The 144,179-nt window shown below is 32.6% G+C and overlaps 1 protein-coding gene across 2 annotated transcripts; it reads right to left on the reverse strand.

The window, feature by feature from the left end:
* Nucleotides 1-14,828: 14,828 nt before the first annotated feature.
* Nucleotides 14,829-50,457, reverse strand: LOC134700318 (major facilitator superfamily domain-containing protein 4A-like). 2 transcript variants are annotated; one of them, XM_063561667.1, is made up of 12 exons: nt 50,393-50,457; nt 45,523-46,248; nt 30,190-30,388; nt 28,344-28,529; nt 26,136-26,259; nt 23,347-23,432; nt 22,056-22,148; nt 21,465-21,545; nt 20,588-20,735; nt 18,964-19,034; nt 18,473-18,590; nt 14,829-17,538 (listed from the first exon to the last, which is right to left on the reverse strand). In XM_063561667.1, exons 2-12 carry the CDS (start codon nt 45,852-45,854, stop codon nt 17,381-17,383), a joined length of 1,596 nt encoding a protein of 531 aa, XP_063417737.1. In that variant the 5' UTR covers nt 45,855-46,248; nt 50,393-50,457; the 3' UTR covers nt 14,829-17,380. The 2 variants fall into 2 exon arrangements, with proteins under 2 accessions (XP_063417737.1, XP_063417736.1); XM_063561666.1 differs by lacking the exon at nt 50,393-50,457 and having other exon boundaries at nt 45,523-46,397.
* Between the last annotated feature and the right edge of the window lie 93,722 nt (nt 50,458-144,179).

Raw genomic sequence — 144,179 nt, forward strand, 5'->3', positions numbered from 1 at the left:
AAAAAACGACGTGTTTATGTTTGAGGCTTGACTGATCACCAAATAGGTGTACTACAATCGTTCTATGGAGACTTGAATTTACAACAACTCGTTAGTATCACCAGAGGGAAAGCATGCAAGGATTTGTGAAAATCATATGTATTTGTGGTCACCAGTTGGATTTGAACCAACATCACCAAATAGGTGTACTGCACTTATACTATGGAGACTTGAATCTACAACGACATGTTAGAATAAAGAAATCATTTTAAGTAAATGAATTTGTTATAAACATTAAAAAAAGCATTTCTTAGCTACAGCCAGCACCAGAGGGAAAGCATGCAAGGATTTGTTAAAAGCATATGTATTTGTGGTCACCAGTTGGATTTGAACCAACATCATCAAATAAATGTAGGTGTACTGCAATTGTACTATGGAGACTTGAATATACAACGACATGTTAGAATAAAGAAAGCATTTTAAGTAAATGAATTTGTTATAAACATTAAAAAAAAACATTTCTTAGCTACAGCCAGCACCAGAGGGAAAGCATGCAAGGATTTGTTAAAAGCATATGTATTTGTGGTCACCAGTTGGATTTGAACCAACAACATCAAATAAATGTAGGTGTACTGCAATTGTACTATGGAGACTTGAATCTACAACGACATGTTAGTATAAAGAAAGCAATATAAGTAAATATATTTGTTATAAGCTTGAAGCAGGTAAACATTAAAATAAGCATTTCAAAGCTACAGCCATCACAAGAGGGAAAGCATGCAAGGATTTGTTAAAAGCATATGTATTTGTGATCACCAGTTGGACTAGAACCAATATCACCAAATAGGTGTACTGCAATTGTACTATGGAGACTTGAATCTACAAAGATATGTTAGTATAAAGAAATCATTTTAGGTAAATGTATTTGTTATAAGCTAAAAGCAGGCAAACATTAAACAAGAGGCTCTCACGAGCCTGAATCGCTCACCTTAATTTTTTTGGTTAAATATCTCATCAATGATTATTTTGGCTTTTCAATTTATTTAAATGTTATTTTTTCAAAAGCAAAAAAAAAAATCATTTTCTCCTATGTTCTATTCTAGCCATAGGAGCTATGTTTCTTGACATACAAGGAAATAAAATATAAAATTTATACTAGATACTCTGAAACTCATTTAGCCTAAGTTTGGCTGAAATTGATACAGCAGTTTCAAAAGAGAAGATTTTTTAAAGTAAGTCAACATGATGAACAAATTGTGAAAAAAGTCTTTAAAGGGCAATAACTCCTTAAGGGGTCAATTGACAATTTTGGTCAATTGACCTATTTGTAGATCTTACTTTGCTTAACATTTTTGCTATTAACAGTTTATCTGTATCTATAATAATATTCAGGATAATAACCAAACACTGCAAAATTTCTTTAAAATCATCAATTCAGGGGCATTATACCTGAAAAACCAGTTACCCAATTCGCCTGAAAATTTCAGGACAGGTAGACCTTGACCTAATAAATACTTTAACTTCTTGTCTAGTTTGCTCTAAATGCTGGAGTTTTTGAGATATAAGCCAAAAACGGCATTTTACCCTGTGTTCTATTTTTAGCCATGACGGCCATGTTTTTGACGGAATAGAAAAAAAACCACAAGCTTTATTTTATACACCCTACTGATCATTCAGTTGAAGTTTGGTTGAGTAGTTTTAGAGGAGAAGATTTTTTAAAGTTAGCAAATATGATGAACAAATTGTGAAAAATTGTCATTAAAGGACAATAACCCCTTAAGGGGTCAATTGACAATTTTGGTCATAAATAACCTATTTGTAGATCTTACTTTGCTGATCATTTTTGCTGTTTACAGTTTATCTTCATTTTTAATAATATTCAAGATAATAACCAAAAACTGCAAAATGTCCTTAAAATTACCAATTAAGTGGCAGCAACCCAACAATTGGTTGTTTGATTCATCTGAAAATTTCAGGGCTAATAGATTTTCACCTAATGAACATTTTTACTCTTTGTCAGATTTGCTCTAAATGCTTTCGTTTTTGAGATATAAGCCAAAAACTGCATTTGACCCCTATGTTCTATTTTTAGCAATGGCGACCATGTTTGTTGGTAGATCAAACCTTTGGATACAATTTATAAACTAGATACCCTAAGGAACATTCGGTTAAAGTTTGGAAGTATTTGGCCTAGTGGTTTCAGAGGAGAAGATTCTTGAAATAGTTTACGACGACGGACGCCAAGTGATGGCAGAAGCCACTTGGCCCTTCGGGCCAGGTAAGCTAAAAAGCATTTCTAAGCTACAGCCATCACCAGAGGAAAGCATGCAAGGATTTGTTAAAAGTATATCCATTCTTCAACTGTTGGATTTGAACTAACACCATCCAAGACTGCCGAGAGGTGTTCTACAAATTTATTATGTAGACTTTATTTAACATCAACATGTTCGCATAGATTGTCATTGAAAGCTGAAAGCAATCAAGTATTCAGCATTTAAGTTGATTCAGCTCACACCAAAGGGGAAGAATGCAAATTAAAGAAAAATATTTGTTTGCTACCAGTTTGGATCAGCTAATTTCAATGCACATTTTTCAGATCTTGATACATGTATGAACTGACATGTAAATGGCACTGGAATATATTTCAAATAGCATTTTGCAGTGAATAGGCACAGTTGTGTATACCAAAAAACTGCTTTGCGGAGCGCAGCTTCATATGACCACCGATGTGGAACACTGAAACATTTGGGTAAATTTGGACACAATATTCAAGCTTGATATTGTCTGAATCTGGATTGTGATCAAATGTTTTGCATTGTTAAAGTTTCTGAAACAAAATAAATGTCAAGATCTTACAACTCTATTGCTCAATATTGTGCAATTAAAGATTCTTCTTGAAAATTAAAAAAAATTTGAAATTGAACACCTTGTAAAACTTAGGACCCCCAAACTTTGGTGTCTTCACATGGAGCAATTACCCCTATACTGAATCCAAGCTTTTCTTTTGTAGTACAATTTCAGAGGGGTCGATACATGATACTCTTAAACACAAGTTGTCTGGAAACGAGAAATATGCTGGCTTTGGTCCATTTTTAGCCACTAATTCCAGCATGAATTTGACAATTGCCCCCAATCACAATCTTACCCTTCATTTTGTGATATGGAACCTTGTGGTTCAATGACAGAGAGATCTATTAACTTACACACAAGTTATTGTCCAGAAATCACAAAAAAACCTGTTCTTGGTCCTTAACCCCTACACTGTTAATTGGGACCATAACCCCAAAAATGAATCTTAACATTCTAGTTGTGGTATTCAACATGGTGGTACAACTTCAGAGCAATTAAAATACTACTACACAAGTAATTATCCTGAAAGTAGAAAATGCTTGTTTTGGCCTACTAACCATCATTCCCAAAATCAATTTCAACCTTTTTTTTTGTGGTATTGAATCGTCCTCTTAAATTACATAGCGATCCATTGACTTAAACTTAAGTTTTTTTCTGGAACCATAATGTGTCTTCAGATGACATAGACAACAATCTTGCAGATGACGACATCATACCATTATAAGATCACAAAATATTGTTTTGCTATATATGGCACATGATAATTATGAAATGGAATTTGAAATAAATATGATTAGTTAACCAAAAATTACCAATCATCAACAATTATGGCTCCTACTTTATCATCTATCTCATGTAGGAAACTGACCATACTTTTACATTTCAGAAAACTTTCAGGATGACCAAAAAATATATCAGCATAGATATCTGAAAAGAAAAAATTAAAAGAAATATAAATTAAGACAAAAATTTGTAAGGGGTTATGTAACATTATTTCTCACCTTTGATTGCTGTTTTCTTATCTACAAAAATTGAGTCCCTTTTATATTACTGAAGTACAGAATTCAAAAGAAACCCAACTTTCTCTTTGGGCGTATTTTCCTGGCCTTGATCATAAGCTTCTGTCCAAGTTTCATTACAATACATGAATGCAAACAAAATTATCCCGTTCAGAATTTTTAATCCAGACTGTCTGTAAATGTTATATTTTTAATTGTAAACAAAAAGATAGTCAATTACATCAGAACAATACTTATTGGACAATCAATTATCAAAACTCTGTTTAAGACGTTATCATGATTATATAAGTATGTATTAAGCATATTATAAAAAAAATATAATTCTTATTTGATATAAAAAAAAAAAAATAACCCTGACTGCATCTACCTGTTGATTGGGAGAAAAAATATGACCATTCAACTGTAAAATATCGAAAATAATTATCAAAATTTTGATCATCACACTGTATCTTTGTCTGTTACATGCTTACGTCCAATTTTTCAGAGTTTTACCTCAACATTGATGTTGGTTTGACAAAGACAATTTAATGGGCCTCAGTGGCCGATTGGTCGAAGTAGTTACTTATGTTATCACTAGCCAGTCAACAATGAGATCACCCCTAGTTTTAGGTGGGGTTGAGTTGCGTATTCTTTAGTTTTCTATGTTGTGTCATGTGAACTATTGTTTGTCGTTTTTTGTTGGGTTTTTTTTTTTGGGGGGGGGGGGGGGGGGGGGGGATGCCATGGCGTTGTCAGTGTATTTTTAAATTGATGAGTTTGACTTCCCTCTACAAGGATTGGTATAGTGACACAATACAAATCCTTGCCCTCTAGTATCTTTTGTCCCTCTTTTGTAGGTTTCCAACCAAGCTCGAGTGGGTGCAGTTTACTTCAATCTTAATTAACTAGGATTGTCAGTTTTCCTTACCAAGGTTGCCTCCTACTTCTATAAAAAGTGACAGCCATGAAGTAGCCTAAATACAGTGCATAAAAGTGGCATTTAAACACCCAAAAAAATCAATAATCAAAATTAAAGATTTCAAAAAAACCTTTGATCACAGACAAAATATGAATGTCAAGTTTGAAAGGAAAACTAAGTCCTTGCATTAGTAAAGTAAGGAAAAAGGAGAAATTAAAAAAAATGAAAATTCTGCTATGAGTATACTGTTTTTTGGTTATAAACAGAAATTAAAAAAAATCAAGGTTTAATAAAGTTATTGATATTGAAAAAAGTTGAACTACAAGCTTGACTTAAATGTTACAGATGCTGATTGCCAGAAAATAGAATATTTAATAATAAGGCCTTTATTTGTTTTGCCTTTAATCTTTCTAGCTGGTCCTCCATAAGTGCTGTTAGAGGACACACAACCAACACCTTGAAGGCACTCTTCTCCTGTTTAAGAAGCTCTGTATACATAACACAATGACTCACATATGATATTTTTGGAAAGTAATAAGCAATTGACAAATGTACTGAAAAATCAACCTGTGTAAGTCAGGAGCATGCAAATTGCATACAAGTACATACTTATGTATCTGTTGAACACTTGAAAATAAGATCAAGCAAGCTCTCTCAAATTGGTATGCATAGTGTGTCTCTCTATAATTGGTATTTTACATTTTTGCTTCAGTTTGAGTACAGGTTGGGGCATATTAATACATTTCTGACATTTTGCGGCTGTCTTTTGTTGATGTGGTTCATAAATGTTTGTTGATTCAATATAAACTGTTGGTTTTCCGGTTTAAATGGCATATAACTAGTAATAATGTATGGTGCCCTTTATAGCTTTATGTGCAGTGTCTCAATGCCATTCAAACCACATTCTTATACCTATATCATAATCTGTACCTAGCAGGACATGAAAAATTATGCTTTTACCATAGCCAACTGGCAAATTACATATAACATCCCCCACCTGTAGGCTGTGTTTTACAGCGTCCTCCTGTTTTTGGTTTTAACTTAACCGACAGACCTCTCAACTCCATATATTTAAACCAGAAACAAATCAACTTTAATTACACTTGTTAAAAACAATATACAAATATGGGAAAAAAATTACATGTATATATTATCAATTACTATCATACAAAGATAGCCTTTGTATGAGGTAAATACAAGGATACATTAACCAGAATGAAGTATATGGACTGAGTGATTGTGTAGGCTAAATGAGAATGTAACACTTATCAGGGTGAATGATACTAAAGTTACTTTTACAGTAGAGTTTTTGTCTTTTCTTCTCTATCTCACCGTTATTGTTAGATTACAAACTCCTGCACATTAATTATATTTCAATGAGAAAGGCGCTAAAAGTTTGTGCAAAATGACACTCCCCCTAATTTTTTTTCTGGAAGTTATTTCTACAATGTATCCAGAAACGAGGATTATATTTAATGGTACACTAAAAGCCAGACAAAGCATCTATACAATTATATTATCTCATAAAATAATTCCAAACATGTTATTTTGTTTAAAGTAAACTTCATAATCATACCGGTAAGCTACATTTGTAGGTTTGCAGGCAGGCGGTCGGCAACTTCGAAAACGTAAACAAAGTAGTGCGCATGTACGCACTTTCAACTGAATGGTCAAATGGCTTCAAAATATCCTTAAAAAATGAACCATAAAAGTCAATATCAAAATTTGTTTTGAATGTCTTTATATGCAATTAACGAAAAAATGTATGCGGATGATCACGTTCTGCAAGATCTTGCACACGGTGAGTACGGCTGAAGTCAAGGGAGTTAAACGCAAGACTAAGGGTAAGTTCGGAGAGCCGACAACCTTGCTTCGGAAGTTGAGGCGACCCCCTCTATCTGGTAAATGACGTCACATATGCGCGCCTAGTTGACGAGTAATTCCAGTGACGGATGAACTCGAAAGTGGTCTATAGATTTCGGATTTAATCACCTTTTTATTTTACGTCATTTTGTGACGTCATAATGCGTTCTTGCTAACCAAGTTCACATGAAGTTCAACAGCGTTCAGAATCAAAAGAAGAATTGTAAGTATTGATATGTGTTCTCTACAGTACATGTGTTTATGGCCTTAGGGAAGTTATAACACATATTGATCTCTGTGATTGAAATGATAGGACAAACTTTCAGAGTGAACTCAACTTTATAGCTGCTAAGCTGTACGTAGCAATGTTATTATTTTAATATTTGCGGATCTATCAAATATAGTAAAAAAATATTACATAAGGACATATTAAGGAGCTACAGAACCGTAAACAGTAACTCTATTGGTCCTTAATGATCCAGAAATGTAAAAAATAATTATTATACAAAGTCATTGATTGAGATCAGTTTAGATGTACTTCTGATTTTAGCAATTTAAACTAGGTTTTTCAGAAAGGGATCATTCAATTGGTCTATTCTTCAATAAATATATTTGATTGTTTTTATTATGCAAATTTTGAAACATTTCATTCAGTTATTTAAACTACTTTTCAAAAGATTTAGGCGAATTTGTAATGTTTTTAATTATTATCTCATCATTCTCTTTCAGACTATACATCTTGGCACCATTGGAGGAGACAATGTTGCTGACTGCACACGCAGAATACTGAAATATGTCCTGTCTCGTGATCTGGCCCTCACATTCAGCTGGAAAGGGCAGGGGAATAAGACCGGATTTTCACCAACTAGGATGTCATAAAGCTTTTTCTTTAACATGTTTAAACATTTATTATTTTTTTATGCCCCACCTAACATAGTAGAGGGGCATTATGTTTTCTGGTCTGTGCATCCGTTCGTTTGTCCTTCCGTCTGTCCCGTTTCGTGTTAAAGTTTTTGGTCAAGGTAGATTTTGATGAAGTTAAAGTCCAATCCACTTGAAACTTAGTACACATGTTCCCATGATATGATCTTTCTAATTTTGAAGCCAAATTATAGTTTTGCCCCTAATTTCATTGTCCACTGAACATAGAAAATGAAAGTGCATAGTTCAGGTTAAAGTTTTTGGTCAAGGTAGTGTTTGATGAATTTCAAGTCTTGAAACTTAGTACGCATATTCCCTATGATATGATCTTTCTAATTTAAATTCCAAATTAAAGTTTTGACCCCAATTTCACGGTCCACTGAACATAGAAAATTAACGGGCAAGTGGGGCATCCGTGTACTATGGACACGTTCTTGTTTATGCATGCTGCTGATAGCTCAATTCACATAAAAGCAACAAGTTTTGTTTATCTGACAGTGTTTGTTACATATATCCATATTGGTCAATCAATTTTCCCCAATTTAAGTAAAAGAAAGGGGTGGGGGTCAGTGAAAAAACAATAAAATTTAGGTTTTTTGTGCTTCATTAAACTTTTGATGTCGTTCCTAAGAAGATGTCCAAATGGCTCATTGATTTTGATGTATCATCAACCATTTCTAAAAATATATAACATGTTTATAGATTTTATTTTGATTTTTTAACTTATACAAGTCTATAATATTAATTGAAATGTGACTGAAGCACAGTGGCCGATTGTCATGTATTCGTGTTTACATTTAAATTTTTGTATCTATTGTAGATGCTGTTTAAAAGAATAGGTTAACAGCAACAGCAATCGATAAAAACATCTGTGATACGAGACTGGCTGCGATATGCAAAACATAGAGAGGAAGGCAGGTAAACAAAGGGAGCAGAGAAAAATGATGCTGAAATTGCAGCAGCTGCTACAAAAAGAGATGAAAATGTGCTTTAAAAACATTATTATTTTACTAAAAAAAAATATTGATATGTACTGAAATTTTAATGGTGTTATTTCAAAATGTTTTGAAAATAAGAAACATCACAGTGCAGTTTTAATTCTTTTCCTGTTTCAACTTTTGTAAAGTCAATAAATGATTGATTGATTGTTGGGTGTTCAATATCAATTTTTAACTTTTCGAGAAGACTATCAAACCTATTCAAATGTATACAGTCTTACACACATTGCTACAAAAGAGGGACGAAAGATACCAAAGGGACAGTGAAACTCGTAAATCGAAAACAATCTGACAACGCCATGGCTAAAAATGAAAAAGACAAACAGAAAAACAATAGTACACATGACACAACATAGAAAACTAAAGAATAAACAACACGAACCCCACCAAAAACTAGAGGTGATCTCAGGTGCTCCGGAAGGGTAAGCAGATCCTGCTCCACATGCGGCACCCGTCGTGTTGCTTATGTGATTACAAATCCGGTAAATAGTCTAATTTGGTAGGTCAAATTCATGAAAGGGAAGGGGATTGTAGTTACGACGTAAGGAACATATCCGATATCATTTGTGAAACGGTTATTCCATAACGGTCAACCAACTCGTGATGGCGTCTGTAAAATTTACGAAGGGATGATTTCAACTTCACCATTTGGAACTCTTGGTTTAATAGCTTCCTTGTGAGCAGTAACTCTCTATCAAGAAAATCATGATAGGAAATGCAAGCACGGGAATATCGTATCAATTGGGAGATATATACCCCGTATGCAGGTGCTGCTGGAATGTTGCTACTTAGAAATGGAAAGTTCACAATTGGAAAGCTGAAATCATCTCTTTTGTCGTAAAGTTTTGTCTTCAACCGACCCTCATTGTCAATTTCTAGATGTAAGTCAAGATATGAAACCGACTTAACTGTATCTGTAGTATTTTCCTTATATCCAATTCGATGGGATATATGCGATCCACATAGTCACCAAATTTTGAATTGTTTAGTGAAAGAACGTCATATATATGGCGGAAAGTAGAGTTAAAGGATATTGCTAACTTCTTATATTTCTTCCTAAGAAGTTCCTGCATGAAGTCAGCCTCATAATAATAAAGAAACAAGTCAGAAAGTAAAGGGGCACAGTTTGTTCCCATTGGGACAAATGACAACATAACATTACAGGACTACAATATAAATAAATAGAACACAATTGACAAAGAAACACACGAATTATAGCTAACAAAAGGCAACAAGTTTAAAATTTCGATACACCAGAAGTGCATTTTGTCCACACAAGACTTACCAGTGACGCCTAGATACAGAAGTTTGAAAGCCGAAACAAGTACAAAGTTGAACAGCATCGAGGACCAAAAGTTTTAAAAAGTTGTGCCAAAAACGGCCAGGGTTTTCTGTTAGATACCAGAACATACCTATTATTTAGAATAATTTATACTTTTGTAAACAGTAAATTATATAAAATGACTATACAAAAGATATATAATAAAACTGAAGTATAAACTAATTACATAACCCGACAAAATGTCATATATGGAATTGTAAAAAAATTATAAAAAAATGACGTCACATTTGATTTTTAAGATAGAATTAGGATTGATTTAAGATTATATTTGAACTAAATACTGATATTACATTTAATAACAATGCAGATTTCAATACTTAAAATAACCAAACTAAGGTAGCAATTAGCTATATTATATATCCGGTTTGGTTTGAAACCTAACTTCAAACGTAAAACATAGTACATATTACGTTGAACAAAATGAAATTTAATAAATGAAGGCGGTGATTAATTTTCTTTACCATAAAACATGAATAAAATACAAAAGACGTCAACACATTTGACAAAATCCGATGAGAATTACAAATATAAATAAAGGCAACAGTAGTATACCGCTGTTCAAAACTCATAAATCCATGGACAAAAACAAAATCGGGGTAACAAACTAAAACCGAGGGTAACGCATTAAATATGAGAGGAGAATAACGACACAACACTGAAATGTAACACACACCAAAACGGACCAAGAATCAGAGAAAATCCCACGAGAATAACAAATATAACATCAAAACCAAATACATGAATTTGGGATAGACAAGTACCGTGACACGTCTTATCGCAATGTGAATTTACACTCAAAAATAAGAGAAAACAAACGACGCAATAATAAACATTTAAACGAAATACATGAATTTGGGATAGATAAGTTCCGTAACATGTCTTATAGTAATGCGAACTCACACTCAACAAAACAGTCACAATTGGGAATAATTAGTTATCAAAAGTACCAGGATTATAATTTTATACGCCAGACGCGCGTTTCGTCTACATAAGACTCATCAGTGACGCTCATATCAAAATATTTAAAAAGCCAAATAAATACAAAGTTGAAGAGCATTGAGGACCCAAAATTCCAAAAAGTTGTGCCAAATACGGCTAAGGTAATCTACTCCTGGGGTAAGAAAATCCCTAGTTTTTCGAAAAATTCAAAGTTTTATAAACAGAAAATTTATAAAAATGACCATATAATTGATATTCATGTCGACACCGAAGTGCGGACTACTGGGCTGGTGATACCCTCGGGGACGAAACGTCCACCAGCAGTGACATCGACCCAGTGGTGTAAATAGTTATCAAAGGTACCAGGATTATAATTTATCGCCAGACGCGCGTTTCGTCTACATAAGACTCATCAGTGACGCTCATATCAAATTATTTATAAAGCCAAACAAGTACGAAGTTGAAGAGCATTGAGGAACCAAAATTCCAAAAAGCTCATTTAATTATTTTTTAAAAAGACAAAATCCTTAACTAACATTATTTCAAAACTTATCAATTCTTAATTGAATAAATGATGATTTTGTCTAAAATGTACCAAAATCTTTCAAAAATCGATAAAACTGGAAAAACTCATTTTTTGATTTTCAACTGTTTTAAAATCATTCCAAAATAAAAAAAAAAATGCAAATATTAATATAATGATAATCAGATAAAACAAAATTCATAATAAATCAATTACGAAAATAACTGATTTAGGGTGAACAAAGAGACAAATTTGCCAAAAATCTTCGAAAACCTTAAAAATCTGATAAAGTACATAGATCTATTTTTTTCAGAAATTAATTATGATGAGAACAGAAAGTACCAGGATTATAATAAGTCTCGTTTGGTAATGAAAAGATTATACGACGTAATGTCAAACCATAATCTACCATGTGGGTAAAATGTCCTTAGCTAGTTTGGTCAAAGACACATCGTATGGATCCACCAATTCGTGATGGTGTCCATAACATTTTCGAAGTACCAATTTAAAGCTTTTCTCCTCACAACTTTTTTGGAGCAGTTTCTGCGTAAGGAGCACACCCCTGTATATGAAGTCCGTATAGTGTGAACAAGCACGAGAATAACGTATCAATTGTGATATGTAAACACCATACGAAGGGGCAGAGGGTATGTTACTGCTGAGAAATGGGAAATTGATAATTGGGAAGTTGAAATCGTCCCGTTTATCATAGATTTTCGTGTGAAGTCGTCCATCTGCGTCAATATTGAAGAAAAGATCAAGGTATGAAGCAGTCCTTCAAGTATCGGTAGTATCCTATTTTCAAGTTCACTGGGATATATGAAATGTAAGTATTGGCTGAAATATGATTTATTCAATGATTGATTCATACTAGTAAAAAAACAAATCGGTCAGCAGGGGTGCACAATTAGTACCCATTGGAATACCGACTGTCTGTTGAAATATAAATCCTCCAAACTCAACAAATATAAGGCTTTCACATTTAAAGACCTAATACCAGATTTTATACAAAGTCAAAATCTCCACTTATTGGTTAGTCTTTAATTTTTTTATGTTCTGTTTTGTAAAGTATATAAGTGGATATGCAAACAGCTTTATGCGTTCCACATAGTTACTAAATTTTGAATTATTTAGTAAAAGAGGGACGAAAGACACCAAAGGGACAGTCAAACTCGTAAATCTAAAACAATCTGACAACGCCATGGCTAAAAATGAAAAAGACAAACAGAAAAACAATAGTACACATGACACAACATAGAAAACTAAAGAATAAACAACACGAACCCCACCAAAAACTAGAGGTGATCTCAGGTGCTCCGGAAGGGTAAGCAGATCCTGCTCCACATGCGGCACCCGTCGTGTTGCTTATGTGATTACAAATCCGGTAAATAGTCTAATTCGGTAGGTCAAATTCATGAAAGGGAAGGGGATTGTAGTTACGACGTAAGGAACATATCCGATATCATTTGTGAAACGGTTATTCCATAACGGTCAACCAACTCGTGATGGCGTCCGTAAAATTTACGAAGGGATGATTTCAACTTCACCATTTGGAACTCTTGGTTTAATAGCTTCCTTGTGAGCAGTAACTCTCTATCAAGAAAATCATGATAGGAAATGCAAGCACGGGAATATCGTATCAATTGGGAGATATATACCCCGTATGCAGGTGCTGCTGGAATGTTGCTACTTAGAAATGGAAAGTTCACAATTGGAAAGCTGAAATCATCTCTTTTGTCGTAAAGTTTTGTCTTCAACCGACCCTCATTGTCAATTTTTAGATGTAAGTCAAGATATGAAGCCGACTTAACTGTATCTGTAGTATCCTTTATCTCCAATTCGATGGGATAGATGCGATCCACATAGTCACCAAATTTTGAATTGTTTAAAAAGAACGTCATCTATAAAGCGGAAAGTAGAGTTAAAGGATATTGCTAACATCTTATCTTTCTTCCTAAGAAGTTCCTGCATGAAGTCAGCCTCATTATAATAAAGAAACAAGTCAGCAAGTAGAGGGGCACAGTTTGTTCCCATTGGGATGCCGACAGTCTGTTGAAAAACACGTCCTCCGAACGTAACAAATATGTTGTCAATCAAGAAATCAAGCATCTTGATAATATCGGTTTCAGAGAATTTTTTGTTTGATTCAGAATGGTTCTTTACAAAGTATGATTTATCCCTCCCTAAGACAAGATACTTGTATCTACGTTGGCCATTCTTTTTTATGAAGCAAAGTAATACCAACTCTTTTAATTTGTCTTTTAGTTTGGAATGTGGAATACTTGTGTAAAGAGTAGAAAAGTCAAATGTTTTAATACTGTTACAAGATGAAAGAGAGTTAGATTGTATGTACTCTAAAAGATCTTTGGAATTTTTAAGTATCCACATCTGATTCACGCCACCTCTAGAATAGGCAGTTTCACAATAACTTTGAAGCCCGTCTTTGATTGCTGATAAAATGGATGTTAATAATTTAGAAAGGGGTTTCGTGGAGCACTTGGAAGACCCAGCAATATACCGTTGTTTGTAAGGACACTTATGTAGTTTAGGTATCCAATACAGTGATGGAAGATCCAGTTCTTCATCTTTGGTTGAAATACCAAAGGAACAAAGAACAGACCTATGATTATCCAGGATTTCCTCTATGGTAAGTGTCGTGAGGGTATATGTTGGGTTTCCAAGTGAATTGTCTATACCTAATTCGTTTATCAAGCAATTAATGTAATGACTTTTACAGATAAAAACGATGTTATTTGGGGCTTTGTCTGCGGGGACAACAACATATTCATCATGGAGGTCAGATAGGTGTTTAGCAACATTTGGATCTTTGAAGATTGACGTAGCATGGGCATTGATGGACCCATTCAGTTTCTTCATTCTGATTTGTATTAACGACCTCACTGCCTTAATCCATTCGGATAGAGTGTCTACGTCTTCCTTCTCGCGCTTAGCCCATTGCCTGGCATAATCCTCGACTGAATCCATCAAAATTTTAAAGTTGTGTTTCCAATTGATGGATTTAGGCTCTCGATATTTCGGACCTTTCGATAACACGTTTCGTAGAGAAGTGTTATTAACAATGTTAAGGTCACCGGTAATAACGTGGCCAGCAGGATTATATGTGAATTGGGAACTAGCACAAGTGCAATCAGGAGGTTTAGACTTGAAGTCGTCAATATCGAGATCCTGCAAAACGCGTTTGTAATTGAAAATTTTAGTTGCAATAGGTTTGGTATAGGTATAAGAAATTATTGGTACAGACTGGTCTTTGAAATAAGGAGGTATTTTCGATTGAACTAATTTAGTAAAAGAACATCATACATTATACGTATTAGAGAACCACCGTTATGTGTATTCGTCTCAAAAGGTTAATTAATAAAAATAAACAATTTCTTTTGATAATGTGCATTTTCAAAATATAATCGGGAACACGTTTCATGCTATCTTCAACTGGTATGATATATTTGGAGATAATATAACAAGAAATAAACAACACTCAAAATGTAAGACATTTTAATGAATTTTCAACAGAAATAGACAACAATAACAATACATATTAACATATTATAAAGAAAACATTAACATCACGAAATATAATCTTGATGAAGATTAACAGTATTTAAGTATCTGATATTAGTAGATTAGTATTAAACTACAGCTCTACATAACTATCTCAATTAACATAAGTTTGCACTATTTACAATTATAAACATAAATTTTACTGACTGTGTTTTTTTCAGTATATATTTGTGCCAGCTCATACAAAGAGTTATCAAGCACTCTTCCATTATGAATTTGTAAATTCCTTTCTTTTAAAAAAAACGGGTATTTTAGATTTAACTTCCAGCTTCTACCACTTAGTGACCACCGTTATTAGATTTATTATCCTGTCACTGTTTAGTGTGCGCTTAGTTTGCATACTACACACGTCTAAAAATAATTTAAACAGAAATCAAAAATACTTGAAGTATATGTAACAGTAACAGGTACCTTTTTCTAATTTAAATGCAGGGTTAGGGTTAAAATGACAGCAACAAAAAAAAGAAATATTGAAAATAAATGACATTTCATAGCTGAAATGAAATAAATACATCAGACAGTGCCAGTATTAGGGGAAAAGTACATTATTTGATTTGTGCAAAATTTAGAATGATTTTTGAAAGTATTGTGATATATATTTATAATTTTTCAACTTATTTCACAAAACAATTTCGTTTGTAAAATTAACTAACGTCTTTATCTTTGGCCTTTTTTTGTGTTTATTTATAATTCTATAGTTAACATTCAAGATGTATGATATGTTTGCTGAAAGCGGACAGTATAAGGGCAAACAATTTCCATATAAGGCCTTGCAGAAGCCGAGTAGTATATGCATGAATATTTTGAATGAAATGTATAGATACATGCAACCGCGTTTACTGTGACCTCTAAGCACCAACATCATTTTAACATGTTTTTATAGTATATAATTTAAATTAAAATACACATAAGTTAAACAGAATTTCAATTTTGAATTTACAACGTGTTTATTTTTACACCGCTGTTTCCCCTTTACAACGATGTTATGATGAATGTATTATATATGTTCAATTCAGAAACATTACCTAACCGTACTTGATTCACAATCATTAATACATCAAACTGTATGTTGTTGTATACATACAGAAGTGATGGTACTTTACCAATCATAGCAAAACTACTTTTATTTTCGCATTTAGACATCTAACAAGTTATACAGGTGAGACATATATAAACAGTTGGGTTCTTCGTGTCTGTTTTTAACAACAGATAATTTTCGGATTTAAAAAATACTTTGAACGAATCAAAGTGTTGTACTAAAGCATTATAGAAAAAGCACAATCACGTTTCTTTTAAAGAAAATCTATTCACTATAAAACCATACATACATAAACAAATTTAAGAAGCACTGAAAAATTAACGATAAGTATGTAGTCCCTTCATTTTATAATGCATTAGCGTTGTCCAAAAAAAATATCAGTTCAATTTATGGCAACCTCTTAAAGATAAGCCTTTATACGGAAGAGAAAAGCTTCAAGGCTAACACTGTTAAGAATATGTGTATACACGGGATGATCTGCTTTTCAATTGCCAACATAGACCATTTGATTTTCGGGGAGGGATATGATAATTAAAATATTAATATACAGCTGTTGCGAGGCCGGCTTTTATATTCACACGACAAAGACGTTTATTTCACAACTTAATCCTGCATTGTGTTGGACTGAGTATTTACTTTCATTCCGTCTAGAGCAAGCATTTTTTTTTTAAATTTTGAGTTCTTGTAAAGTCCGTTTAAGTAACTCAAATCCCAACACCCCTGATATCAAATGCTTATCTAATACAATGCATTATTAACTTTAGTTTTTTAACCTACCAAAAAATACAAACTAGTAATTGCACTAACAAATCGTACATAGAAAGAAATATCACAGACACGTTAAAAACCACACAGTTAAGTTACTGACATTTGTTAAGTAACTGAATCAAATTATTGAGCAAATCTTATGTGAGAGACTTGTGACATTTAATGAACTTCACAGCCAGTTTCAATCCTCACAAACCAATATGACATTCTATTGACAACAATTTTGAGAAATTAGCTTATAAGTAGTTAGATTTTGCAACCGTCTAGTATGAATCAATTGTTTTACTACTATATAAAAGTGTATGTTACAGATAAAGCTCTTGTACATTATTAACTTTTTGTCTCTTGACAACAACGTTTTTATTACAACAAGAGTATAACATTATCTCCCTTGCACCACAACAAATTAATAATTCTCTCATACTACTACAAAACTTTCGATATTATTGTTAAAATGCTATCAATATTGGACTTCTAAAATTTACTATTGCTTACATTATTGTGAAATATTAAATAAAGCCAATCTTCCAAACTGTTTCAAAAATAGATTGTTCTTAGCATCGGTTTTTTTATCATCTGAAAATGGTGGGTATGACGGATTTTAAAAGCATTTACATTATGTATAACATAAATTTAAAGCAGTCAAAACTCATATTTTAAATCTACTCAGTAGACGTTGATTTGATTGGGCCTAGCTGTAAATTTTCTTCCGGTTCTTCTTGCATCTTGGAGTAATACTTTAGAGATGATGGCATGATCAAAGAACTTTCACCAGCTTTTTTCCTTTCATACAAAAAGATAAACGATGTTCTTGGTTTTTCTGAAAAAATCAAGGAAATCAATTTAAGTTTATAAAAAAGAAATAAAGTATTTGTAAAATCAACAAATAACGGTTATTCAAAAATTCATCAGAAAATATATATATAAGTTGCTACACTAGAAGCGCGTTTCATCCACACAGTGATCAACGGATGAACACAGTTTTAGGGCAAAATCAAATACGAATTTGAAGAGGGCATTGAAAACCAAATACTTCCCTATGCTGTGCCTAATAGGGCTCATGTCATCTAGTATGCCTCGTGGTAAGTAAAATCTTAGTCCCATGTTGCGTGTTAACGATACGTCATCACCAACGCACATGCATTTGTGGTTAGACGGTAATGCATTTTCCGCATGTTCATCAACAGAAACATTTCCCAACTTTTACTTTCTCTTGGGTCAAGACCAATCAACTGTAACAGTACCAAAACACCAACGGTGCTTTGGGAAAGTAAGTGGATCCTCTCAACTAAAGTGACACCCTTTATTATGAAAGAACTAAAGAAAACTACCACAGATAACTACCACACGATAATTACAAAAAAAAAAAGTAAATGTAACAGTAGTATATAAAATCATCATAGATACCAGGATCAAATTTTGTACATACGCCAGACGCGCGTTTCGTCTACAAAAGACTCATCAGTGACGCTCGAATCCAAGAAGTTACAAAGGCCAAATAAACTACGGAATTGAAGAGCATTGAGGACAAAATACCTCAAAGTTTTGCCAAATACAGCTGAGGCAATCTATGCCTGAGGTAGAAAAGCCATGATACCGCTGTTCTGTAAATCGACCATGAGAAAACAACTCAGAGTTAAAAACAAAAGCAGAGAGAAAAAACATCAACTATAAGAGAAAAACAATGGAACAACAGAAACACTAAAGTGTAACAAAAACAAACGTTTATTCTTAGATATCTTAAATAAGTTTACCTTTGTATTTAATAGTCCTCCTTCCTATAAGAACTAACAGTACGTAAAAGATAACAGCTAGGATTGTAGCAGACAAACAAAATGTCAAAAACGTTGGTGGCCCAATCAATGCAAATAACTGAAAATATAAAAAATATACTATTTAGATATTAGTTATTGTGAAATCATGAATGCTGAAGCCAAAGAAATTAAGTCCCTTTTTGAGGACTGAAAGTTATTTTTTTCAAAAAATACCGGTCAGTTATTATAATAGAAAAAAAGAATTTTTGATATCTTCTACTTATCAAGAGTATGCATGGCATAAAATGTAGCATACATAGTTTTAAGCATCTACACCCATGCAAGTGCAAACTTGAAACGTATATTTTTTTTCGTCTTTAATCTACAAGCATCAGGTAAGAGATATTCAATAATGTTAACTGACTAATAATGGAATATAAAACATTTAAAGAAACACAAATTTAAAGAAACACAAATATTAATGTACTTACGTTTCCAACGATAATTGGACATAGTGATTCCCCCAAGGCAGCACAAACTACCAGACACGACGTAATGGATGCTGAAAGAAAGATTTTCCAAATTGTCAAGTGTTGTTTTATAACTGATATATAATAAAGTTTCGTGGAAAGACCTAAAGTTTTAAAGATATACATTTATTGATTGGTGTTTGCTTACCACTCAGTGGCAAAAGTGGTAGATTAGATAGAAACAAAAACCATGTATCCTAACATGTTATCTACAGAGTTGTTGTAAGGTTTTTTAGTTCCAAGAGTGTTGCATTCTCCACTATATAAGAGGGATTGGTTTGGGCGTCTTGATATCGACCGGACGGGGCTGATTATTTACGGACTCGTCTTAAGCAAAGGTTTAACTGCCCGATTCCAAACGTCCAGATGACCGCATTACCATCATGCAACACTCGACCTTTATAGTCATGGAAAAAGTTTTAGAGATATAAAAATATGTTACGGAAAGTATGAACTTTTGATGGCTTAATTCTGATATTTATGATCCTTTGTTTAGCGGATTGAAACATGAAACTTTACTGCATATTCAAGCAAAGAAAACAATTTGTTGTAGTATATAAAACATTCATGAAAAGAACCTGCATATAATGCAATTTAGGTGAGGCTGGTTGGTATTTATTATTTTTTAATCATGTCAATAACTATTGATCAAGACTGAGGACTTCACATTATTTCATTATTGACCGACTTGTTGTTAGAACAAGTGAAACTGCGAGCTACTGCTCACTGATGATAACCCCGTCGCAAGTGGATAATATTAATAGTGTAAAAATATGCAAGTGTTCGGTAAACAGGAAGTTGTCGAGTGATGAATCTGAAAACGCATCACATTGTATACCTGACTTAGATAAAGCCTGAAACCAAATTTCAGAAATCCTTGTATCGTAGTTCCTGAGAAAAATGCGACGAAAAATATTCATGGGACGGACGGACTGACTGACGGACTGACGGACTGCCGGAAGAACAGACAGAGGTAAAACAGTATACCCCCCTTTTTTAAAGCTGGGGTATAATAATATTTGTCTTGTTTGTATCCTTAAAGTATAGCTTTTTAAAGTTATTATAGACTATACTAATCTGAGGATTCTCATTAAGATAAATGAATTAGATTCAAACGATTCAATCGTGTTTGCAAGTCAGGGATATGATAATTGTTATCCATTCGTTTGATGTTTTTGAGCTTTTGATTTTGCCATTTGATTATGGACTTTCCATTTGGAGTTTTCCTTGGAGTTCAGTATTTTTGTTATTTCACTTTTTGCAATGTTCAATGTATTACTTATAGTGATTTACTTTGTAAACTTCCACTTATATTTATCCTACTTTTCTATTCAAACTTTGGTGTTAAGTATTTAACTTTCATGAGACTGTCATTAAAGTGAGAGGGTTAGAGCTATAAAACCAGGTTTAATCCACCATTTTCTACATTTGAAAATGCCTGTACCAAGTCAGGAATTTGACAGTTCTTTTCCATTCGTTTTTGATGCGTTTTGTTATTTGATTTTGCCATGTGATTATGGACTTTCCGAATTGATTTTCCTCTATGTTCAGTATTTTTGTGATTTTACTTTTTTCTCATACTTACGATTAATATTTATAAACTGCTCTGCCAATGATATAGCTGTAGGTGTCATACTACTTAAAAATAATCCTAAAGAGCAAACTCCTATATATATAACTGTCTTATCAGTGTGAAATATTAACATAAGCGTTGATGCACCTAGAACTCCTCCCTAAAATGTAAAAGATACACACATACAACAATTATTCTTTGAGTGACAAGAATGTGAAAACGATGTGTATTGAACATTTTCATTTTAACCTCTTTGCTTTAAATTAATGACTATAAATCGTGCGAAAACTTGCAAATTTGTAGCGCTCAACTCTCCCTCGAGTTCGGAAAGTGGAGTAATATATGTTTGTCTATGTCTCTGGACTTGTGATACTTGTATAAGTTAATATTTGATATCAAGTTTGGTAAACCTGTAGGTCATTTCGTCAAAGTCGAATATCTATCATTTTATAAGTTTTGAACGGCCCTTGGTTCTTTTGTTATTTTTAATTCACTGTAGTTTGTCTTTTGATCTTTTCCTTTATGTCATGGCGTTGTCAGTTTGTTTTTCGACATATGCATTGAATCATTAAACTCTTTAAAACGAGTTATCTGCGTTGCTAAATTTGTAAGATTTATCAGTAATGTTACAGTAACGATATAACATGTTATATAGTGTTATATCGTTAACTGCATCCATATAAACTAATGAATGCGTAATAATATGCATTGAAAGATATACCGAAAACCCTAACATTTGGAACAAATCGTTTCTTAAAGTGTGTTCAGAAGAAATAGCTCGATTTCATGTCTGATTTCCTCTGCAAATATTGAAAGAATGAAAATATAAGAGGCTTCCATACACATTTTTCATTACTATGCTGTTGTGCTTACTTCAGCATGTCCTTACCAAATTTATAGACAGCATAAACAAAGATGTCAGTCTCGTGGCAAGTGGAATGGCTAATAAACGACCAAAGGCAAAACATCCCTGTAAAATGAATAATATATGCATAATAAGGCAAAGGATTGTAATAAGATGTACATTATCTATTTCCATCAATCTTTTTTCTCAAAATAAATTTTTTGTATTTGCCGCTTGTGTGGACTCGTGCCAATCGATAAAGTGTACATTTTTTTGTGAATGTCAAATGATAAAATTGTAATTGGTACACCGTTTTTAGAATACTAGTAATGTCGTTTTGCTGAAGTAATTATGAGTTGATGCAGACAGTTACATTGTGAGAGCTTGACAAAGTCATACAGCTCTAGAGAGAATTGGTAAATACTGATATTGCAAACATTAATCATGTAAATGAGTGAGCAAGTTTAATACAGTTGAGAAAATGCCTTCAGTACAATTTAATTCATTCTTGCACCAGAATATATGTAACATGCTTGCTTTAACAAAACCCGTTATGATAATATGATCTGTATTAAGTCTAGTGTAGAATTTTAGTTTGCTAAGAAACTTTATTTCTTTCATATATGAGGTACATACCCAGAAGCATGCATTTAAAAATGCTCCTTCTTCTTTTCGTAAATTGTTTATACTTTTTTCAGCATAAGAATAGATATAATCTCCAAATGATGACTACAATTTAAAACAAATGATACAGACCTTTATAATACAAAATAAGTTAAGAAAATATAATTGTGAATACTGAACAGTCATTTTTTTCCGTCTTGCAAAACATTATTTTTACAAAGGAGTAAACCTGTTTAATTTTATTTTTTTTTAATAAATTTGTTGATCGATACGATGATTGTATCTCAACTCACTAGCGAAATGTTTTATAATTTTTTCAACATTAGATACCAAAAAGAACTGTAAATGAATCGATTATATCCCTTTCCTGATTACGACATTTTGACTGATTTTGGATTCGCATAATGAGTGATGCGCATGTTAAGAAGGACTTGCTCTGTTTATTGTTCATGCATGTTCCTCATTTTATTTTACATTGTATCTTCTTAATACAAAAAGTAAAATATCAAAATTACCGAACACCGAGGTATATTCAAAACGGAAAGACCCTAATCTAACGTCAAATTCAAAAGCTCAAATACATTAAACGTATGGAGAACAAAGTCATTTTCCTGACTCAGTACTGGCAATTTCTATTTAGAAAATGGTGGAATAAACCTGGATTTATAGCTAGTAATGGACTAAACTACTGCTGCCTATCAGTTACGTAATAAGCTAGGTTATTGGTTTTTTCTCTGTCTCTCATTTTATATTACTTGATTTCAAATAACACCTCTCTAGTTTTTTTTTTCACTTGATGTTGATTACTCATATATTGTAGACTTCCATATGAAGATTTATGGAAATTAACTATTTGCTCACTTAATGCAAAACAAGACTCGATATACATCCAGTTGTCTCCTTGTGATTGCACCTTATCATAGTGCGAGTGTACGCATATGTTAACTTTATAAAATATGTATCATTTATATATGTATTAGACACTAATGGCAACGATAAGACATAATTCCAATGAGAAATCGCGATAAAAACTCTCTGCAAGAAGTAAAAAAAGACCAAAAGGAGTAGGTGTTTGTTTTACTATGCTTTTCAACTAGGTCGCTTACTACAATACAATGTTACATCCAATAAATAATGATGTGCACAAATTTGTTTCGATTGTTTGTTCAGCTATATCAAATAAAAAATGTAATATTAAGGCAAATACTTTGACTCTCAAGCAAGTTTCGGATCATTAAATTTGTTTAATTCGAACATTGTATTATATTTTTAATTAAAATTCATTAATGCAGAAGATATTTACCTGTATCCCATCGTAGATAAACAGTGATATTGACGCCATAATGGTTACAATTATTATATGCTTCAAACTAACGCCTCCTCTTTCATCTTAAATGTACATATAAATAATCACTTATTAAGATTTTATTTCAAATTAGCCATATCTATAACAACTGAATCGGCGGACAAATTGAAAAGAACCTTGACAAAGCAAACAGGTCTTGATTTGAAGAAGTTTTTGTATTTATAGACTTTTGGAAGTTTGGATCCTCAATGATCTTCAACTTTGCACTTGTTTGGATTTATGAATATTTTGATATGAGCGTCACGGATGAGTCTTAATATTTAGACGAAACGCGCGTCTGGCGTACTAAATTATAATCCTGGTACCTATGATAACTATTATAGACACTTTATAAAATAAATTGTCTAAGGAGTTTCGAATTGAATTGTATTGTCTAGGGGATATGGTCTTTTAAATTACTATATATAACTTTTTTTTCTCTCTTTCTTTTTCCTTGATTGAAAGAAAAATACATGTTAAATAGATAGGAAATAAACATAATTGTCTGCACTCAGGAGAAATGAAAAGAACAGTACAAACGAGTATCAATGATTTTCAAAAATTGTAATTCACAGCTTCCGCTTAATTGGTATTTTACTAAAAATGCATTCCTTTGAAAATTATAATCACACTCAGCATCTTCTACAATATACTTAATTTTCAGTTTTTATATAATTTAATGAAAGAACTTTTTTTTTTACAAAAATAAACTGATATCCGAAATAATCAATAACGAACGGCCAAACATATTTAAAAAATTGCTGTGATCAGCAAATTGATATTTCGATTTTCTGTAAAACTATAAATTACATAATAATTTGTAACATTAAGAGAAATCTGTCCCAAAAGATATAAAATATTAAATACCAAACAGTCTGATTGCACAAAAGGGACCAATAGTCCACATTCACTTCTATTAATTAATTCTATGTGTATTTATTGATGGGAACAGCGTTTCCCAAGCTTGTCTATTCTACAGTGAAAAGTTATTACATGGGGAAAAGATAATCTATTTACGATAGGTGGCATGCACAAAATAGACTACCAATATTTGTATTTCGTAACCCTTTCGTACTATTATTAGGGCCCCGACTATACTGCTATTTAAATTGGCATATATCTAACAAATTGTTTATATTTTTATTCACATTGCATAGGACCTATGTTTAACAATAGCGAATGGAAAGATAAATTCCCTAACTGATTATCAGATACCCCTGAGTTTTTTGGTATCGCGTGGAAGTATGTGTCAGAAAGCCTCACAACAAAGCAGTTTGTTTAATTAAATGCCCCTCCCCTCCCCTTTTCCAACACAAACAATCCACATGTATAATCCTGGGATTTACAGCTATTAATATAAATAATATATATTATTATGTAGATGACAACACAAGACGATAGAATTGATCCACATATGTCAAGGCGACACAATAACAAACATGCTCAAGTATAAATGAACTTTGTAAACAATTTACGCCGACAGGATTCAAAATAACAGTTATTCGAAATGCACGAAAATTGGAGATCTTCTTCAAAAACATGATCGATTTGGTATATCCTTAAGATAGTAAAAATCTATAATTTATTTCCGTTCAAATCACTATCTTGATACATAAATATGATTTATTTATTGAATCAAAACATGCCTTTCATAACTTATACATTGAAACCTTATAAATAAAGTTATAAGAAAACATCAAGGATACGAAGCCATCTGTTACCGTTACATCAATACAATTACATAGTAGTACACAAACCATATGATGAGTAGTTAGATTTTATCTTGTGGTTTATTTATATTGAAAGAACATCTTCAAACAAGGCTTTTTCTTAGTTAATTGCAATATATTAAGACTCACTAACGAGAAGGGCGTATACAGTGTCCTTCGTTTGTTTGTCATTTTAATAAAAAAAAAATAAAAAAAAAACTTCCCCAGCGTGTTAAAAACGTCAATTTTCATTTGATTTTAAGATATTTTATTTGTGCATGTACTTAGTTGTTATCTAATTTGAAAGAACATTTTTTTTCATTATATCAGATCAATTAGTAATTGAAATGTCTTCATTTACAAGATTAATTGTACGGAAATGGATGATTTCTAGTAAATTATTCAGTTTTTAGTGTTCCTTGTCTTGTTTTCCCAGTAAACAGCAATATTCATCATATCAAAATTGATTCATGGGATATTTCGAGTTATATAATAACACAAAAAATCTTCAAGAATTATTTAGAATGTTTAAATAAGTTATAAGACTGTGTATCGTTGCTATAAAACCAGTGCATCATGTTTGGCTATCTGAAACTGTTAAATGTAGTTGCATTGACATTTGTATGTCATTTTATACGAGTGCCTTTATTAAAAAAAACTCGAATTTTGCGACTACAGTAACGTCTTACCCTTTGTGGGGATAAATGTGCGTCTAGTACATGTTTTTAGATGTTATGAAATGTTTTGATTGACAAACAACTCAAGTTTTAGACTACATCTATACTTATTGTAGTTACTTGACCACGTTAATAATTGAAGGTAAATTAGGACTGATTATGAACAACCCTTCTGTTTTTAATAACTTTCCGTTTCAAAGACAGACTTTATTTTGTTAATTTATGTCGCCTTCATTCATATGAGAAAGTAAAACTTTGAAATTTATTTGCAAATGAACTCATTCACAACAAAAGAAGCCTCGATGGCATTTAGGTAAGACAGGGTTTGATTGAAGATGGTTGTAATGATGTATATATATACCTTTTTCTAAGGCTGCTGTTTTAAGAGAATGTTGGCTGGTTGATTGGGATACGTAAGCACCTGTCTTGATTATATTCATCTTTTCTAGTGTTACCACGGTAACGACAATAAACGTGATCAAAAGCTGAAAGAAAAGTTTGAATAATTAATTCTTTAAAAAATACGAAACTTCACTTAAAAGTTTTGAGGTTTTATATATGACAAAAAAAAAAAAAAACCTTAAGTTTTAAAGGTACATAATATATTATTGTGAAAGTATCATACATTTAATAATGTTTAAATATGCTACATATGATATCAGTCCTTATCGAGAACGATTTGAAAAAAGTGTTGTTTCTTCTTGTACATATTGCTATGGGAATGGAACAGTAATAAATTGCTGGACTCGTAATAATTGTCTCCTAGTCCTTACTAAGAGCAAATCAAGAAATTACTGAGTCTTGATGATCAGCGATTAAAATAGAACAAATAAGGAATCAATATTTTTTTAGTTCGCAGGTATGAAAAACAATTGATAGGTTGACAGTGTAACAAATCAGTTATAGACTGAATTGTTGGTCAACAGCTGGTGTTTGATCCTCCGACTAAACTATTGCCCTCAGCCTTAGACCTCGGGCAACACATCAGTCTTCATGTCAAACAACACAGCCGTTGCATATACATAGCAAAATAACTGTAAACTGTCACACAGTAGATTGTAAATAAGCTGAAATACGTTTTGAAAACAAACTGACTGGTAAAATAAATACATCTAGTATATATGTACTTGCCAAACCTATATTAGAAATTCGTAAGTACAGTCGCCGTTCAAATGCAAATAAAGTGAAAACTATCGAAAAAAAAATCATAAATTCTTGTAGAAATGATTCGCTAGAGACCCCTTATATTTTATTTATATCATAGTGTCTCTTCAATTCCATCAGATTCAGATGTAAACAGAATTTGTAATAAATTCTATAAACAATTCTCTCCATTTCAATTTACTGAAATGAATAACAAGATCTTCTGGGAATTGCAAATTGTATGGCACAACGCATTTAAAACTAAATATAACTATAATTGTAGTGATATGGAACGGCTAGTGAGAAATAATGGTGTTATATATTCTTCATAAACCCACTGCAAAAAGTTCTATCTTGCTATGTTGTATGGGTGTGCTCATTGTTGAAGACTGTTGGATGACCTCGTCATTTAGGTTCTGGCGGAGAGTTGTCTCACTGGCAATAATACCAAAACACTGAAGGGTTGGTTTCTTTGGTGTCACAGACACTTAATTCTTTTTTTATATATATAAGATAGATTAAATATTTCCACTTCCCTGATTTCTCCTCAAGAAACCCCTTAAAAATTGTAAATTGCATGTTTATTATATTAGAATGTACACAAACACTAACATTAAAAAAGAAACTCACTTTTTACTTTTAAAGCCTACTGTGATGCTTTTATAAATGTGTTTTCTTAGTATGTTAGTCATAAAGGACTGAATGAATAAATTCATCATAGTTACTAGGATTGAAATTTTTTATCAATACAGTTTTGCTGAATTTTCACGTCTTTCGCTTCTGTCAAAAAAAGAAACGAGCCTCGCTTTAAATTTTTCTATCAATTTTAATCCCTCGTAGAATCAATTTTCTGTTCTTTGACAATGTATGGTTGTTATTACATGCGTTATTTTGCGTTTACTCTATGAGCTCGTCTAAGTCAAGGCATGTTCATTTTATTGAAGTTACGCACAAATAATATGGACATTTTTTTTCTTTTAACGATAAACACATGATTTACGTATTAACTTTTAATGTATAGTCGACTTTCATGGATAATAAGCGTTTAATCTTGACGACGAAATTTATTGCAAGATTAATGGAAACATCAAGCGTAGTTGGTTTATCTTGATTCACGACACAGGCAACCTAATTTACTGTTTTGTAACACGCTTTTTATTTTGCAGAAGAACGTGTACTTCTCCCAAAGGTCGTGATAATGTTACAAAACGCGTGATGAAATGTATTTTCATTTTATTATGACTTATTTACGCTAAACTATTGAAGATAATCAATGACATGAATTATGTACATAACCATAAGAGAATTGTTACCACTTCGTATATATGATATATATTGGACATACATTAACAACCATTGATGGCCTTTATTTACCTACTCCAGAGGGAATCAATTTCTTCTAAAATATCATGTGGGAGTTATTTACCTGTATACTTCCTAGAATAACAAAGGCTGTTCTGGATTTACTCAGGTGTTGTGCTCTGGTTATTCTTAAACTATTTGATGATGATGTCACGCCATCAACTAATGGAGTGCAATCAATGTTAACCAGGAATGGTGCAGCTATCATTGGGCTTATAAAAGCACCAAGACCATAGAAAAAGTGCATGGCCTGAAAAAAATGAAAAGCAAATACATGCATGTAGTTACCTTAAACGTTTTTCGTCAATTGATATAACGTATTACCCTTTTTCTAATTATGTTCGAGAGTCATAAATCGATTGAGAGCGAGGGAAACACATCAACTACCGGTATAAGAGGAATTCAAAGAAACAACAGGAACACTGAAGAGCAAAAAAAAAACACCAAACGTCACAGTACATGTAAACGAACTATTAGATAACAACTTATATATTATTAAAAAAATCCTGTCCATTAGAAAACTATAAGATAACCCAAATATCGAAATCTACTTCGTATGTTTAATTCTTCCAACAGTTATATAATCTCCAAGTTGGAGAAGCAACGGTCACTTTGAATTAAAAAATGTACTGAGTGAACATAAAACAATTTTGAAATGCAGAATTTAAGTTCATAACCGTTTTATTTCAGAAATTTATAAAATTCATGCTGGTAATTTTTATCTTTTCAAGCGTTTGAAGCTTAGCTAAAATGCTATTTTCCTTTCCTCTGAAATCTGATTTAGAGTTAAGTTTTCCAGAACACCTCGCCATAGGTGAATTCCCATACAAAAAGTTTTTTAACACATTTACATACTACAGTGTATATATTTGTTTAGGGGCAAGCTGAAGGACGCCTCCGGGTGCGGGAATTTCTCGCTACATTGAAGACCTGTTGGTGACCTTCTGCTGTTGTTTTTTTATTTGGTCGGGTTGTTGTCTCTTTGACACATTCCCCATTTCCATTCTCAATTTTGATGGTTAAACCGTTTGTGCTTGTATGTAATTATGGAATGTGCCTGCATCATTTTTAAACTACCACATTGTATTATTTCGAATTGATAAAGCTTTAGACTTTTTTTTATACCCTGTCTGTATGTTTATCATCGCAGATGAAATGGAAGTTAACTGAGGTATCAAGGGAAATATATCATCAGAAATAGTAACTTCTTTACGTTGTGTTTACGTTTGTTATTCCTACTTATTTATTGCTATCTTTTGCTGAGTATAGCGAAAAGGAAATTGAAGTGATAATTGGCCTTAACTTGAGAATCGTCCTGGGATATAAGTAGTCTACAGAATTGACACAAAGGCGATTTGCCCAGCATAGAATTCCACTTAAAGTCATAACATTTATCCATCCGCTGTCAAATCAATGCTTTTCAAAGTCGATCAGCTCTAGTATATATAATCCCATGATTATCAAATATACATGCGCAAAGACCATGACAATGAAAAGTTCCATTAATATCAACTTGTATTAATTTGATCGATAATGAGTATTTTGTTTTTATGTTATTTTTGTGCCAGTCTGCTGAGTTAAACCAATATTCGACTGATATGTGCCGTTTGTTCTGATTTTATGCTGCACCAGTCCTGCCTTAGACCAGGGAAGGTTGAGCATTAACACAAACATGCCTAATCTAGCCACAGACCTTATGTGCCTTTACCTAGTTAGAGGTAGATAAAGGTTGCGTGTGTTCATGATATTTGTTCTTCTCTAAGAAATATAAAATTAAACGTTTAGTTGGCTAATATACTTTTGTCTGATACAAAAATGGACTTGACTTTATTGTTAAAAAAATATTTATCTAAAAAGTGTATTCGTCAACCAGATTTTTAAAACATACATAATTGAACATTGAACTATACCTGCAAGAATGGCGTAACATTGGTTCCAAATCTCATGATCATTCTCAAATTCGCCACACAATCAAGGCAGCCCATGCACCATCCCATCAGTAACAAGTCAACTAATAACCAGGCAAACACTGTACAAGATGGAACTAAATACATAAATAACGGCAATCCAACCATACCAATAAGTAGCAATACATACACAGGGACGGCTCTGAAAAAGAAGTTAGTATTTAAAACTCTGAAAAATCAAATGTCATATTTTAACATATCAAAATGCGTCTAAAAAAAAATAGATTCAAAACCAGCATTGATACATAAATAACAGCAATCCAACCATGCCTATATGCAATATACACAGGATGGCTTCGAAAAGAAAGCAGCGATACATAAACAATGGCAATTTAACTATTCAAATCTGTAAACTACTAAATGTACAGGACGTATAGGGTCGGAGATGGAAAGTGAAATTTTAGATTGATTTAGTTACCTTCACAAACTTTAAGAAAAACGAAAAACTAAGAACAACATATGTTTTACAAAACATTGACAATTTACAAGCCAAAAATAAACTGAGAGGCAGTCAAGGAGATTTATCCTGCAATTTGGTGTATTACTACACAGATTCAGCCCTACATATATCGCTTTTAAGCTTCGCCCACTGCTTGACTAGTGTCGAATGAACCCACGTGACCTCAGAATGTGTATTGCAGTCGCATTCAAATGAGAACTTACGATTACTTTTAAACATTCTGTTTGCTTTCAGACATTTTTTAAGCAATTAGAATTAAACCAATTTTCTGATAACAGAAGAACATGGACAGCAGTATTGTTACGACGACAATCATCAATTTCAAAACTTGAATGTGGGACAAAATCATTCATGTCGATTTCAGCATGCATGTTAAGTGAATGTCAAATTTAGTTAAAATTTATGAAGCGTAGGATAATCGTACACTTCTGTTTCAAATTGGACAATGTTTTCTTATGTGTTTTTACTGTTGAAATTAAATGTTCTGTTAAAATAGATAATTATTCATCTTGGGCGATGTATTTTTTTGACCATTCGAGATTCTTTTTTTTTTGCGAACACGTCTTAAGCTGAATGTGTGATTTTAATATTACTACGCGGGCCTTAAGGTATTTTTAATCGAAAATAAATGCCAAAAAATGTTACACAATAAGTGTTAAGGGTCTTTAAATATCATCTCTATTACACCTGTTTCTAAGCCTCGTACAAATACATCTGAAGATTTAAAAACACTAAACAGTTATTGTCTATGTAATAATTACATTAGATGTATGTTTCATTATAATACGTTATTCTGATTGGCTAATTGCACATCACATGTTATTCCGTAAGCAGTTGCATGAGACAATAACATTTCATTCATGATGACACGAGGTTCCACAATAAAGTGCACAGGTGAATTTAAAAAATTAACTTCATGAAAATCGTGTTTTTATAATCCTCGCTAAAAAATGTAATTATAAGTATTGAATGCTTCTTTTTGTAACTTTATAGGGTTGTAAAAGCGTTGACCGTGCGTACATTTTTAGAATGAAGCGTTTCCGCGCTTCATACAAAATTTACTTCAGTCAACGCTTTTACACCCCAATAAATTTACAAAAAGAAGCATTCAATTCTTAAATGACACCAGAAAAGCTGTCGGAAATAGATAAACAGACTTGTTATAACAAAAATACAATGTATGTTGGAATTTGTGTGAATTTTACGAAAGACTGGTGGAGACATTTCACTTGCAAAGTTTGCAATTTCCATTTTGGCATTTTTTGCTCCCAACTTGACATTTCTTACTTTCAACTTACATTTTTCGGTTCCACATTGACAAGGATTTTCAACTGAGAAATTTTAAGTTGGATCTAAAGAGAATTGTCAACTTGGAACTGGTTAATGTCAACTTGGAATTTAAAAATGTCGTGTTTGAAATAGGGAATTTTAACTTTAAAAAATTCTACCTGTCTTTCGTAATACAGATTTAAATAATGATAGCATCCTAATTATTTAAAAAAAGTTTTAAAACCAATACAGTATTTCTTTCTATTTCACCTGAAAGTCATTCTAAAGTTGTCGATTGTAAGCCAGACACTCATACTAAAGTATAACATCGACATGTTCGTATTTTTTTGGTTCCATTTATTTATTAAGAACTAAGTGTTTCATAATGAAAAATGCATTAGTTGGTCTAAACGATCGGGATTATTTTCTGAACATTATTTACTCAAGCCCATAGGATAAACGAAATTTAATGCAAACTCGACATACACTCTTATACCTGCATGGTAGGTATCAAGCGATTTTTATAGAACATCAAACGTTGATTGATTCTAAATTTTAATATCATATCAGATATACATTTATCGTTTTCTTTCATTTTAAATTTTTATGATCGTTCTTTTATCTTAAGATACAAATTAAAATCATGCGCTATCATGATACCAGAACCAGTTTGCAAAAGCTGCTAATGGGATAACACCTCTTATTTTTAAAGACTCTTACTTTTATCAATGATAAACGTGATAATCACATTTGCCCAAGTGAAGAAGATATGTTATTATACATTGGAAAGCTTATGACACACGCTATATATACAACAATTCCATTCTCAGAAATTCAAAATGTACAAATCAGACAAAAATGATGCGTTTAGCAATGGCATGGTGGATGTTATGCTAGTATCATTTGATAAAAATTAAGAAAAAATCACTGAAAAAAGAAACACAAAACGAAAATGAAATTTCAGGATTTATTAAAGTTTACAAAAATTACTGTATGTTATAATATAGTCATAAGCTGATGAATTAGTTTTCAAATAGGTTCGATAGATACATACTGGATGATATGATTTATAATAATGGATTGTAAATGATAAAGCATAAACAGTTTTCTATACAAAAATAAATAATTTAATATGTCAACACATGCAACAGGATATCCGTGAATATTTCTTGGTAATAAGACAGGGAACGACATAAGATACCAGCATATTACTTCAGTCCATCATCTGAATTAACAACGGAAATATTCCAGACATAGATAATCTTTATTGAAACTATATCATGTTCAAATGTCTAGTGTTGGTTGTTGCACTTTAACAATAACTTTGGGCAACGTGTTTATTTTTGTTCCATATCATTACTCGCACGATTGTCTATTTATGTATACATATCTTTTTATGGATTCATTTCAATATTACATTTTTTAATCAAGCAAAAAGCAAGCATATAGATTTGCAATTATTTATATCACGATGTTTTTTGTGTAATTCTCTCTGCTAATATCAAATCAATAGCTTGCAAAATACAATATATTTTACTTATTCGTTGTATATCTTTACAATATAAAGGAATGTCACTGGTACTTTTTGGTGGCATGCACGCCTGGAGTGAGGGCGGTCAAATGTTTGGTTTATCTCCGGTGAAGCCATAGAAGTTATTGCAATGAATGTTAAACAAGGAATCAAAATATATATAACAGACCGGGAAGGATAAAACGTCTATCGTACGGTTTTTCCACCAGAGCGTCTTTCTGTAGTACATAAGGTTTAATAAGCTTATCATATTATCAATATATTATCGTTGTTGTTGTAGCTTTGTGTCCAGTGGCAAATATTTCACGTTCAGGACGATCAAACGCTTGACGGTTAATATCTTTCCATAGTGCAAACGTGTGAATTAGTCACTATAATGATTATTTATGATATATGCATATTGGCATTGTAAGGACTGCATAAGTACACGTAAGAATTAATTTATGTTGTGTGTTATAACCGTATTAAATGGTGAACGTCCGATCAGTTGTTATATTAAAGAATTCTAATCCCAACTGATGCTTTTTCTCAATCAAAAGAATAATATTATTTACCTTGCAACATTATTTTTATTTTGTTAAACTGTCAGTGCACGATTTATCAAATTAAAATGAAGGGTTGAACAACAGTGTTTATACAGTAAAAGAAGTATAAAGGAATTATAGATAAAATTATCGATAATTTCAGGGTCCTTTTTTTTTGCAACTGTGAAGAAAAATGTTAATCTTAAAAAGCTATAAATTATTTTGTCGTGCAGCTTTGCAAGTAAAATATGATCGAAGTCCTTATGCAACTGTGACACAAAAAATTTTATCTTTATAAAGTATTTTGTCGTGCAGCTTTGCAAGTAAAATATAAGTTATCAATCTTACAACTTTTTTTTATTTTTGTCTGTGCACTATTTATCAATTTACATTGAAGGGTTGAAAAAAAGTGTATACAGTAAAACAAATACTATGGATAAAATAAAATGATTGATAATTTCAAAGTTCTTCTTATTGCAACTGTAGCTAAAATATTTTAATCTATACAAATTACATTATCGTGCATCTTTGCAAGTGAAAGATAAGCTGATTAAAACAAAAATCAGTGCAAAGAAATCAATTGCTCACAGATGGCTTACATGCATTAAATGAACATATATATGTTAAAGTTTGTTTCAACGTTTTATTATTTTAAAACATCGATTGAGTTTTCGATAGATTTAGATTTATATGGTGGTGTTCTAACGCCACTTTTAAGCCCGGTTAAAAAAAATCCCAAAAGATGTCATTGAACACCAAAAGTCGGCTAAACTAATTTAAAACAGTACAGTACCATGACCAAAATAAAAAACAAAACGTAAAAAAATATTTGTTAAAGTGAACTTCTGCGTCATTTGGTCTTTGATGGACAGTTGTCTCATTCGCAATCACACCACATCTTTTTTTTTTTCTTTTACAATAAACACTGATGACTGAGCAACAGGAAACAAACCAAAATACCAGAATGAAAATTTGCGCCGTATGTGTCTCGGAAGAGTCATGACTTTCTTCACCACCATAGACAACTTCTGTGTTCTTTATTTATATTGGCAATATTTTTTGGTCTTTTCAGATATCTTACGTTAGACCCAAGCATATCAAAGCATGTGATGTCAAACTATGTAACTCGTTCTGCTTTTGTAAAGTCATTAGAAACAAGGTGACATGGAATATTTGCAATTCAGTCAACTATCACTGGAGACTACATGACATGGATAAAATCAACTATAGCCCACCGAGCTACCTTCGATTCAACACTAGGAAAACCCGATACCGAATTCCTTTTGTCTTTAAAAATATACCATACTTGAAACTTTCTAATAAATTTTTTGTTGAAATAATTAAATTTTGCTGCGTAGACTATTCCTTTTACTTAGCATATTCAATATGCATGCTGATATCACAAATGGTTGTTTACGAAACACAAACTGTATATCTGATCGCCATTAAATGATTTATATATTGATATACGATTCAGGAAAAAACAATTCTTAGTATTAATTCTATTAAATCGTTTCTCTTATTGATGTTCATTTCAGCAATAAGAGAAAGCAACAAGAAATTTGATTTGAAACCATCGTATAAAGGAAACTTGATTAGCTAAAACACTGTGACGATCGCAAGTCATGATTAGTAGCGAGAGTTCTTAAAGCTTGTTGACGTATTATTGGAGAAATAAATCTTCATCAAATCAAATTTCTAGAATTATATAACAATGTTACAAAACGAAGGAAGCTTGAAGTAAAAACACATTAAATGCTACATTTGGTTCTTGATTTCAATTATTGATATCAGACAAATTAGTGCGTCTGCTGTCTAATTGTTTACGACTCCATTTTGTTTTATCGTGATACTGAAACTCAAAACTTATACTATTGTAACATCATACATACAGATAAGCAACATAAAAGACTTAGTACATCTGTAAATAAAATGTCTTTAGAAAAAAATTATGCATTTTGATAATTTCATTTGTATGGATTTTATTCTATATCAAATTAAATAATACGGCTGTACTATTTTGTAGTAGTTTTGGCACGAATATTGTATGGATATTGTTTCCCATGTTCCAATTTGGACTAGTATCATTTTGGAACCCAACCATGCATCATTCGATATTGTTATAAATAACTATATTTAATATTATACTAAAATTGTACACCTAATTCCGTAACACATCCTGCTTTAGTCTTGATCCGGTTTTTTTTTTCAGGGGAGAAAACGTGTCCAAAATCGTTTCATATTTGATGGGATACATATACATGAAGGCTGTGCAAAAACTACGACTAATGCCATATATAATTAATTAAATATGTTCATAACTCACAGAGTTACACTACGCTCAGTTGTGCTCCTACTTCGATAACATGTAATGCTCTGCTGCCCGGTGACTAGTACATGTAGTCGTGCATTCGCTTGAAACTTGAATTTTAATAGGTAGAAGACACCAATATGGGGATGAAAAAATCGCATGGTTGAAAAAAACCGACATGCAGGACAATGACAAAAAAGATAAGTTACATTTTTGTGTACATGCCACAAAACATTACACAGAAAACTCAAGTTTGAGCAACACGAATCCAACATAGAACTCAGATGAACGCAGGTGCTTTAGAAGGGTAGGTATTTGTTTACTTTATTTGTGTACCTAATACATTTAAGCTACCATTGTTTTGAAAAAAAAAATATTATGTACATTTATCATCATCTTAAATTTCTTTGATACCATGTTACTAAATCACTGAATTGCTGTTTTACATGTTTGTGTACCTGATGTCGCATAATTTCAATTATAGATTACATGCGGTTTTACTTGTAAAACACATGCTTTTATTATTTCATAATCCTTTAAAATTAGTTTTTTATTATTCTACAGTTTTGTTTTTACATTAAAAAAAACTAGTGTAGCAATAATACTAATATAAATAATTGATGAACCATCTGTAAAAATGTTTAAAAAAAACATGATTACAACACCACTATTAGACTTCAATTTATATTTCATTTTAAGCCGATGCTACCACCTGTTGTTAGGGAAATCTTTAATTATAATTCAACATTCATTTTTAATAACACTGTGAAAGACTTGTTGTTCTATAATATCACATGGAGCAGAAACCTTATACTAGTATATATTGATTCTCCGCCCACAGTTGGTTTCTGTCTTTGAAGCTACTGCTTTTTGTTCTTAGTTTACAAGTATCCATATGTATACTTAAAAACTCTCTTTTCTGTTAGACGTTGCATCTATGAAAGCGCATGCCAACTGCAATGCCATATGTTTGAGCAACTGTTCAACTAACTATATTCAACAAATATTACACGTTTTCAGCGGTCTTGTATTGCACCACTACTGTACGACTTGCTGGCTGGTCAATTATTTCAGTAATTCTGTCTCATTCTCGACTGTGTCATTTTACTGAGTGTAAATTCGCATGGAAGCTGATACATGCACACCAGGAGGCGCTAACCATATCGACACAACTGTGTTGTAGCTTTGAAAACAATTCACCCAGTTTATATTTGTAACCATGATTTGTCTCTACCTAATCGAACATCAGTAATGTCTCCTTAAGAATTCAAATGTTAATAGTATTATATATGAGAGAGAATATAGGAAATTCAATATAGAAAATAGTAGTCTTTCTTTTCTTTTCTGGTACCAAATGCATCAAGTTTGAATGGTAGCTGTTAGCTTAGCATATCCAATACATTAACAAGCTATGGTCGAAGCAGAATCCAAAAGTCAGTTGAAAAGGGGATTTCAAAACAGTATACCACTTTAGAAAACATGACAAGTAATCCCTTCCTAACTCATCTTTAGTGTAATTGCAAAGTTTCTTTTTACTTTAATAAAGTGTGACACGCCCAAGATACGAATCTGGATTTTAAAAAATAATAATGCCAATCAAAACAGACGTGACTATGTTTTCGATATCTGACAAAGCCAAACAATTTTACCATAAACGACGGAGCTTGATGTTCATTAAAATCAAATTTGACTAATATTGGTAACAAACACAGATTACATGCATAATGGTCCATTTGACAAAACAAAATAAGCTTCATGTTCAAATTGTATAATGTCCTTTCTCATACATTTTAATGACAGACATATGTCGGTATAAAGTCTTTTCTCCCGGTCTACCATCGCTGCATGCAAGGTCTCATTGTTTGTTTGGATTTAGTACGGATATGTAAACGATATTTGCGGTTGTACGTAAACCAAACAACATTCGCTCAATCAAGTTAATTATCACAACAAAATTTATTGTTTTGAATATGTTGGACGAGGACAGCAAGTATGTTAAATTATAAGGGATATTGGACAATTTATTTAACTGCTTGAACAAGTATTTTGATCGCTATCACATTTTCAGTAAACCGCGAAATATAGGTCAGAACCTTATTTGTTTCTTTACCATGTCATATGCATGTATTCTACATTTCAAGTTGATGTGAACATGATCAATTAACTTAAACCAAAGCATTATCAAGAATAAATCAACACTTTATCTTAGTACAGAACGGACGGATGCACAGACCGGAAAACTTTTTGTAATTCTACTTTTGTAGGCGGATCATACAATAAAGAGTTGAGTACGGTAGATTAGACTTGGAGTAGAATTCACTATGATCTATAACTATATCAACTCTTTCAAAAAACGACCACATCGTTAAGGCACACATTACCGTATAAAAGTTAGTTTGAATGGATGTAGTTAAGGAAGATCTATTCATTTTTGTGAAACTGGGGATGTATTTCTGTTTATTTACTTTTGAAATGATTATAACATATATAAATCCAGTTTTATGTTCGATTGTATAATAACAGTAAGGGTGTTTTCAATCCCCATTTAATAGTATTTGCACAATATGTGCATATTAAGTACGTTACCGTCGGATATTGTTACCAGTTCAAAGAAGGTATTTATTATTTGACTTGTTAAGCTTTAGGTTAGTTGCAGGTCGATATAATATACTGGAACATACATTCATGCATTTAACACATTTAATATAAGTTAACATCGGCCCAACGTTATAATGGTTAGTTCTGTATACTTTCCATTGTAATCAGCCATTTTAAACGAGTAAAAAATCGGATTCTTTCAGTTACATCGGAGCTATTTAAAAGTGCTTTCGTGCTTCTCGTCTTCCGTCGTTCAATTAGACAACACAGGGGAAGGGGATGGGTGGTTAGTGCTTCTTTTAAAAGTGGGTGTAATTCGATGAAATTGAAGGGGACATAATAGCCGGTTTCAGGCTAAAAATGATACACATTTTCATCAGCGGAGGGAGTATGCATTCTATGCCCCCTGAATCCGCCAATTGTAAATCATGGATATATATTTATTGAGATAGAATTTTCTTAAACTTTGCCAAATTGAAGATTTCACTATGCTTTTTTCAAAAATATAATAAAAAGTATGGTTCACCAAGCTATGAGTCGTTGAATTGCCTAAATTGAGTTAAATTGATCATGAAAAACACATTTGAGTGCATAAAAAGAAATCTATGTCAGATAGAATTTAAAAGAAATTGTGAAAAGATCGGTTTTATGATATGTTTTGAGAAGTTAAAAATGAAAAATGGTGTCACCGAACTTATTTATTTTCTTTAAGTCAAAATCAAAAACTTCCCTTTTAGTGCAGTATAAGGTTTTTGCTTATAGAGTTATCTCCGCTTTAATGGCTTATTTGAAGAAGAAAAATGATTCTCAAAACACAAAATTTGATATTTGTTTAGATAATATGGATAATTATACAATAAATCACATAGTTTTCTTTATATAAATAAACAATATCTCCAAATTTGCAGATTTGGGCAAATAACTAGACCGATTTTTGTACAATCCAAGATGGCGGTATACCATGAATCTACATGTCAGCTCTATATGAGAAAATACAAATACATGCTGAAATTTCACGAACCAGGTATAACATCGGCGAAAACAAGCAGAATCGCACGAACTATCAACAGAGTGATAAACAAAGTAAATCAACATTGTATGCTTCTCTCATGGCCAGAGACATCTCCGTTCAATAAATCAGGACAAACAGCAATGGCATATGTTAGATAAAAAAACTGCGTAGGTCGGAGACAGAGTGAAGAGGTAGGTCTGGTTGACATGTCTTTCTATACTTTTATATGCATGCACTTATAGCAACCAGTGTCGGCGTGCATGTTTAGAAGATAGAAAACTGTATACCCAGACTGTATTAATAGGATTACGTCATAGCTATTGTTGGTACATCCATCCATCCATTACATGAAACGCTCCACACTGCCTTACTATCCAGTGCAACCATACCAGTTAAAGTTTTCTTTTGATAGACAATTGAAACTCCCCTCGTATCTAATACATATTAATATTTCATTGGGTCGTTTTGATCATTATCTATAGTTTTTAATCAATGTGGCGATTGCTGTTGTCCTTATTAACTCTTATCGCTTATCGAAAACATTACCTTGCTAAAATTATTTCACGCAACCTAGTGAATTATTTATCAACGTCACTAAATGCATCCTACTTTCACTAAGTATTAACTTGCAAAATGACAAAACAGTTACGTCAATGCCATCATTTCATGCCATGAATTATAAATTATTAGTTTTAACATTTTTTTCATTTTTTCCTAAAGTAGTAAAAATATTGGTATTTAGAACCAATGGCATTTGACGTGAATTTAAAGAAATAGACATCGCCATGCTTTGTATTTTTTTATTTTTTATGTCATGGATATATCAAACACAGTCTGTAAATAAGTCTAGTATATAATGATTTGTCGGATATCATATAAATTCAATATTTGTCATCATTGTAATAGTATCTTCTCTGTAACTATGTCTATGGTTTACGAGAATAAAGACCATTCATTCATTCATTCGTTCAATTTAGATCCGATCATCTTTGCGAAGTTGCTAAAATATTTATAAATAAAGATGGCTGACGAATTAGGAATTATTCCTCTTGAAAAATGAATGATGGCGCCAATAAATAATTCAAGTCATTTCACCATGTTTCATTAGATAACCGGAAAAGAATGATATTGACAATTTTATTAATCCGATGTAATTATTCCAACTCATATCACCAGTGTGAAATACATTGTTATTAAAATGTAGAATCGCCATTATTTCCTGTTCTTTCTAATTATAGTATGTTTACAATTTTTGAAATGAATATCGACAGAAAGATTGCTCAAAAGAGACAACCAAGCCTAACAATACCCAGTAGAGGGTTTATTTAATTAAACTAGAAGTAGCTTTGTTGTGTTTATCCTATAAATTTCATCCGATATAATTTGTATAAAAATTAATCTACTGATAATTTTTAAGACGATTTACTGGTGAATGAGGTTAATTCAAATTGATAATGACTCGTCCTCCAGTGACGATATCCATCTTCTATGGTTAATTAAGCTGCTTTTTACAACTGCAACTTTCACTTACAATGTAGCTTTTCCAACATAATTTCCTATCACAGCTTTGTCGATCGTTTTTAAATTAATTGATAACGCGAATTATGTTATAGAGAATACTGTACTTTAGACGAAGTTCATTGTAATTTGTTGAACCAATCCTTGCAAAGTTTTCATCCCTCTGCCCATCGTGGCTTTTCCTTACTTGTGACTCCCATAGACAGATTAATTGATTGATTGAATGTTTTGTGTTTAACGCCACTCTCAGCTCTTTTGATGTGTTTGAGCTATTGATTTTGTCTTTTCTTAGGGACCATTTGTTTAGAACTTTCCTCGAAGTCAGGGATTTTCGTAATATTACTTTTGGCTCATGTGTAGCGGCAATTTTTATTGGTGGAAGAAGTTGAATTGCCATCGAGAACCACTGATGTTTGGTTGGAAAGCTGGAAAATCCTTGTCAATTGCGATTGGAATCGAATGCACCTGCATGGCACGTGCAGGGTTCGAATTCATAGCCTCGATCTGCTTTGGAAGGATAGTGACACAGTAGATATCCCTGTCGAAAGATACACTAAAATGTACAAATTTCGAACCCTGCCAATTTGATATGTTTTAATATCAATGTGCGTAATGAATCAAGCATAAAATGTACAGGCAGCGTGGGAATTTGTCTTTATTGTAACCATAATAATAAAATGTGTTATGAACATCAGCTTATTGTTACTCTAAACATGTAGGATGAAAATAATAGTTAATAACGGATGCCCAACATTGGGAGATTTAATTAAAAATGATTCCATTATCGTACAGTAATTTAATATTAATGGCAAATTACTTACAATTCTTCCGTTTATGGAGACATTATTGTTCACGTTTACCCTGATTTAGAATTTGTAGTGGCCCTCTTATAATGAGTATGTCAATTAAAATGAATACATGTGATGTGATGACGACGTGAGAATGGCAGACGACAAAGCAGCTAATTTAGTTTATAATCAATGTAGGACACAGCTAAAATACGTTCTTTAAAACACTTTTGTGTTTGTGAAATTTCAACTGCATTCGAATTAATCTGACAATCTCAATTTCCTTTTTAACTGAAAGCAATTTGTTAACATCCTTTTAGTGTTGACTTGTCAATTACAAGATAACAAAAATACGAAAACGTGCTTTTCATTCTCAACATTTTTTAATGTAATAGAAGCATAAGTATGTCTTAGTGTTTCAGATGAAGGCGTATCCAGAAATGCCAATTGGACGCAACGAAGTGTTATGCTTTGCTTGTTTTCATCCTTTTTTGCTTGGGTTTATTTGGGAATAGGGTAAATAAAGTTTTCATGACTTGATTATGTTTATTTGGGAATAGTGTAAATAAAGTTTTCATGACTTGATTATGAATATTTGGATTTTTTGCGTTATATACATCAATATAAGAATTTTAAACAGCGGTAACCTCAAGAACCTCTGTATAAATAAAAAAAACATACTCGATATACTGTTAATTCAAGTATAACTGTTGTCTGCTTCGTGTCCATGCAATGACAAATATTTCATGCATATTCCGGACGATATTAAAGTAAGTATATATTACTTTCTCGTTTTATTATATATTTGGATATTGGTACATTCAGTGAGTTATGTATGCGCAATAAAATTATAGGCTATTGAAAGGAGAAGGTATTGGGTCTACACAATGAGACAGCAACTCAACGACACCCACAACATAAAGTGAACATACATATACAGAATTCCTCATTGACACCAAATCACTCTGTCATACATCATACGTCATGTGTCTGTAATCAACTTGCATATAACGCATTGTGTGACATATATACGCGCAGTCACGTTATTTTGATTATTCTAGATGAAGCAAAGGAAAACGCATTTATTTTATTTAACTTTTGGTTCATTTTTGTTCCGGTGGAGTTTAAGTACATGATTTTGTTTTGGTAGCCAGCAGAATTTTCTTGCTGTGTCGAAGACTTTTTTTTAATTGAATGAAACAAAATTTAGAAGTATAACTGTTACTTCTATGCATTAAGGATGAACTCAGGTGAGTTTAGATAAAAATTACTAAAATCAAGAATTTAGAATTGATACTATAAGCTGGTAGAGCATCCGGTAAGGATAAAAAATAAGCTAAAAATATTGATAGGTCATAGACCTCCTTTTCGAGATGTTTGGGATTTAAAATATTGCGGGAAAAGTCTGACTCGGGCTTTTACCTTATATTTGCATTGATAATATTTGGGCTCAAAACAAAAGAAAGAAAATCAAGAATCTTCTAAAATTTTGTTTAATGACCTTTCATGAGCTATTAAGTCTTTTATGAAAAAATAAATAGGTTATATGGGGAAAATATTTTACCTTGTACTGTATGGAAAAACACCAAGAAGTGCGATCACTTGACACAAATTCCCAAACCTCACCTAAGTACATCCTTAATTAAAACATATTAAGTCGACTGATTTTATTGTATAAAAGATGTCTGTTAATTTCGGAAATATAACCAAAAAAATGCATATCCGTTTCAAATGTGAAGTAACAAGAGATGAAATGGAGTATTTCGCAATTGTAAAACAAAGTTACAATTGACCTACATGCATGTATTGTAATTCATATCCCATCGAAAGATTTTTTTAAATTTATTTAAATGCTTAATATGTGCAGCAAATTGCTTAATAATTCCAAATGCAATTGTTAATTTTGTTTTATCAACTTATAAAGGATATTCAATAAAGACATGACAATAATATTTCAAAAATTTCATTTATTACAGGATACATATTGTATGAAAATATAAGCCAAAATTTTCGTCATTAAATAAGGCATTGCAATCATACCTGAAGCTCTTTTCATACATTATGATAACTTGCATTAATTAATGCTTAATGAGTAAATCTAATCTACGATTCATCAAGACTTATAGAAATTTTCAATACATGTACATTTCCTAAAGTATAGAATAAGATGTATTATCTTATCCTGTAGCACTTTACAATACGTCAAGTCATGCAATTTTAATTTCACTCCTACATGTAATTTATAAACATGACTTTTTTGTATTTACACGAGCCACTACTGTACCAAGGGTACTATAATAGTTCACTACAATCAATAGTACTATATAGGAAGAGTTTATTGTGATTGGAGATACGTTGAAGTGTACATATACACTTTGCATGCATAATTAAATATAGGTACCTAAACACTTTGCACGCATCATTTAATTCTTGGTACATATACACCTTGCATGCATCATTTAGTTCTAGGTTGAAGTCATTGTTGCATAACACACGTAAAAATTCAAAAACAAGGACGAGCCATCTACATTAATTTTTTATATAATTTTGTAAACTTTTGATGTTTTATGAATTATCCATTGGTAAGGCCGATTTATGGAGACATCAGTTTATGCATGCAGTGTCTATGATTTGTCAAATATAAAAAAGAAGATGTGGTATGATTGCCAATGAGACAACTATCCACAAAAGACCAAAATGACACAAACATTAACAATTATAGGTAACCGTACGGCCTTCAACAATGAGCAAAGCCCATACCACATATAGTCAGCTATAAAAGCCCCGATAAGACAATGTAAAACAATTCAAAAGAGAAAACTAACTTATTTATGTAAAAAAAATGAACGAAAAACAAATATGTAACACATAAACAAACGACAACCACTGAATTACAGGCTCCTGGTCAAAACCTGACATATTTATTTGTCGAAGAGCACTATCTTATTTAGATACTAATATACCAAACACTATGTGATATTTTATTCATAAATAAATAACGGAGAATGGGGTATACATTCAACGTATTTCAGTTGTTACATTTTTACTACTGACAGTATTATAATGCATCCAGTTATCTCATCAGTATACTTTTCCTATCCTTTTCTTTGGTAATGCTGTCAAATAAAATTACAGCAAAGCGGTACACTACAACTGTGACTTTAAAATTGGAAAAATATTACTCTGGTTTAAAGAACTGGTTACAACGTGGCATTAAGTGCCAAGTATATGGTGTAAAACGTGCAATTTAAAAATAGGTTCTTACCTCTTTGCCAAACATCCTGCTGAAATTGATCCTACCAATGTCATCACAAGTTGAGCAAATATAACCCAGTTCATATCTTTAAGGTCGGAGCTTGTTTGGCATCCTAAATCAAACAATGTTGGTCCTAGGAAAGCAACACCCATTCCAAAGCTTCCAAAAGTCAGGCAGTCTGTAAGGATTGACAACCAGTTCTCCTTAAATAGTTTCCAAAAATTGACCCTTTCCTCTGGTAACACATCTGATGGATGAACTGGATACTCTAGTTGTTTATTTTCACTTTCCTCTTCTGTCTTTTCAGATATGGGGTCTTTGTTTGAATTTGTTTCTTCCATTTTGATTAATATAGCATGCAAGAATGTAATTTAAATGTTTTAGGCAAACCGTTCTTGATAGGCACAGTTTAATATTTAAAACACTTTTTATCCAACGTGTCAGTAAAACTTTCCTATATTAGGATTTCCATGCTAAAATTAGTTTTCTCGACCCCCTACCATCACACAATAGGATGTACCCCTTGTTTTAAAAACTTTTGTACATAAAAATTATCCACTTCTTTCCGCTCCACGATCTTCTCCACTGAAACATGTGTTACGCTCAATGTGACAACGGATTAGACAGATAGCTGTTTATAACACAAACCCACTGTCGATCGATGGAACGAATTGAAACGTTAGCTTTACCAATATAAATCAGGCAGGTAAGAAGGCATAGACAGAAGAATACAAGCTGAAAACAATACGACCACTGTAAGAATTAATTATAAATCCTCATGAATATCCGTTTCCGTTCGTACGAATTGATTCGTATTTTATTCATTTAAAATCCGTGTTCTTGTGTAATATATATGTACATAAACAAACGTAAAGTATTTATTTCTCTATATAACTGTTTGTTTGAAATAGAGCGTAAACTAGAAATTTAAATCTATGCATGAGTATCTTAAACATTAGGTCGAATACACATTTGAATGTTTGATTTTAAAAGTGATCCTATATTTAAAGTATTTAAAATACACAATGAACTGTCATATATTTGATTTGATAAGTAATTAAGTAAAAGTTGCTTTTATACATGTTACGGTTGAAATAGCTGGTCTATTATAAAACTTCGGGATATTTACAAATTTAAAGTATTTTTTCTGTAATTCTCGTCTGCGAGTGCCATATCAAACATTTCAGAATTTTCGGTATAAAATGAGTGAACATATTCCGTCGTCATTGTCTATTGTCGCGTCAAAAATCACGATTTCAACACGCTTAAATCATAAAAAAAAGATAGAAAATAAATGTTTAATGTTTTTGTTGCATGGCTTTGTATACCTAATCAGTTAATCTGTATATAAAGGAGGGAGTACTATTTAAATTGCAATAATTCTTGTCTAGTCCTTTTTGATATACCTGCTGGCCAAAAATATGATAAAATGAAATAAAAAAAAGTATTGAAATGAAATAACTGATAAATGGAGGGTAAAAATAAAAAATACAATTACTTGAAATATTCAGCCCTAGAAAACAATTTAATCGTTTTATTCTATATATTTAAATTGCAATAATTTTATACATAGGCAGTTACTCTCAAAATTCAGACTGAGTGATCATTCCCTAGGCATTGAATTAGGAAGGTACAGAAACATTCAAAGAGCACAAAGATTATGTAAAAAATGTGAAGTCCTAGATGATGAATATCATTTCTTTTTGTATTGTGACATTAACATATCTTTGCGTTCTAATCTTTTTGCTTATCTAAAAGACTATGTACCATTATTTCAGCATCTTGATGCATTCAATAAACTTAAACACATTCTAAACCCCATCCCTGAACTTGTTTGTCATATTGGAGTCTTCATTAAACAGTCTTTAGAACTGAGGGAGTCAGACCCGTGTCAGGCAAGGTTATGATGGTGTTTTTTTACATACATTTATAATTAAACTCTAATGTTCTATTATTCCATATATTGTATAATTGTATTATTTTGTATTTCATTGTATTACATTGTATTTCATTGTATTGCATTGTATAGTTTAAAATTATTGTTTCATTGTATTGCTTGACCCTCATGGGTGTAATTTTGCAATAAAGATATATATAGTTGCCATCCCTTCATTAATCTGCCATTGACCAGTACTTTGTCAAATGTTTACATCGAATACAGTCTAAATTGTCTTTGACTGAAAGGGACCTGTTTGACACTGCAGAACAGATGGAGAAAACGGCACTGCAAAGAATGGCAGTCAATTCTACATTGAATCTTCACAACACCTGTAACCCCTTCGCCGTTTTTCTAAAAACAAAACCAACACTAAAAAACAGAAGTCTCGTTAATAAATGTTTTGATTAGCTTATAAAATGCACGCAATTAGCATTTGAATAATGTTGTTTTTCTAAAACAATTAGAAAACGTATCCTTTAACCTTTTAAAGCAGTAATTTAAAATGAGTAATCAAATTCACCAAAAATTTATATGTATAATTGACGCAAATGAAATGTATCCTATTTGAACGTGAAAAAATGAAGATGTTGAGAAGACACTAAACACTACGATTTATACTACATGTAATCAATCTAATTTTAAAAACACTTTTATGTAAAATTAAGGAGGCTGCTATACTTAATTTGCATCTGATAAATATTTGAAGTTTCACAATGCTTTTGATCTTCATTAGCTCTAAAAAAAAAAAAAAAAAAAAAAAAGATTTGTAATGAATTATATTTCTATTCAAGACTCGTGTGATTGGAAATTACATACATTTTTTGTATCTAGATTTTGATACTTTACTCAACATGGTAAAACAACCTTCTAATTGAGACTATCAGAACAAGAAATTATAACACGAAAAGTACCGTACTGTAATAAAACATCATGAAATGTACCGGGCTTATAATTGTGTTCACCAAACGCGCATGTTCGCTCATGGAACTCGTCAGTGGTGCTCGATTCAAATCAGTTGTGGAACCAATTTAAATATTTCGAAGCTGATAGATGCATTAATAACCGAATAATTCCAATAATTTGACCGAAATACGGTAAGTTTTTTTCCAACAATGAATAATAAAAACGCCTGTCTTCTGCTTTTTACAGTTTGCTGGTTTTAATGATCTTTTAGTAATTACGTGGTTGTGGTTGGTTGCTGTCTTTCAGAATTGTACATCAATCAGGCATTTGGAATTTTAGTTTAAAGTATTTAAAAATCTTACATGAATAAACACCCCCAAAAAAATCAATTGTACTACATATACATTGAAGGAACTTTGAATATTGTTCATTTGTGATTTTATCATAAAAGGTTATAGAAACACGAATTGTCTTCAAGTGCCATATAAATTCATTTGAAAAAATGTACTGAGTATCACTCTACTAGAGCATTTGCTGTCGTATCCGTATCGATGTATCGTATACCACGTATATGAGGAAAGATAAATTAAGTCAAGTTGATCCCGATGAAAATATTATATAATGCATTAAATTTTAATTGAGATCGGGGTAAAATCATTATTGTAAACAAATCTGTTTGATACGTAAACGTCGATCCGTGCATGAATCCTAATACGTGCACGGATCGACGTATACGTATCGGGCAGATTTGTATAAAATAATGTTTTAGTCCTGATTTCAATTAAAACTAAACATATGTAAAATATGAACCAAATGTTGTTGATATATAGTTAAAACAATAAATATTTATTGCTTTGTTTTATATCTGGAACATACATGCTTCGTATTTTATAGCCGTTTGTGATAAGTGTATCGTTTAAAAATAAAAATATGAAAGGATAAATAACACACTTTGCTTACAAAATTTATAGAAACATTATGTGTAAATAAAAGTGTGTTTATTGCCAGAGGCGAGTTAAGAGGGGGCACAAGGGGCCCTGCCTTATCTAGGAGATATTTAAAATTCTCATGGAATTTTATGGTCCGGGCCCCATTTTCAAACGGCTTATAATATCGTAAAAGTAAGCGATACTATCCCCATAACCTATCTCCCATCCAAAAAAATCTGGATCGACTGATTGCTACACAAGTTGTGTTTTTTTTTTGCTTTACTACCCCGTTTTATATTTTATTCTGTTCCTGTACGTGTTAACTCTCAATTCCAGCTATTTAAAGTTATTACCACACAAGGGTGGTGATTGGGGAATGAAGGGCTTCACTTTTTGTATGCTTTATCTTTAAAAAAAAAAAGGTTATTCTACAACATCATTTGTATAATCTACACATTTTTGGGGGAATTAAGTATACTTTGACCAAATTATTCATATTTTGCAGTAATTCAGTGTACTGAATCGATGGGTCACTGTGAAAACTGGTAAAATATGGAATAATAAAGGTTGGCAGGTAGATGAAACTTAAATAAATGAAGAGATAAATGAAAAATGAACAGATTGATGCCCGATTTATATAATTCCAAGGCCGTCAGTAGTCACTAGAAGCAAAGAAGCAGCGCATCTATTTCGGGTGGGCAAATATCCACTTTTTGATATGGGACGAGCTCTGACGTCCCACGGCACCAGTTTGTCTGGCAAAACAGCCGTTCGACGTCAGAGTAGTCTTGGACTGTAACTTGACCTATAATGGTTTACTTTAATTTGTAAATTGTGACTTGGAAGGAGAAATGTCTCATTGGCACTCATACCGACCTTCCTATATATATATATATATATAAATAAAAATGAAATACAAGTTGCCGAAAAGGGGGGTTGGGGTTGTTCAACTCGACAACTGAATCGGACTTAGAGTATCAATCAAGTCCAGCACACCTTTTCTTCACTTTTAGCACCAATTATGGTAAGTAATATTTACTTTTATATAAGTATAAAATTAATACACATAATACATAAAAATCGTGAATAAAGTACAGTTGATACATACGCATATCTTTATCCGACATTTTTTCAAGTTGTCTACGTCTGTAAGGTGCACTCGTTGTGACAGTTCTGATACGTACGCGGATATATGTAAAATGGGCGCACGAGGACAGTTTCTAGCGTTTGTCAAACACTTCCATAAATCCAGGATTAAGAAAACAAATTGGCGTATATATCGCTAGTAAAAGATATGTGTTTATTAAAAACTTGGATTTTTATAACTTCTTCAATATAAATTGTTCAACTCAAACAATCAGACACAGTTAACATTCAGAGCCTCATATGTCATATTTAAGAATGATGGGTGTACTCGATTCAGAAAAAAAAACCCGTATCAAAACGCTCAATTTATTGCCCCATTATTTTACAACATTCACAACCTTTGCGAATAAAAATATATTTTGATCAGAGATATTAAGGACAATTCTCTGTAACCACCAACCATTTTATATAAAGGGATAAAGGGGGGGGGGGGGCGTAACTCATAGTCACTGATTTTCGACTTAGCAAAACATGCGATCATATAAAAAAGTAAGAAAAATGCCCACCCAAATGTTGCTAAGTCGTGGTTGCCATGGCAACTAAGTGAATGAGATTTCCCGCAAGTTTTGAGAAATTTAGCTTCGAAAAAACAACTACTTTGCAGTCATTCGTAATCAAAACGGCTTATTTAATGATATTTGTAAATATTTTTTAGAAACATGAGACTTAACAAACGAAATAGCAATGTCATATATAAAAAAAAATATTTTGGCTGAATATTGTCACAACCGCAGAAGAACAAAAGAACATAAAAGCTATTTGTGTGTTTTAAAGACTACTTTATAATGTTTATTTTCATTTTTCTGATTGTTTTCAGATCATTGTAGAATGGTATTTGTTATATTTTGGTTCCTTCTTCATTCTTCTTCTAGAAATGATGCCGGTATGAACTTCGTTTTGAAAATCCTTGAAATGCTTCGAAATTTTTCAGCTCCTATTGATGTATATTTGAATGAATTGTTTTCGATGATTACCGCTCCACCTGAACGTTCCATTACAAATTCTAGAAATATATTATTTTGTCCGGGATGATCCCCCATCTCCACATATCCAGAAATCAACGCCACTTCGCTTATGTGCATATAATACTGAAGAAATCGGATACGGGTCACGGAAATTATGTTGAAATGATAGGGAATTTTGAAAAAAATATCTCTTTGAACTTTTTTTTAAGTGATAGACTGGTTGCCGGGGCAGAAAATAAATATACACAACAATATACACCATTGAAACGAAACATATTGACTGTTTTTGCAAAAATCAAGGTTCCTGAGCTATTTTAAAAATCGAAGCGAGAGGCTTTTAACATTGCAGTATAAAATACAGGCTAAAATGGCTGAAACGTCAAATTTGCAAAATTCGTGTTGAAAATTGACTAACAAGGTCATTAGAAAAACACGGTTGCCGGGTGAAATTTAAAACTTGAATGTCCAAAGAATAAGCAAGTCCAAACCTTGAATGTGTAGTCGTTAACCTTAAGGTTTCCACGTAAAGTTAAAATGGGCCTATTTCAAGAAGAATAAACTCACGAAAACACGAACAATTGACTAAATTCGAGTTCATTGTTTTGATTTTGACCACCTGACAACTTTACGGAAATACCAGAGTGATTAGTGAAACAAGGACTCTGTGACGGGCAACTTATAATATCCGTGTTTTAAAGATTTTAGTGATATCAAGCCAGTCCAGCTCAAACTGTTATTACGTGGTACAATTCTCATTTACATATTATGAATATTAATACGAAAAAGCGGTACTAATTTCTGGCTATGACACCGCCCAGGGAGAAATGTGTTTGGATTATTAATTCTGCGACGTCGCCAATTTTATAATTCGACAGGAGAAACACCAGAAACATTTTTAGATATGTATTTATCATTTTATCGGAATATGGTTACTCAAACATTTTTTTAGAGTTGTTGGAACTTTGTACAGACATCAAAAGGATATTTTAAGTAGGGTTGTTTGTTTGTGTGCAGCTCTTGCGGCCCGAATTACCAATTTGTTTAGTTTAATTTCATATTAGGTTTATAAGTATTATATGTATGTGACTTTTTGTATATGATTGATTCTTCTTATTGTATTTTAATCATTATAAAATATCTTCATCGGGAACAACCTGACTTAATTAATCCTTTCCTTATATACGTTTCATACGATACTTCGATACGGATCGATACGCCAGCAAATACGTGAATAATGCAAATGCTCTATTACGAAAGTAACGAACCCTGAAAAGTCAAAGTGAACTTGCCATTAATGAATTATTTATCTTTAGGTCATCAGCAGTAACATCTGCTTACTTATACAGTAATTTAGCACTATGCAATAGCAGCTTATTTACTGATGTTTGGTTAACATAATTATGCTGTATCAATTTTACAGTGGCGTATCTAGATTTCATAAAAAGATAGGGAGGGACAATGACTGCCTAAAAGGATTCCCGCTTTAGTCATGCTTCAGTGATTCCTATTCAATCAATCAAATTTTTCAATCAAGAGTGTGTCCCAGATATCCTGCACCCTAAATCTGCCTCTGTTTCACTGACGAAATAACTGTACGTTGTACTCATTTTTCTGACATTCTTTATACAAGGTATTGTATAAATGACATATTGATGTAAACAAAACTCGATTTTTTTGTTATCTTATAGCAAAGGTAAGGATTAATAAAACATGTATTCAACAAAAAAAATTCTAAAACTTGATACAAATATTGAAACAAAGCATTGAAAGACAAATTTTGGAAAGTCCACATTCTGTATAAGCACTCCACTAAAAAATTCAGGAAGTCGAATACTACGTGCTCAAGGTTGGATAATTAAAATATACACATATTGACTTGTTATGAGATACCAATCTGTACAAGACCTTCGTTTACAAGAATGAACAACAAGAAAACTAGCATTACCATGTACTTTCATGTTATTTATTTTCAATTTGGTATTTCAAAGCATTGTCCAGTTTCAAGGAGTAAGAGCAAACATAGGATGACTCCATGTTAAAATAATGTATCCGAGTAAGATGACATGTCTTCTTCCTGTTATCTTATGAACTATAGCACATTAAAAATGCGCAGCGTGTCGGTCTTGTACAAAGCAATGTTAAATTAGATATGTTTTCGTCTTGAATATAAAACTGAGAATGGAAATGGGGAATGGTCAAAGAGACAACAACCCGACCATAGAACAGACAACAGCAGAAGGTCACCAACAGTTCTTCAATGCAGCGAGAAATTCCTTCAGCTGGCCTCTAAACAAATACGTATACTAGTTCTGTGATAATGAACGCCATACTAAACTCCAAATTGTACACAAGAAACTAAAATTAAAAATAATACAAGACTAACAAAGGCCATAGGCTCCTGACTTGGGACAGGCGCAAAAATGCGGCAAGGTTAAACATGTTTATGAGATCTCAACCCTGCCCCTATACCTCTAGTCAATGTAGAAAAGTAAACTCATAACAATACGCACAATAAAATTTAGTTCAAGAGAAGTCTGAGTCTGATGTCAGAAGATATAACCAAAGAAAATTAAAAAAATGACAATAATACATAAATAACAAAAGACTACTAGCAGTTAACTGACATGCCATCTCCAAACTGACTGAAAGATTATGATTTCATCATATGAACATCAGGCACAACCCTTCCCGTTAGGGGTTGAGTATCATACCATCATAACATATATGAGAAGAACATAACCCGTGTCATGCCAACAACTGTTTTTTTGAATAAATGTGTTTAGTTCCGATGCAAAGACCCTATAAGTGAATCAATATTAACACCAACATATGCAATCTTTAATGACCTGACAACAGTATCGTAACTATATCCCTTCTTAATAAGTCTATTCAAAGGTTTTGTTAGTTTCTGAGGTGAATACTGACACCTTTGTGCTTTATAAAGAATATTTCCATAAAAAATATGTAATTATTATAGAATATGCATTTTTCATTAGTTCAAATCTTCTTTTGTTAAATGAATTATAATACTTCAAACCAAACTACGAACTTCATTAAATCAGAATATGTATAATCAGATGTAAATCTTTTTGGTTACTTCCTGAATTAACTTAATGACTTGTCGCCTGACAATAAGCAATGTACTTTAACATGAGTTGCAGATAGTAAAATCAGATGATCAAATTTATAGAACCATTATAACACAAGTCGAAATAGTACATTGTGTAAAACAATGTCTCTCAGGCAGAATCGCAGACTTGCTGCTATTTACACTGGACAATTAGGTCATATTGGAATTAATCAACTAAATAATCTTTACACCTTGTCGTGACATGCAAGCTCAATTTAAAAGAGTTGAAGTTCGTAAAAAAAGTTTGAAAATGAGTTTTATACAATAACGGTTTAGTGTCAGTTGTACAATGTATTTGTAAAGTGGCGCTTAAATCACCAACAATCATCTAATCAATTATACGTGCTGGCAAAAAAGTCTGTTGAAAAAAATATATATATATAATGAAATGAAATAACTCTGGAGGGCGTAAAATAACGATTCTTTCCAAATATTCAGTTCCCGAAAAAACAATTTCTTTTTGTTCTACAGTAATTTTTTTTTTTAATAAAGTTGACTTCTCTTCAAATGATCTGCCATTGAATAGTATTTGGTCAGAGTTTATGTAAATGGAATACAGTTTATAAATTGACTGAAGAGAACATTGTTGACACGCTGACATGATTGAGGAAAACGACATTGCAAAGAATGGCGAAAACAATTTCAACATGGAGATTAATTAGGTTAGATTTCTTGATTGACAACATATTTTTTACGTTCGGAGGACGTGTTTTTCAACAGACTTTCGGCATTCCAATGGGAACAAACTGTGCCCCTCTACTTGCCGACTTGTTTCTTTATTTTTATGAGGCTTACTTCATGCAGGAACTTCTTAGGAAGAGAAGTTAGCAATATCCGTTAACTCTAGTTTCCGCTATATAGATGATGTTTTTTCACAAAAAAATCAAAATTTGGTGACTGTGTGAAACGCATCTATCCCATCGAACTAGAGATAAAGGATACTACAGATACAGTTAAGTCGGCTTCATATCCTACAGATACAGTTAAGTCGGCTTCATATCTTGACTTACATCTAGAAATTGACAATGAGGGTAGGTTGAAAACAAAACTTTACGACAAAAAAGATGATTTCAGCTTTCCAATTGTGAACTTTTCATTTCCAAGTAGCAACATTCCAGCAGTACCTGCATACGGGGTATATATCTCCCAATTGATACGATGTTCCCGTGTTAGCATTTTCTATCATGACTTTTTCTTGATAGAGGGTTGCTGCTCAAAAGAAAGCTATTAAACCAAGAGTTCCAAATGGTGAAGTGAAATCATCCCTTCGTAAATTTTACGGACGCCATCACGAGTTGGTTGACCGTTATGGAATAACCGTTTCACAAATGATATCGGATATGTTCTTTACGTCGTAACTACAATTCCCTTTCATGAATGTGACCTACCGAATTAGACTTTTTACCGGATTTGTTATCACATAAGCAACACGACGGGTGCCACATGTGGAGCAGGATCTACTTACCCTTCCGGATCACCTGAGATCACCCCTAGTTTTTGGTGGGGTTCGTGTTGTTTATTCTTTAGTTTTTTATGTTATGTCATGTGTACTATTGTTTGTCTGGGTTTTTTTTCTTATTTTTAGCCATGGCGTTGTCAGTTTGTTTTAGATTTATGAGTTTGACTGTCCCTTTGGTATCTTTCGTCCCTCTTTTTCAGAACATCTGTAACCCAATTTGGCGCTCTTCGAAAAACAACAAAACAGATGTCTTGTAATTGTTTAGCAATTGGCATTTTGACTAGCTTATAAACGCACGCATTTAGCATTTGAATAATTTTGTTTATGCTGAATCAAGTACAAAAAAAATATCTTTTACGCTCAAAGCGGTATCTAATGAGTAATCAAGTTCATCAATGTATACAAAAACTAGTGTGTAATTGACGCGAGTAAAATATTTCTAATTTGAACGTGCGAAAAATAAAGATGATGAGAAGACTCAAAACACAACGATATATATTAACTGAAACATTTTTATATGAAATTAACCAAGCTGATATACACTTAATTTGCATCTGATAAATAATTTAAAAGTTTTACAATGTATATATATCTGTATAATGTTACTTTTGAACTTCATTTGCTCTAATGAGGATACTAGTAAATTAATATATATTTCTAAATAGACTCATTTAATTGGAAGGTGCTTACAATTTTTTGTATTTAGATTTTGATACTTTGATAAACCTGGTAATAAAAACCTTCTAATTACGAATAATCGAAAAATTTATTAGAACACGAAAAGTACCGTACTGTAATAAAACTTCATGAAAGTTACTAAGCTTAATAAAATTGCTTTCACCCAACGCGCATGTTGTCTGCATGAAGCTCGTCAGTAGTGTTAGATTCAAATCAGTTGCGAAGCCAATTCAAATAATTATTTCGAAGCTATTACATGTATGTATCAATAACCGAATAATTCCGATAATTTGTCCAAAATACGGTAGGTTTTCTGAAGCTATAGATGATAAAAACTTCTGTCTGCTGTTTGCTGGATTTAATGACCTTTTAGTAATTACTTGGTTGTGGTTGGTTGCTGTCTCTCAGAGTTGAGTTGTCTGGTACATCAATCAGGCATTTTGAATTTTTGTTTGAAATGTTTAATATTTTTACATGGACTTCGGGTGATTTCCTTACGCCTGTTTACGGGACGTTATTATTGCACACGATTGTCCGTCCATCCGTCCGTCGTCAACTAGTCGAACTATAACGCAAAAACGCTTTTCACCAATTTTCATGAACGTTTAAGTATCTATTGACGTAAATTCCCTTTCGATTTTTATAAATTCTAGATTTTACGTTTCCGAGTTATGGGATTTTATTCAATAATAAATGGAGGATTTCTAGTTTTCTGACTATAACTGAAAGACAATTTATTGAATTGTTTATATATATAGCGACACAAGTTCCCTTTTGATATTAAGATATTTCTCATATTACGTTTTTAAGTATTAGTACTTTATCCATAAAAGTTTTTTTTCCAGTTTTCCTATTGTATTTCTACGTTTGTTCTACTTGGTCATTTAGATTCATTGAAAGCATGGACACGAGCTATTAACATGAAGGATAGCATTCGCTCATAAGATTTCTTAATAACACAAGAAATGCAATATGTACACACTTATAACATATACATGTTAATATATTATTAAAATGCTAAGGTTTTAACTTCTTAATAGATTACTTTGTGTGATTTGGACTCTTCTTTTATGGTACCTTTAGGTCATATAGCTCCTAGCATTTTTACATATTTATATACATCTCTGGTTCTCAAAGTTTCTGAAGCAAGACATTTATGTAAGGTTTTTGATCATTTAATTTTTTTTCAAATACCGACAATTAACGCACCCTATGATCCTACATATTGTGATACGAACCATGAAATGTTAAAGTGAACTTGTCATCAATGAATAATTTATCTATATGTCAACATCAGTAACATCTGCTTACTTATACAGTAATATAGCACTAGGCCATAGCAGCGTGTTCACGTATGTTTGGCAAACATATGCTACATCAATTTAGTAGATCCAGTTATTTTCATAAAAAGAGGAGAAGGGGCAACAACTGCATAAGAAGGGGGCCACTTAAGTTATGATTCAATGATTCCCCATAAACAAAAAAAATTCTAACAAAGTGGAATCGACGGTCACTCTGCCTTCTCCTTAATCTGCCTCTGTTCCACTAACTTGTATTTCTGTTGTTCTCCATTCATCTGACATTCCTTAGACAGAAGAATAGTATGCATGATATATTGATGTGCACCTATTTCCATAAACCATCGCCTTAATTTTAATGATCGTATTTTCTCTTGTTCATATATTTCCGCCCGGCTGTGCATAAAATCTTCAATAACGACTTTGTAAAACCGGTATGTAGGTAGGTTTCGCGTTGCCCAGTCTTTATTTTTCTATGTTGAATTTTGTGTACTGTTGTTTGTCTTAACTTTAAAATTTGATGTTTCCTTTTTGTTATTGCCGTGACGTTGTCAATTTATTTTCGACATATACATATAAGGTTCGAATGTTCCTTTTGTAGCTTTTTTAATCTTTTACATCGAAAAATTTGTCAATACCAGTTCATTCAAAGTACGATACCGAGTTATTAATACTACAATGAACGAATATGCCCAACAAGGCCATCAGAAGACATTAATTTTGGTGAAAAAGTTATCGGTATGATTTTGTTGCGCTTCTGAGTTGATATAATTAATAGGTAATGTAATTTGAGCTATAATCCATAAAAAGTGCACTGTATCAATAATTTAAAATTCCTCTTTTTAAATAAAAAAAGAACCCCCAAAACTCTGAAACTAACAATCTAAAATTTATAAAAAACGAAAGAAGGTTCACGTCAATATATATAAACTATGCACAAAAGTTTCATGCGAATTGGTTCAAGCGTTTTTGAGTTATTGTCCGACATGTTGACAACGGATAGATGGACGGACTGACAAAAGAATACCAGAATACGTCCTGCTCAATGGACGTATAAAAATACTTCACAAAAAAATTAAAAAAAATAAGATGAAGCAAGCAACCGTCAGGGAAGGTAGGTTCCGGTTGACTTAGTTGCACATATTACTCTTGGCTTCGTTGAGTTGCATACATTTCATTGATTCAAATCTAAGAAGATGACTGGATAGTGGCTTAGAGAATTGTGAATATTAAAAGAAAATCCCTTTAAATGGTGACTTTTATTGCATTCATTCTTTCATCTTCCTTCCATCCAAATGTATAAAACTATATTTTTGATACATGTGTGTTTAATGTTTTCTTCAGGTTCACAAAAGCCTATTATGTTTGGCAGAGTTTAAAAAAAAAACATATCGTAATGCAGCAGAGAAGGGGATACAGTTGTGGTCAGACTTTTAGATAAAACCCGCTATTGGTTTGGAGAAAAAAAAGTAGGGAATTCTTCAATATAAAGGCAGAAGAACTGTGCTCAGTTACGCACATTTAGAGTAATTGGATAAAGAAAGAATTGGCAGATGCTGCCGACACAGTTTAGACCAGCCAAATTGAAAGTAAAGAACAGTTATATAAGTACTCTGCTTGAAGGGAGGAAGGTCTTCAAACAAAGGGAGTTCACCATCATAAAAAAACTTGGAAGACGTGATGGTAAATCAAATGAAGCTTGTAAGCTTAGACCAGGAATTGAATGTATTTGTATAAGATGGAAATTAAGATAGAGAAAAGGCGGTTGAGGAGATGTCGCACAGAATGAGGAAACTGAAAAATGCCCAAGAAGCACAAAGAAAAGCTACACAGGAGAGAATGTGCCAGTTAGGGGAAGTAAGATAAAAATAAAAAGATTTTGAACAGTTGCCCTTGTCTGTTGTAATTGAAGACTTTCTCAAATACCTTCCAGAAGAAGACAATGATTCAGATTAAGATTTTGAGTCATTGTGTAAAATAAAGATGAATCGGTGCTTATGACTGACAAATGATCTTGAACAATTAAACTATAAATACACACTATATTGAAAAAAATTACATAAAATAAGGAGATGTGGTATAATTGCCAATGGGAAAATCAACAGTGGCAAATAGTTCATACATTTTCAGGACGATCACATGAAAAAACAACTATGAATAATACTACTACATGTATGTGCAAAGGACAACCAATGAACATAGGCTCCCGAGATGCAAATAAAAATTGTAGTGAGGTTAAACATATTTGTGAGTGCTTAAAAAAAAGATTCAAAAGAATCTAAAGCTATTATGTAGAAATATTTTTCTTGAATGAATTTTAGGTGAATTTAACATCCAAGAATTAATAAGTTTCCTTCCGTTTTTTAAGGATTAAAAGGTTTTGGGAATATGTGCATTTTAATCGACTTATTTTTCGTCACATCACTTAACTTGTTATTACTTACACAAAACGAAATAACTCCAGGTTCGATACTTTTATCGTTGAGATTTGATCGATTTAAAGACATTGAAAGGGATTCAAACAACACGCCTCCAAATCAAATATGAAATATTTCGATCGTCTGACACAAAGTAGTTTGTAGTGTTGCTAAATATATGCTTACCCTTCAGGAGCGCATGCGTCCACCCCAAGGTTTTGGTGGTGTTCGTGTTGCTCTCTGTAGTTGTGTATGTTGTGTTTTGAGTACAATATTTGTCTATTGGTCTTTTTCTTTTTAGCCATGATGTAATATGTTTATTTTCGACATATGAGTCTGAATGTTCCTGTTGTATCTTTCGCCCCTCTCTTATGATATTCAGTTTATTGTGTTCTTGAATATCTTTTAGTTTTCTTTTTTGCAAACTTGTTGTTATTCATATAGTTAACTGTTTACTACTTTTGTCCTTCATTGTCTTTTTTTTATTAACTCGTGTGTATTTATAAAATTTTACATGATAATTCACACTTTTTGTCAAGTCAAGCTGACCTAAAATTCACACAACTAGAAAATATACATTCCAGATGGAGACATTCTAATGTGTTTTCGTTTTGCATTTAAATCTTTTCATATGTACTTATTATAGAAAATGCTTTATTCCTTAGTTACAATCTTCTTTTGCTAAATGAATTATAAGTCTTCAAACCAAACTACGAACTGCATTAAATCAGAAAATGTATAATAAGATGTAAATCTTTTTGGTTACTTCCTGAATTAACTTAATGACTTGTCGCCTGACAAAAAGCAATGTACCCTTATCATGATTTGCAGATAGCAAAATCAGATGACGAAAGTTATAGAACCATTATAACACAAATCAAAATAGTACATTATGCTTAAAATTTCTCGAAGGCAGAATCGCAGACTTGTTGCTATGCAGTGGAAAATTAGGTCATATTAGAATTAATCAACTTAATAATCATTATACCTTGTTGTGACATGCAAGTTCAATTTCAAGAATTGAGGTTCTTAAAAATAGTAACTTAGATATTTTTGCAAGTTTAAAAACGAGTTATGTGATATGTTTGTACAGCGAGATATTTGTACAGTGAGATATCATGTTATTTAAAACTCGGATGTTTACGTTAAATTTCATTATTGCAGAACGAAATTCCTAATAAAAGTTATCCAGCGTTGGCGTTAACCAATTACTTAAAATCTTAATATTCCATTAGGTAGAAAACATGGATTCTTCATACTTTGAATATCAATAGATGCCTTATGGTATGAAGTTTTCGTCTGTCATATGACAACTGTCCTCGACATCATATTCATGGATCATTTGCTACTTAAATAAAATATTGTTAATTTCTCTCTTATTATGAATAACATTAGAACTGTTTTTCGTGTGTCCTCGTGGATCAATAAAGAAGGTTTTCATAGTCATGACAATAAAGTTGATGACATAATAATAAGTCTTCGTTATTTGGTCATTATCAGATGCTTTAAGCAGAAGGTAAACCATTTTGGTGTATATGGTACAGTTGTCGTATGACATATTTAAATTTATTTAGACTAATGTTTCTGTTAAAATTTATTCAAAGTTTTATGGAGTGTAGATTTTATAGCAATATCTGAAATATAAATAGTCGACTTGCTAGTCAAATGCGTTTAGTTAAAATCTCCTTATCACTTTTTGGGTCTTTTGGAATATGCTGTTTGTGCTGTATTTTGACCTCCCTATCAAGAAAATTGTTTTGCATGCACGCGTATAAAATTTGCGGTTTCTATTCAATGCAGTTTAAGGTTTTTAACGTTGTTTGCAATTTGAAGAAAACAAAAGGTTGCCCTACAGATGTTTCTTAATTATTTTTTTGAGTTTAATTGCTCTTTCGAGTTTAATTGCTCTTTCGTTGACGTACATCCTTTTATCGAATATAAAAATAATACTTTCCTTATACTTTTCCTGGTAAACAATACAAACTTCATCTTTTACTGGAGATAATAGAAAAAGATAGCCGAATCAATAATGAAGGGTGAATCTTCTCTTTCAGACAATGACACATCAAGAAGGATACTATTAAAAACGTACATTAACATTTATAACAGATGGTACCAGATGATAACAATATATGTAGAAACTGATATGAGATATGACATAAATGATGGAAAAGGAGGTTAAAGATGTTTCGTTGACATAATTGATGGATGAACATACTAGAGTGAAACCTGTCCAAATCAAACACCCACGAGACTTTGCGTTTTGTTCGGATTGAAGAGGGTAAACGAAAGTCGTCCCTCTTTTAAACAGTATAAATAAGATATTTGTCATCGAACATAAGTAATCGCAATACTAGATTTTCATCCACGACACTGAAAACCACTTATTTATAAAAAAGCAAATCGGCAAGAAGACGAATACATAACGTAACCATAGAAATAGTTATCAAAGGTACCAGGATTATAATTTAGTACGCTAGACGCGCGTTTCATTTTATAAACAAGTACAAAAGAGGGACGAAAGACTCATAAATCGAAAATAAACTGACAACGCCATGGCTAAAAATGAAACGGACAAACAGACAAATAATAGTACACATGACACAACATAGAAAACTAAAGAATAAACAACACGAACCCCACCAAAACTTGGGGATAATCTCAGGTGCACCGGAAGGGTAAGCAGATCCTGCTCCATATGTGACACCAGTCGAAGAGCATTGAGGATCCAAGAATTCAAAAAGTTGTGCCAAATACGGCTAAGGTAATCTATGCCTGGGATAAGAAAATCCTTAGTTTTTCGAAAAATTACTTTTGTAAACAGGAAAGTTATAAAAATGACCACCTTATTGATATTATTGATATTCATGTTAACAACGAAGTGTTGACTACTGGGGCTTGTGGTACCATCGGGGACGACACGTCCATCAGCAGTGACATCGACCCAGTGGTGTTAATAGTTATCAAATGTACCAGGATTATAATTTAATACACCAGACGCGCGTTTCGTCTACATTAGACTCATCAGTGACGCTCATATCAAAATATGTATAAAGCCTAGCAAGTGCAGAGTTAACGAGCTTGGAGGATAATGTCATATGTTGGAAATACATCCTCCAAATATAACATAAAATTTTAGTTGGAAATAAGAAATGCATAACACAAAAAAGAAACTTACAATATCAGGTCCAGATAATTTTGCTATATTCAGAGTGTTTTGTGTGTTTTTTCCACGTTATTTGCTATTTTCTAAATTAGCATTTGTATCTTTTTTCGAAATTTGTTTCTTATACAAAAATTGGACTCATTGAATTACACTTGATTTCGAGAAAACTTGTTTAAAGTACCTGTTCCCCTATAACTATGGATTTTAACCTTATGTCTGGTCTTTTGCACTCTTCGTGTTTCTTAAATTACACAAGTTATATAAATTGCATAGTAAAATACATTCTCCTTGTTATAACGTTACGAAAGAAGATTCGTCTCTTTGTTAGAATATTGATTTTTTTAATATTGCTTGTAAACATTTTTATCTTTACTTCCTAATGTCAGGATGACTTAATTTTGATACAGTGAAAGCATCAATAAAATGTAACTTTTTACCTTAAAGTACATTATCTGGTCTTTCGGTCATAAAAATTACTCGGCGTACAAAATTATTTTGATTGATTAATTTCTGAGTCGGAACTTACGATAATCGTACTTAAAAGTGTGTATGACTGTTACCCTGATGCATCGGGAGTAGTGCAACAATATCACACATTAAAACATTCTTGCAATGACTCATTTGGTCTGAAGGTCACCCTTACATGGCAAAATTGTAGGCTCTACCCATCATGCTCTCATATATATGTCATTGTTAGTCCAGGCGTCTTGCTTTTTATCCAGACCGACACACTTTGAATAGTCAACCTATTTGATTTATGGCAAATATTTTTTTCTCATGAATTAACATGTAATATTTGCCAAAAGACAATAAGTATACAACGATTAATCAATATATGTATACCAGTTATACTGAACATTTTGATACTGCTGACCCAATTCCATATATTTGTACTTCATTAGAATCTATTATATGTTGTTCATTCTACTTATAGAATGTGTAGTCATTTTTTATGTGAAGTCTATAGAGTTTCGAGTTTATTTCTGACCGAAAATGTTAGTGACGTAAAGGTTTTATGAAGCATTTAATTGATACAGCAAGATAACTAGCATATTTGAATTACCAACCTTTTCATCTTACAATTAAAAAAAAGTTCCCTTAGATGACCTAAGCTTGTAACAATTCGTCTAACAATTATAGGTGGTACGAAAGTTTAATTTCCAAAGAAATTGCCAATGCTTTATTCTTTTATCAACCGACGTACAAGAAAGCACATGTTTTTTAGGTTAAACAGTTGTGATTATTTCTGTACATCTTTTTTTTTTAGGTAAAACCGACGTAAAATATATTTTAGTTTGTTCCTCGAAACTAAGACTAATTTCATCAATCTGAAATATTGCAGTAGTATACAAAAACCTTTAAAAATCATGTACATCACGATTCTGAAAGGGACATATTTGGACTCACTTGATATAAAAATAAATCGCTAGAGACGAGTAACGTCAATATAATAAAATATCTCTAAATATCAATCCATGAGTTTATAGAATTTGGTATCGCTGACCCAATTCCATAGGCTTAAGCACAATGTATGTTGCTAAAGACTTGGATGAGGACATAAAGAAGAGACATTCACCATTGATTGTAAAATACTTTGTCTTCTTTTTAAATGTCTATTGTTAAAAACCTTTTTTGTCAGTTTAACATCTGCATACATGTTATTATGATTCAGATAGATGTTTGTATCACTCCCCTTGAGGTATAACATATGCATATTGATAATTCAGAAACACTGGTTAGTACTTGGATGGGTGACCGCCTGGGATTTGAAAGAATAAAGTATTGTGCACTTACTATCAAAGGAACTATTGAGCTAAATTTATTAACGTATTTCAATTGTTTCGTCCATGTAAGTAAACAGGGATCGGCACATTAAAACTAACGTCGTCTATCAATATTTTATTTCTTTTTTAACATAAAAAGAATTAAGTTTCAAACTTTTAAGTACAGTTGCCAATTTTGTATATCATAAAGAAGTAAAAAGAATCTATGAAATGACTTGAGATGCAAAGATTGAATTATTCACAAACTGTCAGCATCATCAAAGATATTCCTTATTGTCCGATAAGTATCACAGAGGTTATTCATGAATAAATTAATAGAATACAAATACTTCACAGGTTTATCTTTCGATTAGTCAACATTCCCTATTTGCGTATAATTTAGATAACATTAAAAAACATGAATATTTCTTTATTTAGTTTAAACATATCTTATTTATTTAAAATAAAACGGAATAGAAAAAAGTATACCACATTAACAATGAATGACGTCCTACTCGAATAATAAATTACATTGATGTTAACATCATCATGTGATATTTCGAACAATCAGCCTTTACGAGTCTAGCTATTGAAAAATAGTGACAAATCAGTACGACATCTAAATACGTGTAGACATACATGAAGATCTTAAAATGCACAGACAAAACAGCAGTTAATATAACACCTTGTCCTTTTTTTTTTGGCTAGAAAGTGAGGAGATGCATAAAGTTCACAATTTATTGCTATAATTGTTATAGACTTAGAGTAAATAAGAATCTATTCAATAAATATTCAATGATGTGTTGCATAGCGTTCTGGTTGGTTACTCAGATAATTGATTATGGCGTCACATCGCCACCAAATACATGTAGTGATCCAGAACTCCACGCGTTAAAATTCAAAGCCAGAAACATATATAAGACCACACCTATTCTGAGACTCTTTTATTCGTCTTATTTGTACTTGTAGCAGGATAAAAACGTTATACATTTTATATGTCGAAAAGTATCAATTTTACTTGTGATCGACGCGAAACAAGTGGGGAAATGTCCAGAAAAAAAGTAAAAACACAAAAATACTGAACTCCGAGGAATATTCAAAAAGGAAAATCAATAATCAAAAGGCAAAATTAAGTGTCCAAACACATCAAACGAATGGATAACAAATGTCATATTCCTGACTTGGTACAGGCATTTTATAATGTAGAAAATGGTGGATTGAACCTGGTTTTATAGCTAGCTAAACCTCTCACTTGTATGACAGGCGCATCAATTCCTTTCAATTTCGTCCTGCTTCTAAGGCTGGTCAAATAGTCTCATATTGTATATTGAAAATTGAATATTATTTTATAAAAATATTAAATGGAATCATCAAGATATTTGAAATCAAACATTACATGATACCAGTAAACAACTTCATTGCTTATGTTGTATAATTATTATTTTAAGATGTTAGCATCCAATGGGAATGACTTGTATGAGTGGTGGAAGAAAAAATTGACAGGATAATTGCAGTATGGATTCAGAGAATGTTGTGGAAGGATTTTCCACTCCCTCTAAGGAGGAGTTAACTAACATAACTGTTGGAGTGAATCAACTTAAACAAGAAGTAATTGTAACAGGATGCTGTTACGAAGTCTCCCAAACAAAGCTCCGATAACTCCCCATTCATATGGTTCCATGTTCATTTGATTTGATTTTTTGTCCCATACAAGAATATATATGGCTTACGAGTAGGGATCTCCACCATTTACAAGTTTTCAAACAGGAGGGGGTGGTGGTGACCCCCTAGGGACTTTACCTACATTTCATTTGATTTGTTTTATTGTCCCCTACAAGAATATATATGGTTTAGGGGTGGGGATCTGGACTGTTAACAAGATAATAGTACATTCTCAAATTGAACGGGGTAGGGGTGACCCCCAGGAACTTCCATCTAATTACATGTGATTTGTTTCATTGTCCCCTACAAGAATATATATGGTTTAGTGGTGGGGATATTGACCGTTTACAAGTTTTCAAACAAGAGGGGGTGGGGTGACCCCCTAGGGACTTCCCTTTTATTTCAATTGATTTGTTTTATTGTCCTCTACAAGAATATATATGGTTTAGGGGTGGGGATCTGGACCGTTTACAAATTGGAGGGGGTGGGGATGACCTCCCCGGGCATGCCCATATATTTCATGTGATTTATTTTATTGTCCTATAATCATTTCTGAAGACTGTATGTATCTATCACTTATAGTTTTCAAGTTATATTCATTTAAAAAATTTTGAAAATAAAATCCCATAGGGTTCTATAGTAAAACCCTCCCAGCTTTCTACCCCCCAAAATACCCCTTAATAGACCCCAATGCACAAACGAAAGATTGATGGCTCACCTAGACATATTAGTCTACCATTTAATGAAATCCCATTAAAGTCAATCTGACAAGCGGTTTTTGAGAAACGCTGCGGACAAGTTCATTTTTTAAAGCGGCGGAAGAAGAAGAAGAGGAAGAGGAAGAAGAAGAATAATAAAAATAATAAGAACTGAACAAAAACAATAAGTCTCCAAACTTCGTTTGGGAGACTTAATAAGCAAGAGACTATACACGTAAACATTTTTATGTTGAATTATGATATACAGGATATATTGCGGACAAAAATCCACAGTCGTGATACCTCATCAAATTATATTGATGTGGATTGAGTATGGGCCTGCAGTTATTAAAGGCTGCTAATGTAAGGCGGGTGCTCGAGTGGTGGGTGCTTGTGCTCATGTTTTCTCAGTACTTTCGTATGTAGGATATGCTAGGAATGCAGATTCTGTACGTATAAATGTAAAAATCTTGTCAATTTATGTAGAGGATGCACCCAATGTACAACAACAAATTGAGTACTCTAATAGTCAAGTTGATCTTTGCCATTTATATTTAATGCGTTTCCCTCGGTTTTAGTTTGTTTTTTGTCCATGGATTTATGAGTTTTGAACAGCGGTATACTACTGTTGCCTTTATTTGCCATGTGTTTTACAATGTACTTGATTGTCAGTCACTGAATATGCATTGTCCAGTAGTTATCCATTTGTTTGAGTTTTTGATTTTATGATTTTAAAATGCCTTGTATGTCTTTTTTTGTACTTTGATTTTGTTAGCTGTACCATTTCAAAACATATCTACCATACTTGTTATTCTAACAATTTGTTCAGTGTTAGTTATTAAAAACTCCCAGAAATACTCACTTTTTTTAAAAGATTTTTAGTTTTTGCCTAAAAGAAACCTTAAAAATGCATTCTAATGTCTTTTCATAACTTAGATATTGGTAACTATACAGATTCAAAACATATGCACCATAATTGTTATCAGTGTGTTATAAAATAATTCCAGGAATCCTCATTTTATGAAGATTTCTAAGTTTTTGCCCAAAAACGACTTTAAAATGAATTATCACTTTGCTATTGTTAACTGTACCTATTCAAAACTAATGCACCATGATTGTTATTCTTCTTTTGTAAACGAAACGAGTGTCTGGCGTAAATACAAATTTAATCCTGGTATCTGTGATGAGTTTTTACCCAAAGTGACTTTTAAATACAATCTTTTGTCTTTTTGTAAAATTTTTATATTGGTTACTGTATCAATTGAAAACATATGTACCATAAAAGAGGGACAAAAACTACCAATGGGACAGTCAAACTCATAAATCTAAAATAATCTGAGAACGTCAATAAAATAATTGTTATTCTATTTGTTCAGTGTTTGTTATAAAATAATCCCAGAAATCCTCATATTACGATCAATGATTTTTACAGTATTTTGCCCAAAAATGACTTTGAAATGCATTCTTATAACTTTTGTTATTGTAATAGCTGAGGCGGAAACACACATCTCCAGTTAAAAAGTATTCAATAGTCTTTCATGATTCTGTCCTTCTTTAAATGGGAGACAGCACGTACTGTACTTTTCTTCCCTCGCACGATTTCGTGAACTACATGTACTTTGGATTGAAGACTTGTTTGCGTTGTGTCGTAATTCAACTTTTAATTTAATGTCGCCATGTTCGAAAAATCTTCATTATGCAAGCAAGATTAAGCATTCAGTTTTTATGAATTCGATAGAGACGGATTATTTTACAACAATATACGTTTTCCTTTTATGTTAAACATCTTTGGTTATTCCCGATCTGCTTAAATTAAAGGATGTTTTTTTTCCTCATGTCTTCCAGATTCCTGAATTATTACCAGAGATAGCAAACTCTAAATGTCTGTGTACTTCTAGTCTAATATAGCTGTTAAAATAGACATATTGATTATCTTACGGATGATGAATGACATGTTTTATTATCTTCTTAATGTAAAGCGGAACTAAACATAATGTTTAAGCTAGTGTATACAATCTTGCATTAATGACTTGAAAAACAAAGAAATAACCACATTGAAATGTAATATTTTAATCACAAGTATTGTCATTTGCTTTACTTAAATACATTGATAAATTTTAAACATTAAAGTAAGTAATTACAGGATATTAGATGGCATGAATGAGAGAATAATGCACCTACACTAAGAGAATAAAAACAATTTACTAGATGAACAGATAATAAAACATAAGATGTTACTCACACAAAAATGGAACGAACAGAAAACTTGATAATTAAAACACAGAATACAGAAAAATTGGATTGAAAAAAAAAACATCACAACAATAAAAACCTTCATATAACAACGAAAAATATTTACGAAACTATATAACATGAATACACCATCATAGGTTTTATTCCTACATAAGTTAAACTTGGTTTAAAATAGGTTTTTTTTCAAAGAAAAAGTTACACAGCTTATATTGTATCCAAAGAAAGTTTTGCTATACTTCCACTGAGATTAATAGTGATAAATCTTAGCAGGCAAATATCTATGGAGAAAATCCTAAAGACGATCCGAAATTAACAGCAAAGCTGTTAAATATATAAACATTAACTTAAGAAGATATATGATTAAGACCTTTTGTGTAAAAAATTACCCTCTCAAATCGACCCAGTGGTAGTAAACAAACTCATCTTAGTTTAGTTTAAACATATTTGTTTAGAGTGGATAGGGAAACAAGTTTTGCAACTTATATTACTAATCCCTTTCCACTTTGCGGGTGCGAGTGCTGCCTTGTATTTCAAACATTCTAAATTTTGTAAACATATAATTTATAAATATAACCATATTAATGATAATTCATGTCAACACAAGAAGTGCTGACTACGGGCATAACTGTCAACTTTTATATGAACAGTAAATTGTAGATTAGAAACACAATCTCTAAAGATAAATCGATATTTTGTTATATTTTATATACAGTCAGAAGTTATGTCACTAATTGTTTTCTGATAGTACGTGTTTAGCAAGGTATTTGCAATAGAGCCGAAGGAAACTGTACCTAACTGACATAGTGAAATAATCAGAGGATCGTTAAGGTAATTTTCTATCGGTGGCATGACATATTACTGCAGACACCTGCCTGTTTAATAAATTTGAAGAAGTGTACATTTGGGTTAGTTTTAAATAAAAGTATAGTTTTTTTTTTATCCTGGTTGTTTCTATGATAAAAGAGGGACGAAAGATACCAAAGGGACAGTCAAACTCGTGAATCTAAAATAAACTGACAATGCCAAGGCTAAAAATGAAAAAAGACAATCAGACAAACAATAGTACACACAACACAAAAAAAACAAAGAATAAACAACACGAACCCCACCATAAACTAGGGGTGATCTCAAGTGCTCCGGAAGGGTAAGCAGATAAGTTTTTCTTACGACCAATTGGTCGATGCTAGTCCTTGTGCATGTTTTTAAGACAAGGTAGCACAAGCTCAGTTGCCAGCACTTTTGTGTTGAATAATTATTGATATGGTCATATGAATTAATCAAAAGTTTACAAAACTTAGAACTGTTCAAAATACTCAAGATGTTCTACCCTAGGAATATATTAACTGATCTGGATGGGCTCATTTGGCAAATTCTTGGTTCCTTTATGCTCTTCAACTGCATACTCTTATTAGATATAGGAAGATGTGGTGTGAGTGCCAATGAGACAACTCTCCATCCAAATGACAATTTATAAAAGTAAACCATTATAGGTCAATGTTCGGCCTTCAACATGGAGCCTTGGCTCACACAGAAAAACAAGCTACTTGTATAAAGGACCCCAAAATTACTAGTTTAAAACTATTCAAACGGAAACAACGGTCTAAGCAATATAAAAAAACGAGTTTTGTTTATTCCAGCAATATGATGAAGTCTTTTTTTAAAGGACACGCGATACTGACGAAAATCCTAGAATCGTAAGATGAGTTACTTTTCTAACCACTGAGATGATGCCATTGTCGGTTGCAGGTTACATCGATAGCTTTTGTTAACGATACGCACTTCTGTGTTGACATGAATTATCATTGATATGCCGATTGTGACTGTTTTGCTGAATGTGAATTCGCATTACTATAAGACGTGTTATGGTAATTGTCTATCCCAAATTCTTGTATTTAGTTTAAATGTTTAATGTTATATTTGTAATTCTCATCGGATTTTGTCAAATGTGTTGACGTCTTCTCTATTATATTTATGTGTTATGGAAGGAAAAATTAATCACCGCCTTCATTAATTAGATTTAATTTTGTTTAATGTAATCTGTACAATAATTTACGTTTGAAGTTGGATTCATAACAAACTGGACATATAAATATTCTAGTTAATCTATACTATTAAACGAGAAGACCTCATTTTGGGTGTCGCTTCTCTTCTTTCCACAATAAATTAATCTTCATGCCTCTGTGTCCTATATGTACAGTGCATAATCGCATTTGTCATCCATTCATATGATTATCCAGATTGAGTTATTTTGAGAGAAAAACGAGAAAAAGGCGTCCGGATATGTTTCCGTCATTGGACGAAATTTTAAGTCAGATTAGACTTCCGGTTTGCGTTTTCTGTATACTTTTATCATACATATACTGTACTTCGGTACTGGCATGAAAATACGGATTTTTTTGTGTTATTAAATTTGCTGTTACAAAATATTAGAAATTATTATAAATTAAGGAATGTATCTCCCTCATGCAAAGCTCTGATTCCTTTCTAGAATTTGACCATACTTTTTGGACCTTTTGGATTATAGCTCTTCATCCTTTATATAAGCTTTGGATTTCAAATATTTTGGCCACGAGCATCACTGAAGAGACATGTTTTGTCGAAATGCGCATCTGGTGCAACAAAATTGGTACCGTTGATTTTATTACTACCACTGGGTCGATGCCTCTGCTGGTGGACTATTAGTCCCCGAGGGTATCACCAGCCCAGTAGCCAGTACCGAAATGAAAATACGGATTTTTTTGTTATTAAATTTGCTGTTACAAAATATTAGAAATTATTATAAATTAAGGAATGTATCTCCCTCATGCAAAGCTCTGATTCCTTTCTAGAATTTGACCATACTTTTTGGACCTTTTGGATTATAGCTCTTCATCCTTTATATAAGCTTTGGATTTCAAATATTTTGGCCACGAGCATCACTGAAGAGACATGTTTTGTCGAAATGCGCATCTGGTGCAACAAAATTGGTACCGTTGATTTTATTACTACCACTGGGTCGATGCCTCTGCTGGTGGACTATTAGTCCCCGAGGGTATCACCAGCACAGTAGCCAGTACTTCGGTACTGGCATGAAAATACGGATTTTTTTGTGTTATTAAATTTGCTGTTACAAAATATTAGAAATTATTATAAATTAAGGAATGTATCTCCCTCATGCAAAGCTCTGATTCCTTTCTAGAATTTGACCATACTTTTTGGACCTTTTGGATTATAGCTCTTCATCCTTTATATAAGCTTTGGATTTCAAATATTTTGGCCACGAGCATCACTGAAGAGACATGTTTTGACGAAATGCGCATCTGGTGCAACAAAATTGGTACCGTTGATTTTATTACTACCACTGGGTCGATGCCTCTGCTGGTGGACTATTAGTCCCCGAGGGTATCACCAGCCCAGTAGCCAGTACTTCGGTACTGGCATGAAAATACGGATTTTTTTGTGTTATTAAATTTGCTGTTACAAAATATTAGAAATTATTATAAATTAAGGAATGTATCTCCCTCATGCAAAGCTCTGATTCCTTTCTACAATTTGACCATACTTTTTGGACCCTTTGGATTATAGCTCTTCATCCTTTATATAAGCTTTGGATTTTAAATATTTTGGCCACGAGCATCACTGAAGAGACATGTTTTGTCGAAATGCGCATCTGGTGCAACAAAATTGGTACCGTTGATTTTTTTACTACGAATAAAGTGTATTTTCTGTCTGATATCCGTTATTGGACGAAATTTTAATTCAGATTATACCTCCGGCTTGCGTTTATTGTAAAATTTGAAACAAATATATATACCACGAATAAAGTGTATTTTCTGTCTGATACCATTTTCAAGTTTACTATACACGGCGGTCAAAAAGTTTATTAAATAGAGAGGGTCTGTATAATTTATCAATGACCGCAATGGATCGATTATTAAACTGAGAATTGAATTTAAAAGAAAATACACTTTATGTATAGTAATAAATGAAGCAGGACCTTTTCGGGACGTCGGGAACGGGTGTTTTTAAGATCGAAATTTCAGAATTGACCATTTCGGGATCCGGGATTTCTTTTTTCGAATTTCAGGATGTCGAGATATTTAATTTATTTTAAATTCGGAACCTCGGGATTTCATGTTCTTAAGACCGGGATATCGGGATCAGGACCCCTCCCGGTGCGATCCCCCCTTTTATGAATGTTCATAATATACCGAGAAGCCCTAAAATTATCCATGTGTCATTAAAATTAATAGAGAACTAACAAAAAAAAAGGATTTCTTTTGTGGAAAAAGGAGGAGCCGGGATAGAAAAGCAATTATCCTGTCCCAAATTACCTATGACTTTTGATACCTTTTCTGAAATTCTCCAGTCATTAAGTTTTTTACAATAAAGAAGATGAGGTATGAATGCCAATGAGACAGTTCTCCGCAAAAGACCAAAATGACACCGAAATTAACATTTAAAGGTCACTTTACGGCCTTCAACAATGTGCAAAGCCGATACTGCATAGTCTGATATAAGAAGCCCCGAAATGACAAGGTAAAACAATTCAAAAGAGAATACTAATAGCCTTATTTATTTACAAAAAAATGAACGAAAAACAAATATGAAACACATAAACAAACGACAACCACTGAATTACAGGCCCCTGACTTGAATGTTCATAATATACTACATGTATGCTTATAATGAAATTAATAGAAAACAAAAAAATAGGAATTTTGGAAATAAAGAAGGAGCGTTAAAAAAACATTTTCCTGTCCCCAAGTACCTATTACTTCTGATACTTTTCCTGAAATTCACAACTTGATCAGTAAATCTTTTACAAAATTCTTCCTACAACACTCTACATACTTTCAACCACGCTCTAAATGCCCGCGATTTCGCGGGTGTGTTCTAGTTGCTATTAATAAGTATTGCAATATGCATTGTGTTAAAATGTAATATCAGTATTTAGTTCTAATATAATCTTAAATCAATCCTAAATCTATCTTACTTTTGAATTATAGTTTTTCATATGTGACGTCATTTTTGTGCTGTTTCAGAAATTTCATAAATTCAAATGTAACGTATTTTTTGTGCCTTTTCGCCATCGTACGTGATGTCATTTTTATGATTTATTGCGTTGAGGCCTGGACTGAGTCGGGTGTGTCTATTCTGCGTTGGTCTTAACATTATGTATTCGGGTTTAGTTTTCTGTAATTAGTAAATACTTCAGTTTCATTATGTATATCTCTTTTATATTCATTTGATAAAATTTACTGTTTGCAATAGCATTAATTGTCCTAAATAATAAGGATGTTCTTATCCCAAGCATAAAAACATAGCCGTAATTATCCAAGTATAAAAACATAGCCGTATTTGACACAACCATTTCATCTTTTGATCTTCAGTGCTGTACAACTTTGTACTTTTTTTCACTTTCGATCTTTTATATCTGGACGTCACTGAGTCTTGTGCGGACGAGGCGCGTTTTTTTGGCATATTGAATTTTAAACTTGATGCTTTTTGTTATCTATTAGTCATGTGTTTCTTTGTCTAAGATGTTCTCCTATTTATTTGTATTGTAGTCCTGTAATATTATGTTGTCATTTCAATGTTATATTTAACATTGCCATTAAAGTGCGAGGTTTGGCATGCCACAAAACCAGGTTCAACCCACCATTTCTTTTTTAAATGTCCTGTACCAAGTCAGGAAGATGGCCATTGTTAAATTATTGTTCGTTTCTATATGTGTTACATTTTGACGTTGCGTCTTTTGGTTTCTCTTATTTTTTAGTGTAAATTCACATTGAGATAAGACGTGTCACGGTACTGGTCTATCCCAAATTCATATATTTGGTTTTGATGTTATATTTGTTTATCTCGTGGGATTTTGTCTGATGCATGGTCCGTTTTTGTGTGTGTTACATTTCAGTGTGGAGTCGTCATTCTCCTCTTATATTAAATGCGTTTCCCTCGGTTTTAGTTTGTTACCTCGATTTAGTTTTTTTGTCCATGGATTTATGAGTTTTGAACAGCGGTATACTACTGTTGCCTTTATCTATACTAGAACACACCCGCGAAATCGCGGGCATTTAGAGCGTGGTTGAAAGTATGTAAAGTGTTGTAGGAAGAATTTTGTAAAATATTTACTGACTTGTGAATTTCAGGAAAAGTATTAGAAGTAATAGGTACTTGGGGTACTTTTAACCCTCCTTCTTTATTTCCAAAATTCCTATTTTTTTGTTTTCTATTAATTTCATTATGAACATACATGTAGTATATTATGAAAATTCAAGTCAGGGGCCTGTAATTCAGTGGTTGTCGTTTGTCTATGTGTTTTATATTTGTTTTTCGTTCATTTTTTGTAAATAAATAAGGCTGTTAGTATTTTCATTTGAATTGTTTTACATTGTCATTTCCGGATCTTTTATATCAGACTATGCAGTATCGGCTTTGCACATTGATGAAGGCCGTAAGGTGACTTTTAAATGTTATTTTCGGTGTCATTTTGGTCTCTTGCGGAGTGCTGTCTCATTGGCATGTATATCTCATCTTCTTTTTTTTGTTAAAAACTGAATGACTGGAGAATTTAAAAGGTATCAAAAGTCATAGGTAATTTGGGACAGGATAATTGTTTTTCTAACCCGGCTGCTCCTTTTTTCCACAAAGAAATCCTTTTTTTGTTAGTTCTCTATTAATTTTAATGACACATGGATAATTTTATCGCTTATCGGTATATTATGAACATTCATAAAAGGGGAATCCCACCGGGAGGGGTCCTAATCCCGATATCCTGGTCTTAAGAACATGAAATCCCGAGGTTCCGAATATAATATAAATTAAATATCTCGACATCCTGAAATTCGAAAAAAGAAATCTCGGATCCCGAAATGGTCAATCCTGAAATTTCGATCTTAAAAACACCCGTTCCCGACGTCCCGAAAAGGTCCTGCTTCATTTATTACTATAAATAAAGTGTATTTTCTTTTAAATTCAATTCTCAGTTTAATATTAAATCGATCCACGGCGGTCATTGATATATTATACAGACACTCTCTTTTTAATAAACTCTGTGACCGCCGTGGATAGTAAACTTGAAAATGGTATCAGACAGAAAATACACTTTATTCCTAGTAAATGTATTTGTTTCAAAGTATACAATAAACCCAAGCCGGAGGTCTAATCTGAATTTCGTCCAATGACGGATATCAGACAGAAAATACACTTTATTGGCAGGCCCGTAGCCAGGAATTTCCAAAGGGGGGTTCGTTGGACTCACGAACTCGACTCTAACAGTCACAATTCGAACAGAACATTGACTTTAACAGTGCTTATTTGTTTTCAAATGGGGGTTCGTCCGACCCCCCCCCCCCCCTGGCTACGGGTATGATTGGTAGTATATATGTATACAGAAAACGCAAACCTGAAGTCTAATCTGACTTAAAAATTCGTCCAATGACGGAAACATATCCGGACGCCTTTTTTCTCGTTTTTCTCCCAAAATAATTCAATCGGGATAATCATATGAATGGATGACAAATGCGATTATGCACTGTACATATAGGACACAGAGGCATGAAGATTAATTTATTGTGGAAAGAAGAGAAGCGACACCCAAAATGAGGTCTTCTCGTTTAATAGTATAGATGGTCATAATTATAAATTGACTGTTTAAAAGACTGTATTTTGAAATACTTAAGTTTTTCTACCTCAGGAGTAGATTACCTTAGTATTTGGCAAAACTATTAAGATTTTCGGGTCCTCAATGCTCTTCAACTTCGTACTTTATTTGGCCTTTTTAAATTTGTTTGATGCAAGACAAAACGCGCGTCTGGCGTTAATATAAAATTTCAATAATGGTATCTATGATGAGTTTATTTACAGACTTAATATTCACCCTTACATATTATTACGTACACGTGGTCGTTACTGGTCAACTTACTAAAATACAGTAGTGATAGACTCGGCGTATATATATATAAGTATCACTATACTTTATTTTCTTCTTAAAAACAAAAAGTACGAAATACCATCAATATTCAACAAACTGTAACATTCTATTAACGCCTCATTCATACCATCCTCGATAAAACATGAGGTTACAAAAATGTTAGCTATAGAACCGTAACTATTGTATCATTTACTTTTCTTTGAAGATGCCGGCAAAATATTATCACTTCATACACTTGTGAAAACAATAAAAGGTTGGTATACTTTATTACTTATTATTTCAATATCGTTTTTATTATAAATAAATGTATTTAAGAATTAATGAATAATTGTTGGCTAATAATAACACACAACATTTTTTCAATTAAGCGAATTGAAATATATTATTCTCCTCTATCAGAAACATCTTACTATGATAGACCAAATTAGTAAGGCCTATTGCCATTTGTTTGCATTATTGTTTAAAACTTTACTATATCTGTTTGTATTTAAAAAAAAATTAAGAAAAGCAAAACCTATGCTGTAGAGTCAATAATGGACAAAAGAAAAAGAGGTGACAAGGTTCAATATTTTATTATATTTTGAAAAAATGATATACTAGCTATAGAAAAAAGAAAATAAATGTCCTATACCTTTCTTTTACACAACTGGTGAACTAACATGAAATACTTTAGTAAGTTAAAAAAAAAAAGTAATGACAGAGCCTTCTGGAGAGTAATATAAAGATGACATGGCCATTGAGTGGAGTTGAATTCCCGGGTATTACACGTGCCTGTTTAATACGAAACGAAATTGCTAGTCAAGACACTTTAAGTTAGTTTTAACAGAGGTATAATACCAGGCATACTATTGATAAATCTGACTTTTGAAAACATATTTCTGTTTGAAAAGTGTATCGTGATTCTAAACCAAACACTATCAGCTAAAATTGATATCAGTAAATATTGAAATATGATACAAAGCAAACTCTTTGGTCTTCTTGTTCAGATATTTATTTAGATTGTTACTACATGAAGATGAGAATTGTTGCAACATCGTTTAAAGCTCAAAACTTCCATATCCTCAAAGTATTGTCTATTTCGACTGAAATGAACAAAAGATAAAAAAAAAAAAATGAAATGCACTTAATAGAAAAGAATAACAGTACAGGAATTACATGTGTGCTGACAGCCAATGATGAATTAAGCTTCTTTCCGATTACAGTTCGCTAAAATAAATGCATTAGGGATCAATGGTTAAATTGTAGATTTTCGATATTAAACTAAATTTACAGGTATTGAGTAGTAATTACATAATGGCTAAAGGATGCAATGCTTTTAACTTTATCTGGCTTAAATGTCTGTCTAGGCTAGTTTAGTTTGTTTATACATAAATAGTCATCAAAATGTAAATACAGCCTATAGTTCAATGGTTGTCGTTGGCTAATGTGTGTCATATTTGATTTTCGTAAATTGTTTTGTAATAAAAAGATGTGTTTTTTTTTTAATTGAATTGTTTCATATTTTTAAGTCGATGCAATTGTTGAAGACCTTTCGGTTGCCTATAATTGCTTATATTCACTTCATTTAACTTTCGTGGATAGTTGTCTCATTGACATTCATAACATATTTCCTTATTTAAATAGATACTTTAAAGTAATAAGGGGCATTACCTATAATTAATTCAAACAAATTAATATACGATTTTGCTTTGCTTCAAACAGTAATAAAAGCGGAATATTGAAATTAAATTACGATATTAACATTTAATTTTGTCAGAATAACATGAATTAAAAACTTCGCAAAATTATTTTTGGCTAGCAAAACAAGAATTTGTCTCATTTGAATCCTGTTCATGAAACTTTTACTTAACCTTAAGCTTTAAAATAAATCAATCATGAACCTTTAAATCAGTGGTGACGTTTTATGCTATATATCATATATGTATTTCGTTTATTTTTTTCATAAATCAGGCTGTTTTTTTCTCGATTGAATTGTTTTACAGTTGTCATATAGAAATTGTTGGGTTACTTATATTTCATCAGGCCCCAGCGCCATTAAACGATTTGAGTAAATTGTTTTGGCTCAGACTGAGAATATTCGTAATTGTTTTATTCTCAGCAAAACAGACAGCCAAAAAAATATTCAGATAATTTCTTTTTCTTAAGAATTAGCTATATATGGCTGCTGTCGATAAACGCCGTTTAGGAAATCGTCATCGCTGGTTAAATAGAAACTTACCTAGGCCACGAGATTTCAAGGACAGACTCAATCCTCTTGCAAGGAAATAAGACCCCGTTTACACTGACAAAGAAGATCGATCTTCAATCGGACTTAAAAAGTCTACCTCTAGAGGTTGTTTTAAAAGAATCGCGATCGATCTTTTTTCAGGTGTTTGTTATATTTAAATCGAAAAATTAAAGGTCAGACCGGTTCTTTTTATGTTGTACTGTAAACGCACTGGATTAAATAAGATTGATCTTGCTTGTAAAATGTAAACGCGTACTGGTCTTTGTAAGATCGATTCAATTTTGTTGCCCGTGTAAATGGGGTCTTATTTAACAAATTCCGATTTCGTCGACCAATCATTATTTGTATCTTAAATATAATTCACCATATTTTACATCGTACACCGAGGAGGGTTTAAGAAGATATACTGGTAAATGATTGTCATCTTTGATCTGTACCTGGTAAATGTTTCACCAAGTAATCTTACGACTTTTTGGTGTTTAAAAACACGTCGACACCGTTGACAACTACCAGTAGTAGTTGGGCTCGAATTTCGAGATATCAGAAACAAATATTAACCAGGAGCATTTGTTCCCCAAAAAAGCTATACCCCTACTTAAACTTTTATACCTATTATGTTCTGATTTTGTAATGCATTGTTGGCAGTTTTATAGAGTTTTATACGACTGTCAGTCAAGTGAGAGCATTAACTTGCTATTAAACCACTTGAGTTTTATACGACTGTCATCAAAGTGAGAGCTTTAGCTTGCCATATAGCTATCTTCTTTTAATCTCGACATAAGAAAATGTCTGTACTATGTGTTTGAGCTTTTGATTTCACTATTTTATTAAGGACTTTACGTGTTGAACAACCGTGAACAAATCAATGTTAATTAATTTAGGCAAAACTTAAAATCTCTGAGAGTCTAGACAAGCGAAAAAGTAGCTGAACAGAGATAACAAAACGTTTTGTGTTTTAACTATCTTCACATTTCCGCACTCAGTCACATATTTGTCTATTACGTGTCGTTGCGTGCGTGGTATGTACGGATAAAAGTAAAGAAATAGTTATTAAGAAATATTACGTAACATTTGGTGAAGGGAAAAAAAAATTGTATTTAGGGATTTAATTCATTTTACGAATTATAATCCTATATATATTTCTTAATAAAACCATGTACATGCTATTCAGTTTTTAGAATAATAGTGTAGGAGCAGAAATTTAACTTTGAAGCCGTCAACTGTTGAACAAAGGACTACTGCATCCATTTGTACGAAAGTGCCATCCGCTGAATTAGTCAATAAGGCTTAAAGATTCATTAAGTTCTTAATATGCTATTAGAGTCTATTAAAATGTTTTGTTTGCACGAAGCCACATTTTGTTGCTCATTAACTATAAATTATCATCAAATGAATGATGCGCCATTAAACTATCATTAAATATTGGTTTCCCATAAATATTTCACACAATTTCATTAGTTGTAAACATCCGTCGTCTGCAAGGTTAGTACCATCAACAACTATAGTCATGGATGCTACTGCTTGTAAAACGACCAGAAATCGAACAAAACATTTTGAATTCTCTGAAATTACCTTGATAAAGGAAGTGTTACAGCAAAAGATTTACATATTAAATGGCAAATTTAAGTTAAGTCCCAGGGGCAGGAAAAAGAAGCGTTTTGTATGGAAACACATTTCCGAAAGGGTCATCTTATTATGTGTGTACCCAAGATCAACAAAAGAAATCAAGACAAAATCGTCAAACTTACACCAAGAGGCTAAAAAGTCATATACAGAAAAGTCCCGTAACCACCATAGAACTGGCGGTGGTTCACCACTGAAACTATGGTCGGAGACACTGGAAAAATTTAATGAAATCTGTAAGGATTTTCCCTATTTTACTGGGTTGCAGGGGCAGAAGTCATCACTGGAAGCCACTGATTACAGTATTTGCTACAACATATATAATATTGTTTCTGCTTGCATTTCATGTATTGTATGTCATCAATAGATATAACAATACAAGTTACAGGGTATAAAAAAATATACATTTATAAACCAAGGCACGGTAATTAAACATAAATTAAGGCAACAGTGGTATGCCGCTGTTCGAAAGTTATAAATGGATTGAGAGAAATCCAGGTAACAAGCATAAAACGAGGGAAACACGTCACGTATAAGAGGAAAGCACTGCAATTTTTCTGACTTGATACAGGACATATTGTAACGCCTCTGGTATAGCATTACGAAGCTCGTATTTATGTGTGTGTGTGTATTTACTTTAATAACACTAGATACAAATCAACCTTGGTAGCAGGCCTTTTAAAGTCTTTCACTGGTAAGCGTGAAACATTGAATGGTAACTTGCAAACCTTAGTAGCTGGACTGAGTAATCTAAGACACTTGTTTCTTATTCATTTCTAGATAAAATATAACAAAAACAGTTATATGTTTAGCAATGACTATTTAATCAGTCATAAATCAATATATGTTATAAATAAATATCCCAAAGCAAAAACGGTTCAGAGCCCCCCTTGGATGTTAATCGTCGTGCGTAAACATCGAAAAGTGGTTTTACTATTAATAGTATTATAGTAAATAATATAGGTCACTTGTCAGGTCAAAAATATCATAAAAATCGGGGTTATCATTAACCTGGTAATGGTTCACAAGTCTGCGGACACGGACACAGAAAGTGTGTCCGCTACTATAACGATAAGTGTGTCCATAAAATTAACGTAGCGATTGGTTGTAATTCTAAATATACATGATACCGGGTTCTGGAAACTAGGTATTTTCTGTCCATTCCGATTGGTCCTTAAAACCAGAAGTTCCCACGGCAATAATATAGAACATGGCGCAAAAACAAATAGAAATACACAATTGTCGAGAGAAAAGGGGAGATATGGGTTAATCAAGAATCACCCTTAGTGGGAACGTACCCTGGTTACAATATAGACCCTTAACGTGATTGAATAAATCAGATGAGCAAGAGGGACAAGCGATATACAGGTCAAACTAAAGTTGGGATCACGTCAAAGTACCCCCTGGTCGAATAGTGGGAACGAACCCTGTCATATCAATATTTCCCATAAACATTAATATAATACATACAATACAATACGGCCGCGATACCTGAAATATAAAGTGTTCATATTCATAGTCCTTCCGTTCATAATATAACAGTGCAGCTCAGAGTAGCGGAACACGAAAATGAAAGTGAAAGTAGAAATTAACTCTCTGAGCAACACAAGAAAAGAATGAAGTATGATACATGTAAACCTATCAACCTGAACTACTACCCCCCACCCAGGGTTAAAAGGTTTCGTCCTCGAACTGAAAATAAGAGACCTACTTACCCAACATTTACTTACGGTTGGAATCTCTTTTGGTCTTAAATTCAATTTATTTCCTGGTTTCAATTTCATGGAGAGATCTGCAGGTTCATCTTGATGGATGGTATTTGGTTCTTCTGGTGTAGTGGTAATTGGTTCTTCTGATGAAGTGGTAATTGGTTCTTCTGGAGGAGTTGCTCATATGTGATGGAGTACGGGGCTCCACACCTAGCAAGTCTGAAAAATTCAGGCATACTAGCCTCCAGAAATTCGGTAAGTTGCCTGGTTGTGTCAGTGAATATGGATTTGTCTTTTGGCGTGTATATATCCTCCCTCCTTGTCTCACACACATTGTTTTTTTGTAGTTATCAGGTTAGTGTATTTGTCATGGCATTTCTCATGCTGTCTTACCCTGTAGCCATCACATTTTGGTTGTGAATATGGGCACCAGCGACACTTTATAAATTCGGTACTATGTGACCTCCTTCTGTGCTTTTGGAGGCCGTCCCTAACTGAGAATCTCTTTCCACAGTCGTCAAACCCGGGTCTCACTATATCACTCATACTACAAAATATTAAATAAAATCCATTTTAAACACAATGGCCCTTAGATTTTTGTATAAATATATTCACAGGCTTTTGCATATATATATATACAAGCCCCCCCTAAATTAAATCTACTGGCAGCCTAACTTCACTGCCCATCATTATGAAACATGGTGTTTCTCCCAAGGTTTCATGGACTAATGATCTATAGGCTATCATAATGTACGGTTAATATTGATCCCCGTCATATTGGTGTTTAGGCACAAATTTACTAATCATATCCTCAATTGTACGATTCAATCTTTCCAATAATCCTGAAATTTGGGGGTGAAATGGACTATTCCTGGTCTTGTCAATCTCTTTTTTTTTGCACATTTGTATAAACAAATCAGAAGTAAACTGAGAGCCCTGATCAGTGTGTATTTGTATGGGGAGACCATAACGGCATATAAATTCTTTTAACAGCTTATCTGTTACAGTTTGGGCTTCTATATCTGATACCCCATATGCTTCAGCATATCTGGTAAAATAATCCGCCACTACAATGACATTTTTATTACCCTTATAGGTTCGGGTCACTGGACCTAAAATATCAAGCGATACCCTTTCCATAGGTTCCCCAACAATATATGATTTCATCTGTCCCCTGGTATGATGGGAAGGTTGGTTACTTTTTTGACATTCAGTGCAACGCTTACACCACCTTTCTACAAAACTGGTATACCCAGCCCAATAAAACCTATGCCTAATTCTGGCGATAGTACGTTTAATTCCTAAATGCTCCCCTAACTGATCATTATGCAACAACAAAAGCACACGGTTTCGATCTGCACATGGTAAAACATACTGTAAATTTATATCATTGGTGGTGGTATTTTCCCACTTTCTATATAATATTCCCTCAACAACAGTTAGTCTTTCCCATTGACTCCAATTGGAAATTTCCGGCCACTTTGGTTTTTCTGGTGACTTTTTCCAAGTCAAAATTTTACTAATAATAGGGTCATCTAATTGAGTTTGTTTGAATTCATCAGGGGTCTTATTGTTAAACCAAGAAGTAATAATAGGGGTTTCTTCAAGTTCATTCTCATCCAACATATTAATGGCCCTTATTGTTGGATTCTCAATTTGATAACTAACTTCTGTCACATATCTGGTATCACAGTGTTTACAATTAACACATGGTCTCATAGAAAGACCATTAGCATTTCCATGTTTTAAACCAGCACGGTGTTTTATAATAAAAGTATATGTTCTTAAAATTTCTAGCCAGCGAGCTAGTTGACCTTCACGGTTCTTGAAATTTTTGAGCTATTTAAGAGCTCCGCGGTAAGTTCTCACAGTAAATTTGACCCCGTACAAATAATGATGAAAATGTTTCACCGCTAAAACCATAACCAATAATTCCCTTCTACAATGTTGTCGTTCAGTTTTAGATAAAGTACGACTAAAATATGCGAAAACACAACTTTTGCCCTCAACATTGATTTGGGATAAAACTGCCCCCACCCCTGTGCCACTGGAATCGGTGTCTAAAATAAATTCCTTATGAATACAAGAATAGGTTAAAATCGGACTAGTTATAAGGACCTCTTTCACAATATTGAATGCAGTTTCACATTCAGCATTCCATTTTAAAATCGCATTCTTTTCTGTAAGTCTATGTTAGGGTCTGGCTATTTTTGAAACATCTTTAATGAATTTTCTATAAAAGGAACAGGTTCCAAGAAAACTTCTTACATCCTTAACATTGGTTGGTATAGGCCATGCCTGTACAGCTTCTATTTTAATTGAACCTGGTGAAATACCATCTGAATTCACAACATGTCCCAGAAATGAAACTTTCTTTTGAAAAATAAAACACTTTTTAGGGGCATTTTTTAACCCAGCCAATTGAATTCTATCGAAAACTTCTTGGAGCCTGGTAGTGTGCTCCTCAAATGATTTCGAAAACAAAATGATGTCATCTTGGTATACTACACAAATTTCCCATTGCAACCCCGATAAGATATACTGCATAAGTCTGGAAAAAATGGCACCAGCATAACACAAACCAAAAGGCATGCGATTGAATTTCAAAAGGCCTTTACTAGTAACAAAAGCTGTTTTAGCACCGTCTTGAGGGTCCATAAATAAAATTGAGAATGGAAATGGGGAATGTGTCAAAGAGACAACAACCCGACCAAATAAAAAAACAACAGCAGAAGGTCACCAACAGGTCTTCAATGTAGCGAGAAATTCTTGCACCCGGAGGCGTCCTACAGCTGGCCCCTAAACAAATATTTACTAGTTCAGTTATAATGAACGCCATAATAATTTCCAAATTGTACACAAGAAACTAAAATTAAAATAATACAAGACTAACAAAGGCCAGAGGCTCCTGACTTTTGAAAGGCGCAAAAATGCGGCGGGGTGAAACATGTTTGTGAGATCTTAACCCTCCCCCTATACCTCTAACCAATGTAGAAAAGTAAACGCATAACAATACGCACATTAAAATTCAGTTCAAGAGAAGTCCGAGTCTGATGTCAGAAGATGTAACCAAAGAAAATAAACAAAATGACAATAATACATAAATAACAACAGACTGATAGCAGTTAACTGACATGCCAGCTCCGGACTTCAATTAAACTGACTGAAAGATTATGATTTCATCATATGAACATCAGGCACAATCCTTCCCGTTAGGGGTTTAGTATCATACCATCATAACATATATGAGAAGAACATAACCCGTGTCATGCCAACAACTGTTTTTAGAATAAATGTGTTTAGTTCCGACGCAAAGACCTTATCAGTGACTCAATATTAACGCCAAAATATGCAATCTTTAATGACTTGACAACACTATCGTAATTATATCCCTTCTTAATAAGTCTATTCAAAGGTTTTGTAAGTTTCTGAGGTGAATACTGACACCTTTGTGCTTTATTAAGAATATTTCCATAAAACATTGGATGTGAAATACCTGAACGTATAAAAAGTCTTCATGTTGAGCTATATTTACGAATGATGTCTTTATACCGATGATAAAATTTAGTAAATGTTTTGACTAGTTTGTGATATCGAAAACCCTGGTGTAATAATTTTTCAGTAATACATAAATTTCTCTCGTTAAAATCTAAAACATTGTTACATACACGAGCAAGTTGAGATATATAAACACCGTAAGATGGTGACAAGGGAACGTCACCATCTAAAAACGGATAATTAACGATAGGAAATGAAAAATCATCCCTTTTATCATAAATTTTAGTATTCAGCTTTCCGTTAGTGATATAGATATCAAGATCGAGGAAAGGGCAGTGGTCATTGTTAGTATTAGCTTTATTTTAAGTAAGTTCAGCAGGATAAATTTCATTAATATACATACTGAAGTCGTCATTATTGAGAGCCAAAATATCATCCAAATATCTAAAAGTATTATTAAATTTGTTTATCAGATGTTGTTTTGATGGGTCTTTGCTTATTTTTGTCATAAATTTTAACTCATAACAATACAAAAAGAGGTCCGCAATAAGTGGTGCACAGTTAGTCCACATTGGAATTCCGATAATCTGACGATATCCGGAATCCCCAAAGCGAACAAAAATGTTATCTAGTAAAAATTCAAGGGCATATATAGTATCAAAGCATGTCCAATTAACATAGTTTTTTTGTTTATTGCTACTAAAAAATGACTTAAAAGAGTTTGAACATATATATTCACATTCTGATTTTTTGAATGCCCATTTAATTAGGTGTGTGATTTTTTTCTTAATAAGAATGTGAGGCAATGTGGTATAACAGGGTAGAAAAATCAAAACTTTGAACAGATTCAAAATCACCAATATAAACATGCAATTTATCAAGTACTTCCAACGAGTTCTACTTGGTGATAACCACTAGCTAGGTCAAGCGTGCTAAACCATTGATTTCCCCTTAACGCATCAAGGCAGACCTCTATTCTTGGTTACGGAAAATTATCCTTGATAGACATATCGTTGACTAAGCGAAAATCGATGCATAGGCGAATAGACTGGTCTTTCTTACGAACAACTACAATAGGAGAGCTCCATGGTGACTGGGAATGACGTATAATACCCCGTCAAGCATCCGTTGTATTTTTTCGTCAACTTCTTTCCTTTGAGCCAAAGGTACACGTCGTGGGTTTTGTTTTATAGGATGAGAATTCCCTGTAAAACAAAATTATGTTGGATTATATCTGTCCTACCTAGGTCATTTTTTGGACATTGCAAAAGCTCCAGAGTATTTTGTTAAAAGGTCAACTACAATTTTGCATTGATTCGTTTTGGGGTTACTTTTACACTTTTCCATTACAACTTGCATATGTTCAGGTAAAACTAATTCAGGTTCTGCATTTATATTTTCCCAGAATGTTTTCTGAACATATAGTTTCAGCTGTACCGGCACCAGTATTTTTATATAAGCTCTGGGGTATATCAGTCAAATTCATGACACGTAAGGGTAAATTATCTCCCTTAAACGTACAAATAGATTTTGCAACACAAACACCCTTATTCTTAAAAGACTGACTGGTATTGTCAAGAATCATGGTTGTACCATAAGGTAATTTCTCATTTAGTAGTGCATGAATAATGGTTTCACTATTGTGGGGTATAGTAACTTGCTCATCAATTGATTTTTTGAACAAACTAGGTATTTGACTCTCTAAATGACAGTCCACAGTTTGACTATTCAATAAATATTTGTATTTGGTACATCAAGCACACATTGATTGTTAAACATGAAATCATATCCTAGAACAATAGGTATATCTATATCAGCAATCACAAAAATTTGGTATATGTACTGATTGTCAATTAATAATGGTAACTTACCAGTGCCTAATGGTCTAACATTATGCCCATCTACCATTTTCAAGTTATTTTCATATGGTTGTAACTTGGTTTTACAATGCTCAGGTAAACTATCAAAAATCAAATATGTTGGGATTAAAAACACTCATAGACGCCCCAGTATCAAGTAAACAATGAATTGTTCTACTAAAAATCTAAACTTTCTTGAATAACCCATCATGATCATGAATTTTCACTTTCAAAATATCGGGTCGTTTCAAGGTTCGGCTGGGAGGTGACCCTCTCTTCCAGCAACTAACAGTTTCCCTGGAATGAGGAATTTGTTGTGGAGACTTCACTTTTTGGTTGGTTATTTTGTCTGTTAAGACTTTGGTTATTATTGTATTGACCACTTTTCCTTTGCTGAATGAATTGATTATTATCAGTCATGCGTTTTTCACAATCCCTCTTAAAATGTCCTGGTTCCCCACAATAATAACATGCCCCTTTTCCTGAATTTCCCCCTTTAAAATGGGTTTTCGGTGCATTTTAATTGGTATTTACTTGCTGACCTCTGTAAGTTTCCTTAAATTAGGTTTCCTATGACTTGAATGAAAAGCTTCATATTTCAGAGCCAAATTAAGGGCATCATCAATAGCGTTAATATTTGATTGGGTAAGAGCTCAAGTAAGGTCATAGTCATTCAATGCATCTCTAAAGCTTCGGTAAGCCAAACGTACAAGTCTTTAAATATCCTTGGCAAGTTCAGGCAAACTTTCCACCCTTTTACTAATTCTTGTGTCGATTTGAGTTTTGTACAGCTCAGTCTGGTTTTCTGGTGCAAACCTTCTAGTTAAAATATTGATAATATAAAAAAAGAAGATGTGGTATGATTGCCAATGAGACAACTATCCACAAAAGACCAAAAATGACACAAACAATAACAATTATAGGTCACCGTACGGCCTTCAACAATGGGCAAAGCCCATACCGCATATAGTCAGCTACAAAAGGCCCCGATAAGACAATGCAAAATAATTCAAGCAAAAAAACTAACGGCCTTATTTATGTAAAAAAATGAACGAAAAACAAACATGTAACACATAAACAAACGACAACCACTGAATTACAGGCTCCTGACTTGGGACAGGCACATACAAAAATTATAAGCTCACTTTAAGATGGTGGACAATTTGTATTTATATCACCAATTGCTGCAAGTGCTTCATTTTGCATACAAGACATTAATTTTAAAACTTTAATTTCACTAGACCATCCATTTAATTGTGCAACAATCTCAAAATGCACTTTATAATCAGACCAATTTCATTTCCGTCATAACTGTTGGGTTTGGTACAGCCAACTTTTCCTGAATTATGGTTACTAAAACTAATACTAGGGTTAGATACAACATTTATTGGTTTGTCAATCCGTTGACATGTAACTGGTACTGGTTTTATAAACAAATCTGAACTCGGTGTGTTCTTGGTATTATCAATAGGTACAAAAGCACTAGGTATATGACCTGACGTATGGTTTTCAGGGTTTTATAGGTTTTGGTTGTTTGATTTATTTTGGTTATTTATTTCATGCACACTAGGACCAGAATTAGCAAGATGTGTGGTATCACTATTTGAATTTGAATGGGATGGTTTATCATTTGAACTAGCTTTTAAAGGGAAAAGCTTTTCTAAATTATAATCAGCTTGCTTTTCCATTGCTGTAGTGATTTCTCCCATTTCACCATGAAGGTTCACAGTGTTAATTTCAACAGATTGGTTTTCTAATTTTGTGTCAAAATCTTTTGACATGTCACTTAATCTGGTATTAAATTGTGATGACAGGTCTTAAATTTTTCTATTGGTATATTCACTATAAGTATCAAATTGGTTTTTGAAATTTTGGCTCTCTTCAGCTTGGTCACTTTATCCCTTGTGTGAATGGCTAACAATACCAGTTAAAACATCAAATTTAGTTTCAATAGTATGAAAATCGGGTGCTTGCACCGCTGATTGTGATAATATTTCAAGAGATGTCGTTTGGGAGCTTTGACTACTTAAAACTGGCGAATCTCTTGCACTTGAAGCTTCAGATCCACTGTAACTGTTTTGAATCATTTTATGTCAGTAATATTTAATAAAATTTATTTAATTTCATGTTTCACTTTATGTCAAGAAAATCAATTATTTTATTTTATTTTTCTCATTAATTTAGAAATTTTAAAATTATGTGTGTAATGGTGTAAAACAAATGTTGAAAAACACAAATTCAACAGATGTCAGTTACAAATCATTTAACATTAGAACAGATTTGTTTAACATCCAAAGAGCAGACAAATACATTTAGTAATCCATCGACACTCGATTACATATTGGTTCACCATCATAAAAGTTCAATTATTAACACTAGAGTAGGAGAGACATTTGAGTGACTACGATTGCCGATTAAGAAAAATAAACTTGAAATTTAGTACACAATTTCTTGTTTCGGTCTTTCTATTTTGTAAATTTAATCAATAAATTGTAAAGTAAGTCTTCCAATACAATTCCTTGGTGGATTAAGATTTGGACCCCAACTTTTTCAGGTCATTGAACACAGGGATTATATTCAAGCCTGTAATAACTAACGACTTGTAAAATAAAAAAACGATGTGATATATTTGCAAAGGGACAACTGATGTTGTTTTATTGTTCATATTCTTTTGTCCATATCAAACTCATGAAATCCTATCATGGTCTCTTAAAATGCAAAAAGACAACATGAATTTTAAATGTTGGCGAAGTTGTTTAATTATTATGAAATTAAACCCAGAGATTGCATACCACACAAAGTAATTTTAATTCTACTGTTATTTAGTGTATGCGTGTATCAGACTCGTAGCTTCTTTGTTATCCCATTGACTGTTCGTAAAGAAAACCTTGCATATAAAGTGCAAATGAAATTTGCTAATGAAGCATAGATCATAAAGTAGAAGTATTGATTATGAGACGGATGTTGAATGTCATGTATCATTTTCACTATATTGAAGAAACTGACATATGTTCTTTTGTGATAATTTCTTTGAGATAATGTACTGACAAAAAGGAATTAAGATATAAAATAATTACAGAAGATTGGCAGATGGTTCTAAAAAGTGACACAAAATAACTGATAATGTTAGGAGATAACCGATATAATATATCTAAAAAAAAATTACAAAAAATATCCTAACAATTTAACTAATGAATAAACTTCAATAGAAACCATCATACTTCTAAATTACTGAACAGTGAATATAACATGAAAGTTTATAAAATAATTGGACCAAAATACTCGTACCTTTGATTTTCAGTGCTAGAAGTAGTCTACTTGTAGGTTATAGCAATAAAGATCTAACGGAAAGGTTTCAGAACTACTATTTAGTCCCGTTATTCGAAAACAAAAACAATTACAATTAAAAACCAATTGTTCAGAGATTAGTTGAAGGTCTTTCCACCACAAACAATACATTTCGATATGAAAACATTGAAATATAGATTAAATGTTAGTTGCTATGGCTTTATGATGTATAAATATGAATTTTAGGCAAAGGTCAAAATCTAGAACGTCGAATTTGCTAATGACCTTGACCTCAATTTCAAGGTCATAAACCAAGGACCTCAAATCAAAAGACCCTTGGTCTGTAATATGCATGGATAATGAGTTATATCACTTTATGCTTTATTCTAAATATAAAAGGGGAGAAAACTCCCATTTACGGTCAGCGTACTCTCGCAATCAAAATGTTAGTGTTACGACATGTCGTAACTAACAATTTATTAAAAATAATTTGTCTATATCTTTTAAGGTTTTTGAAAATAAGTGAAAATAAGCTGAAAACAAAATTTAGAATATGACTTGGACCTTGACCTAATTTTCATTTTTTTGGACCAAGGACCTCAAATCAAAAGATCCTAGGTCTCTATCACTTATGGTTTATAAGATAGAAATACATATCACTTAAGTCAAATGCATTAGGGGAAATAACTCTCATATGGAGCATTCATATTGCTTCGGTCAAAATTGGACAAATCAGGCGAAGGATATAACGAGCAATTTTATAAAATAAATTTGTAGTCATCTTTTACGGTTGCAAAGAAGTGCACACAAGGAAAACAGTGTTTGGGGAGATAACTCCTACAAAGAAAAGTATTCAGTTTAGCAGGGTAAATTTCAAAAGCGCATAAACTGTTCAATATCATATACCAAATATCTAAGCGACATATAGCGTAACAAATGTTTATCGCAAGAACAAAATTAGGCGGAAGGAAAAAAAAATTTAAAAAAATATAGCGAAACAAATGTTTATCTCAAGAACAAAATTAGGCGGAAGGAAAAAAAAATTTAAAAAAATATAGCGAAACAAATGTTTATCGCAAGAACAAAATTAGGCGGAAGAAAAAAAAATAATCAGAAGAAAAACAATAGGTCTTTCCACAGAAAAGTGGAAAGACCTAATTAGTTATAAACCCAACATTTGTTTCTTAAAATGACCTGTTCGAAGTCAGTAATGTGTCAATTGCTATCAAATAGTCATTTCTATGTATGTTGGCGTTAGTTTTTGTTGAACTTCAGTGTTTCTGTTGTTCCATTGTTTTTTTTCTAAAAGTTGCATTTCTGTTAATATAGAAAAAAGTAAAATCACAAAAATACTGAACTCAGAGGAAAATCAATTTGGAAAGTCCATAATCACATTGCAAAATCAAACAACAAAACGCATCAAAAACGAATGGACAAGAACTGTCATATTCCTGACTTGGTACAGGCATTTTCAAATGTAGAAAATGGTGGATTAAACCTGGTTCTATAGCGCTAACCCTCTCACTTTAATAACAGTCTCATCAAATTCCGTTATATTTACATTATGCGTTAAATAAAGTCACAATTATTAATATAGTCAAAATATGGGTACATCAGTCATCATCGTACAACAATTTTAAAAGGAACAACTAACAGAACACAAAAAAACATCTACTATCTACGAACACATTGATTGATTTGAGTGTCTGACGTCAGATTTTTTTTTATATAAATATCTTTATTGCAAAATTACACCCATGAGGGTCAGGCAATACAATGAAACAATTATTTTATACTATACAATGCAATACAATGAAATACAATGTAATACAATGAAATATAAAATAATACAATACAATATATGGAATAATAGAACATTAGAGTTCAATTATAAATGTATGTAAAAAACACCATCATAACCTTGCCTGACACGGGCCTGACTCCCTCAGTTCTAAAGACTGTTTAATGAAGACTCCAATATGACAAACAAGTTCAGGGATGGGGTTTAGAATGTGTTTAAGTTTATTGAATGCATCAAGATGCTGAAATAATTGTACATAGTCTTTTAGATAGGCAAAAAGATTAGAACGCAAAGATATGTTAATGTCACAATACAAAAAGAAATGATACTCATCATCTAGGACTTCACATTTTTTACATAATATTTGTGCTCTTGGAATGTTTCTGTACCTTCCTAATTCAATGCCTAGGGAATGATCACTTAGTCTAAATTTTGAGAGTAACTGCCTATGTATAAAATTATTGCAATTTAAATATTCCTCAGACTGACAATTATTTTTTAATTTCCCATAAAGACAAAGTTTGGATGAGGAATCAATTTTTGAAAGTTTAATTAAAGTATTTTTTTCATATTCCTCTGAAACACACTTTTTTATATTACATTTTAACATGTTTTTTGATTGTTTAAAAGGTACATTATTATTAGAGTAATTTTCTGGGTTTATTTTTATACGTCACATAAATTTGTCGTTCAATGTGCATACAAACAATATTAAAATTTACATAGGCAATGTAAGCATACAGGGTTAAAACATCAAAAGTATGTAAGAATAAATTACAGAAATAGACCGAGATTCAATCTAGTCCAAAAGTTACAATAGAATTTATGAGCATCCAAAAATAGTTAATTCCACTACGCGTTTGAATGATTTTGACGTTTGTGGTTCAACGTATATAGTAATTCATAATAGAAATATATCATGACATATAATAGACCAATATCATACTGACGGGATCTTTTAAAGTAGAGAGTTTATTTTCATTTTTGTGGACCAAGGACCTCGAATCAAAAAATCCTAGGTCTCTATCACTTTTGGTTTACAAGATAGAAATGCTATCACTTATATCAAATGCATAAGGGGAAAAAACTCTCATATGGAGCATTCGTATCGCTTTGGTCAAAATAGGACAAATCATGCGAAGGATATATAACGAGCAATTTTGTAAAATAAATTTTCGTAATCTTTTACTGTTGCGAAGGATTAGTGGACACAAGAAAAACAGTGTTTGAGGAGATTACTCCTACAAAGAAAAGTATTCCGTTACGCAGGGTAAATCTCAAAAGGGCATAAACTGTGCGAAAGAAAAGAATGCAATAATATCCCACAGCACAATAACGGGATGCTAAAGTACCGAGACACGCGATATGGATCTAGTTATATATTGTTTAAATCTTACCGATAATTAACACATTTCTCATTGTGTATTTCTTGTTTATTACTTTGATTAAACATTGTTAACATTGTTAACTCTAAAACGTATTTTCATTCCTGTCTATGTGTTTACATTCGGAATACCTGTGCATTCTTTACTTTAAATTACGTCATTATCTATTTTGGTAGTCACCAGTTCCGGTTTGGTAATTTAGGTATACACTAAAATGGTAAATGGTTCATAAATACGACGGAACATTTGTTAAGTCTTCAGTTCATGTATCACCTTGGGCAAGTAATTCCAAGCATTGTAGTAAAGTAATAAGTACCAATTACCAGACCAAATCGATAAAACCGTCTTGATTACTTAATTATTTTCCTGGGAGTCAAACAAAAGAGACAGCAGAAGTATTTTAACCCGCAGAGCTTATAGCTGCCGATAGACCCGTGGAAAGGACGTTTTACGACTTTGAAATGCAGGATCGCGGGAGTGCCGTCATCCTATGTTAACTCCTGTTCCCCTCTCCGGGACATCAGAAACCTTGCTAGGATTACCACTAAGAGGACTTGTCGTTTTGTACCGACATGGTTTGCGTGTATGGATAAATTAGAGAGGGCGACACTTCGGGATCGAACTGTGTATGAGCTGACGCCCACTTTGTCTCGGGTCGGACTATAAAAAAAATAATACTGCCGATACATAGACATCTAGGGGAAGACTGGGTATATTCGGACATTTTGTTAACTAAAGTAAAAAAATATATAAAAAATTATTCGTCCAATCAACAGAAGTTTAATCTTTTGTAACAGCTAATTATCATACATCTTTTCCTTTCTACTTGCTATCACCCAAAATACATACAACAGTACAGAACAAATTATTGGCCAAAAAAGCTTTCATGCAAAATCACGTGACAAGGCGCCATTTTTCATAAACCTAGAATGCAGAAACTTCAATAGATTACTGTTGCTTTTTCTTTATTTTTGAAGAACATCCAAGTAGTATAAAGCTGAAATATATCCTTTTGCATTTCTAAATATTACAGTTTTCAATAATTTCTCTGTTTAAAACCATTGTTATCATTATCAACGGAATTAAATACCTTTCACTCTGTCCGAATGTACCCTTTCTACAAATCAGATTTACTGGGTACATTCGATAACTTTGATTTTGTAATTTTAAATTCAATCTATACAATAATAATAATAAACCTACCAACATTGTTGTGCCCTGTATTAGTTTCACTTTCCAATCACTTCGACAAGCTGGTATAATTTCAGATCATTTTGACAATGTGCACCAGATCAGAATAAAATAGAATGTAAAAAATGTAATGTGAAAAAAATCAACAGTAATGACATGATGCATTGTGGTGTCCTAATTAGTATGGCATGTTTCTACTTTGAATATGATAGAGTGATCGGATCCTGAAGAAATGTATACAGGTAAATGGGTTTGGTATTTGGGGGTTGGGATTTTGTACCTTATTATGAGGAAATTTTGTGAATTTGGTTTCAAGCAAAATATTTTCAAAACTAGACAAGTGGAACAAATATTACATATTCCAAGGAAACCAATATTAGAACGGTTATTAACGTCAACGACTCTCGAGCAACGACCAATGCCAGACCAAGAAAAAAAGACAAAACACCACAAAAAACGGGAAATATGTAAAAAGAAAACACTTTAAAAATAAAACTAATATTACATATTCCAAGGAAACCAACATACAAACAAACAAATATTTTATTTGCTAATCACGGCGCCCAAAATGAGCAGAATAATTACAATATAATTTTCAAACATAATGTAAAGTAAATTTAAAAAAAAAGAGTTACTCAAAGTACATAATATGATTGATATAAAATATTAAAGCAAATGAAGAAGCCAATTTGTAATTATAAAAATATATATAGAATAACCTCGCTTTCTACCTGTTTCTAAGCCTTGCACAAATAACATTGATATTTCGAGACTATGTATCGTTATTCTTTATATACTGCAGCTCTTAAAACTGTTCTAAATGAAGTATTTTGGGTAAAAACATCATTTCTTAATTTGAAGCAGACGACGTTAAATTTCCGCGAACCTGTATGTTTTATTGACGTCATAAATGAAACTCTACGGAAACACATTGTCAACGTCATAAAGAAGGTGTTATACGGTCAGTGACTGTATATAGTTATCAAAAGTACCAAGATTATAATTTTATACGCCAGACGCGCGTTTCGTCTACATAAGACTCATCAGTGACGCTCAGATCAAAATAGTTAAAAAGCCAAACAAATACAAAGTTGAAGAGCATTTAGGATTAAAAATTCCAAAAAGTTGTGCCAAATACGGCTAAGGTAATCTACTCCTGGGGTAAAAAAATACAAAGTTTTGTATATGAATATACGGTCAATGCAATTTGACTGCTCAAATAGCACAGCTGCAGTATATATAATATAATATGACCAATTGTCTGTTACTCTGGTCCCTTTATTGGACAGCACACATCAAAGTATACTAATAATTTATTAAATATAAAAGAAATAACTTATGTAAATGCATATTTGATCATGCATATCATTCTATATCTTTATATAGAGAAATATATTTTAATATTGTATTTCTGTTTATATTTAAAAACTATAATTGACAAATTATTATCAAAATGTTTTTATCTTCATTTCCCATTGGCCAAATAAAAAGAGATTTGTTATCAAGTTTTGAAATATTTTTATTTTTACTATATATTTTGCTAAGAAAGGGATTTCTAACATTATCCAGAGTTTTACATGTTAAAAGAAAGTGCATCTCATCTTCTATTTCCTCATTACATAGTTTGCATATTCTATTTTCTAGTTTCTGCTTTATTATAATACACACTGTGTAATAATTGCAACAACTTCTTCTTGTATATCAATGACGATCCCGGGATAGCTGATGTGCAAGATGGTCAAGTTAAAACACTTCTTATGAATAACACTTAGACAATATACGTATAGTGTCTTGAAATATGAAATTTATTTGTATGATGCTTAGAAACGGGAAAATGCGAGGTTCTACCGAGCATTTTCCCGTTTCGTGCCGAATACAAATAAATTTCATATTTCAAGACACTATACGTATATTGTTTTTATACTGAAATCGAAAAAAAAAATTAAAAATTAAAAAAACATGTAACAAAAATTGTTAAAAAAAGTGTTTGGAATTTCCCTCTTGAGGTACCATTTTGGGGTATTTCCCTATGAGCGTAGTCCAGGTGGTAAGACATTGGCGTATTAAGGAATTAGAAAGGGAAAATGAACTTAATTAATAACATTTGATAAACATGATATATAAATAACCAATTTGAAGACATAAAAGTTTAAATTGAAAAAAGTTTGACAATTGTTACTTTACGTTGTCATGGTCGTGACGTGATGTTGTTGATGAAATACAATAAGGAGGCGGGGCTTATAGGTCAGTTGGGGTCATTGACGTATAAAGCTAACGTTTATACGTATAGCTTTATCTGTACAGTAAACTAGCTGATTGCAGTATAATATGCCATATAATGTTACATTGGGTAATCAGGGTACAGAAGATCTTGCCATCAACTATCCCCGGATCGTCATTGATATACAAGAAGAAGTTGTTGAAATTATTACAAATACAGAAACGCCAATTAAAACCACAGATGCAGAAACTCAAACTGACAACATGGAAGAGTTTGAGAAACAACTAAAGGATCAGAGAAAAGAGGTATTGAAACTTAGGGAGGAAGCAACATTTTGGAAATCAAACGTTCTTGTCATGAAGAGACAGCCAGAAAAGGACATAACCAAACCATCGCCACAGAAGAAGAAAAGACTGGGAAAAGAAAATATGAAGATAAAAAGCGTGGTGTTCTTTCCGTACAATTAAAAAAGTCACCAGTTGATAAACTGTATGAATAAATTTGACAATGTTTGAACAATTTATGTTGATGAATTATTGCCTAATGATTTAATTGTGTTGATATTGCTATGTTTTAATTGTTATGAATATGCATTTACAGAAGAGGTAATTTTGAAATTTAGAAATTTTGCATATTGTGTATTTTTTATGTCGTTATTGTTGATTTTTTTTACTGTAAATAAGATACATTTAGGTAATGTTTTAATTTCAAGGGCAAAATGATTTTTGAAAAAGGGGGGGTGGGCAGTGATGTGAAAATACAGTTTACACGACGTAACGTTATATTTATTCCCGTACTTTCACTTTATCATTGTTGTTGCAACTTCCGCCCAGTAATTGTGTATATGGTTTTGAAGAGTGAAGTTGTTATACACGTTGAAGAATAAGAAGATTGGTATTTTAACTTGTTACAGTCATATTTTATAAAAGGTAAACAGCATACATTTTACACTCTATAGTATTTTACTGATCTCCGCATCAGGTTCTAAATATATACTTTGCCCTATCTATAGATCGTAGTTTCCCCTGTTAAATATATCGCGATCGGCAATTCAAACACATTTGAACGTTGGTTGTTCGTTTGTTATTTTTTATTCGCGCATTTCTGTGTGAATAAACTGTGTTGTATATTTATTGTGTATTATAATAAAGTATTGTATTTTTACATGTTGTTTGCATATAAACGTAACTGCCGTATAAAGTTGTGGTAATTGTTTAATGAGATAAAAATCTTGTTGTGAAGCCATATGCATGTATGATTTTACCCGCTCGGACTTGTATTTTTCTATAAATCGGCATGTTCACAACATTAATATTCAAGTTTGAAAAATATTAGAACGATTATTAACATCAACGACCCTCGAGCAACGACTAATACCAGACCAAGAAAAAAAGAAAAATAAAGGCAACCATATGGCAACAGTAGTATACCGCTGTTCAAAACTCATAAATCAATGGACAAAAAAAAAATCGGGGTAACAAACTAAAACCAAGAGAAAACACCATAAAAAACGGGAAATACGTAAAGAAAAGAAAACACTTTAAAAATTTAAAAAAATGAGCAACCAAAAAGGCCAACCATCCCCTTATCTGGGCCTCACCTTTTTAAAAATGTCTACATCGGCCCCGGTGTGTATAATATGCTCGACATACAAACGTGGGTAGCATAGAAAAATCAACTTGCTGTATTTTCTTAACAAATTATTACAGACGTCAAACAATATAGTCATCATAGTGGTTGGTCTAATGAGGAGAGAAGTTGGAATTTCAAATTTTCAAAAGTTTTAAAACTAGAAAGTGAAAAAGAAAATCTCTATCTGTTTGAATGTTATTTTGAGAGCGACCTACTCTTCGACTTAAAAGTTTTTCTTCGCCGTATTGTAAGAAAATATGCATTAATACGACCACAAGGGTGGCACTATTTAGATGAAAGTGATGAAGACAATCAGTTTCAAAGTTTGTTCATACTGCTAATAGAATTCTTTCTTCAGTGCCAGATACAGTACAAGAATATCTTAATGACATTATTGAAGAAATAATGTTCCTACTGATCTTATTGAAATAAAAAAACATTTGTCCCTTCTATAGTCCCTTTTACCATCTATCACCAGGTTTAATTCACCATTTTCTGCATAAGAAAATGCCTGTATCGAGTCGGGAATGTGAAAGTTATAATTATCCAATCGTTTAATGTGTTTGAGCTTTTGATTTTCTCATTTGATTAGGAACTTTGCGTTCTGAACTTTTCTCTCCTAATAACTACATAAACTGTTAACACAGACATATGTCTCTCCTTCTTGCTATTTTGATAATGCAAATGTTGAAATTAAACAACAAAATTAAAATGTTAACCATGAATGACTGTACATGGCTTAACAATCTCCATTGAAATGAGATGTGCTAATCTTTATACAACTGCATACCAATTTGACATTGTCCTACCACTAATGTTTCCCCTTAAACTGACATACTAACAAACTAATACATGTGGTTTAAAGTAAGCAAAATATTAGTTAATAACAGACCATGACTGTGGCCGGAGCGAAATATTTCTATTGATAGGAGATGCTCCTGTTCTTATACAACTGCATACCATATTTCATTGAACTACCACAAGTGGTTCAAAGTAAACCTACTATGTTGTTTAAAGTACATGTAAATGCATATGAAAAGGATGGGGTTTTTTTTGCGATTTTTAATATATATTATAAGGGCGGTTTTGTTTTTATATATTTTTAGCATAAGGGTGGGTGCTGGAGGGTCATGCGGGTCACTCCTACCAGACCAATCATGAGGTTACGCCCTCCCATTTTTTCTCTTCGAGTATTCGTGGAGACAAACCCCATGATCACCAAACAACTGCTGCTTTTAAAATCAAAATTTGATTCAGAAACAAAACAAATGACACCAGTTTTCTTTTTTAACCAAGGTCCATGTATTGTCCTTAACTGAATATATAGAGGCCTAGGATTGGTAAACATATATAGCCTTTATGGTCCTGAAATGATAGTAAGCGCCCTTCAAGCCGTTAGATCTGGCGACATGACCATCAGGGTAGCCAGCGTTTAGTTGGATGTACCAAAGTCAACACTTGCCGACTGAGGATCTGAGAAGTAATCTGTGGACACTAAGCTAGGCAAGACACCAGTCATTTCTGGTAGTGTAGAAAAACAAATGGTAAATAAAGTTGTGAGTTTAGCTGAACAAGGTCTAGGAGACGTTGGGCAGAGCAGCTACTGTATGTAGTCAATTGAAATTGAAAACCAATTTCAAAGTTGGTGTCTCTGAAATGGACTGGCTTGCGGGTCTGTGTCGTAGTCACCCTGTTCTTGTTCTACGTAAACCAGAGAAACTAGCTACCGTCCGCTCGAGGATGTTGAGTTACATTAAGGTTGGGAAGTACTTTGTAGATTTGCCTAAATACAGCAAAGATCTGTCTCCAAAAGAAATTTGGAACATGGACGAAATTAGTGTTGGTAAGGTTATTAGATAGGTAAATTGTTTTATAAATCATATTTTAAAATAGATGTTTAATATTTTAAATACTTTATAGAAGAGGGACGAAAGATACCAAAGGGACAGTCAAACTCATAAATCTAAAACAAACTGACAACGCCATGGCTAAAAATGAAAAAGACAAACAGAAAAACAATAGTACAAAAGACACAACATAGAAAAGTGTGATCTCAGGTGCTCCGGAAGGGTAAGCAGATCCTGCTCCACATGTGGCACCCGTCGTGTTGCTTATGTGATTACAAATCCGGTAAATAGTCTAATTCGGTAGGTCACATTCATGAAAGGGAAGTGGATTGTAGTAACGACGTAAGGAACATATCCGATATCATTTGTGAAACGGTTATTCCATAACGGTCAACCAACTCGTGATGGCGTCCGAAGGGATGATATAGCTGATATTCAAAAATTTTCTTTAATTGGTTCGCAAACCGGTGAAAATTTTCTGGGAAAAGTCGCGACACAATGTCAGCTGAGACGGGTTCGTGGATTTCTTTGAGGTGTCTTCTGATAATTGATATGCTGCAAAATAGTTTGGGGTACTTTTTGGCATTTGAATCGTGGTTTGCATATTCCAAAAGTTTCCTTGCTTTTTGATATTTTAGTATTAGTCATATCTTCTATTATGTCCCCAGGGTTGGGTACTTTCAAATCTGTGTTTTTGAGATAGAAAGTTGCAGTTCTTGGTACAGATACATGTTTCATTCAAGAAGCTGAAGGATCTTTCAACTGCTGTTTTTGGACTTTTGATAAGCAGATATAGCAAAGTTGTTGAAACTCTCTTGGAAAACATCATCAGTTTTAATAGCTTTCAATACCTTGCTGATGGAATCAATTCCTTTTATACTGAAAAAAATAAAAGCGTTCTCCGTAAGTTTATAAAGTACACTTTCATATGTTATAAATTGAATGTACAAAAACGTGTCCGTCCCATAATTGTTCTAGTATTTCATATAGATAAATTGTTCCATCGCTGCTGCTTGTTATCAGGTCAATGTAATCTTCCTTAGTTAGGTCTATAACGTAACCATATTCATTATCTGGTTGTGTGTTGTGGTGTATTGTTTGAAAGAGAAGTATCTGAGACTGATAGGTATAATTAGTTTTCAAAGGTACCAGGATTATAATTTAGTACGCCAGACGCGCGTTTCGTCTACATAAGACTCGTCAGTGACGCTGATATCAAAATATTTATAAAACCAAACAAGTACAAAGTTGAAGAGCATTGAAGATCCAAAATTCTAAAAAGTAGTGCCAAATACGGCTAAGGAAATCCATGCCTGGGATAAGAAAATCTTTAGTTTTTCGAAAAATTCAAACTTTTGTAAACAGGAAATTTATAAAAAAAAAAAATGACCACATTATTGATATTCATGTCAACACTTCGGTGTTGACTACTGGGCTGTTTATACCCTCGGGGACGAAACGTCCACCCGCGGTGTAAATAGTTATATATGTATAAGTCTTGTTCAAGGGTGCTAGTTAATGGTCTTTGTGGTCTTGAAGTGGAAGGTTGTTGGTCTTCATAGGGTGATTTACCTGCTACTATTTTAAATGTTCGGGGTTTCCCATTCCATCCTTTCTTTTGAACGGCTTCAAAGGGGGTCTCCACTTTGCCACTGCGTTAGCCATTTCCCGTGGAATGTGTTTAATACTGTTATTGTCTTCTTTAGTCTTTTCTGAGTGTTTCGATTTGAGGCGTGTAATATCATTAGATTTTCTGGGAAAAGTCGCGACACAATGTCTGCTGAGACGGGTTCGTGGATTTCTTTGAGGTGTCTTCTGATAATTGATATACTGCAAAATAGTTTGGGGTACTTTTTGGCATTTGAATCGTGGTTTGAATATTCCAGAAGTTTCCTTGCTTTTTGATATTTTAGTATTAGTCATATCTTCTATTATGTCCCCAGGGTTAGGTACTTTCAAATCTGTGTATTATCATATTTGTTTTATGTCAAATTACTCAAGAAATTAATTAATTTTATAAACTGAATAAAACTTAAGTTACTAGTATTCAAAACATTTGCTTGGTTTGTGAAGTGTAAATAAAAATATAGTTTAATCATTAAAAAATTAATGTTAAAGCTTTGTGATTGGAAAAAAGAGTTCCTTGGTTGTTAAACTGGGATCTAACTCACAGTATGGTGCCAATAAATACATCGCAATTAAGACTACACATCATTGATGTTAATAGAGAAAATTACATTGGACACTTTATCCTTATCAATGTTTTTGGCTCTTGTAATCTTTTGTTATAGTCATATTATAAAAACTGTTTGCAAAAGTATAAATTATTCTAAATAATAGGGATGTTCTGGTTCCTAAAAGAAAACTCTGGCCGTTTGTGGCACACATTTTTTGAACTTTTGGTCCTCGATGCTGTTTAACTTAGTACTTGTATCTGGGCGTCACTAGTAAGTCTAGTGTTTTGTGTAGTCAAAATGCAATTCTGGCGTATTAAAGTTTTAAACTTGTTGCCTTTTGTTAGCTGTTATTCGTGTTTCTTTGTCAATTGTGGTGCTCTAATAATTTATACTATAATGTTGTGTTGTCATTTTAATGTTATATTTCATATGCTCTTAAAAGAGGGAGGCTTGGCATGCCACAAAACCAGGTTCAACCCACCATTTTTTCCTATAAAAATGTCCTGTAACCAAGTCAGGAATATGGCCATTGTTATATTATAGTTCGTTTCTGTGTGTATTACATTTTAACGTTGGTCGTTTGTATTTTCTTACTTTTGAGAGTGAACTCATATTACTATAAGACGTGTCACGGTACTTATCTATCCCAAATTCATGTCTTTGTATTGAACTTACTTTTTAATTGTTATTCTCATAGGATTTAGTCTAATGCTTAGTCCGTTTCTGTGTATGTTACATTATAATGTTGTGTCGTTGTTCTCTTATATTTAATGCTTTTCCCTCAGTTTAAGTTTGTTACCCCGATTTTGTTTTTGTCCATGGATTTATGAGTTTTGAACAGCGGTATACTACTGTTGCCTTCTTTAGTATCTAGTTCATCAATTATGTTATGTTGCACATTTGTATCAGCAAAACCGATATTACAATTGAAATAATAAAATAACTAAAATACCAAACTCTTGAGGAAAATTCAAAACGGAAAAACCCTCCTCAAATGGCAAAATCGAGAGCTCAGACTTAAAACAAAAAGATAACAACGCTCATATTGCTGACTTGGTTCATACATTTACGTATGTAAACTATGATGGATTAAACCAGTTTTTAGAGATAGCTAAACTTCTCACTTTCAAAAGTCACATATACTGCCATCATATTGACAGCGATGTGTGAACAAAACAAACCGAGGTCATTGCAATAAATGTCAAAATTAGAGGAACAACAGTCACAGTGTGATATATTGTTAAACACTTAAAACAGAGAACATGTCAAAAAAAAAGAAACAGAACGACACATAACTAAAACGAAAGACAAGAATACAAAAAATTGCAATAGCACAATGACGGACGGGATGTATAAGTACAGATCCACGTCACAACGATATTACCAAAAATAAACTCAATAGAGGAAATAATAACTGCCAAAGACAAATAAAACAATACTATAAAACGTAATAAATTCCAAGACTATCATGTATTATTTGTGAAATTGGTAAGAAATATTTATCAAAAAGGTCTTGGATGATTTATTTTAAATAAAGAACGTCTATGGCATTCCCATAACTTTCTGCACAGACACTAGATCAATCAACCATTTTCTACATTTTAAAATGCCTGTACCAAGTCAGGATTATTGACAGCTGGTGTCCATTTGTTTTATGTGTTTTATCATTTGGTTTTGTCATTTTCCGTTTAGAATTTTCTTTGAGTTCAGTATTTTTATGATTTCACTTTTCAATGTTCGACAAACTATAGTCTACCGTTAGTCAGATAAAATGTTATGAGAGACATTGGTGCAATGGTTTTTTTTTCTATAGACGATTTCTTGTTAACTTGTTATTGAAAAGTGAAACCCTGACGAGTTAAAATGCAAACATATCACACAGTTAGCGCTATAGAACCAGGTTTAATCCACCATTTTCTACATTTGAAAATGCCTGTACCAAGTCAGGAATATGACAGTTCTTGTCTATTCGTTTTTGTTGTGTTTTGTTATTTGATTTTGCCCTGTGATTATGGACTTACCGTATTGATTTTCCTCTGAGTTCAGTATTTTTGTGATTTTTATTTTATACAACATTCATTAGCGACAAGAAACATGAATTTATAAAAATATGACGTCATAAACAAAGAAGCCGCTGGATTTGAATATAATTTTGTAATATAAAATCCAAATTAAAGTTGTGTTAGCTTATAACAAAAATGCTTCCTTCTTTCGTGTCAAAATTAAAAGTGTGTATCAGAATATTAAGTAGACGAAACGCGCGTTTGGCGAACTAAATTATAATCCTGGTACCTTTGATAACGATAATCATTGTTATTTGAATGTTCTTGTGATCGTCCTATCAAATTGCACTTGAGAGTCATGATTCGTTTATACGCTAAACGCGTGTCTGATGTAATAAGTATATTAAGCCTGTAATATTATTTAGGATGTTTGAGGCACAATGAACCATTTGAGCGCAACAAAATATGCCAGGCTGCCAAATGTTTAGTTTATTATGTTCCCCTTTCAGTCCTTCTCTTGTTCACCGTTCTCTCTATATAAAGATATTGAAAACACTAAATTTATATATGCAAGGAACATTTAATTTTTAGACATAATATCTCGAATTTGACTTACACAGTCATCTCAGTACCTGAATCTTTGACAAACGAGACGATTTTAATTTTGGAATTATAAATTTTCCCCACCTTAGTAGCAATATACCAACTTCACCTGTGATATATATTTCACAACTTATTCGATGTTCAAGAGCATGCAGCTCCTACGCATGCTTTGTAAAACGTCACCAGTGTCCGAATGGAAGTTGATGAACCAGGGGTATGGCTAAGAACGTCTCGATCGTCCCTTATATAAACAAGTTCATCGGAAGGTACCAACACCTTGTTGGTAAATATTCCCCATCAACTTCACTAATAATACATAATGGTCTTGATGTATAAATTCTGTGTACTGATGATGTTTATCATCATAACAACGTGTTATATTGTTCTTCATTCGTACTTGTTCTATTTTTAATTTTACTTTTACTGTTTTATGTGATATCCGTTTAACGTGGCTCAGTACTTATACATCCCGTCAATGTGGTTTTTACCATCTTCATTTTTTACTGGTGTTATGTATATGCGACTTTTTGTGTTTCTTTGGTTCTTATAACATGACTGTCCTTTAAAAGATCCCGTCAATTTGATTTTGTTTTATTATATGTCATTATGATGGTCTATATTTCTATTATGAATTATAAAATACGTTGAACCTCAAACGTCAAAATCATTCAATCGCGTCGTTTAATTAACTATTTGTGGATTCTTATAAATCCTATCTAACTTTTGGACTATTTTATATTTCGGTCTATTTCTGAAATTAATTTTTACATACTTTTGATTTTTGAACTCTGTATGCTAGCATTGTCAGTGCGAATTTTAAAACTGTTTGCATATTAACGACAAATATATGTGACTTAAAAAGTTTTCTATCGTCTTACACGCGAATCAATGAATGTTTTTGTGTTCTGTTAAATTGTTCCTTTTGAAAGAATGTTACACGATGATGATTGTTGAACACATACTTTGACTATTTTATTTATTATGTCAGTTAAGTTCACGCATCAGTGTAAATATAACAGAATTTGATGAGAATGTCATCAAAGTGAGAGGTTTAGCGCTTTAAAACCAGGTTTAATCCACCAATTTCTACATTTGAAAATGCCTGTCCCAAGTCAGGAATATGACAGTTCTTGTCCATTCGTGTTTTATGGGTTTTTATATTTGATTTTCCTCTGAGTTCAGAGTTTTAGTGATTTAACTTTTTTATAATATTGCTACATCGAACAAATTTTTTAAGAAGGTTTTCATAAATTCCTGCAGCCTATACCAAGTCAAGTATGTGAAAATTCTCTTTCATTCGTTTAATGTGTTTGGTCTTTTTATTGCGGACTCTCCTTTCTGATTTTTCCCAGGAGTTCGGTGTATTTGTTTATTTTGCTTTTAATACTGTCCACCCGCTAGGTTAATCAATTACATTGGAAAAGAAGACCAATATAAAACCATTGAATAACCACAATCACCGTGAAAAACAGCTCACAGTCGAATTAAGAATACTTTCTAGTATCAGATTGGCGGATTGATTTTTTGTTTCTTAACGTCACTGCCACTGGAAAATGAGGGTATGTTGGATAGGGACAAATATTTTCTCTTGCAACATGCCACCTAAGGACTGCTAAAAGAAGAATTGCATTGCTTCGTTGAGTACAGAGATCTTCAAAAGATGCATCACATTGAACGTCTTCAGTTTTGACCGAACGTTGCTGCGTACTTGTACATCCTACACATGTGACTGCCGGGAGATGACGTACTTTGCTGTTACAGTTGTTCGCATACTCACCCAATGGTATTATTAATGATTCTCATGTCATCTTTCTTGATTTTGTTCCATGTTCAAAGGCAATTAGCTAGTCAATACCATTTTAACTCAGTTTAGAATTCATTTATTAAAAACATTACTTTGATGACAATTTATCATCAGAATATTTTACAGCAAGAACAATTCTTCTAACATCAGTTTCAATGGACTATTACCTTAAGGAAAATAACTGAAAATTAGCAATAAGAATTAAAAAGTAAAATCACTAAAATACTGAACTAAGAGATAAAATCAATTCGGAAAGTCCATAATCACATGGAAAAATCAAATAACAAAACGAATGGACAAGAACTGTCATATTCCTGACTTGGTACAGGCATTTTCAAATGCAGAAAATGGTGGATTGAACCTGGTTCTATAGTGCCAACCCTCTCACTTTAATGACAGTCTCGTCAAATTCCGTTATATTTACATTAATGCGTTAAATAAACAGACACAATAAATCAAATAGTCAAAATATGGGTACATCAGTCATCATTGTATAACAATTTTAAAAGGAACAATTTAACAGAACACAAAATCATCTACTATCTACGAACACATTGATTGATTTGAGTGTCTGACGTCAGAAAATTTTATACGTCACATGTCGTTCAATGTGCATACAAACAATTTTAAAATTTACATAAGCAATGTTAGCATACAGGGTTAAAAATTCAAAAGTATGTAATAATCAATTTCAGAAATAGACCGAGATTTAAACTAGTCCAAAAGTTATGTATAGAATTTAGTAGACGAAACGCGCTTCTGGGGTATATACTAAATTTAGTCCTGGTATCTATGATGAGTTTATTTACATAATTTTTTAAGTACATTTCGATAGTACGATATTGTTCCTTCCTCTGTCATACTTTCTTTCTTGTATAAGGCTTTGAAGCATTTCTGTTTTGAAAAAAAGGGAAAATTAAAAATGAATTATCTATCATGGTCTTTATTTATTTTTCGATGGAGAAAATAACTACACAAAAAAATAAACATGATGAGGTTGAAAATCTAATGCATTTGTTTCCTTTTCAGCTCACCTGGGCTGAAAAGTGAGCTTAGCGTCGATCGTCGTCCTTTGTTAACTGACATTCTCTGAAACTACTTTTAACCATATTTTACCACAATCATGATTGTATACTACTAATCTAACAGAGTTAGTTAATATTCTCTCAAAGCACCATGGACATTTTTTAAATAAGTGATGCTCTGCTTGACTGACTATAGTATTCAATAAAACTGCATCATTAAATTCCAAACAAGTACACCATGCATACCTGATGTTTTTTGGTTTTTTTTAATTCCCTTTATATATAGAATAAGAACGTCTTTGCACTGCACATCTACACATGAAACTCCACCAAACGTAAAATTGCACATCCAAATAATGAAACCTCATTCGCTTTTAGAATTTTTCAAACTTCACTGTTTATTGTTCAATTTCACATGTAGAGGCATCAGAAGTTTTCATTTCTTTGGACTTGTAAGTTGTAGGAATTTTCAAAATACTATGAATGGTTACACCATCTATCAAATTAGCACTGCTATCTGCATGACAAAGAACTTGTACTAATTAACTCGATTTAATACATAAAAAAAAACCAAACATTTCCCTGAATTCATCAAGCACTTAGTTAAATATTACACATAATATTCACAATACACACCTTGGGATAGACCAGTTTTAATCTGGTCCCCATCATCAAACTTAAATTTTAAATTGTCGGTGAAATCTGCATAAGGTTTTCCAGCTTGCGGAGACATGTTTTCAAAATTAAAATAACAACGTCTAAATCGTCTTAAAAAAATCCGTTTTGTTCCTGCATTTCTTGCTCGACTTAACAAAAAATTTAATGTCTGCAACTTTTCTGCCGTCATGCCAATGAAAAATATTGGTGGTTTTGCAATATTCATCTGTAAGGTGATGTTGTTGCTCTAAATCTTACACCTGATATAACAGGGACTTTGCCACTTTTGCAAATAAAACTATACAATGAGCAGTGAAACTTTTTTGACAGAATAAATATTTATTTAAAGGGGTCTGTTTTGCAGCATTGGACCCATTTTTTTCTAATACCCATACACCAGTTTTATTTACAAGCGCATGACATGATCTATAGAGAGGTAAAGAAGAAAGTTCAAAAGAGGTTTCAAACTGCTGAAATGTATCTTAAACAGTTCCCATTCATAATTTTGTACAAAATTATTTGGTAGTAGAACCTGTTGATTCATCATAACTACTTATCATATCATTAAAAAAAAATCTGCCACAGCTGCTGTAGGTTCATTGCCTTTCATTGCATAACCATTGGTATATATTTCCTCTAGTAATACTGCAATCATTTCATTACCAGAGATATATCTCCAATTGCTCTTCATTACTCTGTATGTATTTGAGAATGTTGAACCAGATTTAAGTGGTCCTTTTCCATCTCTTAACGAAAGTACTCATTTCTGTCGTTTACAATTGCTGAACAATCTCTAAGGTGTTTGCCGGGGTTAAATTATGCGCTGAGTTATAACTGTTTCTTCTTGTACATACCATGGATACCACACTCTCATCTAAATCATCAAGCTTCTTAGGAACAACAACCTGCTTCTTGTTAGCACTCTCCTGAAGAGACAACCTTTTGGACAGCATCGTTGGACTCAGTACTGGTATGACGCTGGATAGTTTTCTCACTAAAACTTGCAAATAATAAAACTGTTTTACAGTCATGTAAAACACATGAAATCTAAGTGATTTCAAAATTATCTTATTGTTGTTAAAACAATTATGCCTGTTTTATAGATATCATCAGTACATGAGTGAAAACACTAGTTCATTTTGATAGCTATTTTTTAATCTATTCTGAGGAGAGTGGATATATTGCTCTTTTGTAAAAACTGTTTCATTTGCCACGTTTGTATCTTTTATCCAGATATTAATGTTACCTTGGGTAATGTTTGGTGTGATTGATATCTAGCAAGAGATTTCCCCTCCTTTTCCATTAACCATTGTCTGCAAATAAATATCCCAAAGTGATATTATCATACAATTTAATATGAGTCTAACGTACCCTCATAGATATTAAAATTATTGTAAACTTCTGAGCATAATAATGAACGATAAATCTGTTTGGGTGGAGGGGTTGGAATCCTAATTTATTTCTTCAACTAAACGATGAGAAAAACAGATCACATCTACACGAACATAAAAAAAAGTATGGTTTTCAATAGCTATCAATTCATTGTGGGTCATATTTACCGTGTTTTAATAACATGAGCAACACGACGGGTGTGCGAGATCACCTCCAGTTTCTGAAGGGGTTTGTGTTGCTTAGTCTTTAGTGTTCTATGTTATGTCAGGTGTACTATTATTTGTCTGTTTATCTTTTTCATTTTAAGCCATGTCGTTGTCATTTTATTTTCGATCTAATAATCTTAACTGTCTTGAATTTGTTCAATTACAAACCAATTAGTAAAATCCTATGAGGAGAGTTTAGATTATTTTTTAAACATCATTATAATGAAATCCAATCAGAACAATCTTTTACATCAATACCTAGCTATTATTTGAGTAACCTTGACCTTCACCTACACAATGATGATGTACTTTCATCGGACATTTAAACATCAACCTCATTCCGAAATGATTCAATATCTGCCTAAAGCAACAAAATATAATATTTCTTTTGAATTATTCTCGAGGGATGTATGAAATGTTTTGAAAACATGTCTTATAAATTGAAACAAAAGAATTCGTTATGAAATGAGTTATAAAAGAAGGTTAATTGTTTTTCAAGATATAGAACTTGAGAATGACAAACCGGAAGTTAATGATCTTTTTAAAAAAAAAATACACATACATTCAGTTTCAGATTGCATTTTATGTTATAATTCGTCGTATTTATCAATGAATTTAAACAGATATGTATCATTTGAAATGTTTGAATATTTCAAGAGAGATTTTTAAACACCTGTAAGTTCGACGGCTGCAATATCTGGAGCAGGATCTGCTTACCTTTCCGGAGCTCCTAAGATCACTTCTAGTTTTTGGTGGGGTTCGTGTTGCTTATTCTTTAGTTTTCTATGGTGTGTCACGTGTTCTATTGTTTGTCTGTTTGTAATAATGTTATAGTATTTATTTACCAGTTTTTGGTAGGATTTGTGTTTCTTAGTCTTTGGTTTTCTATGTTGTGTCTTGTCTTCGATTTATGAGTTTGGCTGTCCCTCTGGTATCTTTCGTCCCTCTTTTGTCTCTTATCCCTATTTTTAATTCTCATTTGATCTTTTTTGTATTCTTCAGCAGGCTCATCTACAATTGGAGGATCATAAACATTGATGTCTGGCTCTTATCATTCTCCCTGCAGTTGTTGATCTAGATGGAATGTTTTAGTGACTTATTATCTTTCATTTTAACAAGTTCGAGATTAAGTTTTTTTAAAAATGTCCAAATAAGATTGCATAAGGCTTCAATCTTATCTTTTTGGGGATTAAATCTACTGTTACAGAAAAGCGCTTCGGACGCAATAAATTATAAAACGTGTTGTTTTCCATTTTTTACTGAAATATTATATTTGTATACGCCCGTTTTGGGGATGTGCTATGTATATCATTGCACCTCCGTGTTTCATTTTTCATTTTCAATCTATTTTGAAATTTAAATACGACAAAAACATCCCACCAACTACTTTTTTCTATACAAAGAAGCAATGCTTGTTTCATTTTAATAAACACTGTTTTGTGGTAAAAAGCAACATAAGGATACATCAACCCAAGTCTTTGTAAATCCATCTTGAATGAGCAAACAAATTGCCAAAAACGAAAATACATAATAACCCAAATGGATCAAGAACGTAGGTGTAAGTCTCCTGTTATGTGAAATAAGGAAATGTTGTTAGATTGACTTAGACAAACACCAAAGTTAAAATGTTATGTTTTGCTAATCAAGTCTCTGTCAAAATTTCGCTATTGGTAATTTGTATTACAATTTGATTTAAAGTTCATGCCACTATTTTAATATCTCCAGATACAAGAACGCGAAATTGCACGCCTAGTTTGAAATGAAGACTTGTAATCAGTCAAAATAATGACTTATATTCATTTAAAAGCGTTTTCAGTACGCTTGATGCGTGTTTCTGAAATAATCTTCATGTGAAAATGGAAATTCATTAAAAACTTAAATGGAGGCATTTTGATTTAATTAGATATTAATAGTTTACTCAGTTATGAAACAATACCATTAGAAAAATCATATCATTCAATGATGCTTACGTTTTCCGAAAATGACAATTTGAAGCTGTTAGAGGTTCAATACCGTTAAGCATTTTTTGACTTAGTTCCAGTGGCGACCTTGAATGTATTATCAGTCTTTTTGTATTCGTCAGTGCTGTTTGCAAAATTAGTTCAGCTATGACATATCTGACCAATATCAAGCATAACAATGTTGTCACTTTATTTTGCATTCGTATAATAATAGTTCTTAATTCCATTCTGTTTGCCTATGTAGCATGCAAAACATGAATACCACATGACAGCAGCAACATGGGCATATGTGCCTGCAACTCTAGAACCAGCTTTACATTGACAATACCAGCCCTTGACCTCAATCTCATCATAGTCGATCCATATCAAATATTTTCTAGCTGAAGTGTGCCTGCTCTGAATATGTTCCTTTGACATAGTTTCAAGATCTTAATTTATCAATTCACTCTCACCATTGAGGTGTTCATATGTGTTAGATTTAGCTAGTTTTAATTGGTAAACACCAACAGTTTTGTTTCTCAGGTCTTCTTCTTCTTTTTGGTGTTTCAGAAGTAGGGTGTTCTAGAAACTGAAACAGGGTTCACCAATATGTGAGTAACGACTCTATATTTCTGGACCATATCTGCTGGTTGCCCTTCGTTTGGCTTTAACGGCATCATACTGGAAACTAATCTACAAAGAGTATTGGACCTTTCGAACTCCTGTCCAGTTTAATTGGTTTGGTCCCAGAAATAACCATCTCTCCGTGATGGTCTCTTTCCATCTGTTTTCTATTTAGTAAAAAGATCAATGGCTTCATCTTCCTCTTGAAATTTCGTGAGCTCTGTTATAGTGTGACATGCTTTTCAATTGTCCAAGTATTTGCTTCTTCCGTCTGTTTCCCTGTCTTAACTACATTAAGACTTTTAAATTTAACTATTTTCTTCTATAAAAGGGGAAAAACTTATGGAGGTCACCATGTCACGAGCTCTTCCTGTTCATTTAACACAAGGACCTTATTTCAAATATACTTTTCGATAAGCTAAAAATACTTGTGACCTTCCGTAATTGTTCGACCAATGAAAACGCTTTAGTACCGTAATAGCTGAAGTTGGCACTAAATGTGAGCTAGGTGCTTGGCTGTCAACGAATTTCGACAAGTTATGTAGTCCAACAAAATGTTGTGACATAAAACTTGTAATTCCCTTTGACCGAAATGACTTGAGGAAACTGTAGAGTTGAGTAAGTTCACATGACACAATAAAAAAAATGTTCATATGAGTAAAAACAACACTCGGTTCAATGAAAGTAAATAAATACGGGAATCGTCTCATAACAGTAAATGACAGATATAATTCCAAAACTCCCAATAGGAAACGATACATGCAATCCTATAATACAAACAACTGCATAATAATTTATTCTGCTAGTTATTGTTTATTTGAAGCTGAATAAAAATCATATAAATAATCCTGAAAAAGAATACACTGATTTTATTTTTTGTCTCTAAATTAGTAGAGTGAAATTTAGAAATGAACAGCATTCAAAATATACATTATAAAGTTATAAGAAAATAGGTTTTATAAGTACAATTGATAAATGGTACCAGTCACATTACCCCCTTTTGGAATGTGTGCTCCTACAAATTGGTTATGGTAGTCAATAGATAAAGGAGTTTTGACAGCCTAAAAAACAATATTATGTAAAGGTAAAAAAAAAAATACAAGTAAAGTTTTCCTCTTATGTAAATTTCAAAACTTTCCAACAAAAATCAATTACTACCCGACTTAAAGTTTTTGAAAACACAATTTTCAAAGAAACATGTAACAAAGAAATAAAAATAAATAACATAAGTTATAAGATATCATACAGTTCTGTTTCTTCGAGAATATCGTGGCATAGGTGTAATGCTTCTTCTTTTGGGCTGGACTGTATGGCGAATATCGATTTCTGGTATAATGACGGGTTGGGGAAGTATTTATGCGTCTGTTATCTTGATTTTGGCCTCGGTCTTTGATCGTAGTCCAGTTACCTGACTTGTCAATCTTACTATTTCGTTCTGCATTGTTTCAAATTTTGTTGTTACAGTATTTGTAAAGCTGGTGGATTGTTCGGTTAATTTCTCTAACAAAACCTTATGTGAGCACGCACTCGACGACGATGAGGAGGATGAAGATTATGATTTCAATCCAGAGATACTTGTCGGATTTATATTCCACTCCTCTGCTGGATGTGTGGTTGTTGAAGTTGTGTTCGTCTGGTCAAAAACGAACTCGTCTGGCTGTTGCTCTTCTTCCAGTTCCTTTTCACGCGTGAAATTCTCCTCACAGGTGATGAAAGTGGTGTACCCTCTGGTTCTTGTACTTCCTCCACCACTTCAAACTGACGTACTGCTTTCACCACATCAACCTGATGTACTGTTTACACCACTTCAACCTGATATACTGTTTTCACCACATCAACCTGATGTACTGTTTACACCACTTCAACCTGATATACTGTTTTCACCACTTCAGCTTGTTGTACCGCTTCCACCACTTCAGCCTGCTGTACAAAAGGAATTGGTCCAAATGTTGGAGTATATCCGTTCGAAGCCCTAGGTCCGGTCCTTATCAGGGATTCAACACGAGTCATCTTTTCCAAATCTAAGCCTATGACAGATCGATAAGGTAAAGTGCTCCTCTTGATGTAGGCTCTGCCTTCCTGATATTGACCTCTGCTAATCATTTCTTCTTTCTGGATTTGATGAGGTCGGAAATGCTGACCATGTTTCAGCATATCACTTTTCTTGACACATAAAAAGGCATCGAGTGCAGTAGTATAGCACCATTTCTAACGGAACATGCAGTTTCCACATGTAGCCTTCTACCACCCGGTGTTTCTGACCAACGTACCCATCTTTGTCTATACATTTGAGGCAGCGGTACAGTCTCCTTATTTGTTTTTGTTCAAATTGTCCGACATTCTGTAATAAAAATAATTAATATTAAGTATGTTGCCAGTGGCATTACACTTTATAAATAAGCTAGACCAAACCATATGGTCAGTTTGGTACAATCACACTCAGTTCTTATGCATCGTGGCATATGCATTTCCATGTTTAGGGCAAGGACCAAGTTGCACAAACGTCTATTAAAGTTAATAGTCTATTAAAAGTACACTTAAATTTAATAGTCTATTAATTTTGTTGCACAGTCTATGAACTCACTATTAAATTTAATAGAACGTAGGAGCGCTATTAAATTCTTAATAGTACAATTAAAATGGTGCTTGGATTCCATGTACCGCAAATTTAGCCGAAAAATACCGAGAAAGGATGCTCATCATCAATGATTTGTCAGACCGTGAGCTTTGGGCAAGGTATCGGTTGTGGAGAGCTGTCTTAGACTTTATCACGACGGTCAATGTAAGAGCTGATATATACAATATCTTCATATCTATATACTAACGTCTGAAGCTCACGGTCTGACAAATCATTGGTACCCAGATTTCACTTTTTGACCATAAACAGCTGAGAATTTCTTATCAGTTTTCTTTGAGACTAAACAATTTGTATACATTGTACTTGACTATTTAACATTATACACGTTTTATAAAAAAGATGGATATATTCAAATATACACTGAATGTTGATAGTTTGTAGCCACAGATGAAGCTTTTGCTGGAAAAGAAAAATATACGAAAACGCCACCATGCGAAATTCACAAAAAGTCAAGTGCAATTTGTGTACAGTCACATTATAAAATATAATTTCTAACTCTTGGTTAAGTTAGAATTTTTTTTTTTAAAGATCTTGTGACTATAAAAGCCGTTTTACTGCAAATATTTTTTGACGTTAAATGTCTATGGCATTACATATTTTAAGATGAAGTTGCCGTATTCAAAAGGAAACGGGAATTAACTATAAACTTTAGAGTTGAAATATCAATCTTTTAAATATGATTCGCAGAAAAAATATCAAAGTACCTTTGTCCACAGGACTTTCTTCGCCTGTCAAACCGACAAAACTTGAAGTGTCTTTCATCATTTCGATGATTTTTTTACTTTCCTGGTTGATAGATGTTGCTGGTGGTCCTCCACCAGTTTGATGGGTGTGTTTCTGAACATCGTGATGTCTTTTTGTCATTTGACTGCATGTTTTGCCATTTGATTTTCACTTCTGCCACCGTCCTACCATGTAACCCCAGTGCATTTATCTGTCCCGTGATACTTCTCCAAACCTCTATCTTTGCTTTATTTGTTAAACTGTTGGAAAGTTTGTTCCTTATAGTAAATAGATTTTTCTCCACTAACTGTCTAAGCAATGAAATTTCCGATGAATCCCAGTTTGAGTGTCTTTTCTTCTTTCAGCGTCCATATTTTAAATTACGTCGTGAAAAAAATCCGGGAAATCGTGACAACGTCGTGAAAATGCAGAAATTCACAAAAATTCGCGTGCTTCATGACGTTACAATGAATATTGGGAATTATGAAGGACTTAATTAACTATTAAACCTTAATAGTCACTTAAAAGTCTATTAGTTAATAGAAGCCTTAATAGGGACTCGTGCAATGCTATTAACTAATAGTCAATTAGATATTTAATAGCCTATTAACTTAAATAGACGATTGTGCAACCCAGTCCTGGTCTGTATTCCACAGTAAAATCAAAAACGGATATTTCAAGGCTTCACAAAAGAAGAACAATCTTTCATAAAATGGCGATAATAACTACCCATTCCTACATGTTGACGTAATTCTGTTACGTTTGTTGGAACTGACCATGATAATTTTTTTGCAATATTATCTGGATTTGGTTGTACCCCCTTTCCTGAAACTACGTGACCAAGAAATACAACTTCCGACTTTAACAGAGCGCATTTTTCTGTTTTAATCTTTAATCTTGCCTCCAAAATTCTTTCGAGCACCTCGTCTAGTCTTTCAATGTGTTGATCAAAAGTAGGAGAAAAGACTATGATGTCGTCCAAGTAAATCAGTCAAATTTGCCTATGTAAACCATTTAAAACTTATTCCATGAGTCTTTTACAGGTGGACGGCCGAATACAAAGACCAAACGGGAGAGTTCTGTATTAAGATAGACCAAAATTCGTCACGAACGCAGTCTTGGGGATGTCTTCTTTCTTCACAGGGATCTGATTAAAACCACTTATTAATTCGAACGTACTAAAAATGGTGGAACCACTCAAAGTATTTAAGCAATCTTGTATGCGGGGAATCGGAAAACTATCGAACCGATCTAGTTAATTAGGCCTGCGAAAATCGCAACATGGTCTCAGCTTCCCGGACAACCAAAACCCTTGTTCATCTGATCTACCAATCAATTTATTTTCCTCATTAGCATTGCCAAAGGTACTCTTCTGGGTGGCTGCTTCATTGGTCTGGCATCCCCTGTATCTATGCTGTGTTAAATTAGTTCATTTAGAAAATGTATTCAATAAATTACTTATACCATCACATTCATCTTATGAACGATCCTTTGTGGATTCTATTAATAAATCCTGTAAGTGATCAGGAACAATACCACATTTCCCACCATCTGCAGTCCTTTTCTATAAAATGTTCCTGATAATTCCAGTGTTGGTTTCCCATTTTACTTGTTTATGGTCATCTAACTTAATACATTTAACTACTGAAAAATTATTGATTTCAGCTTTATCTTCACATGAAACTAAAATATCTGAGATTTTTTTTATCAAACATTCAGCATAATAAAAATATAAAAAAAAATTGTATGCCCTGTTGGTTACCGTTCACAATATTTATATAAAAAATAGTTCAATTGATATTTTTAATATTACAGGTACCTAAAGGTTAATAAAAGATATTCGATATAGCCTATATATAGATTATTATATAATACTGTAGTTTGAGTCCCCTGTTTTTAAGATCTTTAATGATGATTGTGTAGCTAAACGAACAGATATCGTCTAGACCGTATGTTACATATCAAATGAAACAAAGGAAAACACCTAGAGAAGTAGCAATGTTGTTATTAAATGTCACTAGACATTATTAAATATGACATATAGATAAATTCTATAATCTTCTTTTGAAATGTTCATAATAATTATTATCAATCTTCGTAGTTTAAAGGCGTTTGGAACCGGAATTTATTTCGTCTATCAGCTTTCATTTGTTCTTTTCTTATTTTGACCTTCCAAGGAATCATCATTTGAGATTGAAACGTAATTAAGTAGCGCCATGAGAATTGTAGTACATGAAAAAGTTATTAGTGTGGGTACTTTTCGTTAAAGGAAGAGCGTAAATTTTACTTAAAGTGTAGGTCAAATGATGGAACTTACTTCTGATCTTTAACTTCGTGAATAGATATTGTCTTGAAACAAACTGTTTATTTTACTTTTGCAATGATGTGACGAATAGTTAAATATAGTAATCGAATCATTTTACATTTATTATACAATCATATATATATATATATATATATATGAATTGCTGCTTTTACGTTTACTTTTTACCAAATGACATCAAAATCAAAAAGGGATATTTCTAACCAAGGCGAATGAAGCGGAGATCTCATTTATATCTAGTGTATCCAAGATTAAGTACTGTGATGGTCAGCGACACCGTCAATATTAAATAAATGCTACCAGTGAGTCAGTCCATTCTAAATCATGAGTTGTGTCCACACAAAAAAACAAGTAGGGGCAATAAGGCCCTTATTTGCCCAAAAAATACTGCAATTGTAAAAGTTATCATACATTTTCTTAAATTACTGAAAACTTGACTTAGGTATAAGATACTAAGAAAAACAAAACAAATTTTACATCGAACACGTTACGATGGCAACAAATCATGATATAATTTGCATATGTTTGATAAATCTCGTGATTTTCCTTGTTTTTCATCAAATTTTAAGTATATGTTAGATTGAAAAAGTATGTGCTCACCCGAGAAACAACTCTATATTTGGTGAGATTATGCCAATAGTTATAATAAAGCTTCTGTTAAAATTTATTGTTTCTCGGCTGCGCAGGATGTTTCCACAACGGAAATACAGATAGAAAACTGCATAAGTTCTGTATTTTTCATCGTTTTTGTGAAAATAGTACACATTATGACGTAATTGTGACGTCATCAAATAAAAATCTGTGTGTTTTTATTCATATTTCTGGACCCTATGCATTTCTAAACATTATGTAACAATTTGCAATAGTTATCAAACATTTTATTTCCTTGGGCCAAAACTAGGCTTTAATGCCCCTACTCCTTTGGTTTAGAAAAAAGACAACATAGAATCAGTTCGATTCAATCACTATTTGTTTATGTTATCCCTAACTAACCATCTCACCGCATGAACGGAATTCCTCGTTGAGTTCAAAGTCTCAAAGACTTTCTGTCAGTTTAAATTTATTCAAAACAGTTAAGAAATAAAGCCAAATCCGACATTTATACTATAACGGAAGAAAAAAATACATAACGTATAAAAGACAATGTATAAAAAAAAGATTAAACGTGGTTACAGAACAACTGCCCTAATTGTTTTTGAGAAAAATAACGTTATGATCTTTTCCCTATATCACACTTAAAACTAAATATTTATCGGTCATACTGTTATCTCAAAAAGTTTAAGTTCTGCATGTTCTGTCAAAGTGATGTCATTTCCAAGTCATTATATCCGGAAAGCTGTTTTGTATATAGAAACTGTTGCCAAAATGTGACATAATGAAGCCTTATGTGGATCAGTTATGTCTTTGTGATTAATTACGACACCTTAAACATATTGAAGTAGACATCGTCAGGAAATTACTATTGAATCCATGCTGTAAAGAGGATTTCTGGATAAAAGAGTCAATATCTGATGTGACGAGACGTCATTTGGTACATTGTTTGTATGTTTTTGATTTAAATATTTTTAATATCACCGAATGCGACTTATTCTTTTTACCGCATTTTTATGCCCAACTAAGGGGGTCTGTACCGCTTAAAGTTTTTGGTCAAAGTAGTTTTTGATGAAGCTGAAGTGAAATCAATTTGAAACTTTGTACACATGTTCCCTGTGATATGATCTTTCTAATCGCAATGCAAAATAAGGGTTTTTAACTATTTTGATATGAGCGTCACTGATGAGTCTTATGTAGACGAAACGCGCGTCTGGCGTACTAAATTATAATCCTGGTACCTTTTGATAACTATTTGACCCTAAATTTCATGGTCCACTGAGCATAGAAAATGATTGTGCGAGTGGGGCATCTGTGTACTATGGACAAACTCTTGTAACTAGCTATTTCTGAGTAGAGTTTTGTTAACCTTGTCTGCATTTTAGACTGAAGTGTTGTTGTTTTTTTCGTTTCGGCCTATGGTATAAATAGCTAAATTGGTATCTTTTCCGATGGGCTATTGTAATTTGTGAAAATGTATTACTTCCTTTTATGTGGATTTAAAACATTCTAATAAGATTATTTATACTGCGGTACCTTTTTGATGATTTTTTTAATGAGTTTTATCATTCAAACGGTTACCCATCAAAATTGTTCATATAGGTCTAAATAGTAATCAAAAGTACCAGGATTATAATTTAGTACGCCAGACGCGCGTTTCGTCTACATTAGACTCATCAGTGACGCTCAAATCAAAATATTTATAAAGCCAAACAAGTACAAAGTTGAAGAGAATTGAGCATTTATTTCTAAACGATAGATATTTCTAACGGCAATTCTGAACAGCTGGGCCATGCCTTGATAGCTATGAACTTATATTACCGCTTAAATTTTATCATTAGATAAATTATCATAATTGTATTTACATTGTAGATAGTTTATAATTCCCTAATCTTTATTTCATGTCACTTCATTCATTCTTTTAAATATCTACGCAAAGGCGTTTTATTTAATCTTAACAATGATCAGATATGGTACTTAGCACTTAAGTATTCTAGAAAACATTTTCTGCAATCATACATGAAAGGATTTCTTTCTACTTTTTTGTATTTGATTTTTACCTTGGAAAAGGAATATTGATTCGTTAAGACACTAAGTGCAAATGCATAACGATAATGAAAAGAAAATGAGGGGTACATGTATATATGAATTAGACAGCGATACAACACAATAGACATCATATTTTTAAAGACCATACAATAAAAATCAGTTAAAAATGGCATCTCATCAAATTGAGATGACGCAAATCAGGTACAAGTAAAATTGTATTAATGAAATATCACATGGAGAAAAGGTTTACAGGACTGAAGCTGATGAGAAACTCGTTTACACTCTCCTTTCTCTGCAAATGTACTTTTGTTTGCATTTCATACTGCGATGTTATGTCTTATGAATAGCACAATGCCTATAAACGTTTTATATTAAGATTTTTTTTTAAATTAGACGAAACAAAATAAAAGGAGCTGGTTATGTAAGAAGTATCGTATTAATCCCAAAAGCATAAGACGTAATGACCAATAAAAAAAGACAACAGTAGTATACTGCTGTTCGAAATTCATAAAACGATGAAGAAAAAACTAATCCGGATTACAAACTAAAACTAATGAAAACACATCAAATATAAGAGAACAACGACACAACAGAAAAACAACATTAAAACGTATTACACGCTCTATAATATAACAGTGGAAATTTTCCTGACTTGGTACAGGACATTTTGATAAAATAAAAAATGGTGGGTTGAACCTGCGTTTTTTTTTGGCAATGTTAAATTTAACATTAAAATCACAACATTACATGACAGGACTACAATACAAATAAATGGGAAAATATATTGGACAGAGAAACACACAAATAAAAGCTATCAAAGGGAACCAGGTTTATAATACAATACACCGGACCCGCGTTTCGTCTAATCAAAACTGATCAGTGACGCACAGATAAAAAAAGATCGAAGAACAAAGTTGAAGAGCATTGAGGACCAAAACCTCCAAAACGTTGTGCCTAATACATCTAAATTACTTGACTAATATAAGATATATGTGTATTCTTAAAAACGACTTGCAGTATAATTGAGAATGGAAATGGTGAGTGTGTCAAAGAGACAACAACCCGACCATAGAAAAGACAACAGCAGAAGGTCACAAACAGGTCTTCAATGTAGCGAGAAATTCCCGCACCCGGAGGCGTCCTTCAGCTGTCCCTTAAACAAATATATACTAGTTCAGTGATAATGAACGCCTTACTAAACTCCAAATCGTACACAAGAAACTAAAATTAAAAATAATACAAGACTAACAAAGGCCAGAGGCTCCTGACTTCGGACAGGCGCAAAAATGCGGCGGGGTTAAACCTGTTTACGAGATCTCAACCCTCTTCTATACCTCTAGACAATGATTTACAGCTTATAATTTTTTTTCAATACTGAAGGCAATAACAATCAAAACCAATGAGTAAACAAAGACTAACAAAACCAAAGGACATTTAAATCAACAGTAATAAATAACAAACAACACGAACTCCACTAATAACCAGGACTGAAACCAGGTGCTACGGAAGGGTAAGCATTTCCTGCACAGTATACGGCACCCGTCGTGTTATTTCTTTTATAGTTCGGTAATGGTGGAAGGATTTTATGACTTGAGGAAAATAAAAGATATGATTTCTGACACACTTTTGTCATAATGGCCAATCAGCTAATGATGGCGACCGTAAAATTTCTTAAGTGATGACCTTAATTTGATTGATTCATAGCCCTGTTTTATCAACTATTTAGAAAGCAGTGTTCCTCGTTGAGCAAAATTAACGTACGTTAAGCTAGTTCTAGAGTAACGTATCAATTGAGACACATTTACTCCATATGTTGGTGCCGCTGGGATGTTGCTACACAGAATTTGACTATAGGAAAATTAAAATGATCGCGTTTGTCATAATTTTGGTATTTAACCTAACATCAGTAGTCATTTCGAGAAAAAGGTCTAAATATGAAGCAGATATATCTGAGTTTGGTAGTATCGTTAATTTCAAGTTCACTTGGATATATTAGAAATTAGAAATGTATTTGTTTTATTTGAGACGCCACCGCACACACGTGCATTGAACTTATAAATTAAAAAAACGCATATTCCAGAAGAAGATACCGGAACATCACCACTTATAAAACAATAACCCGAACAAAGAACAAAAAACAAAGTCCGAAAAATATAAATTAAAATATAATCCAACAACTCTAACAAAAGCCAGAGAGTCGGGTTTGTCATACCTTTTTGAACGCCTTCAACACAACGATTTCAGACAGTATTTTTTAGCGATATCATATTAGAAATGTATTTGTTTTATTTGAGACGCCACCGCACACACGTGCATTGAACTTATAAATTAAAAAAACGCATATTCCAGAAGAAGATACCGGAACATCACCACTTATAAAACAATAACCCGAACAAAGAACAAAAAACAAAGTCCGAAAAATATAAATTAAAATATAATCCAACAACTCTAACAAAAGCCAGAGAGTCGGGTTTGTCATACCTTTTGAACGCCTTCAACACAACGATTTCAGACAGTATTTTTTAGCGATATCATATTAGAAATGATTTGTTAAATTTTTTTTTTTAAAAAGACTGGTCATTTTATACAGTATAATTTCATAGCTTTACCTATAAATGCAGAACAATTACTATTATTTATTTTTTTAATTTGTAAAACTTAATGTGTAATTTTAACTGATTAAACCTGGGACAATTATAATATAGGGTTATTGCATGAATATTGGGGGACCATTGTTCATAGTAGAATTTTATATTGCACAAGCTTGCGAGTATTCAATATTCATGCAATAACCCTTTTATACTATATCAATATAAAATTTGAGAGTACAATTTTGTTTTAACTAAGATTTTGTCGTTGATGACGTCATAAATTTTGAAGATTTATTGCACTCGTGCAATATTGGAATTTATTGCACGCTAACTATTGGTTATTTTCTGTTGGGAATATTATATTGATATGCAATAATATATTATATCCCACATAAAACACAGGACTGCAGCCCAGCGATTAAGACAAAATAGTTACTCAAAAGTACTTAACTTAAATTAAATCTACTAGTATCATTCCCATTGTGAATTGGCAACAATAATCAAATTGAAACTCTTAGGTACTGTAATATATTTTAAGTAAAGCTCATGTTAACTATACATTTTATCTGCTGCACATGTCAGATATCTTTTTATCCTTTTTTAACTTTTTTAATATTTAGTACTCATTAAAAATCTGATGTTTATTGAACTGGATACCATGAAAAGAAGAACTGAATTCCAAAACGTGTTGTTTAACTACATTCAGGTAAAATTTATCCCCTTTACAAATCTTTTCTCTGGATTAGCTTCTGAAACAAATTCAACATTTTTATATAGTTCTTGCTAAATATAACAGTACAACTGGTTAAATCGTGATAAACGGGATAGAATAACCATTATCAATCCGGTTTCAAACGAATGAATTATCTTTCAAATATATAATTATGTTCTTCTCATTTTCCTTAACATATCATGAAGAGGGATTCTTTTTCATATTCAAATGGCATGTATTTAATTGTATCTAAATATTCATTTTATATAATAAAATTTTATATTCAATATGATAGAAAACCATACATTTTGTTAACAATACTTATCACCTTGACCTTTAAAACGTTCTTGATACTTGTTCTACTTAGTGCTTCAAGGTCCGTGTGACAGCGGACCTAATCTCCTTCTCATCATCGGAAAACTTAGCAAGCTCGTCTGACAGGTATTCTTTGACCGTATCCCATCCTGCTTGTGACTTATCAGCAATCGTAATAAACTTGTTCCGCATAAGAAAATCTTCAAAGTTTATGTCTGCAAATTTGGTTAGCATGTCTATATCTGATATGTCAGTATCATGATGTCATAAAGGTGACTTTCTTTACGTTCAGAACTTGACATATTACGAAAAGTACAAGTTGGAGAGAAACTCATAAAATGCTACTGTACATTTTGACTGCAATGGCTCGAATGACTTTAAACACCCGAGTTTACTCGTGCATGACCTCAATAATCCCAATCGAACCGACCTTACTATAATCAACAAAAACACGTGTTAACTATTATCAAACAACATTGAAGGTTTATGTACCCTTCTGTAGTCATTTTTGTACGAATTTTTCAAACCTTAGTTGTTTCAAAACTACAGATATCATGAATAATAGAGATAGGCCATTGTGTACATATTCCAAGGGGAAACTTGATGCAAAGCATTATTTGTTACTGTTTCATTGCATTTGATAGAAAAAGAGGACTTTGTGGCAAATAAATCAAGATTTTTATAGAAAATCCACAGCCTTTATCCTTGTACTCTCATAATGGCATAATCAAAATTGGATTTTGTTTGGTTTGAAAATAAAGAATTAATTGATTATTTTTCATCAAAACGCAGCAGAAGTACAGCGAACGATGAATTCTTCATACGGTTATCTACTGACCCCCTACAGACCATAGAAGGTCAATAAACCCATACGGGATTCGGACTTCGGAGTCACCCCTACGGATTTTACTAGCCATCTATGAATCCGTATGGAGTGAGTAGCGAACCATATAACTTATAATATTAGAAAACACTAATTCCCTTAAAATGACAACAACTATGCGAGTCTATTCAATTGATGAAGGTAACTTGGTCAGGCTGTAAGTTTGACTTTGGCACATCCAGATGCCGCATGCTCTCTCTCTCTCGACCACAAGTCTTTTCAGATCTTCATCCGTGAGAAAGTTGAAGCTATCATCTTCAATTTGTTCATGTAAGAATTTTTGGTATAAAGTACCTAAATCTTCTTTATAAAGCGACACTCTTAATTTAGCAGACGACATTTTGTTGCATGACGGTGTCCAGGAAGAAATCTTTCCGACAATTTCCGTTATTGACTTTCCGACTTTTACTACATCATCATAATGATACAACCACTGAGCATATAGTTGAACGAACCGAATATAGTACCGAAGCTTTCACTGAACATAATGAATAATCTACTGAATATAAAGAAACCGGGACTACTGAAGGTATTACATAATGTACTGCAAATAATATTTAATCTACTGGACATAATGTCGAAAGTACTGAACATAATGAAAAAATGTATTGAATATAACGTCAGAAGTACCGAACACAATTTAAATGCCACCGCATATAATAATGAAACTCCTGAACATAAAAACCAAAGCACCGAATATGATGTAAATACTACTAAACATAATGTTATAAATACTGTGGATTCATTATTATTCGTTGGATACAATGGAACCACGAAATCCAATGTTTAACGAATATCATCTTTTCAATAGGCTTTGTATACAGAGATTGACAAAACCACGAAATCAAATATCCACGAATATGCAAGTTTTCAGCAATCCACGAAAATTGATACCCACGAAAATAAATAAATCCACAGTACTGAACATAATAGGATATCTACTGAACATAATATGAAAACTACTAATCATAATATATATACTACTGAACATAATGCATAAAGCACCGAACATATTAAACAATCAACATCAGAAGACAGTCCTAGCGTTTCATACACACGATACTTTTTGTCTTTTTGTTATCAAGGGGCACAAGGTGACACGGCCACAGGGTGTAGTCAGTTGGTGTCCAATTATTTCTCGAGAATGCAAAGTTAGAACTATTCTTATTAAAACAGATGAGCTTAAGCTACTCTTTAGTGGCTGTCTCCAGGCTAAAAACATTTGATTCCAGAAGATAAAAAAATGAGCTTTACAAAATAATACAGTAAATCATCTTATCAGGAATAATAAGGAGTATACAGAAAGAAAGCTCAAAGTATCCTGGTGTCATCGGTTCTCGATAGCATAACAAACATGTTGATCGTATCGCAAGTATGGCTAATAAATATACCCAAGTTGTTTAGTTTTATTTTATTAAACACTTGCCTTTGTTTTCCACAAACCCTGCAGTTTTCCCTGTGTTCAACGGAACAAAAACAAAACATTTGTATTTTTACACGTTTATGAAATGTTGAGCACTACGTCATCAGTTCTCAATAGTTTTCAATAGTATTGTATGGAGGGCATGTATCACACTACTAGTATTAGTGAATGGAGAATAAAGAAACATTAATTTACACATGTTTTATCACTTGCAATGACATATTTTTATTTTTTAAAGAAAATGATTAGCAATTAACACTGAAATAAATATGCAAAGTGGATTTTTGATTTTTTTCAAATGTCCTGAATGTAAATCAGCTGTTTATGTCACAAGAAATTATGTAAGTGAGTTTATTGTCACTGTCACAATGAGGGCATACATATTTTGATTTAGTTCTCACAACAGTCACAGATGAACAGTAGCGTAGATGTGTCCAGTGATCACACTTATCCCACTGAGCCCAGCTGCAGTTAACAATAGTGAGTGAAATGCAATGTCTTAAAGAGGGTGGGTATCTTTGATTGCAGACACAACATGGAATGGTATCCCTGTCATCCTCCGAATCAGTCAGTTCAGAACTGTCCTCATCAATCAGTGGTCCACAAACGCCTGAAATAGTTCCTGATGTTGAAAGGTTTGACTATTAACATGATCAATTTCCTTTTATAGTTTGGATTTCTTTAGTTTTATCGGCTTTTCTATTACTGTTTTTTTTATATATTTTTGTTGCTTTCTTACTGGGTGCAGTTTTTACCGATTTTTTTTTACTTGTTTCTGATGTACATATTCATTAATTTGATTAAAAGTTTCATCTTTAGTTACTGCTTTCCCACTTGTAATTTTGGATAATGTTTTCCTAGGTTTTGATGGATTTGTTGGCACTTTTGATACACGTTTAGTGAAGAATGTGTTTATGTGTGGTGAGGGTTTTTGGTGTTCCTGGCGAACAACTAGTTCTCCTTCAGCCAGTGTGCGAACAACTGTATTTTCTGGATTATCATCAGACATGCTAAATACAGAATTGTTTGGTGTCAAAATAATAGATTCCGGTCTGTAGTAAGTTCTTGTAATACTTCAGAAGGTTTCGGTACTGATTTGTCAAAAGCTTGTGGATTAAATGGATGAATACCAGTACGCTTGAAGGAAAAAAAGAAGGTTTTGGAAATAAGAAAAAGTAGGGTTTTCAAGGAATCTATATGTATTATTTTTTATACATACCTTAATACGTAACATGATGAAATGGTCGAATGCGAGAAGCGAGGTGTTGTTCTGTAGGTGATTCCTGTCGAACAAAATACACGTACGAATTCGCGAAATATGTCAAATTTGTACACGCGCATAGTTATCGAGAACAGATGAAAGCACGATAATTTATCTGAATTTTTTCATTGAATCATGTACATTTGTACTAGTTATTTGTAAGGATTGACAAGTTTTGAAAGGTTTTTATTGCAAAATTATTAGATTTTGGTTAATTTGGTTTAGATTAACCAACTTAAACCTACAGTTTTATTGAGGAGTGGGACGAATATGTGTCACAGTCAGGTCCGCTGTCTCTTTTTTTTACATCAATTAAAACCTTAGTCATACTGATGTAAATTGTAGTATTCAACAATGAAAGAATTAAAGCAATTATTTACAAAATGTAGTGATTTTCTTTTGAGGAATATTGAAATAATTTGAATAAATTTTCAATCAGAAAGTCAATAAATCACAAATTGTTTATTAATAAAAAAAAAAATGTATCGTTTTTTGTCACCATCTAAGTACAAACTTAAATAGGGAATGATCTGAAAAAATACAATGTTTTTATTAAATATTTACACACTATCCTATTCAAGTTTGATTGAAAGTATAATGTGCAATACGTGCGCATTTCATATGTCTCATAATTGTATTTTTTCGAAATACTCAGTTTATACGTATATTATTCTTTTCGGAGTCGGAATAATTTTTTCACGTATGCTGCGATCAGGTCCTTGTAAACTAGAACTGATAGCAAGCTTCTTATTCCCATTTTCTTATTTCAGCATCATATATTATAATACTTATATACATTTAATATTTGATACTGGCATTAAACAAAAATTATTCAACCATCGATCCGTTTTTGTCAATTTCGAAAAACCTGTTTTTGTTTTTTGGTCCATGGATTTATGAGTTTCGAACAGCGGTATACTACTGATGCCTTTATTTATATTGAAAAACATGGTTATGTGTGGATGGAGATAACTAAATTCATAGCTTTTTTTTTCAGATGAAAAATCCCCATAATGAAACTACTATCGCATAAAGATGCATGTTTGCCAACATTAAGTGTTTTTAATAGGACAAGATACATCATTACATGTTTTTAAATAACTTTACAAAATTATTTAGATTTGCGACGACAAAAACTGATTACAATTCAAAATGCCGACTTCAATTTGGATAATATAAAAAAAAGATGTGATATGATTGCCGATGTGACAGACAAACATTAACAACTATAGGTCACCGTACGGCCATCAACAATGAACAAAGTCCTAACCGCATAGTCAGCTATAAAAGGCTCCGATAAGACAACTAATGTTCATATGTATATAAAAAAATAAATGAAAAAAAAAAAACATGTAACAAACGACAACCACTGAATAACATGCTCCTGACTTGGGACAGGCACATACTTAACATACTAACCTGGGACAGTGGTTTTACAGTACAACATAAGAACGAACTATAAAAATCAGTTGAAAAAGGCTCAACTCATCAGATGGACAAAATTACATGTGGACTTTGCCGGGTATTTGTACATCCGGACAATAAAATGACACTAGGAACAGATCTGAGAGTATTCGCAGTTATCTGACAGCTAGTTCAAAGCTATTTACAACTAATTAAAAATCATGCATCTAAGACTATTAATCCGTACACATCCAATGGATTTAGTCTAAAGACGTCATAAACAGCCACTTGTGTTCTTTTTATTTACTTGGATCTGAAAATAAACTTATCATATTCGACTTGGTAATTGGACACTGAATCAAATGTCAGTCAAGGTATAATTAAACATTAACATTGCAGATCATACCGCCCATTCTTGTAAGTATATGGTCGTCAAACAGTCGAAATTGTATGAACTTCGATTGATTGAAGTAAAGTATACTGTAAACCAACTTATTTTCGCGAGCGATTTATTTTCGCGAATTTCGCGAGTAGAAAAAATACGCGAATATAAATCGTCGCGAATATGCAAACCTTGGATCTTTCCTAATTAAACTTCATCAAGTTAATCAGAAAATCGCGAAATTAGATAGCCGCGAAGTGGTCAAGAAAGGGTAAAACGCGAAATAAAGTATTTGCGAAAATAAGTTGGTTTACAGTATGTCGACAGAACGAGCATAATTAAATTCGATCGTCTTATGATTCAAAGATCATAGTCAGATTGATTGAATGATTGTTTCCTGCTTGCCCGACAACCATAATTTCATGCATATCAGGGTCTATAACAAATTACAAAATAAATCAAATAGGTTGGCTCTGCAAAGTGGGTTTAAAGGCCGCTAAGTTCGACTGCATCTGAAAAATGATGACATGTTGTTAGGGGCAATTCATGTCCTTCTATGTGATGTTGCTAATAAACTCGTCATAAATCATAAATACATTGGACACATACCTAAAGACGACATTCTTTATATAGCTTTAAATGTATTGCCGGTTGGAAGAATTCCATAAACTCAGGTAAACTATCCTTTTATTCAGTAACAATTGTTAATGCTACCCAGATGGGAAAAAAGATATAGTTTAACTTATATAGCATTGTTGTAAATATACTAATCATAGATACCAGGACAATATTTAATATATACGCAAGACGCGCGTTTCGTCTACAAAAGACTCATCAGAGACACTCGAGTCCAAAAAAATTAAAAAGGCCAAATAAAGTACGAAGTTGAAGAGCATTGAGGACCAAAAGTAAAGATATATCTCTGGAAAAAAACACAAATCTGCTTACTTTGCAGACAATGCGTTTACAACCTTTACCCCCCCCCCCCCCCCCCCCCCCCAAGATACTCATTTTATTTAAGGTAATATAATCAAGGCTAATGATAGAGAGCTTTAATAGACCAAAAAATCCTGTAACCAAACGATAACTTTTGAAAAGTTTAAAACTCATTTTCCTAATGCTGCTTGTCACAATTTAAAACAATCAAATAATCATTATATGTGTATTTAATCATAAAAACAATGAGTAGAATAATACGTTGGAGGCAACAAAAGTTTAGTACCAATGATTACAATTTGATTTAAACAATTTTAATGACATTGATAAAATTGGATTTTACTCCTACATGTTTGCTCCGTTAACAGTTAAACAGATAGTGTTAACTTGAGCTACATTGTCACATTTAACTTCCATATGCCTTTTATTTATTCATTGTTAAACATTTTGTCAACTGTTAAAGATTATTAAAAAAAAATCAATAACCCAAACCAACGAAATTTAAACCACAAAACAATGCACGTTTCTTTAAAAAAAAATGGTATTTGATTTTTTTTTGTAAACTGCCAAAATACTTTAATTACGTTTACCCATTACTCAAATAAAAAAATCTCAATCAAATAGGAAGTTGAAAACGTAAACGTTTTTTAAGAAAATATAATGTAATGGAATGAATTGATGTTATGAATTAACGCGTGGTTTCAAATAATAGTGGTATGATTGCCAATGAGACAACTTTCCACCAAAGACCAAATACCATATACATTAAAAACTATACCGGTAGTTAACTGTACGTCCTTCTACAATAAGAAAATCCCATACCGCATTGTAAAAACATTTTACGGCCTTGAAATGACCAATCTAAAACAATACAAAGAATAATCAAATTGTGTCATAGTAACCAGTTGAAAAACAACTTCAAGAATGAATTTTAAATTGAACAACCACGTGAGAAAAATGCACGTTATGATCAAACATAAGATCGTTTGCACTACTCGTGAGACAACTATCTACTAAAACAAGGGAAATGGATTAAATGACTTCAAATATACATTTGATAGTTGTATTCATCATGTTCATTAGAACGAATTTTATCCATTAAAAATATATTTTAATTTTGAGATATTTTTTTATGGATATATTTCTGAATATAAAACGAATATGATATAAATAAATGTTGTCACTATATTCAATTTTAAATATTTTCAATAACGGTACTGTACCTCGTATTGACAATTGAATGTTTACATACTACCGATATCAAATATTGCATGTACTGTTGTTTCATTTTACTTTTATAACTGTAAAACATGAAAAGCCGTATTGTATACGATACGAATTAGGTGTCCTTATATACAATTTATCGTTTCTTTGTACGTCGACTGCTGCTGTTATTACGCTTGATGAGTAACTAGTACTTCCTGGCCAAGTTGTTGTTGCGGATTTAGATATAAGTACGTCATTCTTCATTAGATAAAACTCAAATCCGTTTTCATGTGTTCTTATATAGGATGATATGTAATACAAGCCTGGAATGTCACAAACAAACTTTCCAGTGGTTTGAAATGCGGTTTGGTTGGTAATCCCTACACTTGTGTAAATGTTTGGAAATGTTACAGCTCCTTTGATTGTTTTATCGGCTACTGTACACGCTGTTAAAGCCACTAAAAAAGAATTGTTAAAATAAAACGTCAAAAGCATACATATTTAGATAAGGATTTATCAATGTTTATAAATGTCTTTTTACATGTCTGTGCAATCTCTTTTGGTCTCTCGTTACAGAACGAACACGCACAGACAAATTAAGCTTGATTTCACGCATATGTGGCTTTTCATTTTGTAACTGGGTGATACGTGTTATTATCTTACCTCCTATACATTTCTATTAATATGATTGGTTAAAAGCGACCTCGTGGAGACCGTGTATATTCAATATTAGGTTAGTAGGGAGGCGGGGTTTATTTCAATACACGGTTAGTAGTGGAATTACGATTTAGGCATTGTTTGGTTATTTAGAAGTATTAAAAGTTTTGTTTAATATTGTTATACAAGTTTGCTGATAATAGATATTTATCGTTTACACTAGTTTTTAGTGCAGACCAATTGAAGAAGGTTCTTAAAATTGAACACTTGAACACTTTAATACAGAAATAGGAAGATGTGTTATGATAGCAAATAAGGCAACTTTAGTCTAAATTCAACAAATAAATAGTCGTTAACATAAATTCGTTACATAGTGTGCTAGTGACCTAATATGATATATACAGGGTAAACAAATTCCATATGGGGTTCGAGCGTCGCTCTCACCCCATATGGAATTTACTGACCCTGTATATATCATATTAAGTCACTAACACACTATGTAACTAATATTATTTGAAAGGTTTCTCTTATGTGTCATGTATTATATTTTTAACATCAAAACAAACATAATAGTAAAAAACGTGCTCACAGATCTAGATAATTTCATTAGTTATTATGAAATTTGTAAGATTTGTGATATGTTTTCTGTGTCATAATTACCTTTTTTGCTGTTTTCTCCAATTTGACTACTCAGTATGTTCAACTTTGAAAATACATTTGTTAGAGAAGCATTGAGTTCATGATTCAACATGTCGAGTTGATTTTTCATCAATTTAGAATTATTTGTTATAATCGAAAACACTTTTTTATTCGTCAGATTTTGATTATTCTCAAATCGTTCTTGTAACTTCTTGTCCGACATGAGAGTCAAATTATACAGAGAAAGAAAGTCTTGGTTCCTAGCGTTTTGATTACTTTTGAGGAGGTTAGTTATTTGTTGGAGTTGTTGCATCTTGTTTTGTACCTGATGTAAATCCATTGATTGATTTATATTTTTCATTTGTTCGATGACTGATATTTTCTTTTCTAATTGCACTGATTTGCTTCTTAAAGTTGTAATTTCTGACTCCTGTAGACTGCATCTTTGTTGTAGTACTTCATGAGCTTGTTTCAAAAGTGTATAATTTTGTTCCATTTCACGGAATCTAATTTCAAATATATCCGGCTTTTCATGTGTCTCATTTTGTTTTACCGTATTTTTAATCTGATTTTCAAGAACAGAAAATTTATCTTGTAGTTGTTTTGTTAATATTTCAAGAGTTTGTTCATTGTCGTGTTCCACTTGCTCAATTCGATGTTTTAATTCTTTCTTTTCAGCTATAAATTCCTGTACGGAAAGAAAATTATGTCTGCTCGCATTTGAACTAGATTCTGGTTGCAGAAGAAACGCTGTTACATTAGGTTGGCATAACACACAAAGTAGGCACATAAGAAAAATCATTATTTACACGTATGGATCAAAACAGAATTTCAAATGACATAAATGGAACTTGCAAACACTTTTTATACACCCTCTGTATTTGATTCACAAAGTAATTTGTGTTTATGATCGAAAAGTTCAGGCCTTTGTATGGACACAAATGAGCAGGAAATTATTACACTTAATTTTAAATAAATTATCTCTGCTGTCAAATTTATCATCTAAGCTGTACACTATAGTTCATGAGTATGTTAAAACGTAAGTAATTTATATACATTAAAGGCAAATGTGGTAGGAAATTGACAGAAATAGGTTTTATAAATTCACAAATAAGCGTTTCTTTTGTTGAAAACAGAGTTATCAGTTGTTTATTGTAATTAATCGGGCTATACTGTCTATGTAGATTTTAAAACTGTTTATCATTTTATGAAAACGCAAGACATTTTTTTTTAAAGAAGGAAGAAATGTGCAAAACGGATATTCAAACTAAAAAAAATGTTCTAAACATACAAAGAACATCATAAATGATTACAACAAACACAAGACTTCCTAAAAAGAAATTCGAAAAAAAATACATTCGGTCATTAAAAACCAATAATATGTGGTACTTATTTTATCAAAACTTCATTATTCACAAGATTGATTATGTTCTTCCTGAGGATTCATTTACCCTTCCGGAGCACCTGATATATCCTCTAGTTTTTGGTGGGGTTCGTGTTGTTTATTCTTTAGTTTTCTATGTTGTGTCATGTGTACTATTGTTTGTCTGTTTGTCTTTTTTTAATTTTTAGCCATGACATTGTCAGTTTAATTTTGATTTATGAGTTTGACTCCTTTTGGTATCTTTCGTCCCTCTTTTACATATGTAGATTTTTTTTAAAAGACTCCACATTTTTTTTTTACCTTTCTATTAAGCAGAGTTATCATAAGAGTAGACATGAAGAACTGGCTACAATTTAAAAAAAATGCTTTATTCCAAAACTCATTGGAAACAAAACCTAAATAGATAATCAAGTTAGGTTAAGAAAGACGTTTGACTGATATTGACAATTTCGTTATTAAGATCTTTGTTTAATAGCGTTTCAAAACTGATAAGAATAAAACGTTACAAATGTTATCACTAAAATTTTAATGATGTGAATTGGTATCCAATCAAATTAATATAATTTAGAAATAATTCAAAAGAGTTCAATTTTCACATCTTTAAACAAGCTGGTTGACTTAATAAAAACAAGAGAAATAGAATAAAAATCTCTTATATACAATACTTAAAGAAAGAGAAAGTGCAGATATTTTCCAGTCTCTCTTTAACGTTTTTCATTTTTCATAATCACTCAATCCCAATTATTTTTCATCCCTGACTATTTGAGGTTTATTTACTATTTCTGTGTGAATAATTAATTTGAATCGGGTATCTTGAGAATTTAAAAGATTATTTTGCTGAAATTTAACGTTAAATGCCTTGTTTTCGTACGGATCCAAGATGACAAAATTGTGGTAAGACCTGCAACTGTCATCAATAATAGCAAACTATTATAAAGAACAGATTTGTGTGCTTTGATAGTTTTCCTCGATATAAAAATCATATTTAGGAAAACGTCCTATCGTTGCGGCATACGGTTGACCACGGGATGTTTATGTTATCGACAACACGTGAAATTAGGCATAAAGCTTAAATTTTAAGCAATAAGCCAACGTCTAGGCAGTAAGTTTATTGCCTAAATGATGTACGGCATTAAAAATAATGTATAAAATATAATTTGCGAATAAATAAAAGATCACTAATTGCAAATATATTCGATTATTTATACCAACTCACAACCTTTACTCGGCTAGCTAGACCAAATCAACTATAACCGATCCTGACCCGATATTTTACCTCAAGACTCAATGACTAGGCCGTTCTAAAAAATCTATCTGGAACTCTATTAAGTCCTCTTCCTATTCTAAGGTCACCAAAATTTCTTTAAAAATTTTGGTTTCTGGTGTGAATTCAATGGTTGCACATTTATACCAAACAAAGCTTCATGGTGTGCTCGTCAAATGCCTTGTTTAGAGCTAAGTTCTTTGGAATCTGGACGAACTTGATGCCATTTGACCACTTTGTTGATGCATTGTCCCTCAAAAATTAAATAATCATGTGATGGATATCTCCATTCGATTTCCAATAACTACCCTATGATTGTGGATGTTATGGTTTCCCACACGAACGATCACAAGTTCTGCCACATTAATATGAACACATGTATAACCAACGCTGTGAATTCCCGACCATTGTCACCTTGCAGTACATGGGGCGCAACAAAAATTGTAAAAATATCAATTAGATTAAAAGCCACCTCTGAGACACATTTCGACGTAAAAACTTTAATGTTACAAAAGTTTGTAAGGGTATCTTGGAACAACATACAAAATGTAAGAAATATATAGTTTCCATCTGGGAATGATTGGAAATCCGTCAAAGAAACTTGTCCTCTGCTGTTAAAGGGAAACTAGCTACGGGTTGGTTTTTTTTTGTTTTTTTGTAATTCCACAAAAAAGTATGAGTTCTTCCTGTTGTGAATATAAAATAACTAAAATTAGAAGATATGTCAAATGAATGTATGTTATATTAGGAATATAATTGAGAACTTATTCTGTATAAAGAAAAAACCACCGAATATACATAAATTCAACAGATGCATAACACAAGGAGATGCTGTCGTTTTGTATATCTATATGAACCCTTCCAAAATCGATCAAGGTATGTGACCTGATTCAAGGCAAGTCTGGTGTTCGTAGCATTACTTCATCATCTGGTCAGTAAAAATTTTTGTATTTCATCCTAGAGCCTCATATTGCACAAACCTACTAATTGGAGTCGATATTGATTTGATCTCGTTCTGAATGAACGATGAAATATGGATTGCAATGGATTGGGTTAAGAACATCAAACATATATTTATATCTTATTATATCTTTATCACTTGATTGATCTTGCAGGTATTGCTCTTTTTTTTTAAATGTGTATCAAATACTTTTGTATGTTAATTCACATGTTTCATCATGAAAAATAAAATAATTACAAAAAAAAGAACAATCAAAACAATCAGTATCAAGTATTGCAAACATGTAACATGGAGAGTTGTCTCATTGGCAATTATACCACATCTTCTGTTTTATACGTACAGAAAATTAAACTGTTGGATAACACTGTTTCTTACTAATTCTTTATACCATCAATGTTAAATTGATACCTTCAAATTAAATCAATAAGAACGGCAAACGATGCTACTATAAACAAGTGGCGATCTAAACAACTATCAAAAAAGAAGATGTGGTATGATTGCCAATGAGACAACTCTCCTCAAGAGACCAAAATGACAAAGAAATTAACAACTATAGATTACCTTGTGAACTTTCCATTTCTAAGTAGCAACATTCCAGCAGCACTTGCATACGGGGTATATATCGCCCAACTGATACGATATTCCCGTGAGTGCATTTCCTATCATGGTTTTCTTGATAGAGGGTTGCTGCTCACAAGGAACCTATTAAACCAAGAGTTCCAAATGGTGAAGTTGAAATTATCCCTTCGTAAATTTTACGGACGCCATCACGAGTTGATTGACAGTTATGGAATGACCATTTCACAAATGATATCGGATATGTTCCTTACGTCGTAACTACAATCCCTTTCCTTTCATGAATGTGACCTACCGAATTAGACTATTTACCGGATTTGATATCACATAAGCAATAAGACGGGTGCCACATCCGGAGCAGGATCTGCTTACCCTTCCGGAGCACCTGAGATCACCCCTAGTTTATTCTTTAGTTTTCCATGTTGTGTCATGTGTTCTATTGTTTGTCTGGTTTTTTTTTAAATGTTTAGCCATGGCGTTGTCAGTTTATTTGAGATTTATGAGTTTGAATGTCCCTTTGGTAATTTTAGTCCCTCCTTTACCGTACGGCGTTCAACAATGAGCCAAGCCCATACCACATAGTCAGCTATAAAAGACCCCGAAATGACAATGTAAAACAATTCAAACGAGAAGACTAGCGGCCTAATTTATGTAACTTTACATTGTAAATTCTAGATTTTATATGGGTTTTTTGTCTTGTTTTATCATGAATTTAAAACTGTACATTTAAGGAAAAACAGCAAATCATATAGCACAATGATAATCGTAAAGTTATACACAAATCTTTCTGTATTCATTCGTGCTACTAGTTGGATTACCTGGTATAATCATATTATTTCAGTCAAAAGGTTTCCATAAACATCCATTATATTATATCAATACCTTGGTTCAAATGTAAATCATGACAGAAATGGTGAGCTTTTTTACTCTGTATGCTTTATCTATAATGTACTGCAATTTGATAGAGACATAGTTGATGTTCGTAACTTATCTTGGACAATATTTACTAAACTACAGAATGGTTAAAACCCATCTGTGTTTTCTTCTACTTTGTATCGTTCCAGGAGCATATTGCGATGAAAATGAATATCAGGAGATGTTCAGCATTGTACAAAACAAAATGCGCGTTGAATTTGAGGAAATATGGAAACACCAAGCAACGCAAGATAAAAAGATTCATGAACTAGAACTTACGATTGAGAATCAAAACAAGCAGATTCTGAATTTGAAAAAAAGATGCATTGATAAAAAGAAAGATTACGTATACAAACTTTTTAAAGAAGATTCACGGATTATTAACCCAAACTTCGATAGCGAACAATTAGTAGGACCAAAGTATAACCAAAGTGATGTTTCGAAAACCCAAACAACGAAGAAGAGAACGAGTTCAACTATAAGAAGAAACGTGGTGAACAATGAAATCCCGGATAGAGATAACTATAGAAAAAGGCGTCAAATGAGTACACATTTATTTTACACATTAATATTATATTTATAATGATTGCATAATATTAAAGTTCGTTCATAATAAAAATCCTTGAATTGCGTTCTTAGATACACTAGTGTTCCAGTGCAGTTCTGGGGAAAACGGGAATAATCTGGTCTTAAATATAAATGTCCGAACCTGTCCAAGGCTAAAACAAATTCGAACAGAATTTCGATAGATCAGAAAGTGTCAGGAGAACTAATTCCAACTGTATATTGTCTTCTTCATGAGTTTCATACGTGCAATGTTGGTAGGTATGGTGTGTGAGCAAATATTTCAGATTAATACCGATTAAGAGATAACTGTAATGTATGTTAAGCTTTGCAGACGTCCATCAGTAAAAGTAATGATGCGAATAAAGTTTACCTGGCTACGCGTAGCGGATAAACATTGTCAATGATGATAATGGAAGGTTCTCGGCTTAATCTAATATCAGGACTGTCGCCTTTCAATGATAAAATACATTTTGCCTATCTATGTTTATCTTCTAAAAATCTAAATTGTGTTCAAAAAAATATTTTGTAGCTACATACCCTGCCAACACAGTAGCTTTCTATGCGTACATGAGTTCACATGAAGCAAATCTAGGGCGGCATCAGACTCTCGTTTTCGACATGGTAAAGACAAATCTTGGGTCATTTTATAGCAAACACACTGGAGTATTCACTACACCAGAAAAAGGAACATTCGTATTCACATGGACAATTACATCAGACTTCCATAGTTACATCTATTCTGAAATACTTATAAATTCTGTGCCATTTGGCAGTATTATTTCCAGTAGTGAGGAAATCCACGATGATCATACAGCTACTGGCATCATTGTAGCGTAATTGAACCATGGAGATGTGGTCTATATCCGAACTAATCCAAATGCTTCAATTAAGGGGCAAATTTTTAGTGACTCCCTTCGTCGATCTTCTTTCAGTGGCTGGAAAATAATGTAAATTCAATAAAAATAAATCAAATATTAATCTTTTTATTCTTGTCAATGTTAAACAAATATAATATGCGCATGCACAAATTCAAACAAAATTGCAATTTTTGATCATATACTAAGGTCATGTACAATTATCTTTCATATTACCAAGTAATGATAAAAAGTAGACTGAATTCAGTTTACCTTCATTAAATGTCAAGGAAATATTGTCAGATAATACTACATGATAGGTATTGCATCTATTGCAAACATTATGGATTTTTATTATGCTTACTCATTACAATATGAAATTCATTCCACAATGTGTGCAATATTCAACGGTGAACAAAATTATGTGTTTTATCCGTCGTACAGTGTTCACATATCTCAATTGATACGTTATGCTCATGTATGTTCTCGATATACAGACTTCATATACAGCAGTGTGTTCCATTTGCAGACTCTTCGCCAAATGGAAGATGAAATTTGCCATTCCGTAAATTTTATGGCCACCATCACAAATTGGTTGATTTTTACGACGTGTCTGTGTCTAAAACGACTAACGACAACTTCTTAAATTGCGGATTAACATTTATGTCGTCTGTCTGAACGTGACGATTTCCTGAATATGACTGTTTTACAAGTGTGAATTTGCATTGCTTAACGACGTGTCTCGGCACTTTTATGTTTCTAGTTGTAATGTTTCTTTTGTGTGTTCGGTTGGATATTGTGTTATGTTTTATAGTTTGTGGTTTAAATTCTATATTTTCGGTACGTTTCACATATGTCTTATTTGCATTTTATTCGTGTGAAGTTTCATTTTCAATGGATTAAATATTGTGTTTATCCAAATAATATTGACGTCGTTATCATGATAACTATTGTGAAAATAATTGTATTATTATTTTTGTTTTTGCTTTTATTCAATACGATTGTAGGAATTTCATTCAACTGTATACGACACAAAAATAAGTCAATGTTTATAGTAAAATTGAGAATGGAAATGGAAAATGTGTCAAAGAGACAACATCCCGACCAAATAAAAAACAACAGCAGAAGGTCACCAACAGGTTTTCAATGTAGCGAGAAATTCCCGCACCCGGAGGCGTTATTCAGCTGGCCCCTAAACAAATATATACTAGTCCAGTGATAATGAATGCCATACTGATTTCCAAATTGTACACAAGAAACTAAAATTAAAATAATACAAGACTAACAAAGGCCAGAGGCTCCTGACTTGGGACAGGCGCAAAAATGCGGCGGGGTTAAACATGTTTGTGAGATCTCAACCCTCCCCCTATACCTCTAACCAATGTAGAAAAGTAAAAAGTGCCTTGTTGTCGTTATTCTGCATGGTTTAATGATCTATTATATCATTTATTTGTTTTCTCTGTGCTGTGTGATCTTGCGTTTATAAGTACTTTACGCCTTTCACGTATTGTTGTTATTTAAAAGACTTTTATATCATTGCCATATACGCGGGAGCAAACAAAAACAAGGTTCAACCCACCATTTTTTCTTGAAAGGTCCTGTACCATTTCAGGAATAATACAGTTGTTTTTATTAAATAGTCCGTTTCTATGTATTTTGACGTTTGTTTTTGTTGCACCCAGTGATTCTGTTGTTCTGTTGTTTCCTCTCATAGTTGATGTGTTCCACTCGGTTTGAGTTTGTTAATAGTAATCAAAGGTACCAGGATTATAATTTAGTACGCAAGACGCGCGTTTCGTCTACATAAGACTCATCAGTGGCGCTCATATCAAAATATTTATAAAGCCAAACAAGTACAAAGTTGAAGAGCATTGAGGATCCAAAATTCAAAAAGGTTGTGCTAAATACGGCTAAGGTAATCTATGCCTGGGATAAGAAAATCCTTAGTTTTTAGAAAGTTCTAAGTTTTGGAAACAGGAAATTTATAAAAATGACCACATTATTGATATTCATGCCAACACCGAAGTGTTGACTACTGGGCTGGTGATACCCTAGGGGACGAAACGTCCACTAGCAGTGGCATCGACCCAGTGGTGTAAACAGTTATCAAAGGTACCAGGATTATATTGTAGAACGCCAGACGCGCGTTTCGTCTACATAAGACTCATCAGTGACGCTCATATCAAAAAATTTATAAAGCCATACAAGTACAAAGTTGAAGAGCATTGAGGTTCCAAAATTCAAAACGTTGTGCCAAATACGGCTAAGGTTATCTATGCCTGGGATAAAAAAAATCCTTAGTTTTTCGAAAAATTCAAAGTTTTGGAAACAGGAATTTTAGTAAAAAGACCACATTATTGATATTTATGTCAACACCGA

Source organism: Mytilus trossulus, unplaced genomic scaffold (genome assembly GCF_036588685.1).
Source record: "Mytilus trossulus isolate FHL-02 unplaced genomic scaffold, PNRI_Mtr1.1.1.hap1 h1tg000138l__unscaffolded, whole genome shotgun sequence".
In the NCBI taxonomy this organism is placed as follows: Eukaryota; Metazoa; Mollusca; class Bivalvia; order Mytilida; family Mytilidae; genus Mytilus; species Mytilus trossulus.

Coding starts and splice junctions, on each gene's coding strand:
- LOC134700318 (XM_063561667.1), bottom strand. CDS start 45,854: ATGGAAGAAACAAATTCAAACAAAGACCCCATATCTGAAAAGACAGAA. Junction 22,149..23,346: donor TTATCTACGATGGGATACAG/GTAAATATCTTC, acceptor TTTAAATTGTAG/TCATCATTTGGAGATTATAT. Junction 20,736..21,464: donor TTATGCTGTCTATAAATTTG/GTAAGGACATGC, acceptor TTTACATTTTAG/GGAGGAGTTCTAGGTGCATC.